The 144,179-nt window shown below is 35.9% G+C and overlaps 1 protein-coding gene across 1 annotated transcript; it reads left to right on the top strand.

Annotated features, from left to right (window-relative positions):
- Positions 1 to 41,277: 41,277 nt before the first annotated feature.
- On the top strand, positions 41,278 to 113,701 carry LOC128990349 (paired box protein Pax-6-like). Its single transcript, XM_054412692.1, has 6 exons — positions 41,278 to 41,687; positions 68,217 to 68,369; positions 75,454 to 75,594; positions 110,149 to 110,394; positions 111,449 to 111,645; positions 113,155 to 113,701. The coding sequence occupies exons 1-6, from the start codon at positions 41,444 to 41,446 to the stop codon at positions 113,635 to 113,637; spliced, it is 1,464 nt and encodes a 487-aa protein (XP_054268667.1). The 5' UTR covers positions 41,278 to 41,443; the 3' UTR covers positions 113,638 to 113,701.
- Positions 113,702 to 144,179: the final 30,478 nt, after the last annotated feature.

The following is a 144,179-nucleotide window of genomic DNA, read 5'->3' as shown; positions in this document are numbered from 1 at the left end:
CGTGTTAAACAAAACATTTTGGTAATTTAAAATTTGAATCCATACGATGTAATCAAGCACATCCCAGAACACACAAAGCCTAAACAATGAATACAACTTACACAGTTTGTCTGTTACATTGTATTTGATTAGATGTTGTCATGCACGTTAGAAGGTAAGCCAAGCATCCTGTTTTATAGATCTGAATATGTTTTATATACATATTTTATACGTATTACAACACAAGCTATCTCACAACTCCATCTCATAATATTTTAAAATATTTACATCACACTCAAAATATCCCGACCACACGACTACTTATCATAAGCCCTTATAAATTGCCAACCCCTATCATTAAGAAAAACACCGTAATTCTCCGAAATGTCTGTTTCCGTGGCAATTTGGCTAACGGCGGGCGTTTCCAAACTATAAATATCCACAACAAAACATTCGCCAACTTTAATAACGAACACCCATAAATATGGGGGAAAGGAGCGAGTAGATCGGGCACGATAGAGATATTACAAATTTCCAAAAACAGACTTCATAAACAATCCATAAAAACGGGCGTATCCGATAAATTAATAATTAAAGAGATATCAATGTACGGTGTAAAAAAGCTGTAAAATGTAAAATTGAAGAACATCTGCTTGCTTGGGTAGTAGCACCTGTCCACCTCTTCTAGTCAATCTATCGCGTCTGTCTGTCTGTCTGTCTGTCGTACAAGAGCACGTGTGTGTGTGCGTGTGTGCGTGAGGCTACAGTCAATTACCTATCTAGTGACAGTATACGGAGGGACGGATTTGGGTAAAAAATAATAACTCTATTAGTAGTTAAAAGCCCCGCCACGACTAGGTGGTGGTGCTCTTGTAGACGTGTTATTATCCCGTCATAGTTGTAAATCATACCTAAATATCCGCACCTGGACTACGAAATAGAAATTAGCTGTGTTTTATAAGGTAAAACACTAAATAGCTGTCGAATGAGGGATTAATATTTAGTGTTATGAGTGCATATCGATTAGAAGAACTAGGTTAACTCCATTTGTTATCTTTATATGAGGTTTTTTAGAGGTTGGATGAAACTTGTAGAATAGGTTGTTTTTGTATGGAGGAAAAGCCACACAACACTGAACAAAACAGTTGTAGACTTTTTATTCTCTTTTAAACTCTGAAGCTTCTTTTAATGTGTGTAACCACGTTTGAATTCCCTAAAGATGGCTTTACCTACAATATTTTACAGTGTATTCAAAAATATTTGTTAAATACCCCAGAGAAAGGTTTAAAGAAATAAATAGTTTTTCGGCCGTGGTTGGTTTAATATTAGTAAACATAAGTAGTAAATCATCGAGAAATATTGAGTCAGTAAAAGATCACACACACTTACATTGACCGAACATATCTAAAATACAATTTTAATATTACCTATAATGAGGAAAATCTCTTAGAGAACATTTTAAATACGTATGCTATATCTGACAAAATTGGTTTATATTTTTGTAATTTGAAAAGTTATAATATTATTTCAATTTACAATAAATATTTTTAGACGCTTATCAAACTCTACGTAAACAATAAACTATTAGCCTACTGATATCACAGTAAACATTATGACTATTAACATTTGTATTGCAGATAGATTAGTTATACACAAAGATTTTCAAAGTTAAATTTACAAAGTTTGTCAATGAAATCAGTCCGTCTTTTGACATTATGAGGGTTTATAAAAGCATCTACGTATTTAACTATATGTATCGATGTATAATATTTGTTACATATTATTGGAAATAATAAAAATAGTTATTTGTGCAACTATAAATAATACCATAGATACAACACATTTTTAGGTTAGGTCAAATCCAAGAATTGAACGAAATGGGGAAACGCTGCTCCGGATGATCGTAGTCGTAGTAATGTGTTGCCAACTTATTTTCAAGCGTACACGTATTACGTGCCTAATAAAAACACGCTGTTCTGTGTTGTTTAGTTGGAATACTGGAGTGCGGTAAAAAAATTAAAGCGACAAAAGTGAGTAAATGCAATAATTATCTACTTCGCCTGCTATAATCAGTGCAACGAAGCCCACTTTTTTGTCAGATAACTGTAGGAAAATATATTTTTTATCAAAGATATTTTTACAGCTTTAACTATATTTTGTGGCCGTAACTATATTTCCGCACTCCATAATGACTTTGTAATAACACTTTAACTGAAACTCAATAAACCAGATCGTAGATATAAGTTACCTCGAGGTAAGTCTTGTTCACTGTAAGGAGTTGCAGTAGGTAACTCGGTCTGTTCGCTTGATTTGAGTATAATCGCCGGAGTAAACAGTTTATCCGTGAAGTCTCTGTCTTGTTATCCCGTTGACTTGTTAAAGATGAGGAGGGATCGTTCTGTCTCCCCTTGGTAGTTAAGGATTTAACTGTAAAGACTCCTTTTTGTTGGTCTAATAAGGAATTGGTATCAGCATGCATTGTACTTAGAGAAAGTTAGAGCTTTTGAAAAAATCATAACTTTTTTGGGTACTTAGTAACGTTTTACCTGCCAAAAATAATGTTGCAGGAATGATGAGATGAAGCAAAAAAGAAACCTGAAGCATCGTCAAAGTTGATAACTTAAAAAACATTAGAGATTATTACATAATGTAGTCAGATGTACAAAAGCTATTTTCCCATTAACTAACAAATTACATTCTTAGTATCTTGTTACTGTAAAAGCCGTAATGAAAGAATTAGCTTTCGATTTCGGGAAAATTTGTTATTTGGCTGATGTGGTGATTCTTGTTTTCTACTGTTGTTTTCCTTAAACCAACGATATTGGTAAGTAATTTACGATACAAAAGCTTATAAAAGTGCGTATAATTTTTTGAAATGTATAAATAACAAGATATTTGTGTGGCATTGAACTTCTTTTGTATCAAAACCCTAGATATTTCCTCTCTTATATTTAACAACACCGCACAATTTCATTAGTGAGAAAATTCTGGATTATAGTTTTTACACATGTTGGAGAAATTTAAGGAAACTGGTACAATTTAGGGAATTTGGTACGATTTGATTTAGGTATAAGAGGTACAATTTTGGCAAACTTATTGAAGACTTATTGAGATTTTTTTTTTTATAAAGCTAACCAATACTCATATATAATATAGATGACATTGTGTATAAAAATAAAATACTTATTTCAATTTAAAAAAAATATATTTTTGGGTCTCTAAAAATTGAAAAGTGGCTTACAATATTGGCGTACTTCCCCTACTTTCTCTCTGATATGATCAATTACATCTAGATGGAGATTGATTTGCATTACAGTAGAAGCATTTCAAATTATTTGAAGTAGATATAAAAGCCATTACCCGATGTTGAAACTAAATTTATTTATTCTTCTGTAATGAAACTTGGTAAATGATGGAAATTTTGAGAGGAGCTGTTTGTTAGGTGCTGTTGTTGAAGTTGTGTATGTATGACATAGAGAGGTGATCTTGACTGTTGTTACAAAAATCTTTGAAAAATTAATTATTTCACTTACTTGAGGAAATTCAGAAGAGTGTATGCGTTATGATTCAAATATTTAACGAGGATTGGAATTAATTATACGTAAGAACAACATATTTAGAAGATAGTTGCCTTCCATGACCTTAAAGTCTAGAACACTGAGCACTTGTTTATTTCAAATTAAATCGTTTAAAAATGATCTGAGGTTTTTGACAGGTCAAGATCGATATTGGCCTACCCTTCGAGTGGTATATTTCACGCAAAGTGTTACAGACTACTGTATAGTTGTCAGATGAGATAGGGAGTGATTTGAGTATGTGTAAGGCTTCACCTTCAAGTGAACTTAGCAAGTACTGGTGTTTTTCAACAAGAGATAAGCTAGTATTATTGTGGACAGTAGTATCGAAAAGATTAATTTATGAAATCCAGATTTTTGTGTAACCATTGAAGGACTTCAGTTACAGCCCAAGCAATTTACCATGTTAGGAGGGGGCAGACTCAACTGGTCCCGTAAGCCAGGTACCCTACTTCTACTGGTCCTGGTCTCAAGTAAGGTCTCTTAATCCGCACTTCCACTGGTCCCGTCGGCAGCCCCTTTGTAATTTGTCTAACAGGATTACGGCTTGTGTTTGTATAGACATCAATGCCCATTCATCAGTAGGAGGAAGGAAAAATGACAGCATTAATGTTTATATACTTGTGAGTGTTTAAATGATGATTCAGCGAATGGGTTTCATTAATGGCAGGTTATAAAATTCATTGCGTTTTAATTCCTAGGGATACTGATACTCAGTGTTGTGAATAATTTTCGATTATTTCATGCTGAAAATATTTGTTATAAAATACAAATGCGTTAGAAAAGAACTGAAAAATATACAAAGTCATGTGTTTAAAACAATCTTCTATCTATACTATTATATAAAAATCTAATGGTGTCTGTCTGTATGTGTATTACTAATAGGTGCAAAAACTACTGAACCAACTGTGCTTAAATTTTACAAAAATATAGCTACCATACCAAGGACACACTTCGATACTGACCCTGGGCTTTGCGCCTTTGGCTTTAAAAGTTCTGAGGTGAGGATTTAAAAAGCAAATAGTGATTTGTCTCCATAGCTGCAATGAGAATACTCACAATGTTTACATTTGCTTTGACATTTCAATGTAAACAAGAAGAACTACCAAATTGCATTTCACAATTTAAGACAGCTGATCTAATGAAATTATCTATATATTTCATACAATTATGTGGTTGGTTTTTATTATTGAATCTAAAAACTAATCAAAGATAATTTATTCAAAAAATATGTCAATGATTATAGAAATAAAAAATACCCCCACCGCAGCAAACCTGCAGACTAAGCGAATTTCCATTTACATGATTGGATTTACACTAAAATGTCTCCTTAAAAATATCACATTTATTCCCTATTTAAATAACATTAGTTTGATGAGTACTTAGGCTTGCAACAACGGGGAGGGTAAACAATTTTGATAGTTTTTTTAAATTTTTTAGAAATTTTGATTTTTAATGGGGATTTTCCCATTAACCCCCATAAAAAAATAATGGGAAAATAGGATTTTCCCAAAAACGGCCCTAACGATTTTGATAAAAATTTAGTATGTTATAGTCCTTTATACACTGAACAAAATGGTACAAATCCCATTTCTGTATGTAAGCCTGTAATTAGTATTTTTGCAACATCAAAATTGAAATTTAAAATGACAATAATAAAGAAAAAAGATATATAACCAAGGGAGATTAACGTAAATCATGTATGTGAAAGTTTTATTCGAAGATTTGGTCAGTTTTTCTCATATCAGCCTACACAAGTTATAAAATTAATCAAAACAAAAATGATGGTATCCACTACTTACCAGATTTAAAATTCATAACTAAAACGTTTCTATTGAGGCCATAAAAGTTGAATTTTGTTTCTATAAGGTTGGTGGATGTGTAACCATTATATGCAACAGATGTAAACATTAAAATGTTTCTATTTTGTGTCCTCTTTCCGTTGCAAAGCACGGGTACAACAGCTAGTACATAAACAAAGATGAACATTTACGACTGAATAATTACTATGTACATTTAAAAACATATTTCACAAAAATTAACATAAACATTGATCAAAAACCTGATCAAAAACGATGATATATAAAATTAAATTGCGGAAAAGATATATTTAAAATTGATAACAAAACAAAAAACTCATAAAATATACGACAAATACCCCCACCGCAGCAAACCTGCAGACTAAACGAATTTCAACTTGTCTAAATATATTTCTACTAAAATATTTCCATAAATAAGACATAGGTAATTTATTCCCTATTTAAATAACACTAGATTTAACGAGTGCTTAGGTTTGCTGCTACGGGGAAGGTAAAAGGTGTTTTTGACCATACGTCAATAGTATAGGATGAAATAAATAAATTTGCATAATGTTATCAATATATATCCATAAACAAGTAAAGTACAACAATTTTCATTTTCTCCATATAAGAATAACATGGGAATTTTAAATTACACTATTTTTGAATTTTCTCCGTGACAGTTAGGCATACAACAGCGCTTCAATATACTAAATTATTTCTTTTTTTAAGCTCTACAAAACGGTTTAGAAAGAAATTGAATTTTTTTTATTTTAGGGTCAATAATGGGAAACCCCAATTTTTACCCCATAAAACCCCTGTTAACATGGTCCGATTATGCTGGATCGCGAACTCGTTCGAATAAATTTAGGTTTACACGTTTGTACCAAATTTCATCAAAATCGGATCATTTTTGCTCGAGTTATCGCGCTAACGGACATATATATATATATGTATGAATTTGAACGGATGGTGTTTTTGGCCTCTAGGGACCTCAAAACGAAAAAAAATCGGTCCTGCGTCCAGACTACGGTAATAGCTTATTCCCTATATGGGAAATTCACTAAAACGGAAAATACGACAAACTGTATGCTTACAAAGATTTTACAAACAAACTATATTACAGATTACTAAAAACTATATTTAAAGACTCTATTCTCCTCGACTAAACCTCTCTGGGTAAGGAAACATTTGATACACATTTAAAAAAAGTGACCAGGTCGATCTCCCCTGTTTTAGCTTTTTTCGATGAAGTATTTCATTGCCACAGTCTTCTTTTTCCTCCACGTTCCTTCTCTCCCCTTATCATTTGATTTTGTACATAAATATCCCTACTAACTTTTCTTATTACAGTACTACCTCTTGTTCCCCATTTTGTTTACTTCTCCAAGTCCAAGTGTATATGGCTGTGGCGACTAGCGCCACGTCTCGTGAAGCTCCTGCTCGCTAGGAGCACTTCCCCTTATAAGGTAGGTGAGTGCTTCAAAACCCCAAATTCGCAACATTCTTTGATGCCGAGAGCGCTGCAAGTATTTGCTGTTGTTGACGTGGAAAGTGAAGTGATGCATTTGCATTGTTTATAGAGCTTTGCGATTGGATGATGATCTGGCGAGGGAATTCCTAAATTTGTACCATTCATTGCCGAGTACAGGACTGCAAGTATTTATTGCTTGTTTTCATCACGCTTCATGCCTCATTGCCCCGCTGGATTAGCCGCCCCAAAACTACCTGGACCTCTCGGGACCAGTGGAGTCGTTTTATTGCCCCAACCTTTTTCGACCCTCGGATTACGGGACCAGCTAACCATTACCCGTTAGGAGTAGAGGGTTGGCTTAAGGTTATTGAGCTATTTAAGTGTTCATATTTGGAGTTTCCCAAGAATGATTTCAGTTTGAATTTTTATTGGAAGTTCTAATATGTCGTCCTGGAGCTTCAAAATAGCTTAATCATTTTCAGAAAAAAACTTAAGTTTTGTCATCAACAGTAAGAAGTTTATCAAAGTTAATTTCAAAGTTAGCAGATATTGTTTTGGCTTCGATTAAATAAAGGTTTATTTTAGTGGTTTGGGCTTCAAATATTTTTGAGGGACATGATTGAATATAATCATTTGTCATATTTAACTTATCTAATTGCAATTTGCATCGATTAGGAAACGTTGAAAATATATTTTGAAAGCTAGGTTTAAAGTTCAATGAGTATCTAAGTTAGTAAATAACGTAAATAGTTGGAGTAATTTGAGGATAATGACGAATCAGGATTATAAACAGGGTTTCTTTATAATTTTCTTGCTGATATTGATTTCAATGAGATGCGATGAGCTGTATTTATTACCGACGAAGCATAACTCTACTTTTCATGACGTTAAAGCTGCGGCAAATATGAAGTGTGAATGCGGAATGCCGGAATGGCTGAAACAGAACGATTGGTTCCTGGCTAAAGCCTAGCGTCCTTTGATGTGAACGTGAAGGTGGGACAAATAAAATGTACTAAGAGGGAAAGAGGGTGGTATTCGAAATCTCCATTTTTGGTCCTCTGAACGAATTTCCCCATGAGAAAATGATAATCCCTGGGAAGCCAAGAAGTAAATACAGGGTGTTCATTTGAAAACTTTCGATATCTGTTGTGTGCAAAGGTAAAGCTTTTAACACTTGTTTGTTCTCATTTCAACACTAGTTATAATTTTACCATAGAAAATTCTGGTTTTCTACTGTAATTTTTAAACGGTAAGAGATAGAAAGAAAACTTGAATACATAAAATGTTTGTTAAAAAAGGAGCTTTCACATGATATGAAATTTGTTATACCTCGCTATTTAAGAATTTTGAGTTTTCAGCTTTCTTCTTTTCCTCAAATTTGAGATGTTTTTAAAATTAGAAAATAACATGAAAAATGCCCTTACTACAAGTTAAGAGTAGCTCAAGAATAAGCTTGGAAAGAAATTTGGTGCTGTTCCGTTCAGTAGTTAGGGTAATGTAGTACTTAACTTCAAAGTCCTTTTTTAAAATGTTTTGACCCACCCTGTAAATATGGTTAAAGATAATTAAATTTATTTTGCACCAAAATGATCGAGGTGATTAGACCTTTAAATTGATGTATCACAACCCATGTTTACATTTGAAAAAAATCTGAAAAAGCACCCCTACCCCCCAAATTGGGCCCTTTTGGGGCACTTTTCAAAATTGTAAATAATTTTATTGGATTTCGCATGCCCAAATTAGGGGGAATTGATAACAAACAAGTGTTAAAAGCCTTACCGTTGTGCAGAACAGATATGGAAAGTTTTCAAATTAACACCCTGTATAATCGTTTTGTATTCTTTTAGTAGTGATACTTCACGTCTGATGTTAGGTTACAAGCGTGAGGTGTTTGTCACGGTGGTAGATGGAAGCTTATGGTCGATGGGTGCCGACGACTCTGGCGATTCACACGGCTGAAAAACAAGCGCCAGTATCAACTGAGACCATTGAGACGTGAAAACGGTGTGAAGAAGCGTCAAATTACGTCCTGGCTGATTAAATAGTGTTACAGGCACAACGAGTACTCTGACAGGGTTAACAAGGTTTGATAGTTTCGTGGATGAAAATCATCGATTCAATTTAAATTAAAAATGTTTATTGTAACCAAAAATTTTATAAGTAACCTGTATTATTTGGGAGACGGAGGTCGTCCCATAATCCTACCCGGGTATTGTTGAAGCTAATCGCCTTTTTTATGGCCTTTCCTGGCAGTTGAGGGGTAGCAAGCGCTAGAGTGGGGGTAGAGCGAGATAGAAGATGGAGTTTGTTGCCCCCAGCGACACCGGACGTCTGACGTTCCCAGAAGGATAGGGTTGACATTACAACAATTCGACGCAAGAATTTGAATGGACTTCCGTTAACAAATAATGCAATGAAGGGAATCAGTGTTTAGTACTAGGAAAGGTAAAGGAAATATAAGTGATTAGCGTACAAGGATTTAATTTGCTATTTCTTAGATATCCCTTACGTAGGGTCACTCGGGTCACTTTGCAGGGAAGTAACTGCGAGAGTGTGATTGACCTCAATTGCAACCTAACAATTTGTTTTGATTTTACGTGGTAGCCTCATAAGCGAACATCTTTAACACAAAAACTAAGGCAACGCTGGTGATACAACTATTGGTCATAGTTTATTTCGTTGAGTCGTAAATTAAGACTTATTGAAAGATTTGTCTATACAAAATAATAAAATCACAGTTTTGTACGATATTGAACAAGTTTTATTAAAATCTTTACTGCAAACGTCACATTCCAAATACCAATTGTGTGACGAGAAAATGCGTCATCTAACCAGTACTCCTAATGATGTTGATGAAAATATATTTCTGGTCATTTATGATCTAGTAGTGACTTTGTTATAACAATTCTGTCGAACTATAGGGTGTTAAGTAACTCTCTACCAACCTTTTAGAATATAATTTCTCGGTTAAAAATAAATGTATAAATACAGTATCACATTTAAAGCACCTGTAAATCAATGGTTACACACAGAGCCACCATTTTGTTTTTTTTTATATATCCATTTTACTTAACATTTTAAATTGTAAATAAATGTTAATGCTAGTATAATTAGTTTTTGCAAGGATATATTACAATTTATAAATGTAAAATTTAATATGGCAGCCATTTAAACATTTTTAACAGTAGTAACGTTATACCAGTAAATCTTAAAATAAACACAAGAATGCTTTTTACTGTAAATTCTGACACAAACGTAATGACACATCGACGTAGAAAATCCAATAAAAAATGACCGAGATATGGCATTTTTGTGGTCTGTGTCTAAAAAACTATGATAGTGCGTGTGGTATAAGTACTTGTCTGCAACTATGTGACCAACAAACCAATATGATAGAATCATAAGAACTAAATATATACTACGCGACACAAAAACAGTCATACCAGTGTTATTTTTTATCAGGTTTTCTATCTTTATATGTTATTGCGTTTGTCTTGAAGGTAATAAGGTACTAGTGGAACCCCGTCGAAATCGACGGTTAATCTTGAGGTTTTATGTAAATTCAGCTAACTGCGTTGGATAGAGTGAAGTCATTAAAATCTTAGTTATATGAAGGGACGATAAGCAATAATAAGTATGACGATTGTGTTCCCTAAAAAACGTGATTGATGAATTCGTTTAACACAATATTTCCTACCTTTCTTTTTATCGGCTTTAGGTTGCCTAAAAGGTTTTTTAGGAGTCTTATAATTGTTTCTTCATGAGTTTGTTTCATACCAAAGCCACTTTCACTATATGGGAGAATGAGTTCATATAATTAGTCTATCATGTTACGGAAAGAGTCAATATTTATTACTGACCATTAATTCAATCTGCTTTAGGAAAATCATTCAGATTGTATCCGGATTTATAAGTAAATCTTCATCACTTTTTTTTATAAAAATATCTGATTCTCCAGAAAGCAGTAACATTCTTACTTCGATCTCAGCAATTTTAAATCCTTCTCTTGCCACATCGACCTATGTATTTAATTATCCTGTTCTTACTTGATAGTTCATTAGCTTATGGGGTAGTTTTGCCTTGGCCATATAGATCACATAAAGCTGTGCATGTATTTCGTGGATACGAATAAACCATAATTGTAAGAAATTTTATCACAAATCTTGAACATTTGCGGAACCAAATCCATAACCTAGTCCAGCATTGGTAACACATTATGCAAATGCGATGAGATGTGATGACACTGTTGTGTTTCCGAATGTTTTGTATGTAGTGAGGTTTAGATGCGTTGTTCAACCTAGCTACATGTGTACATCAAAGTAAAAACTGTGTACACATTTTTTTAATACCTAAATTGACATAGTTCATCTACTTTATCAAAACCATAGATGAAACATACTCCGTAGTTAGTCTATTCCAAAACTTGAACACAGCTCTCATCCTCAACGTAAGTTACTCATCTATGACACAGTTTTCAACACGATTATCGAAAACTTTCATACCAATAAATGAATTTCTGGTGTTCTTTCTTGAATTTCAACCTTACAATATACAGAGGGGTGCAAAAGTAGGTATACAGTTTTAGTTGGTTGGTAATACCCAAGTTAGCCACCTGATCAGCTGTGTAATACGTTTGTTTTAAAAAAAAAAAACCTCGTGATCTTAATCAGATGGTTGAATTCATTCGCCAAGCTTGCCAAGACATAGATGAAAATAAAGAACTTTGCCGAAAAGTGTGTTTAAGCGTAACTTCAAGGTTACAGCAGTGTGTTGACTGTGAAGGCAAACAATTTGAACACAAAAGGAAGTAAGTGTATTGGTGAAGTACAACACTTTTAAGAGTTAATTTCTGTGTCTCAACGCTCTTAAAATAGATTGTAAAAGTATAGTTTTTGTAGAAATAAACCTACTTATTCTTTAACATATTTAATAACTGTATACCTACTTTTGCACCCCTCTGTATATAAGATAACCCAATAAGGAATAATTATGTTCCTTTAAAATTGATATGTCACACTTATTTCATAATTTAAAATTTTATAAGAGCAATAAAGCATATATTTTTGATCACAACATTTAAAACGTATCATAAATTCATCATTTTGTAGAAACGATAAAAAACTTGCCATGCAGTGGAGAATCAATAATTTAAAATCATAAATAATAATGTAAACATTTAATTTTGACAGTTTCAGTAGACCTTTGAATACAATTTTAATATTAACAGCTGGTTCATTAATAGCTGGTAGTGTAAAATTATCCATATGGTCATAATGTTAATACAATTGCTGAGTGAACTTTAAAGGCCTCTGGGGCAGAGCCCCAAGGAAATTTACCTCGTTTCTCTTTTGAGGGCTCACCTACAGACCAATACCTTTCTTTAGACACCCCTACCAAGTTTCTACACTCAGCCGTTCTCTCAAATTAGCTGTGACAAAAACCCCGTTTTCCTCCATAAGAATAACATGGGATGGGACTTTAAAGGCCACTGGGGCAGAGCCCCGAGGGAATTTACCACGTTTCTCTTTTGATGGCTCATCTAATAACCGTACAAAAACACTTCAATATATCTACAGGGTGTTTTTTTAAAAACTTGCATCTTTATTTATGTAAAAACCGCAATAGATAGAAATATGCAGTTTGCGGGAATCATCTATTGACGTAGGGGGACCAATTGTTTTGAATTCAACGTTACATTCACATTCCCCCCCTTTCCCCCCCTGCCCCCAACTTAATTTTTTTAAATAGCAAGGTACCCCTTGTGACATATCAAATAAAAGAGCATGAAAAAAGAAAATTTTTGATGAAAAAAAATTGAAAATCGGTTCATAAATTTGTGAGATATTTCCCCCCTCACCCCCCCGGAACTTAATTTTTTTTTAATAGCAAAGTACCCCTTGTGACATATCAAATAAAAGAGCATGAAAAAAAGAAAAATTTTGGCGAAATTTATTTTTCATTTGATATGTCACAAGGGCGGGTACCTTGCTATTAAAAAACAAGTTATGGGTAGGGGAAAAGGGGGGTGATTATCTCACAAATTCATGAGCCGATTTTAAATTTTTTTTCACCAAAAATTTTCTTTTTTCATGCTCTTTCATTTGATATGTCACAAGGGGTACTTTGCTATTAAAAAAAATTAAGTTCCTGGGGGGGTGAGGGGGGAATATCTCACAAATTTATGAACCGATTTTCAATTTTTTTTCATCAAACATTTTCTTTTTCTATGCTCTTTTATTTGATATGTCACAAGGGGTACCTAAAAAAATCAGAAAAAAAAAAATCATGGTGGGTGGTGGTGGTTTTGTTTAGGGGTACAAGGGGGGGGTTTGTTAAGTTGGTGGCAGGGGGGGAAAGGGGGGGAATGTGAATGTAACGTTGAATTCAAAACAATTGGTCCCCCTACGTCAATAGATGATTCCCGCAAACTGCATATTTCTATCTATTGCGGTTTTTACATAAATAAAGATGCAAGTTTTTAAAAAAACACCCTGTATATATATAATACGCTAAGCCGATTTTTGTGAACAGAACTCCTCTCTCATTTTTGGACCGATTTTGATGATTAAAATGTCAAAAGAATTGCCCTGATCTGTAGTTTTGCAAAGTGTTTTTCGTTTTTTGATATCTTTATTAGTTTGGGCAGGATCTTCCATCAAAGTTGGATTTTCTCCCATAAGATTAACATGGGGGAATCTAAAAATTTAATTGGAAACTTTGTCTCCACTAATTTGAGAGAACGGCTGGGCGTAGCAACTTGGTAGGGGTGTCAAAAGAAAGGTCTTAATCTGTAGATGGGTTATCAAAAGAAAAACGAAGTAAATTCCCTTAGGGCTCTGCCCCAGAAGCCTTTAAAGATCCCTCTACAGATTTGTTTACATTTTGGCCATGTGGATAATACTTTTAAATGAAACAGCTGTTAATTTGTAAATTGTATTTGAAACAAGACACATTAATTGGGAGTTACTGAATTGTCCAAAAGAAGCATTTTCAATGTTATTTTCTGATTTTAAAATTAATTTTTTTCTGTATCATGTTATGTTTTGCAATATATACCATGACGAAATCAGTGGAAAATCCTTTTATCAAAGTAACTCTTAAAATTATTTCTTATTGACCTTATATCTATTTTACGGGTTGGTAACTGCCCTTTTCACAATTTTTGTCTTTATTTTTATCATATTGTTCTAGACAGATCATCATAGGTTCATGAGATTATTGTCATACATGTTTTCAATCATTGGAAAATTAAGCAGCTACTGTCATGACAGAAAGGTCATATTCCTTTTAAACTAGATCACATCATCCTTTATAAGATACGTTGATTAACAATGCATGTAAACGTCAATATTTACGTAACAGCAAATTTACAGTATTTTTGCTTTTTGGAAATGTCCCATTGCTATGTCATTTGCATTATTTGTTGTCAATGAAGCCGCATATAAATGAGGAGGCCCCTAACAGTTTAAGAATAAAAGCCAACTTCACTTCAAGTATATTCCACTACACCTCACATTCCGTAGAGAGATTATATTGACAACTTTATGTAATTGATATGACTGAGACAACTAACTGACATCCCCCATGTCAAGGAATTCCAGCTTTAACAGTAACCCCACAACAAATTGCTCAAAACTGTGATAGAGGGTTGTTCATTGGCACAGAAGTACGATATGAACTGACGCGACGTGACGAAGGAAAAATCAAACTTACACTGTAATGGATATCTCCCTTTGAAGTTAGAACGTGTCTTCCCAACAGATATTTTTTTCAAATAAAATCATAGATTAATATGCATTACACTGATGAAATCACGGAAGTGTTAAACTACAAAAGATCCACCAATACGATTTTAATACTATTTAAAGTTTAATCCAAACGATGAGATACCAGATAATATACTAATAAATAACTCCGATGACGTACAGTATGGGAGATATTTTATTCATTGAATGATCAACCATATTTGGTAACTATCATTATTGTTTTTACACTTATTAATCTTTAAACAATGCCAAATGCTCAAAATATGTACAATTTCATTCAATTTATCACAGTTAGATGAATTAGCGTAATCCTTGAAAATAACCGTCGATTTCGACGGGTTTCACCTAGTATATTATATTAGTTGTTTTATAAGATTTACAAACGTAACCATTTAAACAAACGTTCGTATTAAATAATAAAATATTTGGCTTTTTTATGAATAAAATACTTTTTTTCAAATTTGACCATAATTTAACCATTATATTAGTAATAATTTGTTCATAAAGAATCAACAGTTTACTTAAAGCACAGAATGTATTTACTGAGAGGTCTCAAACACTATTGATACATTTAGGCTATTTACACAATATACTGTTAACTCACAATACGGTAAATAAATATTACCGCAAAGGTCCTCCGCAACAGTTCTTTTTTTCCTTTTACAGTGGATATTAGGTACTATTTGCCTACATAAATGGAGGCAAGTGGTTATTGATTTAGATTGAACACTCCAATCATCAGGCCGCCTAATAGGCGAATGACGCCACTGAACACATAAAAAATTATAAACACCATTGGATCACAATGTAATGGGGTGAGTTGTTGATCAGTTCGATCCTTATGGCTGAATTTTTACCTCTTTCCTTCTCTTCACCCTACATCACATCACTTTCACTCTCTCCAACTCGCACTAACTTCCCCTACATTGGTGTCTCACCCCCTCCACTGTCCTACGCTTATTCATCTTCGAGTTTAGGAAAGATGGGGACAAGGAAAGTTAGGGACACGGAAAGTTAGGGCCAAATAGGGGTTCGACCGGGGGGGAAGGAGAGATTAGCTGAACTACACTCTGAAACGACTCTTTTAGAACGAATCGTTCTCCTGTTTCAGTTGACAGAGAGCTACAGTAACAGGATTTGACTTCAAAATCATAATTTGAATATTTCCAAACAGTACCTAAACCAGCCATTTTTAACAGTTAATGTTAAAAGTCAGTCAAGTACCGATTGATCCGCCTAATCGCCTAGGTTTGCTAGATTCTTGTTTACACATTTTGGGTTAGTTAAATATATATTACAGAAAATATAAACGCATTCTATGCAACCATATTACTGAATATAATATAATGACACATTGTTAAGATATTCTGACGTAATTAGTTTAAAATTCAAATATTTTTGTGATTGTGTAGGCCTACGATAAACGTTATGAAATAAATTGTATTTTTGTTTGCACATTGCGTCGGATCATGGTGTATTTGGTTACTTTCATGTCTGATGAACATTTTTTCTTTGAATTTATGATCCGCTGTCATTTTTGTCGGAAACGCTTAAGAAGACAATATTTTACGCGGTCTACTCTGGGAAAATTACAGGACTGCATGATCAAGATTGAATATTTTGACATATATTTTCAACGAAAATTTAGTGATTATTTTTAAGTTGTTCAAATCGGTTTACAAGGTTTTGTAAAAATAAAGCGAAATGTGTTACATTATATTACCCGATAGTTAAAGAATTTCTGGCCAAGGGATCCTTTGGCTGGATCCGCCACAGGATTAAACTCTTTTTTTCTTATATTCACTAAATTGGTGAAAATAGCCCAATGTATTTTTTGAAATATAATTACGTACGTTCGTTACAATTGTTACAATTTTTTCGTTTGTAACACTTTTAAAATAAAACTTTATATAAACCTACAGATTTTTATATACCTCGTCTGCAAAACGACGCTTGTTTACAATTTTTGCTAAACTACCCTTTGTTACTTTTCTTTGTTTGTTGTCTTCAATCTTTTTTCACACTATTCAATATTTATTTTGTATATAAATATTTCAATCAGTATACACTGACGAAGGAATAAATTAGACCTAAATTATAATACAAACGAGATAAATTCACCCATGTTCACGGTCGTATAACATAAATTGGAGGCTTTAACATCATCACGAAGTTGAAGCTATTGTTTTGGAAATATTCAAGTGTATTTCTGGTTTAAAAAATGTATGCTTGAATAATCATTTACAATTCGAGTTTAATCCGTGATTAGTAAAATAACCCTTCAAAAACACTTCAATGTACTAAATCTGTTGCCCCTAAGCACTACAAAGGTAACCATTTAAACAAGGTGAAAAATTTAAGGGGAGATACAACTAGATATAAATACAACAAGTCGTAGTTACAACTAGACCTAGGTACAATAACAATAGAGAACGAGTCGATTTAAAGAGTCGTTCTCAGAGCTTAGTCAGCCTCTGTTTGCCTCCCCCTCGGCTCAAAACCCGATTTGTCCCTAAGTTTCCGTGTCCCTAAGTTTCCTCGTCCCCATCTTTCCGGACACCATTCATCTTCAACCCCAACGCAGGGACGGGTAGCGCTGACAGGTCAGCCGAGCGTCACTAATAGGATTATCGTATGGGCAGAAAGCCTACACCCGTATTATTTAAATCTTAAATGCCAAAAAAACTGTTTACGATTTAATCGCAAGGAAATGTTTTTTTCAACTTTTTCCATTATGACTTAAAGAATTAGTTTTAATATTAGCCTTCAATTAGTTTATGATATCAATTATTGTGTTATTCAAATACAGTACTGAAATATGATAGGCTATTTTTGTTACTTTAAATCAAAAATGAAACTAAATGTTAGGCCTAGCCTTTAGAGTGAGGCTTGTTCAAGTTTTATTTATTTATAATTAGGTATTAATTCACAAACCCAAATTTATTTTGGTGTCTTAAACACTATGATTTGACCATCTGACAAGTTGAATAACATTCACATATTATATAGAACCATTGACTAAGGAAATAAAAGTTTCCCTTTTGTTTCCCTTGTCTGTGATAGAACACTTCACAAAATTTAATAATTCATTAAGTCTTTCATCATGTAAAGTAACTAAGCAACTTTTCTCAATTTTGTTTCGTTTAGCACTGAACGTGAACTTAACTGAATGCAATTTAAATACAGCGTTCATTTGTATCTTATAAAATGCAGATGTTATATAGGGTGTTATTTTAAATAATAAGTAGACGACTTTAAAATAACACACGCACGTAACAAATATGTTGGTTACCATGGTAATAATTTACTCTTTACGACCTAACTGTAATTTTGCAATTCAGTGATTAGAAAAGATTTCGGGTATATGAGCGCCCCATAAAAAGAAAGTAAACATTTTACTTTCTTACATTCTTTTTCCGTAGTGAACAATGTAATGATGAGTTTCGCAGGTGATAAACATGTAATGAAAACAGGTAATTTCACAGTAGTGTAGCAAAAAAGGATTGTTACAGGATTACAAACCTATTTTCTCTATAAAATAACCTTTTCAAAAAGACATAGAACAAAAATCGATTAAATACATTCTTGGATGACATCACCATCAACGTTAAACGACTTACCTACGCAATGACCCAAATTTAAGATATACATCAACATACAGCACATCTGCTGATTTACGCGATTCACCCATCAGTTTACAAAGACATTAAAATTCGCACGACAAAAACCGGTGAATGTAAATAGGCCGGAACAAGTCATGACATAAAGCATTGTATTGTCTCATTAGCAGTACAGGTGCTCTGAGCACTAAGCAGGTGATATCATCCAAAGCTGTGGACCACCCGATCAGTATTCGGCACACCCCATTGTCTCATTTGTTCCGTGTTTCTTCACGAAAGAAATTTAATCGTAAACACTCTTGGCGCTCTTTTATATTTTTTGTGCCGAGTCGATCCAAGAAGGAAGCGAAGCAAGAAGGTACAGGTGGAGGTTAAAAGGTTCTTCTCTGTAGTTTTATTAGAGTTTGTTATTTTGTATTTTGGAATTTTAGATTTATTATCTGTATTTTCATGAGTTATTGAAGTTATAGATACTAGTTTAGAAACCACGAGCTTCTATATCCGTGTTCTGCAACGGGGGGATTCCGCGGAAGAGAAAAATGCTGTTCTTTAGATCTGGTGTATGAAAGCTTACACACATTATTTTATCACTTTAAGTGTAGTAAAATTATTTCCTTTCAATTTAGATTAGGGGATCGAATTCTCTAGGCAGCCAAGTTCAGTACATAAATGGCGCTGATGCGTGTTCAAAAATACTTTAACACTACGATTTCATTTGAAAGATGATGAAATGAGGGAATAAAATACATAAAATACTTTATTAATAATTGATGTAAAAAGGAAAGATATTAAAACATTAACACTTCAAACTGTGAACATATTAGAACAACAAAATAAAATAATCAAGCAGCTGATATTAAAAGACACATTAAAAAGATATTTGATTATATAGCACTAAGCAAAGCAATACTATATAAAATCCTCAACATTCCCCCTTAATCAAACATCTTTTTTTATTTAATCTGAGTCTTTAAGTCCCAAGTCCGTCACAAAGTTATTAAATTTTTCACATGACAATGATTTGGTTAAAATATCAGCCTTCATACTTTCAGTTCGCATATACTTAATTTCAATGCACTTCTTAACCATATTCTTGACCTTTAGCAACAAGACGTGTTTTGAACTTCTCACGATCACCATCTACATTTTTCTTAGTTTTATAAACCCACTTGCGTTTAACCACATTTTCATTCTTCGGACGATCAACCAACTTCCAAACATTGTTCTTAATTAGAGAATTATACTCTTTATCCATGTTATTCATCCATTCTTCATTGAAATTGTTTTCAATTGCCTCATTGAAAGTTTGTGGTTCTGCGAAAACATCAACAGCTTGATATGAAACAAAGTCTTTCATCCATAATGGTTTTCTGCGATCACGTTCAGGTCTTTTATCCTCAATCAAAGAATTTCCTTCTTCCAAAACTAGCTGTTCATTTTCATCATGTGAATTGTCTAGATAAGAATTTTCATTTTCTGAAACTTCCTGTTCACTTTCACTGTTAGAATGAACAAGATTTTCTTCGTTGTCAACACATGTTATATCATTGTTTGGTTCTTCCACAAGTTCAGTTGTGCTACTGTTTATAACAGTGTATTCAACTTGTCGACTTTCATTTTTCAGGTCATCTTTCACATCAGAGGAATGACATTGGTCTTCTTCAAAAACAACATCACGTGCTTTTATAATAGAATAAGGTTTCTTAGGATCAATTAGTCTGTAGCCTTTGGAATGTTCACAATATCCAACCATAATACAAGGCTTTGCTTTTGTGTCAAGTTTCTTTCTGTAACATTTCGGGATATGAACATAAGCTTTACAGCCAAAAACCCGTAAGTGACTTAGATCAACCTTTGAACCAGTCCAAACTTCCTCTGGTGTTGCATCCTTTAAAGCTGCTGTGGGACTACGATTTTTCAAATAGATTGCTGTGTTTATAGCTTCTCCCCAATATCGTTTTCCTAAACCTGAATCTTGAAGTAAACATCTTGTTTTTTCAACTAGTGTTCGGTTAACACGTTCACTTACACCATTTTGCTCTGGAGTGTGGGGATAAGTGGTCTCATGAATAATGCCATTTAAACGTAGCAAATCTGCAAATTGTTTGTTAACATACTCACCCTTGCCATTATCAGTTCTCAAGCGCTTAATTTTTAAGCCAGTTTGTTTTTCAACTTCCATTTTGAAGTCTTTGAACTTACTTAAAACCTCATTTTTGTGTTTAAGTAAATAACCAAAAGTTTTTCTTGAGAGATCATCGGTGAATGTTAAAAGATAAAGAGATCCACCCCAACTTTTAACTGACATAGGTCCACATAAGTCTGAATGAATTAGCTCAAGTAATGAAGTAGCTCTGATACTTTGACCTTTAGGAAAAGATTTTCTTGTTATCTTACCTTCAATACATGCGGTACAAGTATTCTCCTTTTCTGATTTTGAATAATTTACTCCATTAACTAAACCATTTCTTAGTAAATCCATTCCTTTATGACTTAGATGACCTAATCTACGGTGCCACGTACCTTTGGTTGCAACTGATGAATTATATTCTTTGAATTTAGAGTGACCATTCAACTCTGTTGGCTCAATTAAATTTAGTTTATATACACCACCGTCATTCACAGCAGAAATGTCACTATTTCCCTCTATTCGACAGTCATTTTCTGAATAAATTCTGCACGAATCTTTGTCAAAAACTACTATTTTTCCTTTTTCTGTAATTTTATTTACAGACAACAAATTAGTAGTAAGTTCTGGTATGTATAAAACATCCTTAACAGTAACTTCATTAGAATTTTCTATATAAAGTTCAATATCACCAACACAATTACTTGTAAGTTTTGCATTATTGGCCACCAAAACTTCCTTCTTTTCAAACTTACCATTTTTCACCATTTGATTACTCATATGAGTTGTACAACCTGAATCAATTACCCAATCATTATGATCAACTTTGGATGCATAAGATTTTATATTTTCAGTATGGAAAACAGTTGTAAGCAACACATTGTCCTCTTCTTTGTGTTTCCCAACATAATTTGCCTTAGATCTGTGCTGAGAATTATTGCCAAGATTAGGACAGTTAGGCTTAATATGTCCAGGTTGGTTACAATGATGACAAATAATTTTCTTCTGTGGTCTAAACTTACCTTTTGAATCTTTCAACTTCTCAATTTTCTTGGCATGAGAGTGTTTAGTTGCCAAAGCTGATTCACTTCCAGTTGAAGTATTTTCAGACCTCCTAAAATCCTCTTGTAAGAGACGAGTTTTAACAAACTCACTTGAGACAGTTGTTTGAGTAACTTCAATACCCATAATAAGTGGTTCATATTCTGAAGGTAAACCACCCAGAAGTAACATTGCAACTTCTTCATCACCAACAATGTGATTTATGTCTGCTAACTGTTGAACTAAGGACAAAGTCCCATTTACATAGTCTGCCAGTCTGCCATTGTGCTAAAATCTTCCAATTTAGTTTTAAGTAAACGTCTTAAAAGACTAAGTCTTCTAACCAAACTTTTGTTTTCAAAAGCATTCTGGAGATTATCCCAAGCTTCTTTAGCAGTGTTAGCATTCCTAACATAAGGATAACAAGTAGGCAAAACATTTAAACAAATTTTTGCAAGAGCCTTTTGATCCCTGTTTTTATCTTTGATTTCAGTATCAACAGATACACAATCCCAAAGTCCATCAATTATTAATGCCATTTTCATTGAAAACTTCCAATTGTTATAATTTGAAACACCCTCTAGACGTTCAACATTACAATTTCCTCCCATTATAATATTTGTCATACTAGACAATCCTGTATTACTTGAGGTAGGTGCAATAGTATGTGTTGTATTAGTGTTTTCTTGTGTAGTTTTCATTTTAGGTCAAACAACATAAAAATTCAGTTCAAGAAATTAGGTAACAAAATATGTTCATAAGCCTAGAAATCTTACCAAACACAATCAGTCCAGAATTCTTCATTTTAATGTAGTTTTATACATATTCAAAATGAATTTGATCAAAAACGTCTTCTGGGCCCGTAACCTGATGAAATGAGGGAATAAAATACATAAAATACTTTATTAATAATTGATGTAAAAAGGAAAAATATTAAAACATTAACACTTCAAACTGTGAACATATTAGAACAACAAAATAAAATAATCAAGCAGCTGATATTAAAAGACACATTAAAAAGATATTTGATTATATAGCACTAAGCAAAGCAATACTATATAAAATCCTCAACAAAAGAAAACTTATTTAAAAGTATTGATCTATTAACTTTCAAACCCATAATTATTTTTTGAAGTAAATACTATAGATCAATAAAAAAACAACATGCCATAGCAATACAATTACTTTCTTGATATTGTTGATAGTTAAAAAAAGTTATTTTACCCTAATTCTTCAATTTTAGTCAATCTCATTTACCCGTAGCTTACTATATAAATTACGAAGTAAACTATTAGGCAAATTCTACAAAGCTCTCCTTCGTTTAACTAATCATAACTCTCTTAATAACAAACTCACATATCTCCACAATGTAAAAGAGCACCATAAATAACCCTTTGATATAAATAAACAAACAACTTTAATTGCATTGACTAGCAGATGTTCTTTTCATGTAAAATTCGAAAGCATGTATGGCGTAGCCCTCTGATAATCAGGCCTGTGGGGCAGAGCCCTAGGGAATTTGTTCACACCAATAATTTTTAATAAATCAGCACACAATTAGCTTCAGCTTTCTGTGTACTGAGGCTGAAATTAGTCATAAGAAAAGGGCAATATTACATTTGACATTGTTTCAAGAAACTACAATGTGACCAATACAATGACAACAATCTATACTTATAAAAGGCAAAGCCCTCACTGACACACTGACTCACTCACTCATCACTAATTCTCCCACTTCCCATTTACCTAGGAGGCTGAAATTTGGCACATTGAAACTTTAGGCATTAAATAGGAAAACTAAGTTGTTTTTATTCTGATCGGACTCTCGGGCTCCGCCCCAGTGGCTCTGGAGTTTCCTATGTTAACCTTATGATTTTCCATATTTAAAAGGAGTTAATGAATCTTAACAGCTGTTTCAATTAAACAAGTTGGTTCTGTTCTATGATGTTCAATAGCATTAAAGTTACAAGGATTACCAACAGGATGCAGCATTATTATTTTTTTTAAATTTATGACAACAGCTAATTTGCAACTAAAAAATGAGTGAGCGTAGCGAACGAAATCAACCTGGAGGCGAGTTAGCGTAGCGAACGAGCTAATCTGAAGGCAAGTGAGCGCAGCGAACGAGCTCCACCCCAAAGGTGAGTGAGCGTAGCGAACGAACTTCAACCAGGACGTAATTGAACCATGCGAAGAGATAAATCTTGAAAATTAAGAAGTTAAACGGGGCAAAGCCCGCGGGTACAGCTAGTGGCATATAAAACAGGTAGACGATAAAAATAAGTGATGAAAATTGACTATAAATAGATCAAATACACACATACACACTAATGTATTTGATGTATTTTAGCTCGTGTGAGGTAAAAAGAGCTTGTATCTAAAATTAGACCTTGAGCCCCTTGATCCTACAACAATTACAGACAAATTAGACTGCATTGATTGAAATATAAATTTTGAGATCGGATCTAATGAACCTTAACAAATCCATCCATCCATGTCGCCTCCTTTGTCAAACACATTCCTCAGTAATCCACCACATTCCCAGCTGTATACCTCACCGGAAATCCATGGTAATGCCACGCCAGTCTTTCAATACACGCCTAACCAGAACCAGGTCTACAGGAACACTGGAACTGCGGAAGCGCTCCGACTCATTGGTTCCTATTGTCTCCAGAAGGCAGCATGCATACCCAAACTCTCAAGTTCCCAAGAGAATGTTGCTGGGGACATTTTGCAGTGTTTCTAAGCTTCGTGTTTGAAAAGATAAAGAAAACTAAATAATAAAAACCTGTGTACACTCTGTGTGATTTTTTCATTAACCAACCAATAACCATTTAAAATAATTCATTTTTATTTCAGCCCAGTGTCGATAGGTTTAGATTTCAACAACGAACATAGAACAACATTTTGTATAGACACGCTCAGTTGCCTTGATAAAATGCAATACGTTAAATGGGTTACATTTTAAATGTTCAAAACCTTCGGATGCTTTCCAATTCGTAGAGGGTAGAAGTAGAGGGCAATATAGTAAATGATAAGGTGTTGGTGGTATTGTGAGTTTGTTCACAGAGTTGATACATCAGAGCCGATAGGGTTGGTAAAACTTTACTTATAGGAATTTAAAAAAAAATTACGGCAAAAACCTTTTTGAGAAATATATGAGATAAAAAGTTACATTATAATGTTATTGTAAGTTACAAACCAACAATCACGTAAGTTACAGTTGAAGAGGAACTCTAGCAGAGACTTACAAACTTCTATTTAGTCGATAAGCTCATACATCACCAGGAATTTAGCATACAAATGTGAGTTGTGAAGCTAAAAATACAGTTGAAGATTAATCACAACGTATGAGCAGTGAAGTGTCATGTAGCCAACAAACAGTTGAAGAGGAACACCACAAAGTCTGAGCTGAGAAGTGTTATTTAGCCAACAAACAGTTGAAGACGAACACCACAAAGTCTGAGCAGTGAAGTTTCATGTAGCTAACAAACAGTTGAAGAGGAACACCACAAAGTCTGAGCTGAGAAGTGTTATTTAGCTAAAAAGACAGTTGAAGAGGAACACCACAAAGTCTGAGCTGAGAAGTGTTATTTAGCCAACAAACAGTTGAAGAGGAACTGCGCAAAGTCTGAGCTGAGAAGTGTTATTTAGCTAACAAACAGTTGAAGAGGAACACCACAAAGTCTGAGCAGTGAAGTGTCATGTAGCCAACAAACAGTTGAAGAGGAACACCACAAAGTCTGAGCTGAGAAGTGTTATTTAGCCAACAAACAGTTGAAGAGGAACACCACTAAGTCTGAGCAGTGAAGTGTCATGTAGCCAACAAACAGTTGAAGAGGAACACCACAAAGTCTGAGCTGAGAAGTGTTATTTAGCCAACAAACAGTTGAAGAGGAACACCACAAAGTCTGAGCAGTGAAGTGTCATGTAGCCAACAAACAGTTGAAGAGGAACACCACAAAGTCTGAGCAGTGAAGTGTCATGTAGCCAACAAACAGTTGAAGAGGAACACCACAAAGTCTGAGCTGAGAAGTGTTATTTAGCCAACAAACAGTTGAAGAGGAACACCACAAAGTCTGAGCTGAGAAGTGTTATTTAGCAAAAAAACAGTTGAAGAGGAACACCACAAAGTCTGAGCTGAGAAGTGTTATTTAGCCAACAAACAGTTGAAGAGGAACACCACAAAGTCTGAGCTGAGAAGTGTTATTTAGCAAAAAAACAGTTGAAGATGAATCACAACGTATGAGCAGTGAAGTGTCATTTAGCCAACAAACAGTTGAAGAGGAACACCACAAAGTCTGAGCTGAGAAGTGTTATTTAGCAAAAAAACAGTTGAAGAGGAACACCACAAAGTCTGAGCTGAGAAGTGTTATTTAGCAAAAAAACAGTTGAAGATGAATCACAACGTATGAGCAGTGAAGTGTTATTTAGCCAACAAACAGTTGAAGAGGAACACCACAAAGTCTGAGCTGAGAAGTGTTATTTAGCAAAAAAACAGTTGAAGAGGAACACCACAAAGTCTGAGCTGAGAAGTGTTATTTAGCCAACAAACAGTTGAAGAGGAACACCACAAAGTCTGAGCTGAGAAGTGTTATTTAGCAAAAAAACAGTTGAAGATGAATCACAACGTATGAGCAGTGAAGTGTCATTTAGCCAACAAACAGTTGAAGAGGAACACCACAAAGTCTGAGCTGAGAAGTGTTATTTAGCCAACAAACAGTTGAAGATGAATCACAATGTATGAGCAGTGAAGTGTCATTTAGCCAACAAACAGTTAAAGAGGAACACCACAAAGTCTGAGCTGAGAAGTGTTATTTAGCCAACAAGCTCGTACATTACAGTCAGTTATCATCGCGTTTGCCAGATGGTGTTGACAACACCTCGTAAGAAGTCTGATTATAAACTACTCCATTATTGATTCATATCGCTCGCTGCCGCGTGGTTTTTCTTGATTAACTGCCCGCCTATTCTCTCCCATATAATTACTTGGGGCCGAAGGGTTGGTTTAATTCGGTCAGTTTAGCATAATGTGGAGTCGTGTCTGACTTAACTAATTATCATTTATGTTTTTGACTCTCCGCTTCCGACCATTGTTACGGGGCGGTCTTGGTCGAGGTCTTGGCTGTGTTTCACTGTTCAAGTCTGTTTATGCAAAAATATATATATTTTTTTTTAAATTTTGGAATTATATTCTCATTTTAAGGCACGTGTTAATACTTTTTCTTCTTTCTTTGGGAGGTTGTATTCTTTTTATTGAGAATGCTCATTGTTGAATTTTGTGTCGAATCTTTAGTGATGCACTTCCTTTAATTGATTAACAACAATAAATAACAACTCCATATATACAACATATAATTTTATCATAACTTTTTTATAGAGCTAATTACTAAAATAAGTGTCCTTCCACCAAAACCGCTCACTTTAATTCGCACCCCATTGGATCTCAAACATTAAAAACACTCAGCTATAAATTATGGCCAAGTGTATTATTTTCAAATTTTAGTGTATATTTTTCAAATTGACCTTTCAGAAATCTCTTTACTTCACGTTATGCTACTTCAATTACTAATTAAAGGTCCATAACCCCAGCCTTCCAAAGTGGTTATTTAGAACTGCTGTAAGATTTGGCTTTGTACTGAAAATTGATGTCATTTTTAACGCTATAGCAAAATCGAAGAATAATTAAAACTCAAAATTTACGTTAGATTTCTAGTAATTTGAAAGGTAAATAAATACGAATTTCTTCCAAAATAAAGAACAAAACTTTTGTTTGGTTTTCCGTAGCAGGTACGGTACTGAGATAATTTAAAAGGTCAGTGAAATTCGTTGAAAACTTCCACGTACATAGAACTTTTACTTTGCGATGGGAAATGTTCGCAATAATATATCAAATATTATGAACTCAGCATCCAAAAAATTGAATTCCATAATTTGTTGAGCTTATTTCTACGACGTTAATCCTTCAAAGTTGGAGAGAGCCATTGTTCTTTAAGGACACTCTCCACGCATTGACATTTTAGTTTGTATAATGAATCATCCATTTAGTTATATTAATTGTAAAAATATCGCAGTGAATATTCTTCATCTGCCAGACCATCCCTGATCGTCAAGGAAGTGCAGTTTATTAAACCCATAGTAACTCACTGTCCTCTCCAATGCATGAAGACATTTCCAAATGACATGTCTGCAACTTCAATGGACTCTTCTTCAATTTACGATTACGTCGCGACTCATCCAACTGAAGTCGATTATATAGGATGTAAAAATATCGCAACTTTTGATTTTCCATCTGCAACACAATCCAAGAGTCTTTAGTGCATAGTTTCGTAAACCGAGGCAAAACGCATTGTCCTCTTTCACTAGAATACCACGAACCTCTCCAAATTACATTTCTCCCAGTACAAGCTCATTATCCTCCGCCAATCCCCTATCAGAACCATCTACTCCCACACGTCTTGCGCACTCCGGGCACATCCCACATCCCATTCTCCCATCACCATCGCCAGTTTCCAGTTCACAGAGTTGCTTTCTAACGGGCCCGTTCTCTCACTGCGCTCTATTTTCCCCGCTAACAATTCATTGTCTCGAATCGCGAGAAATGGAGAACAATGGCTGTCGGGGAAGCGTTGCGTGATTGTGAAACTGGGAGCGAGTGCAATGGCGACGAGGCAATTACCTTTATCTCACTTGACCATCGCAAGAGCTAGCTGTCCGCCACGGATCCTAGCACGAGGTAATAGGGGACGAGAGCCAATGGTCAAGGAGGGTGGCGTGGGGAAATAGTAGATGCAATAATGTCCAAATTTGAATGGAGTGTCAATGTAGGAGAATGGTTCAGGAAAATGTATTTAGAATGTTTTAATAAACATAGAGATTCAGAGTTATTAAGACACTATTTTAAGGACCGTTTCACCTACATGCCACTTGTTCCAAACCTCGCAAAATCGTTGAAAGCGTAAATTTGACTGATTTGGAACAACAGGGTTTCGGGCCTTCGGGCTTTATATTATAAACTCGGTTATTAACTCTGACGACAAAGAAGAAAAACAGAAGGAACTTGACCTTGGCAGAAGATGACAGTGTGACTCATGAACACCTTTTGACCGAACTGGGAAGCCTCGGTAGTCCTCTAAATGAATTGCATTGATATAATAGTTGGTAGCAAATAACTACGGAAGTTGAAAGAAAACTATTATTAAAACTCGAATAGTAACAATTTTCTGTAACCTAGTTTTGAAATTGTGTACACAAGGTTTACTTCTTGGCACCATGTTATTTCAGAAGTATCCCAGTTTAATTTCCTGACAATGCATGCACACTCAATGAGGGAACTGCGATACGTTGGTAACCATTTGTATTAGTTGATACAGCACTACGTAGTGCATTTAAACAATGGGATTGTGGAATTGAATTGTAAATCCTTGAGCCAATGAGCTGATTTCCCTGATCCCCTTTGTACCAGCTTAACAAAACTCGTCTCGATTTTCTAATTCTGCCATGTCAGTGCAACCTTCATGGAACTTTTAGTTCTGTGTTTGCGGCAGATAATTCTAAAATTTGGAAATGATCGCCACTCAAAGTTGGAGAGGCGTAAGCGATTCTCCTAATAATCATAAATTATTAGTAAATGCTATAAAAAAACTAACTTCTTGTTTACAAAGGTAGGGGAAAATCTTCCACTGATCATATAATAAAAATGAAAATCAAATCATGGAAATTGCATCCACAGAATCTTTCGAACTGTTTTGATGTGGAAAATTGAAACATTCGCGAACATATAATAAAAAAGTCACTTCAGAAAACTATACTTTATATATCATGTCACATATTTGTTCAATAGACAATTAAAAAATATATTTATTTTGCATACAATAGTTCTAGTTTATGTGAAAAATAATTCAGTTTGTGACTAACATTTGATCAAAAATAGAAATAAAATTACCATGGTACTCAGAGGCTAGAATCTAACGGAAACAAAGGTGCAAAATCCTTTACTAGACTTCCTGCGCAATTGAGAGACAAAGATTGTGGCTTGGAGATATTTAAGAAACAAATATTACATTTTAAAACTATTTGTTATAAACACTCCTTTATATGAGTTTTAAAAACTGTTATTACTCGCATTTATGACAAGATTAAAATATTTGTAATGCAACTCGTTAGTTGTTGACGATATTTGATATGTACCATTGTATTAAAGAAAAATGTGTTAGATATTTGAATTTTAGTGCAATTAAATTTAGGTGTTTGTTCAAACATGTTCAAAATGAGAATGATAAAAGGAAATGGCAACGACTAAAAGGGAATGGCAGTCAATGGTTTTGTTAAATCAATGGATAGGCCTAAATAAAAAAGAAACTACATGAGCTTTATTATTTTTGTAAAAGTAGGACCATTAAATTACTAGAACTACTTCAACAATGCTACAACTAACTAGAACGTGGTATAACCGATACAACATATTGAACTATTTTTAGAGTACACATGTTGTGATTCCTTACATGGCTTGAAAAATTTGTAGAATGACCCAGAAAAGTGTAATTTTTCGAATAAACGCAAGGACGCTTATGTTTGGAATAATACGATGTAAGATTTAAAAGGGAATCACATCAATGGGTTTTATTAGGGGTTGTTACAATAAGAATAAGTAAAATACAGCAAAGTTTATTCAATTTATTTCAGCGAATTTCCCTATGGGGAAATAGCTATTACCGTAGGTGCCACGGTAAGACCTAGACCTGGGACCGATATAAAATTTCATTTTATTTAATATATACATCCGTCAACGCTATAGCTTGGGCAATTTTTGTCCGATTTTGATTTGGCTTCAAGATGTGTTGTATATAGACTGGAAGAATTATATTTTGTTATTTTATTTTATTGAAGAAATCAAATTATATTTTATATTGTATAAGAGTTATCATGTAGCACAGTTATGTTCTAATTGTAATGGCATTGCACTGAGTAGTAGAAAATCTTTAGTTTGTTAGTTCTTCTTCTATGTTCCGTCAATGATTGTAATACAGCCAACGGAGATGTCTGATGTTTTCGGCCTAGCCATATTTTATTATCCATTCTAATAGTAATAATTACAGTATTTCAATATTTTTTTTCAAGTTTCGTAAATTTCATCCCTTCAGTACTTCTAACATGTTTCTGTATCAAGCAAATACCTTTTAAGGTAAGAATATTGTTATTATTAAATGTAAGGCTTAAGTCACATGTTCATAACTTGAATTGCTATTTTATTTACTTGATACATTGTTTCTAAATTCATTTAATGCTTTGTTTAATACTTTTGTTTTGTATAATCAATCCAAATTTGCAATATTAAAATTTCAAATAAATGTAACTTCAAATAAATGTTTTTACAGCTTACGACTTTATTAGGCTATACTAGGCTAGTAATTGTTACAGATGTTTTTTTTTCATTCAAATACAATTCCATTCTACCACTGATGATGCGTCTCTTTTCAACTCCCTGATGCGACAAGATGTAAGGCAGTATAGACTTGAATAAGTTCGCTCCAGCATGATAGGACCATGGGAACGGTTTTAATGGGGTGATAATTTCTCATTTTGACCCTCAAAGCATACAATTTCTAATTTTCTCTTAACACCATTATAAAGAGCTTAACATAGATTATTCCCTATATGGGAAAATTCGCTAAAACAAAATAAATAATTATATTACAGTGTATTTAGAGAATTATACAGTGTTAAATTCTCTTTATACTTGATATGATATATAAAGTGTTTATATTATTGGTTATGGAGAAAATTAAAAAAAAGGATTTCTGTGATATTCTCATGGAGAAAAAGAAAACTGTTGTAGTTCGCTTGTTTAAGATATTATTTTGATACAATTTGGCATATTTATTAATTGTATACTAAGCTGTTAATATTTTGATAAGACACACTTTAATACACTCCCTGTAGCAGCAAACCCTAGAGCTTGTTAAATCTAATGTTATTTAAATTGATTTAAATAAACATTCAATCGGGAAATGGAAATTTGCTTTGTCTGCAGGTTTACTGCGGCGAGGGTATTTTCTGTTATAGCTATTTACAATAAGATGCAACGATATCCTGGATGGGATTGATCACTGGAATATGACATCAAACGCTTTACAATCTTTTTCCAATCTATTATGAGAATCTTTTTTATCTTCTTCCTTCCAAATGTGACATTCTCTACACTGTATGGAAACTATATATTACTGCGAGTTGAGGTTATTTAGATGCGGATAATGGGTAATTTAGATACCCACTTTTTAAAAAATATTATAAGATAACGCATTAACTAAACACATTAAATTAATGTTCCGCTTATAAATTACTGAATACTTCAGGGATCCTAAATAAGTCCGTCACTCTTCTCTCCTCCTAACCATGCTCTATCAAAAACATTTCAGATTTCACACTAAAATAATACTACACGTCACAATTTTTCATAGATAATATAGTGAACTTATAATATAATATTTGCTTTTTTAGATTTATAGACCTAACTATTGTCTGGGTTAGTTTTTATCGTTATGAAGATAATCTGTTAATTATTATTGATGTACTGTACTGTAATCCTCAGGACGGGAGTCAGCGTTGTACTGTAATAGTACAGGTGTGCTACAGGGGTTCGTTCATGGGTCCGTCCTTTTCTCAATGTTCATGAATGATATATGCCTCCTGTAGTGTATAATTACTATACTGTAATTCCAAGTTGCTGATGATACGATACTCCCTGATTGTTTCCAGTCTAAATCATTCACAGCTAGAGTTCCAAACATTTATTGAGAGTAGACTAATTTTGTTTTTCAGCGGCTTTCAGATAACTTTCTACGTGTTAATCCTCAGAGCACACCACTTTAAGACTTTCGTATACGACAGAATTCATCTAACACATCTGAATCAAATTTACCTGTCGACAACATCAATATTATCTCATCTTGTGTAACATATTTAGAAATAGTTATTGACAGTAGACAGCAAGTTTTCCAGCCACATCAAGAAAATTCACAATAGGCTTAGTACCAGTACTTTCCTTCTTCGTAGGTTCTCCTGTTATCAAGACAGACAGACACGTCCTTCTGACAGCTTATTACGGCTTATCTTGTTTACCATTTTCTTACAAATTGTATGCCCGTTTGGGGCAACGAAAACTTCTAAGAAAATATTTAAACTGAAAAGAAAGCAATCAGCAGATTAATCTTCAACCAAAAATATAAAGAGTCTTGTAGATACGTTTTTCTTGGAAATAATATGCTGAACAGAGCTTCCTATCAATTTTCATTTTTAATCTTGGTCCTTCTTGAAAAAAGTTCAACAATGTTTCATGAGTCATTGACCTACCTATTCCACTATCTCGTACCACTAAAAAAACAGTCATTCTCCATTTGTATCGTCTTTTCAATTATCTTCCTAATGCAATTAAAAAGGCGAAAATTATTTAAAAAATTTAAGCATGGTTTGAGGGAATATTTGAGAGTTTGTAAGGAATGTTACAGTGTTTCTTCATTTTTTAAATGTTATTAGTATTTACCTCTTGAAGTCTTTATCTTTATTTTAATGGGTCTAATTTTAGGCTACTTGTTTAGTTTTAGTAACTTTTTTCCTGAACATTTTTGTATTATTATGGCAATAAAACGATTCTGATTCTGACCCTCCTGCTTGTAGTATAGTTCTATTATTTAAGAGTTGGTCGTTCAATTGTCCTTAGAAAACTATTTGTAGTAGTGGTTTTGTCGGGACATATTTTACTTCATATAAGTTATATACATCTACCCTACCAACGATCACGAAAACCCAAAACCCAAGTATTCAAGTTTTGAGAATTTAGAACCCCAACCGGTTCTCAAAGTAATATTCAAACACCACCAGATAGGAATACAACTTTTCATAATTCTTTTGACCAACAATTCAAGGTCCAACGCTTTCATAAGAATCACTCCGAGCGAACCTTTGATGTCCACCGAAGCCAAAGGTGCCGAGAGACTCGTAGATCCTAATACGTCTTATCCCCAAAGAACAGTTTTTTTCTAAGCTCTGAGAGCGAGCTCGGACCCGTCAACTCGAGTAGCGAAGTGTCTTTGACGAGTTTGCTCTTGCTGTGCTGTCCCCACCCTGGCCCCGCCTCGCGTTCTCATTGGTCGTCAACCTAGTAGGCGTGGTTTCCCCCTCCCCTCACCACGACATTGAATACATTGCGCGCCCCGACTGCACGACACGTATCTTGCATTAATTTTTAACCCTGGGATGTAAATAAGTTGGCCAGATAAGACTAAGCTGTATCGGGGAAAAGCGACTACTTGAAACCCTTGGCTTGTTGCTGCTGGTTAGTGAAATACGTCTCTGGGTTTTCTTATTGTGCAGACGTGCATGCAAAGCAAACTGGCGAATGATTTGAACTAATTGAGGCGTTGTTGGGGTTGTAACTTAGGATTACTTATGTTTAAGATTGAGGATTATAATTTACAATGGCAATCACCACTCAATTAATCAATGGTTTTTAGATTGGACAAACTACACGGTAAGAACTGTAGATGACATTATTTAAGTAGGTAGCTTATAAAAATGCAGCTTAAAAATTATAAAAACCAACAGGTATTCGAACTTATTCAGTGAACATAGTGAATTAGAGTTAAAAAATACAAGTCGGATGGTGACCTAGCGATGTGATAAAGGAAAGAAATATCACAAACACAAAATATGTAGAAGGTAGCGAGATCAACCTTAACAATATAAAACATCGTGAGATTACAACAAGTATATCATCAAACAAAATTAATGCAAAATAATACAATGAGGCCGATAAGCATTTAAAATTGGTATGAAAGCAGAAAATAACAATAACTACTACAGAATCAATAAAATTAATATAACAATAATTGATACAACAATAATAATTGCAGTAACATGTCAAACGTATAAGCACTACAACAATTTGTAAAAAGGCTGGCAGGACTACACTCACTTCAGTGTAGAATGTAGGCCTGCCTATTTTTGTTTGTTTTTAATTATTTACCTACTAACTATTATAAATATATTATTATAATATTATAAATATTAATAAAGCAATTCTCAAACAATCCTGTAGGTCTATAACATCGTTGTTGTGTTCTCACTTCTCAGGAGCATAATTATTACTGAACAACATTTATCAGTCGATGTGTTGCTATTCGGTCTTCAAAAGGTACTTTACAAGAAAACAAACAAAAATATTTATTCTTTTACACAATTGTCGCTATATAGCCTTGGTGGTTTATTGGAGTGAGAGAGACGGGTTTAATTCCGGATATATCTACATAAATATAATTGGTTTCTCTTAAACATTCAAGGTTTTCCACTTAAAAATTCCAATAGCTTTGCAACTACAAAATAAACGGCAAAAGCTATTTGACACATACTTTCTCCCATTAGCGGACAACAGCCTTTAACATGGGTAAGGTGGGCAGTAACTATGATATTTTATATAGAAAATCACAAAAATTGCAATAACTTTTGAACCGTAATTGTTTCAGCAATGGGGGTTGTACTATGTTGTTTAGAATAATTAAGGACCATAACACATTAGTTGTAATCAGAACCAATCGTTTTCGTGAAATATAATTTTTGATATTTTATGGTTTTTTTAATGTAAAAATAACATAAGTTATGATAACTTTTGAACCATAATTTTTAAGGAAATGGGATTTTTACATTGTACAATTCTGTTCAAACTTTAAAGAACTATATAACTTAACAAACAAAATGTTAAGCTATTTAATTTATAAAATATTGTAGACATTTTAAACGATGGTTGACTGAAAGTACTGTCTGTACGATACTACAATTAAGTTTCACTTGCATACATTACCATGAATTATTTGTGTCTGCTCCAATTTATTTTATTTTATAGAAACCATAGTACACAAACAATTTCTACATTGCAAAACTCCCTCTATAAAATCCCAACTATATACACACTATTAACATAACAACATACTCTATTGGAATATCAATTGCAAAAAGCTGTGTATTTAGGATGCACAGGTGATTATACGAATTAGTATAACTAGGTGACACAGTACCAATTAACAGGCTTGTTACAGTTGCAGTTAGTAGCAACTCTGCAGTTGTCTATGTAAATGTATGTGACTACGTGTGATGGGAATATTCTGCTGTCTTTAGGATAGGTAAAGTGTTTTAGCTCAAGCTAAGTTTTTTTGGGGGGATGGGGGTTTAAACGTGTGGGCTAAATAACTACAATGTAAAAAATACTAAAACACATTGCCTTCATCTGATACACAATAAGAATTACAATATTTTAATTTTTATTTAAAATGCATAGTATAATATGCATATTTAATAATAATAAAAAAAACTCGTACCTCGTCATCAGATTTTTAATAAAAAAACCAATTTACATTTTAATTCGACATAAAATCTTGTTTTAATTCATTTACAGCCCATTCTATTTAACTTTTCTTCTTATGTTTAACAATTTATTTGAGAAGGTGGTCTAAGCCCCCGGACTTCGGTGTGAGAGGGACAGGCTCGAACCCCGATATATAAAAAAAAAACTGAGAGATTTGACCAAATTTAAATTAAAAGAGTTCAAATTACCTAACAAAAATCCATTGGCGTAGACAAAAAACTCTGAATAAAATATTTAGCGCTCCATTGTGGATATTCTGTTGGTAGTAAAAACCTTCAATTTCTCCACCCCCTTGAAATTCTAGAAGGAAAGCTCGCAGCTAGGGAACTTTGATGTCTCTAATGGCGGACTGTCCATTATGCGAGATGGACACCCGATACCACCACCTTGGCGTCCAGGAGTGTGAAGGGAAGCCTTACAACGTCCCTGCGAATCATGGGTGCCTAGAACCAGAGAGGAGGCAGGTCGGCTGTCGCAGGGATCAGAAACGGCAGAACAAGGATTGTTATGTTTTGTGTACTTTTGTAGAGTGGGTAATTTACAGTTTTAAGTGTTACATTTGTTGAATACGAGTAGTTTACCGTGAATCGCAAAGCATTTATATTATCACCATTGATTCAAGTGCATTACTATCATATGGTTTAAATAACTAATTAGTGCCATATATGGACACAAGCTAATGCAAAACAAATTATTGTTATATTTAAACAAACTACGAATCAAATGATATTTCACGCAGCAGCTCTGAAAATTGTTAAGGTAATCATTTTTAGATCACTTTAGTGAAAGCAGAACTCTCTCCCATCAACATGCAAGCTGTCAAAATCTCAGAATTTTGATGTTAACAAATTGCCTACGGTATATAAAGAGTCCCAATAAAGGATAAATGCATTTTTTTAGACTAAAAATATTCGATTTATTTATTCAAACCAGCTATCTGAAGTTACAATATAACAAGTAAAAGTTAACATTATTGCTAAATTTCCAAAACGTAAAAAATATAGAAATTGTGTTTTTTTATTTAGTTAATTTAGAGACGTTTTATACTTACTACTTGAATACTTAACTCAGAAATTTGAAAGCCTTGGCTAGAGTATAATAGAGTTAAATGTTAATAATGGCACTTAACTGTTTATTTGTCAAGTGTCTAAAACTTTGGATGACACGTATAATCGTGTCAGTCAATTGCTTGTTAGTATTGATACGTCTCATAATATATCAAAACTGAACAATTAACGATGATATATTGAATTCACTCTGTTAAGCACCTCGTTGTAATAGCACGCATTTCCTCTGAAATAAATTCCAATGGTAGCCTATTTTACACACATACAAATAATTATTCAACTTAGTAATAAATTTGACAGTTTTAAATTATTTTAATCATTAACAATAATAGTATTTTGAAATATTCGTTTTATTTGATATATTTTATATGTTTTATGTATTTATATTTTATATTTACAGTATTGTTTGGTAGCATTTATTACTTTATGTAATATTTTATATGATTTTCAAGCGAGCAAATAATCAAATAATAATCTCTCCTTCAATGCTCACTGATATAAATATTGTCGAGTTCCTTTCTGCAAAATTATTCTAAATGTTAATGAAAAAAAAAAAAAAAACTGTATATACTTACAGTGAAATTTTATTCATCACGAATAAAACAGCATTTTTTGTGATCTGTTATGCGGTTTTCTTAGATTTCATAGATGAACGTGCGTTACAACTAAACAATTAACACAGCCAGTTTTTTTTTTTTTTTTTAACTTAGTTGTCTTTTATTATTTAGAATCCTCATCCAACTTTTGTTTATTAATTCTGTCTTATAAGATAAAAATGCAATTACAGCCCAAGTCAATTGTTCTCCATAGGCACTGCCTTTAAAATATTTACATGTCTCCAGGGCATAAAATATATGATTTTTTAAACTCTTTATAAAAAAATCAAACCTTATGGAAATATTGACATTTGAAGCCGCCTCTTCGCCGGCTGCTTCTGCTTGCATTCGAAACTTTAACTAGGTGGCTGCGTTATTCGGTGCTAAAAATTTTTCCAGAAATAACTAAAAATAGAATAAATTAAAGCAAAAATAAGAATAAAATTTATTATAAATTACAATATATCGAAATTAGAATAAATAAAAATAGATCCGTCAATTCTAATGAGGTATACCTTTTGTGTTTCTCATTTTATGCTGGTTTAAATACAGAATGATTTAATTACTACAGGCTACAGATTTCGAAGACTTGTGAATAGTCTAGTCCTAAGGGAAATTAAGTATGTTTTCAGTTTTCAGTGGAATTTCGTTCACTAGATTTAGTTATCGAAGCAGCTGATTCCTCAAAATGTCATCATAAAACATAAAACACGAAGTATCTAATTAATTAACGGAGATGATAAAAAGTATGTAAATGTATGTAAAGATTATGTAAAGAGACATTTTATTTAGACGAATTTCGAGCTAATGGCTGTCGCCACAATAATTCAGCTCAGCAACAAAACGTTGTAACATCATTATCGTTGTTCTAAGCACAATTATTATTTAGTTGTCACATACCAAAAACATTGGACGTATAATGTGACACTCCTGACCAAAGTGTCTTTTTACACTCGATAGGTTGACAAACCCGACAAACCTCGAGCTTCAGCATTTTCCTCTCGTTTAACAAAGTTCCAATTAGCTCACTAGTTGTACTAATAATTAATTGTAACTAACAGAATTTAATTTTATTCTACAATTTCCAGCTTAACTCGAATTTTTTTTATTTATGTGGAAAGTCAATTAGGCCTACCTACTCTTGGATAAAACGAACTATTTAAGGTTAAGAATACACAAATTATTCAAAAGCATGCGCATATGAAAATGCCTTATTAACGTTTCTTACAAACCATGGAAACCAAAGCCATAACCTAACACCCATACGGAAGTTGAAGGCTTACCAAAAACCAAATCTAGAACCATTTTACACCTAACTGACTGTTCTTCGATCTTGTAGTTTCAAAGCTATAATACCCAAAAGTATCAATTATATTAAATTGAACCTTCTTTGTTAGCTGCTTCCTATTTAAGCTTATTAAAATACAATACTTCTTTCAAAACACTTTATGGAAGTTTCTTAAAAGCCTAAACAATAAACTGCACACCTACACCAAAAGTACTTTACCGATAAACAAATCCAGAACCGATTTATACCTCATTAAACTGAAACGCAACCGGTTTCGTCGAAGAATAACAGCCAGGTATAAAGGATAGGAGCAAAACGGCGAGATCTAACAAGAAGAAGGAAACATAAATAAATAAAAACAAGACCAGTGGTACAGTAAGGTAGAGTCTAGAGGTAGTGCTAATAACCGCGCGACGATGTACGTGTAAATCAAGGGAGCAATGTAGCTACCCACGCTGGACCCTGGACGGCTGGCTCATGCATCACAGATAGCAGGGAGGAACAGAGAAGGCGCGAATGCGACGAAAACCTAATTCATTTTGTACAAAACTGATTATTACACTATTTTTTTACACTGGGTGTAGGGAGTGTAGGTAGATAATAGATCAAGAAAAGAAAATGGAGGACTTGATTCGATGGTAACTTTTGTCACAGGAAATAATAACGAAAAAGGCACGAGTTCCGAACAAGGGTGGTTCTTTTTGTACAGAGCTTAGTTTCATAGTCATTGTCGCCACAGAGAGTAGAGAAGGGATAAATCTTCTAATCCATTTTATACTTAGCACTTTCGTTTTGACCAGCAGGAGAGGAACAAGTCCTACAAAGATGTAATTAATTTAGTACTAAATACAGTACATCAAATTACAAGTATTTTTATTTCATAATGTAGTGGAACAAAAGGCACAAGCTTAGCGCAATGAAAAATCGCCTATTTTTTGTTAAAAGCTAGGCCTAAAAGTCCAAGGTCAGTGGAATCCATTTTATTCCCAATACAGTCGTTTTTGCAACAGTGTACTGCTTATGATACTTGCCTCGGGACATGTAGTTCTGAAAATTGAATTACTCTAAAATGCGTTGTTGTAGGTTTGTCAATTTCCTAAAAAAATTTAACACGTTTTTTACTTTACTTTAAGTTTTAATGCGTGATTTACAGTAAGCTATATAGTAATTAATTATATTTATATGTAGTGGAAAGATAAAACCATATCGAGCAGAATTTTTATTGCATTCTGGTATTAGTAAAAAATTTATTTTCATAAAAGAAACTAGCAGAGTATCCGTCCTTGTTTGGCGTATAAGTATAAAATGCTTACTGAAGTAATACTCGTGCTTTGCGTTTGCAATGGGGAACGACAATGTTTGAGAAAAATAATTAGGCTCTTTAAATTTACACTAGTATAATACATCTACCATACAGTAGCAATAATGATCTATTACTGCTTCTAACAAAAGAAAAAGAATAAATCATCAATTATTTGCATAATATCACAAATTATTTATTAAATTTAAAACACAATCATAAACAATCATATTTTGTAAGTTCTCATTGTGTATCACAGCTTTTTGTTTCTGCTTAATAAAAATTAGCTGTTGTTATAATTGCAAAAACATTAATAGTCCTGCACCCTGTTAGTAACCATTTAAATTTTTAATGATATTGAATATCATAGAATCAACTTGTTTTAGTTGAAACAGCTGACAAAATTCTTTTTAAATATGAATAGGCCTACTCATAAGGTTAACGTGGGAAACTACAGAGCCACTGGGGCGGAGCCCAAAAGGATTTTTGAGATAAGAATATGCCTATATGGTAGTCGGGAATGTAAGCTATCATCACACCAAATTTCAGATTAATCCGACCAGTAGTTAATGCTTGATTGAACTTCAAACAAACAAACACACAAACTATTTATAATATTAGTAGCATTAGTACGATGACACAAAATGCCAATGAAAAGAGCCAGTATAAGTTTTGGCTGTTTGTGACATAAACATAAACTATAGATTATTTCCATCGATAACATCGTTTAATCGTTAAACGAAAACTTTTGTCCAATTGTCATGGCTTTAGATTTTACTATTTGTCTAGTTCACCGCATTGGAAAGCAAAATTACCAACTATCAAAATACAATAAAACACTCAACTGCGCAATCTGCAGCATAAAAAATCGCACCAACTAATTGGAGACAAATCCGCAACCCCGCCCGTTATCGCTTATGGCGTACTCGCGGTTGTAAGACCATTAAACGCGAGGATAAAATGGAGTGGGCAAGTAGAGTGTGCACAGTGGGCAATAAATAGTGACAGTAGTGAGCAGACTATTGGTGCCCCCGTGAGCAAGTGGGGGAAACTGACCCCCTCCCTCCAGGTAGCTGTGCGCGGCCACCGTGAGCTTGAAACTCAAAGACTGCCAGAGATCCGAGCGCTTCGCATCGCTGCTAGACCTGTTTCCGGCCTCTGATTTGTTAGTGCGCGTTTTTGGTGTTCAACAAGGTTGGGTGTTGGGACCCTTGATTTTTTTGGACTGTGATGAATTGTGTAGTGAACTGACTTTGTAGTTTTTTTACAACGTTGACGGGTATATTTTTGAAGGAAGTGTTTCTGTAGTAAATTCTCACATAAACTATCTTCAGTTTACACTTGGCCAAGAATGACTGAAGTTCCTAGCTAGTCAACTATCCTTGGACGTCACCATGTTGATTTCCACCACCAACACTTCCACTGCCAACACCAACAACTCCTCCTCCACGACGGGTAAGTGCAGCGACTTCTCGGTCTCCAGTTTGTGCCGCGACCTCAGGACCTCCCCTGAGGCCAAGGAGGAGAACACCCCCGCCGTCATCGTCGGAGGTACAGGAACCAACTGGAAGCTGGACATTCCCGCTCACCCTCCGGGACTCAACCCTGCACTGCCTGCCACTCCGCCTCAGACACCTGGTAAATACATTCATCTTTATGTTCAATTTGACCACTAATGATCTTATGGTGTATCTTGTTGATTTTGAACGTACCACACATTTCATTGCATTTGATCTATACCACAGAAAAAAAAAAAAACTGCTACGTTTGCAAAGTTTATAAGCTGGCTCAGCTTCATATTTAAAAATACGGTAATATTTGTATTAACTTTGTCTACCAAGAGGGGTTCTCATAAATAAGAACAAGTTTGAGTACTCTGATTCAAACGACATATTTAACTTGATACTTTAATCAGGACAAACACTTTACCAACAGTAAACCTTTTCGTTTCCAAGAGTCTACCTCAGAGAAAATTTTTAGCGTGTATCCATACTCTACAGCATTACCGTATCTAAAATAAACATAAAACATGTCTTAGGATTTCGGTGAATAGTCAGCTTTTAATATTTCAAATTGAATGAATTGAATAAAAACAGTTATTTTAAAATCACTTTATATTAAAAGAAACACAAGCATTTGCAGTTATAAATGCATCGGTTAATGCGAAGTCAGTTAAGAGTTGCGACTGTATTGGGTGATATAACGCAATTTGTATGGTTGGCTGAAAGTTTAGGCTTAGGTATAAATTCTTTCTCAGATACATTGAAAGTACACAATTGAGGGTTTTTAAGGAGAAGAATTTATTCAACTAATGTTTGTAGAACTCAACTAATATATTTGTTACAAAGCGATGATACCCAAGAATAGATCATTCGCAATGTTCTATATTCTTTCAATGAAATATAAAATACATGAAGGAGCCTCAACATACTGTGGTAACTTACTAGTAGTTCACAAAAAGTAAATACTGTAAAACAATAAGATATATTAATTGAGAGTCAAAGAGTTTAGCGAGAATATTTAACTAATGACATGTCGACAATACCAATTAGATATTAAAATTTTACAGGTTTAATAATATAGATAATTACATGTATTAATTACACCCCTTTATAGGCATAAATACCTTAAAAAGCAGCACAACGTTATTTGTTGAATAATTGTTACTGTTAGGAAATAAAAGAAAAACAAAAATTATTTTCAACAATGCAATAATATTTTTGTTTTTAGCACATTCTTATTAAATAGTTTTTTGGTAGTACATGGGGTGGGTGGGGGGGGGGGAATTTAATTCAATCTTATGCCTGTAAAATGTTTAAATGTATTGAGCACGACTTTCAATATCGTAGTAAATCTTATTGAGCTTTCTCAAACCCATGCATGTAAAATGTCTAAAAAAATTCAAAATTCTCAAGTTTGTTTTTGTTTAAAAAACTTCTATAGAAAATTCTATAAAATAGGATATTATATTTATATGTGATGGATTTGTCTATTCTCATAAATATAATATAATCTACAGTATAAAAGTTATTTAGGTTCTATATTTTATTGTTTTAATGCTATAGTTCGAATGCATAGATGTGTTAGTGTATGGTTGGTGGCCTGTTTTATCATTTGGGTTATTGACAAATTATGTTGCCGTCGAACTTGCGTATCAGTTTCATCAAAGATTTAGTGTTCAGAATTTCAGTTTCGTTGACGGTTTTACTTGTCCTGTTATACAACATGACCAATGATGAGGTTGTGAAACTTTTAACTCAGCAATTATATTTAAACAAAATATTATACTATCTTATTAAATTATATAAGGATATTAAATATGTAAGATTAAGTAATGATCACTGAAGATTACTATTTCATAACTATTTGTAGTCTTTATGCAAATGAATTTAGGTGCAGTTTAAACGTAACGAGTAGAGTATTGTAAAGAGTCCTGAAAACATATAACTAAAGTTTAGAAAGTAAACTTAATTTAATATTAGTAAATTTATACTTTTTTGACTAAAATAAAACAGGGTTTATCATCATTAGTTCATTTTATAGTTTTTATTTTTTAGTTTTTTATATCTGTAACTATTATTGGATCTTATTAGGTCAATACCATTAAAAAGCACATGAATCTAATTTTTGGATTTAAATTTATTTTTGGCAATGGTCAGTTTATGTTATTTAACATTTCATTGAACTATTGAGGACATTTCAAATCACGATTATTAAAAACAAGTTTTTGGAAACAGATTCCAGATTTCGAAACGCCGTGGAAACATGTCCTACTAATCGCGATGGAATACATTCGCAATAATTCCTCAAATAGAAAAGATCTCGATGTAAAACCAAAGAACGCTAATAGCTTTACCCTATTTTTCTTGATAAAATGTTATTAGTTGTGTTACAATAATCTGTTGATTACATTACAAACATTGTAGTTTTTTAAATAACAGTATACTGAGTATACATATAGATTTTTAATTGGTAGCTATGAGCGTATAAATTAATTAACGTTTGTTTAAATGACTTTCGAGTAAAAAAGAAAGAGTCCTTTCAATGAAAAACAAATCAAAGAAAATATTCAAATTACCAGTGGTATGAAATTTTAACCATGATTATTATACTAAATTAGGTGTAAAATACAATTTACCTACGACAGTTTTTTAAAGTAGTCATTTCAGTTCAGTTCTTAGAATTGAAAAGTTTCACTTAACAGCTGTTTACTTTCATATCAGCATAGTTTCATTTCATATCAGCATGGTTTTTCTCAAATCAACACGGGTAACGGACCAATGAGGTTCAATGATTGAGAGAAAAGAAGTACAATTGTAATACTTCGAACGTCAACTAATCAGCTGATCAGCTGATCAGTTGACAATTTTAATTGTTGATCCGGCTTGTTCCTGTTGATACTCGCGTATTCTTAACCTAAGTTGGTGGAAGTTAAATGAAGGTTGATTTTAAAATATCAGTTAGTGAAAGTGATGTTGACGAGATAGAAATAGTCACAATAATAGAGCATAAACTGTTTGTGCTAATCTTTTGCCACCAAAATCAAAACAAAGGTACCATATGCAATTACATACCAGCAATTATTAAATTGACAAAACAAAATAAGGTTAAATTGATAAATGAAAATGTTCTTCTGGTTTATTTTCAAAACCTCTTAACCACTTTTTCACCCAACTCGTTGTGAACCACATATTCGATGCTGAGATCTAACTGTAAATTAACTGTTTCACTATATTATTCAGTTGTCCAAAAATATATGCAATATTTCCCTAATTGTACCTGATACTGTATTTATGGTAAGAATGCTGCTAGCAGAACCTATTGCCTGAAAAAGTAACGTATTATTTAACAAAGTTTTACAAACACGTAATTACATGAAATCAGCTGATTATACAATAAAAAAAGTCGTTGCATTACTTTCAGTGACAATGACAATAAACGAAAACATAACCTCTCTAGGAAGTTATGAGTAGTGATTGTTAGTAATAAAAAACCAGATTTTTAGTAATTAAAAAACGGTCGTAGGTAAAGTAGTGTACGCAACTCGCATTAATAGTCTTTACGACACTCGTAGAAGTTTTTAAAAAATTAAAAAATTTTCTACTCGTGTCGTAAAGACTAACTTAACGCAATCGTTGCGTAAACTACTATTACTTTAGATTACAACAATTAACGTACATATTATTAGGCCTATTCCGTACAATAATTTCGATACATATGTTAAATATACAGTATATATATAGATAAGGATCTATTGGTTTTCTTTCGTATTCCAAGTAAAAAACCTATATCTTCGAACATACCTATACATGATCACGTAATTGCTACACCAAAATAAAAATAAAACATTTGATTTTAATTTAATAACCAATGTGTTACAAACAATGCAATGCTATATCGAAAATTGCTTTATTCATTCTTAATAAATTACCTTTTAAACGTGTAAATAATCTTAAGAATAAAACATTTATCGAAACATTTTAAACGCTGCTTTTAGCGTATTGAACAAATTTGTATCACACTCATTTGACATACATATCTTGACATGACGAGGATTTGCTTCCACCAAGAGGGTCGGGCACACTGGGTAATCTACATGTGACTTATGCTCTCCCCTCCTTTCTAAGGGATGATAACACAGCTGTTATCGTAACACGTGAGTTGCATGCAACTTAGCAGAGTGTTAAGCGCTAACCCATATACACATATGTTAACCACTCTACGAAGGGTCTTAAGGGTAAATAAATAGATGGAGAGATAGGGATGTCATAAGAAAGGTATAGAGAAGGAATTCACATTTGTGTTGCCTCCAAAGCTGATTCTGAAAGTATAAAAAAGGCCACTCGTGCTTCTATTGAGCTGTTTAACTTCAATGGGATAAGGTACTATTCATCCTGTGAGATGCTATAAAGCTGAATATAGAAGCTGATAACATAACACATTTTAACATATTTTAAAACTTCCATAAATTTTTAAATGGATAAATGTAAGACTGTATTATCAGCGAATAAAAGAAAAAAATACACCTTACTAGTTTAAGATTTTCTAAAATATAAAATCTACGTTTGTTGTTGTTGCTTGAGTTCTTGTAGGTAATATGCTCGTGTCCTTACGCATTTCCCCCCCTTGTGTGGCATCTTAATAAAAGTAAGACAACAACAACAATGTTAAATCTGATATAATCAAAGTTCTTGAAACTGAGACCTAAAAAAAGTAATTTTTAGTTGTATTGTAAACCTTTGTGGTTTTTCTATCCCATGTGCACTAAACTACTATTATTCCTCTTTTATTTGAATAAGCAAAGTTCTTAAATCCAAGTCCTTTTATTTGTTCTGTTTTACAAACTAGGTACAGTACAAATTGAAAAAAAAGATAACACTAAAGATATTCAGAAGTTGTAGCCATTTTACTAACTAATTTTAACCAACAATAAGAAACATAAAAATATATATTGATGATATCACTTGTGAATAATTTTATCCTACAATAGTCCACGAATTTCAAGTCTTTCAACCATATTATATTTATATTGTAATAACAGGTACATTTATTTTTTATATGACTCTTGGTCAAATATTTCAGACAATGTAGTCCTTACTTCTGGACGTTTGTGTCCTCTGGAAATTTCGAGAGTGCAGTTAAACTGCCTAAAATGCCAAGAGACCTAATGATTTTAGGGTAGTGAGCAGGGAAGGGGCAAAAACTCATTCATTATGTATTTACACTTTATGGTCAAGTCACATTAAATGAATTTAAATTTTCTTGTACATAGTACAACGTTTTGTAATGAGTGGAAACTACAGTAGTATTAATATACAGTCGATATAATATGAGTTTTAGGTAAAAGATCATATCAGTAAACTAAGAGACAATGAATAACAATCTTAAATAATGTGATGTACATAAGTAATTTAAATAGAGTACTAATCATATTTTTTTAACTACGAATTATTTTTACAGTAACATAATGTTGTCGAATATATCGTACTTGACTATAATATAAAGATTAGGCTCTGTAACGACAATCTTCATAGCGTCGATAATCTAATTAATATTTTATTACTCATTTCAATTTTAACCTTTTGTTTTCTTCCTAATCAATCATGGCCAAGTGACTGTTTATTTTTCGAAACCCTATTCAATGTGTTACATTTCATTTCCTAACTATTTATGATATGCAATTACTATTCTTCACATGACTATTCATTTATAAAACCTTACCATCCTACCCTTCCAGTCAACATTATCATCACATGTTTACAAATCATAAAGCATTCAAATCCCGGCTCAAGCCTAACACCAGTTGGTTTTCCAAGACTGGTCTGTGATGGTCCCAATACCCTGTGCTAAGCCCTCATAAGTCATACGCAAACTGCCGTATAAATAACACCAGAGATAATCCTGGATTACAATCACGGCACTTGTACTGACCGATCTTCATGATCGTCAATCTTCCACAATTATCTTCTTGTCGCCAGCAGATATCTTCATCTGGTCTGATTTAAGGTCTGAATCGGTTGTGATTCTCGCTCATCTGGAGAAGAAACTGGTAGATCTGTTATCAAAACTATTTTAAATAAAAACTCTAGATTTTCTTCCTTGCAACTGTTTTGCGACTTTCCAGTTTTAAACATTCGACAATTGTTCATAAAAAATCTTCTTATTTTCATAAAACTTAATAAATGTTCGGTTTTTTCTCCTGTTCAACATCATTATTTGACTAGAGGTAACATTAACTTCGGCTTTTCTTTTCCCAGACCCTCCCATTCAACCCTTAAAACTATACCTTATTACGTTTGTCATACATTGTATAGAAACTTGCTTTCACATATTCGAGAGGCGGAGAGTGACAGCGTCGCTGTGTTTAAGCGTAGAGTCATGAGGGCTTTTAAATATCGGCAGGGAGCAATCAGAAGGATTACTCAAATCGTTGTACGCATAAATTTCTGCAGTTTCATGCGTCACCAAATCACTTTTTTTCCTTCATTGCTAAATACCACTTACAATCACTAAATTTTAGTTTTGGATTTTTCGATGCAATTAGGTTTTTTCTCTCTCTTGATCTTGTTAGTATTTTTTTTATTTACTATCATCATTAAGTGTCTAAGTACTCTGAATGTTTATGGACATGTGTATAACTGTATTAGCAACTCATTCCCAAACACAGACGGATAGTCTACTTGGGAATTATTTTTCCTGTACACACACAATTTTTAACAAACATGTAACACATTAATTCAGGAATAAAGAGATTTTGATTTGATTAGATTTGAGATGTAAATACAGCTTGTATGATCCTCTAGCCTACATCTGTTTCGGTTGAAGATTAACAACTCTTGGGTATGTTATTTATAACCACAAAAAAACTCAACTTTAGAAAATAACAAATGACTCCTTAAATATAACATTATGAATATACAGAAATTAAATAAAAATACGTCTAATAACACTAAAAACTTGTACAGTGTTCAAACAAAATTGGAACATAATTCACGTGGTGTCCCATAACACAATTCTTTATCTAGGGTTAAAATAAATAAGAGTAAAATCAGCAATAGAACTTTTTACAAAATCACCTCGTTAAACAGATATCCGAAATTTTCTATTTGTTACATAAACAATGTGGTAAAATAAAGGTCATGCATATCGTGGCTTGGTAAAATCAAAGAATATTATGAAACATTGTATACACTTGTATTACACATCTTTCTTTTAAAATAACCTTTTTAACCAATAATAAACAAATATCAAAAAGGCTAAATGATTGTGTCTATATAAAATTATTCATGATAAACTCGGAATAAATGTGACGGATTCATTATAGAATTTAACATTTTCAGTTATTATTTCCTATTGGCAAAATTAATAATATAGAATAATTATTAACAACAAGAATAATTACATAGAAACATTTCAGTTAAAAAAATTTATACCAAAATCGTTTTGTAAACAAATAAGAAATTGCATAGGCCTACAAAGATTTCTTAATTTTGAGTAGATTCAGTGATGTTATTGGTTGGTAGTAAGGGTTTTAAAATAGTTAAAATCGTGAATCTAATGAAAGAGAAAACGCATTGATAAACACAGATACAAATTTTGGTCGATTATACATGTTTATTTCATCAATCGTTAATCTCTTTTTTGATTAGAAATTTATAAATGTTACGTATACTCGTATAGTTATGTTGTCTAAAGTTTAGACAAATTTTAACATATAATATTTTCCAATATAGTCATAAATATTGTGCATATAAATGTAATTGCATTATTGAATTGTTGATTCATATTTCAAAATTATTTTAATCTAAATGTTTGTACAGAATTACAGAATTTAGAGATTCACAAGGTAACAAATAACCACAACATGGTTTCAAAATTCACCCACATTTATTATGGTTTTTTAACACGTTCGCTACTGAGCGTCGCATATATGCGACGCCGCGGCCATTGCCTCAGACCGAGGTATACATTTGAATCTTACACATAGACCGTCTGTCACTTGGATAACAGTACACACATACCACGGGCGAAAACCTGTAAAACAGTGATCATTTACATTGTAATACGCTACAATCGTGTTTGTAAATAAATTATTCTTGTTTTTTTGTATTTTTTATAACCTTTTGTAATGTCACATATTTGCGACGCCCGGTCTACAGCGAAGACAATAGTAAAAATTATCATAGTTTTCTTGAAATAGACTAAACGTCGCATATATGCGACAGTTCACTTTTTTGTGTTTTAAGGTGAAAGTAAGTAAAAAAATTAACAGATTATTCAAGAACAGTGTATAACTGAACAAATATAAAAGCTACATAGGATAATGCAGCATACGTACTGCATACATACATACAGTGATGCAGAAAAGTAAAGACCAGTTTTTCCAACTATTATATGACGTCACCAATCATCATATCCACAGACCAAGCGACGCAGTTGTGCGTCAGACATCTCTGTAGACCACTGCAGGGAATTCAGTGCCTTCAAATAGACCACTACAAAGATATAAGCATTTTAATAACATTAGAACCCCGACGCAAATATGCGTCGGCAGTCTATTTTAATGTGACTAGCCGTCGCATATATGCGACGGCAGTCTATGGGTGGAAACCGGCCGTCGCATATGTGCGTCGCTGGTCCATGTGAATGGAAAATTTCGTACTATTGCAGTAGCGAACGTGTTAACCTTACCTCCCAGAAACACCCATGCTTTAGAGGGTTGATATTTTGATACTAGGTTAGTCATCCCATCCATTGGGAGCAGCACAAACCAACTTAACAAATAAAATAGAACAGTCAACTTGGCTACTTACAAAGTGTTCTACCGTTAACACGTTATGTTTGCTGTTATATTTCGATAACACGATGGTATATGAGATATTAAACATGATATAGCCTTAAATGAAAACCATTAAGTGTTTCCGAATATAAAGATAAGGAAATCATAGAAATTTGAATGTATAACTCTTTAGCAGTCAGTATACCATGTCAGGGGCCATATTTAATCATAAGCAGTACACCATAGCTGCAAAGAATTCAGATGTTACTTTTATTGTGGCTATCAATTACTTAAAAGAAGGGCCACAAATCCGATTCTTTAATTACGCAACTATAATTTATAAAATTTGCAATCAACATTTAGTTGAGGATATAAACCATTACGGAAGCCAGCCGTGGTCTGTCGAAGGTAGCCGTGATATTAATTGTTGATTGCAGTATTGGATTGTCGATTTCCCAATTCATGAGTAACGATCAACTGAAGTAGCCTTGGTCTGGTTTTGTTTCATTGGTCGTTTCATTGCCAATCCTTCTTTCTCCAATAGTAAATCGTTGGAAAGAGGTATTTATTCTTAATTTTGTCCATAAGGGATTTAAAAATAGGTCTAGTTCTTTCATGGTTCATTAAACAATCTGACTGCTGAAGAGTCTGTTAGAGTATTAGCATTTTTAAATTACAAACACAACTTTTTTTAATGAAAACTCAGTATTTTTACACAACAAAATACTAATAACAAAATGATTTGTAACCTAATATATATTTTATAAATATAGTTGAGCAATTCAAGCTAATACTAGTTAAGGTTAGCAAAAGTTTTATCCCGATTTAGATAGCCCCTTGGCCTGTTTGTAAAATGTATCAACATCAATATGAATGAACTCAATACAATCCAAAATAGGTACATACTGTATTACATTGACGATTTTTCACCATCGTAAGCAATGTAATATTTTTACCATGGATGAATTCTACTCCTTAGTTAACTTTTATGTTTCTGTATAAGATAAAATAATTTACAATACACCTGGAATTTCTTTTATAAATATTAGGTATTTTAGAATGAATACTATGTTATTTTATCCTTTATATTTGAAGAGTGATGATCCATGTGTAGACGGTGGAAAGAAGATCGTAATTTAATAAATATTAGCTACAGGTAGGTTATTACTGGTTTTTGTAACATATTTAATTTAAAATTTATGCTATTTAGGAATACGCAGGAATAGTAAACAAATACAACATATCCTAAATACGATTTTTCACCATCGTAAGCTATGTAATATTTTTACCATGGATGAATTCTACTCCTTAGTTAACTTTTTATGTTTCTGTATAAGAGAAAATAATTTACAATACACCTGGAATTTCTTTTATCAATATTAGGTATTTTAGAATGAATACTATGTTATTTTATCCTTTATATTTGAAGAGTGATGATCCATGTGTAGACGGTGGAAAGAAGATCGTAATTTAATACATATTAGCTACAGGTAGGTTATTACTGGTTTTTGTAACATATGTAATTTAAAGGTTATACTATTTAGGAATACGCAGGAATAATAAAAATATACAAAATATCGTAAAAAGCTATAGTTTTATTTAATTGCGTAGAAAATATTTCGAATGGAATTTTTTTAATTTTAATTTTCTACAGAGTTCCGAGTTCATAAGTGTTACTAAATGCATTGCTAAAATAATATAGCTCACAAAAAATAACGCAGTTAAAACAATTTAGAAAGCAGCCCACTTAGCCTATTTGAATATGAACAATGAACATATTTTAGACATGTTATCATGTTCGAATATAAGGCGATATTATAATTTGATATTTTCTAAATTTAAAAACAATTATATTCACAAATCATCTGCTGTAGTTAAAAAATTTAATTACACTATTTTGACCAATCAAAGCAGGCACATTAAAAGGTCAAATACTAAAATCGCTTGTTTTTACGGTAGGCCTACTCTATTACTAAATGAAACGACAATTACTTGACAATCTGAATCAAATATAATTGGCATTAAATTAACGCAATAAACTAAATTAAAAACTAAAATATAATAATAACTACAATTAAACGTCTGTGTATTAAGCTACAACTCACTCAGAAGCTTGTAATTAATTGCGGTATCAGTATTTAATATATGCAATCATTTTCATCGATTATCTTCGCCGAAAACCAGAAGCTAATGGATTTACATACGATAATTGAACATCTGTGAACACCGGCACACGGACCCCAAGTCAAATCTCTACCGGCTACTGTAAGACTATGTTAACTGTTTGAAATTCATATATACACTAAATCAATGAATACGAAATGCAAACTAGAATTATAGCATGAAGTATTTTAATGGATAATAAAAGGCAATATGGGTATACAATATACTAAACATACTGCCTCATAGAAACCTACCAACACTATTCATAGTCAACGAATACACATCCTGCTTCGTGGAGTTATTTTTATGAATTAGGTAAACGCAGTTTTCCATTTCTTTTTGTAAACCTAAACTATTACTACCTAGAAAACGATCTTCATGTGCAAAACTTACGTTCTGGTAGGAACGCACAAGGTAAAACTGCTCTACAAAAAGCGGGAATCATTTCCTAAGTTACAGATCTCTCGAGCAAAACTGAACATGAAAACACAAACAGGCTTCAAATGTTACAATACGATTAGGGGTCAACTAATCTTGACCCAAAGGAAATGGCTACACTAGCTGAAATATTTAGATTTTTGATCACTTTAGTCTTCTATCCACAAAAGTTTTATTGGTACGTATCTTTCATAATACCAGAGAGTGTGGCATTTCTTCAACTTTTGTCTCGCAGATCCAGTTCGCTATGGATACTGTTATCATGTCACTAATAGTTCATTACGCTTGATTTAGTTTATATTATTGTAATACTTATTACTAAGAATTTATATTTGGTGTTTTGCGTGCATGAAATATCACCTTATTTCTATAGCAACTCATAACCTTTACTCAACATTTTATAGCAGAAATAAAAATTATGCTTTTATTTTCAAAATAATTTGTTAACTACTTGATGCTACAATATATTACTTACTACAAAAAACTTTGTCTATGTTTATTATTTAAATGTTTTTGTGCTTAATCTCTGAAGAGCTAGAACGTCACTTAAAACATCTCAGATCCAGGTTGAAAATATTGTTTTATAAGGATTGTTTAATATTTAATATATATTAATTGTTTAATATTTAATAAGGAACGAAAATTAATCAAAAGAACATTCTCACATTGCTCCAGCTGATAAAACCATACTTTACTTATATGTATTTTAAAAATAAATTTCCTTATCAGGTTTATAAAATAGCCTTTATATACTAGTTTTTGTAAGATTATTGACTAATTAAGCATAGTAGTTTGAAAAAGTAATATAGAATCAAAATTCGAAATTCAGTGCTTTGAAAAAAGTGCTTATTAACTAACTTTATCATCATGTTTACATGCTAATATTAATATTAATAATATAACTTTAAAGATGTAAATGAAAACATCATTGTAATGTGTATAAATAGTAGGTCCATACAAAAGTTATCTTTGCCTATTTACATTTTTCTTAAAATAACTCATCCTACTGTAATGTGTATGGTTAATCCTACAAAGCATTTTACAACGTGGCTAAAGCTGAAATGAAACTAAAATAACATGCCCCAGCAAGAGGGCGCAAAATTATTGTTTAGTGACAACATTATACTGAATGTAAAGTTTACCGACACCATGTTACAAAACAAGTTCCTATGATATATTTAGCTTACCACAAAAAAATACAAGAAAAAAGGAACTCGTTTTAAGAACACAATACTACCTACCAAAAGAGACTGTTAAAGTTCACTTATTAACAAACCGAGATTTTCTCACGTACGATACGGCAGCGAATAGACCATAAATAAACTGTTGGGCCGTGACTAAACAGAAGTTAAACTGGGGTTAATTGGGGAATGGGTCCGGGGCCGGGGCGCATCGCTACCCAAAAACAATTAAAATTGCCGATCAGACACACCGTCACTTTCTCGAACTCACTCGGATTTAAAACATTTTCTCTTGGTGGTTTCTATAATGCTGAGGTGCTGAGTGTTGGGAATAAACATATTTTACTGTAAAACATGTAGAATAATGTTAAGAATATTAGTTAAAAAAATAATTATGTAGTAAAAGGCATTGTTATAAAAAACATATAATAATTTGATATTTCCTACCCTGGGTAGTAAAGGGGTGAAATTATTGTAGTTAAACTAACCATAGACGGAGTCGTTTTAGGAAAATTTTAAAGTGTTATTACTCGCCTAACTAACAAAAGTTCATCACAATTGTATATGATGTAGATTATTGTGATACCCTTTTGATATAATTTACTAAAAACCTAAGATTACATAAAAAAATACACTGCGTGATAAAAATGATTTTCTACCATTTTTACCACAGTTCTTAAATAATCTAATCCAAATACCCCCGCCACAGCAAACCTGCAGACTAAGCGAATTTCCATTTGCCTGATTGGATTTACACTAAAATTTCTCCTTAAAAATATCACATTTATACCCTATTTAAATATAATTAGTTTAACGAGTACTTAGGTATGCTACAACAGGGAGGGTAAAAGTGTTTTTTTTTTGTAAAATTTTAATAGTTAAGTAAGAAATAAAAGCATTTTTCAAATGCGATAAAAATATGTTCATAAACAACCAAACTACAACAGTTTATTTTTCTATATAAAAATAACATAGGCATTTTTAATTAACATTTTTTGAATTTTCTCCGTAACCATTAGGCGCATAATAACGCTTCAATATACAAAATTATTTGTTTTTAAGCTCTACAAAATGGTTTGGAAAGAAATTGGTAAATTTTATGTTTTTGGGCACACTGACTACTAATCACCCTGTATAATTATTACCTATATATTTGTACATATTGTATAAAATACAATTTTGTTATTTAATGTAAATAACATGACTATAACATAGTTTTCGTAACTAGTCGTTGTTTTAAAATATAGAATTTATTAAAGAGAGGTACTAGTTGTTAATCAGGTGTTCAAATTTAAAAATAGTTTAAATTGAAGCCCTAACCACTATCATTAATATAATTGATGTATTTTGGAAATACAGTTAAAGTATACAATTAATTGCAGTACAGTATCATGTATGTTGTAAAGTTTACATCACTCCTTCAGTGACACCGAGCGTTAAAGTCACTAAATTATCAAATCTTAAAAAAGGTGTCACCACCCTAATCTTATGTATTGAAAAAATTTGCAAAACTTATGACAGCTAGCTTGACCATTCTACTGGACCAAATTACATGCGGGTTGTACCAAAGGAAGGATATCGGTCCTATATGTGCAGGTTTTATTTGTATTTTGAAAATACTTATGTTAATTGGGTCCAAAACGGAAAATAAACTTTTCATATAGAGATTTACCATGGGGCAAAATTTTAAGCTTACGACAGCCACCCTGACCAATGACCATACTACTGGACCTATTTACACGCGGGTTGTACCAAAAGAAAGGTTATCAGTCCTATATTGTGCAATTGTGCAGGTCCTATTTGAATTTTAAGAATATTTATGTTAATTACGTCAAAAATGGAAATTGTACTTTTCTTGAGAATATTTAAGAAGGGGCTAATTCTATATTTTAATTGTATATTTTTTTATGGTTAATGGACAAGCATGTTCATTGAAAACCTTTTTTCTAAAGTCCTGTGCATCAGAGGAAAAATCTACGCTTACTGTTAGAAAGGTATGCCTGTAGATGTGCAGAATCCATTAATAAATTAAAATAGGCTCAAAATAAGCACAAAAATTGATTGTAGTTGTTAGCCTCCGGATTGCCAAATAATATTAAAAAAGGTTCAAATTCCTGCTATTAAGCTATCCAAATTTGTTGTTAGAACAACTAGTTTCGGTGTCTGTGTGACACCATCATCAGGCTGCACAAGGACGGTTTTCTTTCTTCATACGAAGAGCGTCATATTTACACGAAAATAAATAAACATTTAAAGACGACACAAACACGAACACAAGACATTTATGGTAACTGATCAGCTAAGAAACAGACGAGGCTAACCCGCGGAGTTTGAGTCCAGACTCCAAAGTTAGTCCAAAGTTAGTCTGGACTCAAACTCCGCCGGGTTAGCGTCGTCTGTTTCTTAGCTGATCAGTTACCATAAATGTCTTGTGTTCGTGTTTGTGTCGTCTTTAAATGTTTATTTATTTTCGTGTAAATATGACGCTCTTCGTATGAAGAAAGAAAACTGTCCTTGTTCAGCCTGATGATGGTGTCACACAGACACCGAAACTAGTTGTTCTAACAACAAATTTGGATTGCTTAATAGCAGGTATTTGAACCTTTTTTAACAAAAAGTGAATTTTTAAATAAAAAAAATTAAAATGGGAATTACGGGTTGCCATATTGGTGACGAAATACAGTAACATAAAATATACGCAGAAAATCAAAACAAACGACAGAAATTCAAATCATATTTTTTATTCATAGCGTGGGGTAAAAATTAAGAATTTTGCACAATCCATACTTTTGGTCGACTTTTCGACCATGGGGCGAGTTCTAGTATCAATATTAAATTAGTTTTGAATAATATATGACAGAGTATGTATTATCTATGATATGACTCGTAACAAGTTACCCTAAATAAAGAACAGCTGGTCTTATTCAGCAATAAAACTACGCAGATCATCTCAATATATTCGTATACTGACTACGAATTCTGATATAACATTCAAGCTTAAAATACGCACTATTTTATTGAGTTCTACAATCGAAGTTGAGTACAGCAAAATAATTTAGCAAGTGTTTGGTAATGATAGTTTCAATCAAATTGCAAAACCCAGGTAATATCTACAATATGTTGATATTACCTGGGTGCGTTACCATGGGTGCTGGGTGCGTAACCGTATGGTGCGTTATCCATACGGAGGGAATATTTTATTTGGTAAAACATATATTTTTTTAACCCTTAAATCTACGAGGTAATGGTACGTATCTTAGTTACATTTAGAACCACCCTTTATTTCACCTAAACTCTGAATATTCTTAATTGTTTGTTATTAACTCCCAGCAGCTAGGATTTTTTTATTACTATTATTATAAAGGTGGGGCAGGAAAGTATTCATAATTTTGAATATAAATTAAAAGACAACAAAAAATGTTAGAACTAATCTTTGAATTGGGATCAAATGGTTACATATGGGAGTTTATTTTAATATAAGTTTTTGGAGTTTCAAAGTCACATCCTGCAAGTTTAATACAGGCCTTCATAGTCAATACACTGCTGTAGTGTGGTTCTAAAGTTTTTTGAGACTATGTAAAGCAATTGCTGTAGAATGTGGCCAACTTAAAGGTGAATCGCATCCTTCAAGGCATCTAGGGTACTCTCGTAAACTATCATAGGGTTAGCGCCACTCGAATAAGGCATATTCTGCTTATTTACTAGAAATATGGAAGTGTGCCTCTTCAATAAATTAAACCCGAGCATCTTGATTCTTGAGGCAGGTCCGCTATTACGGTTTCACGTGCCTACATTCGTTGTCACCAGTCCCGTTCTGTGAGTTCATGAGCAAATACCATCTTGTATGGATGGAGGTGTAGGATATATAGAGATACATAGAGAATACGAAGCTCAGTACGATTAGAAAATGTCAGTGCGGATACATGCTTACCAGCAGAACGTTGAGAAGACTGTAAATTCGATCTTCTAAGGTCAAAAAGGCGAGGAGTTAGGATGGTTCTGTTAAGCCTCAACTCCCCTTTGCAATACACTACTCCTTGCACACACAACAAAATGGATTTGCGATCTGAAACAACTTTGTGACAGATCATCCGATTACCAGTTCGCAACGCACGCTGCACAGCACCAATAGACAGATTTTGAAAAAAACCTTCTTAACTGCAAAAGGGCATTGCTTGCTCAACCAAGCCACGTCCATTAATGATAGTGATGTTATTAGAAACCCCCCAAAGCAACTGCATCATTCGAGCATACCCCCATTCCTTCAGCACATTTCCAGTACTCACAGCACCACTTTATCCCTGCCCCATCCTGTATATTATTATAATAATATTGTACCAGTACCAGCGCGTTTGCAGACTGATTTTTGTGGCATGTGCGAGTATTATTCCAGCATTAATGCTGACTTCTGATAATCGGTTAGCCGAAGAGTACGGTGAGGATTGTTGTTGATTGCTCACAATCTAAGACTAGAATGTTTGTTGTTTTCCCGTCATTTTGCATAAGTGCGAGGACAATTCACTTAGTTATAGCGCATGGCTAGTTTTCTGTACTGCTGACGGATAGTTGTTTGCGCCAGTGTGGCCTGGTTAGCTGGAGTGGTCAGGAATGCCGGTGGAGCGGTTGCGGTGCCAGTGTCAAACTGAAGTGTGAGATGCAAGAAGACCAGCTACTGTTGGGCGGCTCGGGTTCTCCCGTCACAACAAATCGCGTCAACACGCGCGGTAACCGGACACCGAAGTCCGAGGATTTTGGTAATTTATTCATAGAGTCAACGGCGCGGTGATTAATCGATCAATGGTAGCTTGGTCATGTGGACGACTGTAGAGGTCTCACCGCCCAGGGATGTCAGCAGTTGAGTACATAACTTCATCGAGTGACGTCATCAGTTTGGGGGCCAACCTACACTGTTAGTCTGCGGATTTTGGTGAACTTCGTCAAGAAACGTAATCAGTTCTGAGGATTGATGTTTGTCTTGCTGGTCATCAGTCAAAAGCGTTTAGTGTACACTCAACCATCAGTCCGGGCGTTAAGAGCACATACAACCATCAAGACTGTAGTCCGGGACGTCAAATGTACTTTCAGCAGTTGAGGTCATCAATTTGGGGCGTTGAGAAGAATCAATGACCTGATCAATAAGGTAGTTAAAAATTATACATTTTTATCTTTCGTAACATTACTATACACGTAGTCTAAGTTTTTTTACAAAATTATACAACTCTGCCAGGACCTGCACAATATAAAGGTGGTTAAAATCCGATTTGAGAGTAAATGCAACTCCTGGAAATTTAAGGGGGGGGGGGTGTTGGTCCTGCATCAATCATATACCTGTGGGGATAGACTCATAGGATGTGTCATATCTAGATTGATCTATAATGATTCCTTTCCCTGAACATTATCAGTTAGGTTAACCAAATGAGGATGCGGAATACTACCCATCGGAAGACCATCAACCCAAGGTGAAACGTGACGTCACGAAATCTGCCAAATAACCAATATGGGAGCTGTGCCCGCGACTGGAATACTACTCCCCTAGCAAAATGTGATGCTATGTAATTGTAATTTTAATTCGAGTTATTCTGTTTGATAACAGAAAAGGCATGTGGGGAATATCATACAGAATTTTGAAACGTTACAGCAAGTTTGATTGGTTAGGTTAGGTTGGTTTAGAACAGTATGACAACGAGTGTCCGTGACTGGAAAACTGTTTGGAGGGGTAGTTGTCCGGGGGGCAGTCTTCCGGTGGCCTAACCAATCTCCACAAGCAGGCTTTAGGACTCACCAGGGTGAAATAGCAATAACTTCGATAACCGATCAAATTGTCTTTGTCATAATAAAAATTTTCCATCGGTAATTTAGTCACCAATTTGTTTACTATAACAAAACGTTTATATAAAACATACTCGTTTTATCTATGCTATAACACAAACAATTTGTTTGCCACCTTTCATAAGGTAGCTGGTACATGTTATCATGTTTAAAATACTCAAATTGTAAACTACTCTAATTCACACTCATCGAATCAATATCTCGTCGTAGAAACCTAGTTACCATAACAACCCACAAACCTCCCGAACAAGATCACGTTCATTTTCCGTTACACATAGAAAGTTTCTCTACGCGTTTAAGATCGGACCAACACGCATCCATCGTAATTAGATTACGATAATAACCGGTGATTGTAGCTCAGCTTGTACCAGTGTAAACACATTCATTCCGTCGTTAGAACGCTCCATTCATTAAACCCATTAGTCGGGTCTGGCCGGAAATGGAGATATAATAGTAAAAATTATCGCGCATTGTTGAGTTTTCATTGAGTGCGTCTGCAGCCACTTAATGTTGCCCATGAAACTGATATTACGCCGTAGTAGTCTGAATGGATTTTGGTCCGCGCTTTTGAATCCTGTGAATGAATGTGGCAACTGTTTAGTTTTGTTGTGACATTTGTGTTTTTATGTGGACTTGCGATGTTTCTAAAAGTAAATACAAGCTAGGTATTTAAAGAGCTATTCTATTTGCTGCCTTATTTTATTGAAAATACTAATATGGACAGTTGTAAAACAGTCCAATAATAGATTCGTATATTTAAAGTATTAAAACGACTCATCTTACACTTTTGTAATGTTAAGTTACGAATTCGAACACCAGTACCGTCAAAGGCAAAACTACCTAACAGCATCTTTAGAACACAAGCTCTCCTACCACAAAGTCTCCTGGTTATCCCCCCGGACGGAATCACTTCTGTAGGCTTCACACAGGTTTCGCAAGCCAAGGAAACCCTAGCCCTTGGTTGCGAGGCGTTGGTATTCAAGTAGACGCCATTTTCTACAGGGATACCGGTTTACACCGTCGCTCGGTGCGGTGGGTGCGTACACGAGTGTTGTGTGTGTGTGTGTTTGTGTGTGAATGTGAGTTTTTGTGGTACTACGCAAACCTGTGGTATTGTGGTCATTCCCAAGCAGTCTTGGATAAGCTAATCTACTAATACGGGTTCGCCTGTTCGCACCCCGCCCACTGGGTTTCAAATGACTCTGGACTCCTGTTCCCGAAGTATCCCTGGTCGTTCTCAGCCCTGTTTATTTATACAATGTGTCTGGCACCAAGGTAACTCGATTGAGTTCAGCTTTTTCTGCCCACTATTTATTTTCAACGTTTGCGTCCTACGTAAAGCAAACTTTGGCTCGAGAAGTTTGATCCAAACCTTTATGGGTATTTGAAAATGATACACAAGGAAATTAGGGAATGATGAGATATGTTTTGACTAAAGAGTAGGTAATGAGTCTGTGCTATGATAAAATTACAGTTTAATGAAACTAGTTTTTATGATTAAAAAATATAACTTTTATAGAGCACCTATTCAATACATGTTATACAATAACATGACTAATAATGAAAATAATAATTATTAATAGATGTATTTCCTAAAAGTAAAGAAGAAAAAACATAATCGAGAAAGTAATAAGCTAGTAGGAATTAATATAGTTTCTTGAATGATCATATATATCACATTTTGTGTAGCATTCCCAGTTCAAAGAAAAATTATGTACAACAAGCTACGTAGGTTCATCTTATGGATATCACTCAAAGAACATACCAACCTTTAGGTAAAAAGTTCAAACTAATCGATTTCCGTGTTTTGTTATTGATTAAAATCATAGTAAAGTTAACCAATAAACATGATTGTTATTTTAAAGTTTGTACCAAAAGGTATTTGGAAAATCCAATAATGGCGTGTGAAAATAGTTTACAGTTTTAAAATCACTTCAGAAAATAGTTAGACATGAGGATCTAAAAAAATTAATATTCAGGAAGAATTTTAAGAAGATGAAATTTAATTTAATTCATAAACATTCATGTTAATATTATGTCAGTATCCACATAGTTTTAAAAGTGTATTATATAGCATTTAATCATTACTATGATCCATTTTATAATTTCAGCTACAATACATCAACATTTAAAAAGAAAAACATCTAAAGCAAATGAAAACGATTCAATGTAGAGCGAATATCTTGTTGAAGCCTCCTACAAGCTACAGACAATGTTGTAGTTAATTGTTTCTCATGTGCATGTTTCGTATCCACTGCTCAGCTGTCTACAAGGCCGACGGTCACAAGCATTACCATCTCTTGTCTACAACATTAGCAGCAGAAGCCTGGCTTGTTTGTATGGTTCGACTCTAACTAGGTATTTAACGCTTCATTCATAGGAAAGATGGCTTGACCTGTTGAATCTGGGACAAGGACTTGTATAATTTGCAGTATTTAAACTATACCCACTATACACTTACAACTAAAAGAACCATAGTTAACATAAATCCGTCGTAAAGTAAAATTAATTTATTTTGAAATACAGGGGTTTCCATAGTTTAAATTCCTACTTAAAATCAGTACATCACAATTAAAACATATTATCTTAAACATTTTCAAACATTTACACTAAATAGTTTGGAACTAATGTCATAAGGTAAGAACTGAAATCAAAGGGTTGTTTTTAAGGCTATATCGATCCTATGAAAAACTGCGTGAAACTGACTTAACCCCTAAAATCCTTAGCGACCATTCAGTGACAACAAGTTTGTATTACCTTAAATTCTTGGTGGTTCTTAAGTTCTTGAATAATAAATCTTTCGTATGAGGTTTAAACTAAATAGATTTAGTTCGTCAATTGTATTAATACGTTACATTTTTTATTTAACACTTTTTACATGATGAAGCCCTTACATGAACCCTTACATGAAGCCATTTTTAGCCTTAGAATTTACTTATTTGCATAGTCCTCAAAATTTGTTGTGAATAAATCTAAGTAAGGGGTTGACATTACAAAAATAAACATAACCGACTGGTGTGCCATAAACCCTCTTGGCTTGAAATAAATAATAAAAAAGCTAAATTGTACAATAAAACACAAATAAAAAGCGACTGCTAATACATCAATGTTAGGACGAGAAGGATACATAAAACATCCCTATAGTAAGTCCTTAGTCCAAAACGTCTTGATCAAGTTGGATACACGTTGAATATGCTGTGATGGACTCCACCGCAATGTTTCAAAGTCCAATTCAGAATACTAACCATATCAAAACGATACACTTTTCACAGTGGGGTAGAACGATTCTCGAAAGCCTGAAAGAGTAAATAGTTCTGCCGTTAGCGATGTCCCTTATTCGACATGGGTTAATCTTCCACAAATGCAATCACATATCGTAGCGGTCCGGGTCGGCGACACTGTTGTCAGCTTGTCACAGCATTTCCATCGCATTATGCCGTCAATCAGTGGTCCGCTATGTATTGGTGTCGCGGATGTCACAGGGTCGTCGCGTGTGACAGCGATGGAGCTTTCCCTCCAAATCTGGGAGAAATGGCGCGAAGTGGGAGGAAAGTGGACTAGTGGTGGCGATTGATGGGATGTTTACAGGGGCGAGATTTTCACATATTGCGCATTTCAATAGGATCAGACACTTGTTTCGAAGTGAGATAAATAACCTTTTACACATTAATTTTGTGTTTTTGTTGTTATGAAAGACAGTTATTGGGTAAATAAAACCACGAATTCACTATGAATAATTAAAATTGTTGACTTTAGATCCTTTACATAAAGATTACATTATATACCTGCCTCAACCAGGTTACAATTATTAGACAAGCAAGCATTTTTTTGAATTGTCTCTTCGTTGTTCCCAACAACTCCAAAAGAAAACAATATGGTGTAACAGAAATAAACAACCCGATTACCTATAACATACACTTTACCTTCCTTAATCTAACCTATATGTTATGTAAACTGTAGAAGTGACACCTCAATCCTAGAAACAGTGAAGTAGGACGGGTGGAAAAGAAATTATACAGAAAACCCCTTACGTATTAAGTATATAAATAATCAGAAATATAGGTGGATAGAAGATTGTGTGGGAGCTATATTTGTAATGGTAGGTTTTTAAGGGAGAATATTGCAAACATTTTCCAACACGATTAGTAAAAGCCAAGTTATATATCCATTTCTGAATGTTTTGGGCACTTGCTCACCTGAAGACGAGATAGGATCCAAAATCCTTTAACGTTGTGAATATTTGTAGTTTCTCGTTTTTACTGACACTGAAAGAAAATGTACGTAACAATTTCCCACATACAAAATTGGTTCCGTTGCAAAACTACAAAATATATAAAATACGAGTATTCGCGATAATGCATCATCCTTAAAAGCATCTATCACGAATACTAGAAAAATACCGGTATGTTTTTTTTTGTTTTCAACATAAACAAATAAAGATTTTGGCCCGAAAGTAAACACAACCCCTATATTAATAGCATTAATTAACATATGGTTTGTTTACTTTGGGGCCAAATCGTAATTTCTTTATTTTTATGATCGATACCGGCGGCATCTATAAAATATTTTGTGGCAGTTTCGTCTCCTCGAATCACCGCTCCTTTGCTTTAATTATGCTCAAGCAAACACTATTTTACAAACAATAACTGTTTGTCAACGATGAAATATATGGAAAGTACATAAGGATTAACTATTTGTGCAGCAGCTAAAGATATTCAAGTATAATAAGATTAGTCATGATTTATGGGCCACTAGAAGTTGTATTGCAGTTGTTGTAGCTATAGTATATAATGATGGCAGTACCAAAATAATGTAATAATAACAAATAGATAAATAACAAACAAAGTATAGCAACGAATGGTTAATTTTGTATCAATACTTAAAATGATTCAACTTCATTGTTTAGGTCATGAAACAAACCAATCCTGGAAAAAAATACATTGTTGAAATGTGTTGTTTTGATTCTTTAAAACATGTCTACATGGATTAATTGTTACAGATTTGGATTCAACTTAGTTGTGTTCAAAAAGAAGTTTTAAGTTGTTTATCAAAATTTCAGTTTAAGAGTTAAACCAAAAACTAACTATTACTGAACAGAGCTTAGCCTAAGTTTTTTAATAAAATTAATATATTTCCAACAATTAAAAGTAAATTAACGGAGCCGTTTCTTACATAACTGTGCAAGCATAAATACATATTAGCGTATAAGATAACTTATGACTCGCGTGATAGGAAAATACATTTTTCATGAGAAATAGCCGCAAATCCATCCTTTTATCAATTTAATATTCTATACATTAGATTTCACAAGATATGTTTGGTGACAAAATTCACCCATCACAATCCCCCACAGCAGCCTAGGACCACTATACCAGTCACCCCAGACCGGGTATAGAAGCATTGACCTTCTAGGCTATGCGGATGCGATCACAATAGCATAAAAGCCATTACATAAAATAAGCCACTGATTATATCGATATGGCTCGATGATCGATTCGACTCGACCCGTATATCGATATCATGATTATTGTGAATTTCGATGTGAATTTCTGGTCGCTCTCTTTCTCCTCTCGTAATTCTGATTCGCCCTGGTGTTTAGTGGTATTGTACCCATGAAGCCGCGATTGTCATCTTTCCCGCTGTAGCTGCTCCGAGGCAAGACCCGTTGTGTGGGTTTCATGGTATTTGTTTCATTTCTCCTAATTGTGTACGCAATATTGGTGGCTATTGGCATAAATAGGCACAACAAACATTATTAGTTGTTAAAATATCAGTAGGTGTTGACATACATTATTGGTTATTGAAGTACATCGATTATTGTTGAATAAGATGCATTATCGGATTATTTTACAAAACTTTTAATAAAGACATCCTTGCACTTAAAAACACAAGTAATTGCTTGGAAACCCCTAGCAATATTTGACAAAGAATTAATCTATCTTTTCCGTTCCATGACTTCGACAAAATATCTTCTTTATAGCTTTATATTTTAGCAAAGAAATTACTCGCGATTGTTAAAACAATATGCGTCTATCCCACAAAGTAGGACATACAGTATGTTGTTCGGCAAAAACTAACTGTTCTCATTACTATCACAGAAGTGGCATGTTTGGCGTTTGGTAGGTTACACTATAACTAACCCTCCTTCAGTCCTACCCCTGCATCCCTGCATTTCACCAAACCATACAAGATGATGTTGTGGCCTCTACACCATCATTGTGCCCCATACTGACCAGCCATATTAGGGTTTTAGATGGAAATAATTCCCTAAGGGGTTAAACTTTGCATATGTGTAGTACTAGTACCCTCTAACAAAATATCTCAAATCATTTTGTTTGATACATTTTATATATAAACCTTGCTGTTTAGGGATTTTCCTTCTAGCAGGGCCGCTACAATGAAATATTTGAAAAAAATTAAACTGGGAGAAATTAAACAAAACTAATGTTTTTTTTAACATTAATTTCAATTTTCTCAATAACCGTGAGAGATAGGGCAAATATGTAAGAGAGTAAAAGATGTATTTTTTTTGTTTTCTTTAACATGTATTTGCACAAGATTTCAGTATTTCCAACAGTTAGTGAAATATTAAAAGTGAATGTGGGAATTTTCCAAGATGGTGGCCGTAGCAAAGCATGCACGAATGTTGATTTTTGATATGTTGCTACTGGGTACGAAATAGTAATACACATGTGCAAGGTTTCACCAATTAGGGAATTATTTCCAGGTTGTGGGGTATTTCCCCCCTAAAATGACTGAACTATACTAATCACCATATCGACCTCAAACCTAACATTTAACCCATGCGGTGACACCCCGTACAACACGTTTCTGCCATAACTACCCTTACATACAAGAGTAGTATTACATCTCACTAAAGTGCTCCGCCAAACACCATAGCGACCCCTGTAACCTCCATGGCGTCGCCTGGACTAACGGCGCGATGAACATTACCCGTTCGCTATTCAGAGGACCAATTTGTTTCGTCACAGCTCGGTATGCAGACGACTCTTCTATTGGCCATGTATAACGCGAATCGAGTTTCAATTATGGTCTTGGCTGACGCCCCGTCGTGCCCCCCCGTCGTCCGAGTCTAAACTACAGCCACTTGTTTTTGTGCCTGCTTTTGTAACCGCTAAACGAGGGGTAACTCCCATAATGATGCGTCAATTCCTGAAAGGAAGTAGCGGGACAGATGGTGAAGTTTTGATTTCTCCTTTTGTTTATGGGAAGAATAGGTGTGATTGTGATCGCATCCTGCGGTTCGAATGAGGATTTGATTTTTGAGTTAGAATGGGAAGCTGTGCAGTTCTGGAAATTTAAAGTAAAAAAATAATGGTGGAAACTCAGATTAAAATATTTTTGAATCAGTTACAAACTTGCGTGATTAAATATACAAGAGACATTGTCGTTGATTTATATTTAAATCAGACTTTCTATTAGTAAAAAATGGGTCTAGCTGTCCTTGAAATTGGGTTTCTATGATATTAAGTTCTAGCATTGACTATTGGATACTGAAGTAGACTTCCTATCAAAATGGAACGGTTGTAACTAATTAAAAAAATAACGTAGTTGTGTGAGCAGTCACAGAATGCACTAGTGTCTAAAATTCTATTTTTTTTGCTGACCAGGTTGATGGGTCATGACAGTTGCTATAACCCATCATAAGTCATTCCCTAAGTTTGACTTGGTAAAAAAGATTGTGTATTTGACAGAATTTAGTAATTTAGATCAGCACAATTCGTAGGTGGCTCACATAAACTAATTCATAAAAAGATCTGGCATCAAATTTAACATGGGGACGGAATGTTTAAAGGTTCTAGCAAAAGAAACAGCTGATCCAAGTATCAAACACAAAGCTACAAAGTTCATCTCATACCATTCATTCTATAGCAAACACACGGTGCGTCGCCTTTTAAATAAAGTGATTTATTAAGATTTTCTTACTAATCCCCGTGGCTCCTAGTTCGATTAAGCAGTCTTGATAATGCAGAACTATCAACTTTAGTTTCCAGGAAGGGCTGTCATCTTCTTACAGATCTTTTCCTCTCCTCCTGTTTCCTTTCTTTGTCTCTCTCTAGGTTTGTCTTATAATTTCTCTTCATCGTTGTCAATGAGAATCTCAGTCCAGTCTTTCTATTTCCATGTGACCCATCCACGGCCATTTTCTTTTAATTTTTCCTGATTGACCAGAGCTCCAGTTTGTTTAAATAAGTATCTCAATAAGTTAACAAATTTGAAGTTTGTATAGTTACTAAGTCCATTTACTCCCCGCAGGTGGGACGCTCAGAGAACTATACGCTCTAGCAGCCAGCCAGCAACCTCTAGCTTCACTGGTATCTCAGCAGCAGCAGCGACTGCTGGAACTCAGCAGATTCAGACATTATGATCTTCTCAGCCATCAGCAAGGCGCTGTTACCAAGCTGCTAGGTATGTTCTATAATGTTATATGAATAGCACAGTTACTCCAACCACTAGTTGTTCCCACCACGTTGTAAGTATTTTGGATTTACTCAGTCCCCGAAGGAAGTTTTGACTCCGGAATTTGAGTAAATCAGATTACCCACAACCCGTTCTGGGAATTTGATTCGCCCAATGTCCGAATAAAATTCTCATTCCGCGACGCGGGTACTTTACACTTATTTATTAATTAAGTTTACACTTAAGTATTAACTGTCTACAACACAGAGTGGGTCCAAATGTTGGACATTGTCCGAATTCGGAGTTTGGTAAACCCATAAATACAATATATATAAATTTTAGTTTTATTGCTAATACAAGTATTCATTTCAAGTTTGTTATTATTACTAGTGACTTTTTATTAAAATATGTTTGTTATTATTAAAATAGCTACTTTAAAACAGTAACGCAGGTATTGCATACAGTAGTTTCTCTGCAGCACAAAAAATGGTTTCAGAAGGTAACGAAACCATCAAATGTTAAAGAAAGCAAATAAAACATGAACGGATTTCGTTCAATTTTCATCCATACAAAATATCAAATGGTAGAACATGAATGGTGCTGCTGTGCTAGAGTATAGCTACCAATGGAAGTGAGTGAACACATACTTGTGACAATGCCTACATCACCTAGGTGCCTGAACAGTGAACAACGAACAGTTTCACCGCGCTAAACTGTTGCCTTGTTACTTGTGCGACAATGGCAGCTCCGGACAATGCTGCTGATGAAACCCACTGAATATGTAACAAGTATGAAAATGATAAGCCTTTCACCAAACAAAAGCGCCCTAGGCTCGGTTTCACGGCGAAACAACAACAACAATATCATGATCGCTACGGCGCCTCGTCAAATGTCAGATGACACGGTGCCTCTGGGCTTACGCTTACCTTGTAAAACAGCCACTAAAATACAACGTGTCATGCTTGGAATGTAAAGGCGAGTAATACACTAGCAGGGTGACATTGTTAATATTTATATGGAAAAGTTGTGTAATGAGTATTCAGTCTTAATATACTGTTCCTGGCTGACTTTTTAACGTTTCCAGTACTCAACCACAAAAAAAGTGTCTAAGAAAGAAACTAATTCGACACACTTATTTTCTTGAGTATTCTTTAATCGGTAAACAACACGATCTAGTACTGATTCAAACGTTTGAACCTGAATCGTACCACTTGCAGATATTACGTTTAAAACTTCCCCATTCACACAAGAAATTTAGTCGAAATAAAACATTTTTTAGAAAGTTGTGAACAAGAAACGATGGGAAAGATGTGGTAAAATCAAATGTTGCAAACTCGTTGTCAATATAAATATATTCTGGCAATAGGTTTTTTTTGTTCTTTTTAAGCCGGGACAAATATGGGCAAAGTGTTGCTGTGAATACTTATTTCTTTATTTTTCTAAATCAAGATTACAGTTATTATTGGCATATCCCTATTTAGTAGATTAGAAATTAAGATCTTTCCGGTAGCAAAAGTTTTACTCAGCTGTAAAATTACCTTACACCTGTGCCACCGCGTTGACAGACAAAGCTCAACGAACAAATGCGATTACGACCGAAGCTCACGCTACAACACAATCCTGTTAGGCACTAGTTAGGTTTCTGTCCTCTCCATGCCTCTGTTGTGTAGTTCAGTATTGTTATTTTGTGCAGTAATAACAATGTGCAATAATGATGATACAGTGGACAATTTGACAGCAAGTTAACGTTTGTTTTGGTGTTCAGTATTTCATCTACGACAAATAACGGCAGTAATAATTATGTAGGAACTATTATGTTACTTAGAAAACTGTAGAATAATCCTTTTTCACGCGTTTTATGAGATACTGGTTCATCCACTGGATCACTGGTCTTGTGAAAATATATTGTCCATTTATCCAAAGACGAAATCCATTAACTTACTACTTACTTACTTACTTGTATTCTTGACCCTTGACTGACAATGTCAGATAGATCGCGTCGGGTCTTTAAAAATGTAAAGACTTTATTTATTTCTTTAAATAAGTTACTATAATAAAACTAATATTTACAACTACTGGTGGTATGGCGGACGTTTTTATGGTGAAGGGAAGAGTGGTATCTCATTCAGCTCCCCCAGAGAATATAGTGGCCTATTCACGAGGGCCTTATGTACAACTTTTTTAAATTCTTTCATGCCCATCTCTCGAACTTGCGACGGCAGTGTGTTGAAGATTTTTATGGCCGACCTAGGGTAGGACCTCAAGGTCCGTTCGAGTCGACAGCGCGGAAGTGTGAGTATGTTGTAAACATCTGACTGTACACTGTGAGGATCTTCAGTTCCCTAAAGATAGGCCGGCAATGCTCATAATACCCAAATGATGTGATGACTCTGAGTGCCATCTTTTGAAGTAAGAGAACATCCCTTGTAGCAGGGGAATGCCCCCACAGTATCAATCCATACATCACGTGACCTTGGAAGAGAGCATGATAAACCTGATAACACTAAGCTACTTAGATCACTATCACATCATCTGGGAAAATGTATGGAATCTCTACGAAACATCCACCCGCTTGTGTTGAACCAACAACATACATATTTGAAGGTGAGCGCTGTAACCACTCCGTTGTAGACAATCGTTACACCTACAGTCTGAGATAGATAGCAATGCAGTGATTACCTTGGAGAGTAGCGGCCATCTTGGATTAATTTCAAACAGCTGCTAAAGAGTAATTTATCATACTAAAATATTTTTTCCAGATACAAAAGTTATTGTAGTTTAAATACCCAGGGCACTGTGGGATTATAAATTTTCTCTTCCTACTTAAACAAGATGGCTTTAAACAATGGCTTTAAATATACAACTTTACCGGTTCCGGTCGTATCGTTCAATAGAGTATACCGACAATATCTAAAAAAACACAGTTAAGTTTTTCCATTATAATTTATGTTAATCTGCAGTTGAAAACAGCAGTAATAACAATATAAACAGTGTGAGAACAATATTTTGTGGATCAAACTAATCCTGAGCGATTATACGATTTGTAATGAAACAAACACCTTTCCAGATACTTCAAAAGATTTCCCAAAGTATGAGACAATCAAATGGAGGCGCTCGTATATAAAACACACAAATGCAATATATATCAATTGTATTTTCATATAGTGTATGTTTGAACAATACATAAAAAATACAAACTGTCCCACAACCGAAACAATGCCACGTAGTTCTTCAAAATACAAATTTTGTGACTAATTTTGAACAAATCACAAAAAACTTCTTCCAACCCTTTCTGACCATCATTACAAACCCACAACCACAATTACGCAGCCCTTCTGTGCGTGACATCAAATTAAAAATGGCCGCCACCCTCCTGCGTGACTCAGGGAAGTGAATATCGAATTAGACTGGTCAAACTTGCGTCGTACTGCGTAACACGACGCCATGACGACGGACAATGGGCGAGGTGCTAGAATCATGCCAACAATGCCATAACATGCCATAAACCATGCCAGTGCACGCTTCTGGCATTTCACGCGCTCAGTGTTGTCACTGGCTTTGAACTGCGACGACTTATATCGACCTGCAAATCATCAGGTCATTTTAGTATATGAAGCTTTTTGTATAAAATAATATCAAACTTGAAGGGAAAGCAGTTACGATTCCTCAAACCTAACACTTTGAATTTATTTGTAAATTTGCTTTGTTAGAAGGTAAAAATTTCATTCATTAAATTGAAAATTACACTTCCTATGATCATTGAACTATGCATCTATCCTTTGTGATCGTTCTATGGATTACATGGAGGTATAGTGAATCATTCAGAATCTCATTGGATTCCTAGGAATTTCTTAAGTAACTAAACAATTGTCTCGATACACAGTAAGTAATTGGTTTATTTAAAAAAGTGTAAATGTAGATTTGTCAACCTATTTATAACACTTGTGTTCATGTTTGAAAGCGTGTTTCTTCTTCGTGTTATTCTGGAAGCGTCGACTGAATCTGTTCTCTTATTTGAAGCTTAGTTTTATGGCCTAGAATTAATTTGACTATAACACCTGCAAGAATATTGCTAACTGTAAAAGAAATAGTTATCCATAGATATCTTTTTTGTTGGTTGAAAATTATGGATTGTTTTAAACAGATGTAAATGAATACTGTACATCCTAACGCACGCTTAATATGTCTGGTAGAGAAGAGACGTAGTTTGAAATTCGTCTTCAACCATAAATTGATTAACTATATGTCAGCTTAGTTTTAAATGATCATTTTAGTGAGTAGTGAGAATATACACTGTAAAAGCACAGTTATTCTTACCCTCCAATTTGATCTGATAGTATTTATACAATTTTATGACACAAAACCGTTCTTCCAACGCGATTACTCAGGAGAGATTGATCAATCTATGGTATGCCATATTTTGCCGTAATAGTTTATAGGCAATTGTTAACACAAGTAATTTTTATATCTTTAACATTCGAGAAATATTCGTTTCACCAAAGTTAGTAACTGTATTATTGTAACGTTTCCTAGGCATTTCTTGTCCTATGTACTATTAGCAGAAAGCCGTTTACATGCATTTAGTTGGGCATTCAGGTTTGGGCACCTGCAGTTCATTCCACACCAGGATTTGAAAAAAGAATAGTCAAACCGACGTTGTGTAAACAAATAATCTGTTGTAATCACTATTCCACTTTCATATTATTATCGTTGTTCCTTCACTGTTTCTTCTTTTTAATGACTTATTAACCACCAAACCAAAGTAACAACCGACAAAAGAACATCTGTATGCAGACCTACTTTAACGAGGTCAAACGACTCCACGCGAACTTTAAATTAGGCAGTTTGGCATGCAGCCCGACTGTCCGCAAAACTCGTAATACCAATAATTGAGTCATGCAGCCCGCAATCAGGCGTAAACAGTATAAAAGTTGCAAATCCAGCTGGTCCATGTTACGCGCACGAACTACATTTTCTTGTTGCATTATTGAGCTCGAGTACCGTGGACGACGTTTCGTGCGGGTTTGACCCGCCCTTCACCGGGGTGGACAGTGGACAGATGGCGTTTCATTGTACACTCGGGATCGTCTCCATAATTTGTCGTCTCATAATTGATTTCAACCGCGTTGCCTGCGGCCACACTTGTCGTGCTGGTCTCGTGACTGAGGAATACATTGTCAGTTGGACAGTGAGTGACCGCAGGCGCTTTGAAAAGGAATACTATTCATGTTACTGGAAATCGAGTGGAGAATCACTCTTGTATTTTTGATCATGTTTAAATTGAAATAACTTCTAAAAGATTAATGAAACGTATCAACGTGTGTTGTGTATCATTGTAACCAAATAACTTAATTGGCATGGTTTAACTAAGGAAATAATAATTTCATCCTTTATTTTATCAAATTGTCTATATTAACAAAATGCCAATGAAGGAGAATTATTTTTAAATAGAAAAATTATCTACGTAGCGCAAAGTTAGACACTGACAGGGGCTTGCTAATTGTTCAGTGGTAATACTTTGTTGACTCATGTGAGCCTTTCTTTGACAAAATTGTTAAAATAATTTGGCATAATTTTTTTTAAATTATAATAATAATTTATAATAATAATTATTATTATAATTATAATATAATAATTATTATAATAATAAATTTTTTTTTTTTATAATTTGGCTCAATTTGGCTGATACAAATACATGTACACGAGTTTCGATCGATAACTGTCATCCCAAGAGTTTATCAACTAATCCATAGATAACATAATAAATATATTGTATGACTATTCTACATAGGAATATAACAAATCCAGATAGGTTTCCTCGCTTAAGAGACATTTATTTCTTGATGGGCTCCAAGTATTGCATTGGAGTCTTGCCCCAAAGCATCAGATCGTATCATTATCTCAATGCTTAAGAGTCTTCGTCAGTGGTAGCCATATTCGATTTTAGTCCTATAAGAGCAGTATTAAATTTGTAACAGAATTTATAAAAAACCTGTTGTGATAAAATAATGATTTAGGTGTTAAAATTAAGGTTTAGTGGTCCTCTAGGGAGTAAGGTTTTTAGTTTTGTAATTTTTCCTCCACTTAATAACGATTAAGTTATTCAGTTAAGTTATTTAGTTAATGATCATTAATTAAGCCTTTTACATTTTCAAAACTATCTATCTAATATATAAAATTCTCGTGTCACAGTGTTTGTCTGCAAACTCCTCCGGAACGACTTCTCCGATCGTTATGAAATTTGGTGTGTAAATTCTGTAGGTATGCGAATCGGACGTAAACTATTTCCCGTTTCGAAATTCTTAAAAGGGCTCCGCCCCAGTGGCTCTGGAGTTTCCCATGTTAACCTTATGAGAAATGGAATTAATGAATCTTAACAGCTGTTTCAATTAAACAAGTTGGTTCTGTTCTATGATGTTCAATAACATTAAAGTTACATGGATTACCAACAGGGTGCAGCACTATGATTTCTTTTACATTTATGACAACAGCTAATTTGCAACCAAAAGGTGAGTGAGCGTAGCGAACGAACTTCAACCTGGAGGCGAGTTAGCGTAGCGAACGAGCTAACCTGAAGGCAAGTGAGCGCAGCGAACGAGCTCCAACCTAAAGGTGAGTGAGCGTAGCGAACGAACTCCAACCCAAAGGTGAGTGAGCGTAGCGAACGAACTTCAACCAGGACGTGATTGAGCGATGCGAACGAGATCATCTTGAAAATTAAACGTAACGGTACTTTCTTTCCATCGGTCTGTCTTAGGTTAAACCTATAACTTAGGCGATACGAAGTTCGCCGGGTCAGCTAGTAACTCTATAAATAACACCGGCATACTGCTTCAAATGATGGCATTTTCTGTCAAATTTAACACTGATCTTATGGGACTAAGCTCCAATATGGCTGCCACTGATGGAGACTCTTATCTCCATTAGTTATTTACAAGATTCGTACCCAGACCTCCAATTACAGAAAAGCCATTTTCTTTTTAACTATCAAAGAGAAGGATCCAACTACTAGACAATTTTTTAGAAACCAAATGTCAAATATGAAATTATAATTGTTAAATGACAAAAGATTTAACATATTCTTGTTGTACAGGCACACTTCGCCCCCCGGGTCTGATCGGAGGCAGCAAGCCCAAGGTAGCCACACCCGCCGTAGTGTCCAAGATAGAGCAGTACAAGAGGGAGAATCCAACCATCTTCGCCTGGGAGATACGCGAGAGACTTATCTCAGAAGGTGAGTAAATACTCATAATCTATATTGTTCATAAAACCTCTACAACCTCTGTAAAATCGTAACGGTTTGACACGAATGTATCTAAAGACTCGCTTTGCAGTCGATATAAGTTAATGAGATAGAAAAAAAATGTAACCGCTTGGTACTCTTACTTTAAAGCGTAGTATAAAGAAACTGTGTTTTCAACAGTATGTAGATCTTAAAGAGACATAAATAATAAAATATCATTCCAAATAAGGTAAAGTAACTTCTTAAAATCAGGTACGGATTTTTAAGAGACAAGATATTCTCGCATAAGTTTCCCATATTTTTTTGTTTTAAGGCTAATAGGAAAGGCTTAGATAGGATTGTGTATGCAGAGGATGTAACTAACCCAACTGTTTACCGTAGATCATAAATGTACATGTGTGTCAATACATTAGTACCATTAGGCCTACTTATTGCGGCTATCTTCCGTGGCTGGTCTGGTGATTTTTCTGTCTATTGCAATAATGACACATATGCAAGGAAAATTCTCCATTGGAGAACTCCTTTCGCATCCATCATGCATCCCAATGAATGATTTTTACCACGTAACCCTAACCCTGAAACCGACCCCAAAATGAAACACTTTTAACAAGAACCTCCTTCTTCGTCAACATCCTAATGAAGCTGTCACCCACTGAACTACCTTGGACCTCTTCACACCAACTATAATTATACTCGTCTACTCTTCCAAGCGTTATCTGTCCATCTCGACTCCGCATTTCGATTTACGATCTAGATCCATCTGCCAGTTTTTCCCCGGGTTGCTGTCCTCAGATGAAACTGCCCTATAATCTATGGGTCCCAAAAACTGCAAGGTGCGCACCATTGAGCTTCGGGGCTTAATTTGAAAAAAGGAATTTGAATCGATTGGCAGTCATCCTTTCCGATTACGTTCTGAGTTGATCGAAGATAAGTTTCGCTCATTAGCTCGGCAATCTGTTGAGTTATAGGCTCACTGAAATAAACCGGGATCGGTTTCTTATAGGCGAGTTGTGAAGTTGTTTTTGAGCTGCAACGCCGTCAAGGAATAGTAAAAGACTGATTTAACCTGTGCTAGAGGTATTTTAAACTTAATCTTTTTAATAATGGCCATAATTCTGCAAATTATTCTGTCATATCAGTTCGATATATTCGAACCATATTCGTTCATTAATGGCCCATCGACTCCCACAAGGTTTAAAAGCGTTTCATTTCAGATAAAAATTTGTTGTCGTCAGATTTGATAACGGATTATAGACAATTTCGAGGATTAAAAGATTTCGATTTTGAAAGTGATTTAGAAAATAAAAATTAATATAAAATAGGCAATAGTTGTAAGTACCACTTACTTAATTCTTAAAAATATCTAATAAAGATCTCAACTTAATGCCAAAACTCGTGTAGCATCTAGCTACGTCTAAACATTAGGTTAGGACCCGTTATATCTAACCAATAAGGTGTAGTTTTATTTATTTGTTATAACACAGTGTACAAATGTTTAGCTGAGCCAGAATATTCATTTTAACACTAACATTTATTCTGCACCTGTGATTTTTCAAATAGCTGAATATGTAAGAGGAAATGGTTCTACACTGATAAACAATTAGGCTTGTAACATTTGAAAATTAATGACATGTAGTCAGATGACCAAGTTATATTTTATTTTAGTCCGCTCATCGTCATGTAAAGATTACCCAATATAATTTCTAGTAAAAAATAATCTTCTTTTAAAAATTATTCTTTGAAACGGTTTAGAAAAAATAAGCCGTCAAACCGCTTTTTTTTTTTTTGGTGATTTAAACGCTCAATCACCAGCCTGGACGCAGACGCTTGTTAAATTCCTTAGAGATTACAAAGAGTGTTTTGTAGGCACAAGCCTTGTATTGATAGGTAATAAAGCCATTTATAAACAGGTAGATGTTAGAACGAGGCCCGGAGGAGCTTGTGCATAATTATTATGAACTCCTTTTTGCTTGACGTAACCAAGACTTTCGATTTAGTTTAACTTTTAAAAATGGACCCTAATTTGTGTCAAAACTAGAATCAAACCTTCATCTTTGCGTTTCCATCAATTCCACACGAGTACAGTATCAGTAACTGCGCCGTCGACCGCTGTTCGCTGTAGGCCTATAATTATTCCTGTATCTAGGGACACGCGTGGATAGTAGTAGTGTAGCAGTGTAGCACTATATAGCGACATGTAACGACAGTTCTCCCCTCACTTAGCCGGTGATTAGCGCTTATAACTTCATTACCGGCCTTCTGCATAATCACGAGTGCCTTGAGAAAGTACGGTGATAAATGTTCGAAACGTTGGCTACCATCCAACCGCAGTTGCGGCAGCGGTGGAGAAAACAGAGCCACAGACAATCAGAGCCTTGTTGTGATACGTTAGTTAAGTTGTAGTTGTAGTCACAATGGTAGTTAAATGGCACAACGGTTATTCAAGCCTCCATAAATGTTATAATAGGAACCTCGTTAAGTCACAGAACGGAGAAAACTTTTTATGTGTTCTCTATATCCTTGCGTGAAAGGATTAAGGTAAAATATATACAATGAACTAGGGCGGTTGTTAATGGTGTTTTGGCCTCTGGGGACATCAAAATGAAAAAGCAAATCGGTCCCGGGCCTAGGTCTTACCGTGCCACCTACGGTCATAGCTACTTCCCTGTAGGAAAATTCGCTAAAATGGCATTAGATTTAAAATTGACTTACCACAAACATTCTTAGGTTAGGTTAGGTCAGTTTAAGAAAGGTTAGGTTAGGTTAGAAATCAGGTCAGAGGTTAGGTTATGTTAAGGTATGTTAAGGTTATGTTAGTAGGTTGCTAAGTATACAGGTTAAGAGCCTCTTACTACATGAACTGCGTTCCTCAATCCTTGTAAATCTTTCATCGGGCCAAAATGTTACTCCATTAGCTTATTAAATCAATTGTGAAAGCGAATGGGACGAAGTGTTACTGTTTTTCTAAGAAATTTGAGTTTGGCCGAAATGTTACTTGGCGGAATGTTACAAAACCGTAGGCGTCAGAGCAGTTTAACATAAAACTTTATTTTCTAATGCCCGTTAACAGCTAACATTAAAACTCCAGAGTGTGAGAATCATATTGTTATAATGCCATTCCACCTTTGATGACTAGCAGAAGTTATCTATGAATAGTTAGTTGTATTTTGTTGTAATAGTTTAACTGTTTGTAAATTATCACAACAAGCATTTCAGGATATATAAATTATTTGACATTGTCTTTAGCTGATCCATCTTGCATGACATATTTAGTATTCTTTTCTATAATTCAAGTTTAATTGGTAAACAAATATATACGATAGATGAATAATTTTTCTTGACTTGAGCGATTTAGTACGTTTCGGAATACAACGTGACCACCCCTCTTTGCAACGCAATTACTTTCCCATCAATACCAATCAGACCAAGGAAAATATATGGGCATAACTATCACCCTTTGAAATATTATCTAAAGTTAACCAAACAGTAAATTAGCATATTTGCTTGTTAAAAGAATAATTACAAAATTACTCATAATTCTTGGGAGATGAATAAAATTTTGAAAGACCTGACGAGCAGACAGCAAACAAATCCAACGGTATACGTCCTGTCACAAATTTATTACCTTTCGGAATACAACGAGATCACCCCTCTTTGCAACGCAATTACTTTCCCATCAATACCAATCAGACCAAGGAAAATATATGGGCATAACTATCACCCTTTGAAATATTATCTAAAGTTAACCAAACAGTAAATTAGCATAATTACTTATTAAAAGCATAATTAAAAATTACTCATAATTCTTGGGAGATGAATACAATTTTGAAAGACCTGACGAGCAGACAGCAAACAAATCCAACGGTATACGTCCTGTCACAAATCTGAACTAGGAAAACTATAAAACCGCTTTAATAACCACTAAATCCGAGCCAGCCACGCAGTGTAAAGTTTTAATGCCACTATCAGCCTAAGTGGATAATTAATTAACATATATTTATGCAAGAGACGCAGATAATGAAGCGGTAAAAGTACTAATCGAATTAGCGGGGCTTGGGGCACAGTCTGTTGGCCATTAGACATTCCTGAACGCCATTAAACCATGTAGCCTCGCTGTGCTGTGTAGGCGACAACAATTAAGTGATCAACCCATTGGACATTAGACTGCCGGCCTGCAGGGTAATGGCTGATGTATGCAGCTATGATGTTTTGATCTTGCGTCTAGACTTTAACTATGGTCTGACTATGAAGCTTTTAACCCTGATTTAATAATGGAAGGGCTTGGTGCTGTGGCTATCCATTAATTTAAATTCTAAAGAATGTCATACGTTGTTCTTATTAAATTCTAAATGTCTTTATTGGATAAGGCTGGATGATTATTTAGCCACGATGAAATTTAGATCAGCATTGCTTATTTGGATCTTAGGGATTTTTTTTTTAAATGTGTAGGCATATATTCATTTTGACGTCTCTTGATTTTTTTAAGGGTAAAAAATAACCTTCTTAGGAGTTTTAATTTCAGCCAAGATCAAATTATTTTCTGACAGTAAGCTATTCTTGGGAGATGAATACAATCTTAAAAGACCTGACGATCAGACAGTAGATCCAGTAAGCCACCCGCGCTACTGACCGCTCGGAGGGAAAACAACGCATCACGGCTGTCCAGAGCACAATGGCCACTGGCCAACTCGGAATCGCCAGTTGAACGATCAATTATAAACGGCACTACATTCCCAGGCTGTAGGTGTAAAAAGCGCGGCCCGCCAGAAGAAACACACCGAAGTGAAGTGAATCCGAGGGCCGTCGCGTCACGCGCACCAGACATCAAATCGATTACGGTTGGACAATAGACAGAAGATGTCATGGGAGATGTCCGTCTGACTGTGCAAGTGATGGTCAGGTACAATGGACAGTGGGAACATTATAGTGACCACTGTGGACAGTGGACTGTGGACTGTGGACTGGAGGCTGCTACTTGGGAACAGAAACAATCATATGGAAACCCACCAAACATCTGGCCACTTGTTGATGCAGTGATTAGAGTTCAACAAGTAACCGTAGCACAAGGGCATATTTCACGTTAACACACAGACAGGCCATTCTTAGATTCATTACGTTTATGTGCCATATTAGGCAAGCCATATTTTAGTTAACTTTAGGAAATCCTCCCTTAAATGACTGGGTAACATAGGATACATTAAACATGGGATACATAATTGGCTCCTTCGCTTGGGAGGGGAGGGGTAGTTGTGCTGGAGACCCATATCATATGGGGGTCCGTTTACTTTCGTATGTTGAAATTTTGTCGTTAAAAGTTTGAACATGATGCATTAGCTGATCATGCTAATTATGGTCTGACAAACTAATAACAAGAGATTTTTTCAAATAAAAAAAAATATATTTCTGAAATATCAACATTACATTGAAGAAAAAATACTTTGAAATTAGGTCTCTGCAGAGCAAACCTTGTCTGCAGAGACCGAAATCGATAAATTTGATTCCTCAGGGAGATAAAGATGCACTCAAAGACTGAAACCACTTAGAGCACAAATCAAACCCCAAAATATACCTAAGTACGAACTTCATTGCTGAAGGAGACAGATCTAAAGACACCTCTATAGACTTGGTTGTCTAGTCGTCACGTCCGTAGTCGATGTTCGCGCTGGGTGATCGCTGTGGAGCCACGTCAAACAATCGTAGCCGAGGAGAATGATCGCAACATCTATTGTGGAACAATCGACTGTCTTCTGCTGGGCGCTGGGCACGTGAGGGAGGGTGCGTGACATGATCACAGAGCTGCGGCCTTGGTCACCCGGTGTGGAGAAGTAGGAGAATCGTATGTAGTGGTCACGGCCACCATAGACATAGCGCCACAAAAATCTATACTTATTTAATACGCAAGCAGATTTTTTGTGACACTTATTTAATACGCAAGCGGATTTTTGTGACAATTACTCCTCCGAAACTACTGAACCGATTGACATGTTTTTGGTGTCATTGGAAAGAGCGTAACGTGAAGTTGTGCAGGAAACTTTCTTTTTAGGAAAATAATTAGATAGTGAGGCCCTGAGTCCCTTTAAAGTTTCGTATTTCTCATAAGATTAACATAGGAAACAAACATTGTTATGAAACTCCAGCTGTTGTCAGAAATTAAAAGTGAGAAGAAGAACATATGTTAATTGTAAACAGTCAATAAGTATGCTAACTTAACAGTTAGTTTGCTACAAACATTTACTGACTTGCTTGAAATGAAATCTTTACTATTTGAATATGGGTTGGCGTAAATATTACAATGGAAAAAGCGAGAGAGCCTGGATAAATTGATATACTAAAAAGAAAACTGAATTAACACTGTGCTACATTTCTTAGTAATCATTGAAAGAGCCGGTTTGCAAACTATGGAAACATAGGAAAGTCATAGAACACAACCTTGGAGAAGATATAGAAATAATGGTTATTCTTTTAGAATTTATAATCGTTATTGTGGACACCCTAATGCGGCTATGATTAAAGCTATTTTTAGAAAACATTAAAACACGAGATCAGCTTTTGAAAAATGGTAAGGTATTTACAAGAAATGTTGATTTTTTCGATCTGTTATGTACATCTAGAGTATTTCCATAATCTTTGAGTCGAATCTAATTAAGTCATCAGACATAATAATTGTTATTTAAAATAACGCCTGTAATACTTAGCAAATTGCTCGAATTCGAGCAACAGGGACACTAGTATAACTAAATACATTACGAAAACAGATATATCGCACATCATCACAAAACATATCAGTTGATTTTTGATGGTTAGAAACTGGACTTATAGCTGCACTTATACATTGAGAGTTTTAATAGATTACCCTGGCTAAAGAAACTGCTTATATTAGTCTACACATATCATTCACTCTGATCTACACTCACCCTCCGTTCACATTCAGCTTAAAAAGTATGGAGAAAAGCTAAATAATTTGCCACACTGTCTTGTTTAGAGACACGTTCTCATCGACATGGATAAATATTTATATATTTCATCCATTTTATTGACAAAGAAGAAAACATAAAGTTGAACAATATGATTAGTACTGGATATATGATTATTAAAACAATATAATTGAAAAATACCGTAGAAGATAAAGTGACCTATAAATTTGAAATGTAACCGATTCTCCCCACAAACAAGTTAGCGGTGTTGGAAGGTGGGTGTTGAACCAGAACGGAAAGATTACCGAGTCAACGTGTGAACAAGTTTATTGGCCGATGATTGCTGTGTTCCGATGACCGATCTGGAAATCAATCAATCAATCTCTCGTTTAACGCCGCAATCTCCCTAGGTCACGATTCACTCATGTGTAACCTTTTGATTTCGTAAACAGTCAGTTTTCAGGTAATCAGCCTTTTCGAGGACCAAATTTAAGTGATGAATATGACGAAAAAATGTAAAACAATTATATAAAAAACGTCGTCAGCGTACAACACAAAATATATTTCCTATGATTTGATTTGGATCCAGCTGTCCTTGATTATTTGGCTAATTTTAGTCAGTAACTACGTTTTTATTTCATTCCACACTCATAGTTCACTCAGCTTCCTCCTTAAAATACCCACCTAGGTGTGTGAGCATCATACATTTTAAATCCTATCTGTTGTAATAAAATGACTCATAAAATGCACTAATTTTAAAAAGAGTGTTAAACCTATTTAAGTTAGTCAAAAGTCGGAACATGGTAAAAGTACTTTGTTCTCCTCTTTATGAAGTCCTTCGAAATACATCAGTTTTAGAATAACGAAACATGTAAAAGAAAATTACCCAATCGTTGTTGGATATTGATAACCAAGAAACCTTTAGTTTAAACATTTACAGATAAATTGTTGATAAAATGAAGTACACATGTGGGAAATTGATCTGATACATTAAAAATAACACCAAAGATCTGTGACTCTTTATCAATGGTGGATGTTTTATTTTTAAATCTTGGTGCATAAAATTTTTTTTAATCTTAACAAATAACACATTAAAATTTTAATCACATTATTGGAATCAAACACTAATTTTCATCTTGAACATAGTGCTATCCTTTATACTGTATAAAGAATATTTCTTGTTTAAAGAGATGATAGGAAGATTTCCGTGTTTTCTAAAATACGTTTACACAGTGTATTGAACGACGCCAGTCGAATACATTATTTACTTAGCAAAGTAGTAGCGTTCATTCACTTAGATCACTCTATACACATTACCATTAGACTCGTTGAACTTGTAAATAATATAAAAGTTTTGTTTCCAAACACGTATTCTTGTCTGGTCAAACAGAATATGTAAGTGAGTACGCAAATATGTAGACGCCAGTTTGAAGATCTGTCAACTTGAGTCTTTTATTCGATACAAGTAATCGGCTGAGTGTTGTAACAGTGTATAAACGTTTTATTTGTAATAGCGCTGATAGAAATATCGTTTTAGAATTGCTAATGAGTTAAGATATACTATTTTTATCAGGTATTTTGAGAGTTTGTTATCGTTCCAGTATCAAGCGATCCATAGATTTATCTGAAGATTATACAGACTGTCCCAAAAGTCCCGGACCGGTTTAATATTTTCTAAACAACAACAGATAAATCGATAAGATTTGGTACACAGACACCACACCTAAAAATCTACTTTTTTAAGGAAATATCAATTTTCTGTCATATTATAGGGACGTCCCGCAAGGAGTCAGAAGGAAATCTTAAATAGGAGCATAGGTCAATATGCACATCAAATGAAAGGTCTTTTTTAGTAGAATACAATGCCGCAAACCGCACTTCAAAAGGTTGATCCTGCGCAAAATGGCGGCCGTTAGTAGGGTACGCTGTACTTCAGGCCACCAATCAGAGAGCAGCATTTCATCCCCACCCCTCCCCCTAGGCCACGCCCCCTTTTGTCCCACGTGGTCGCCCTCTGGTGTCCCACGTGGTCTAACCTCACTTATGTTTTCGCGCCAAACATCCCACGTGGTCGCCCTCTGGTGTCCCACGTGGTCTAACCTCACTTTTGTTTTCGCGCCAAACATCTAACCTCACTTTACGTATTGCATACGTAGGTTCCCGCCAAACGAAAAAAACTTCACCTTCCCGCTAAGTAACATAACCTCACTTTCGCGCCAAACGAAAAAAACTTCACCTTCCCGCCAAGTAACATAACCTCACATTTATTTTCGCGCCAAACGAAAAAAACTTCACCTTCCCGCCAAGTAACATAACCTCACATTTATTTTCGCGCCAAACGAAAAAAATCACCTTCCCGCCAAGTAACATAACCTCACTTTTATTTTCGCGCCAAACGAAAAAATCACCTTCCCGCCAAGTGACTTTCGCGCTAAACGAAAAAAACCTTACTTCTTCTCCGCCGATTCCCGCCAAACAACGTAACCTCACCTTCCCAGCAAGCTTCACTTTACGTATTGCGTAGGTTCTCGCCAGCTTATGTAACCTCCGTAATGATCAACTCTTGCCAAATGAAATAGCCTCCACTGAGTTATATGTCCTGAATAATTACACAGATTGATTTAAAATATGTTTTAATGCCGCTACATCTACGATTTATATTTACATACGTTTAAACATATTTACAAATACTACAAATCTTCTTCTTCTTCTTCTTCATCATCACGGTTCTGTAACAAAACAAGGAAGTATTAAAGGTGTGTATCCTGGTTGCTGATTGGTTGTTATAAGCTTGTACCTGATTGGTCATAAATAGGTGATCTGTTGTGTGATTGGCCAATTTTAGCTATTTAAACTTTTCAGTACTTATTTTCTTTCACTTTGCTCTTGGCAATTGAACGTGTTGGACGTGTGCTCTTGTGTTTGATGTTTTGAGGTTATGTTTGCAAGTTATTTCTAGTGTTAAATGTTAGTCTGATTATTTACGGTACATCAGTGGTAAGTAAACTTTGTTTCTTTATTGTAACGTATTGTGCAATCGGTGTGCTATATTCAGCTTTGTGTGCGCGCAGCTGTGTCCCCACCACATCTTGTGTCTCAGTGTTGTGCAATCGGTGTGCTATATTTAGCTGTGTGCGCGCGCAGGTCGTGTCCCCCACTAGATCTTGTGTCTCTGCGTCCCTTTTACTTTGCTCTAGGCGTTTGACGACGATGGATGTTAGTATGGCCGATAACGTATCTGATGAAGTAGTTGAACCCGTAAAAGTAGTTGAGCCTGTTACTTTGATTAGTACTGATCAAACTTATGTAAATAAATTTAGATTGTATGGGAGTAAAACTGTATTTAAATTCACCAATCCGCCTCCAGAAACTAATGAGATTGATTGGTTGAGACAAGGGTTTGCACAAATTGTAAATAGTATGAAAGAACAAGCTTTTGAAAATGATCAACTTGGGTTTACCTTGGAGAGTCTCAACTTGAAATCAAAAGCACCCGGCTATGTAAATTTTCGTCCGGCTACTGAAATTGATGAAAACGTATTGTGGCAAATCTTTGGTGGTATTGTGCAATCAAACTCTGAATCTATCAAATCTACCGACACCTTTAAAGTGGAATGCACTAGAATTAACCTTCCTGTAGGCTCTGGAAGGGTAAGGCCGGGGTTTTACAATACGTTTGATGAGGAATGCAAGGCAAGACGGGGAATTGTTGTTATAAATAATAAAGATAAATTGTGTCTTCCCCGTGCAATTGTAGTGGCTATGGCCAATGTAAGTAAAGATCCTGACTATAATGCAGTTAGAAAGGATAGGGCAAATAGGCAAACAATCAGGGCCCAGGAACTTGTGCGTCGAGCTAGAGTTGAAATGCCAGAGGGTGGAGCTGGCATCCCGGAGCTTGAAAAATTTCAAGGGTTTTTAAGGGATTACAAAATTGTCGTGTACAACTATGACAGCAAAGGTCGTGATGTCTACTTTGAGGGAAATGTAGAAAATGTAAAATTCACACTAAATTTACTGTTTCACGATGGTCACTACAATGTGATTAACAGTTTGACTGCTGCTTTTGTTTGTACATATTTTTGTGAAGCATGCCATGTACCCTATGATCACAAAGGAGCCCACCGCTGCTCAAACATCTGCTCACAGTGTCAGACCATCTCACCCCCTTGTGTAGAGGAAAATGGCGGTATTCTGTGCCCTAAATGTAACATGACCTACAAAAATCAGGGATGTTTTATCGCGCATGAAGCTGATAGGTGTAAAAATGTAAAGAAATGTCTCGATTGCGGGAAACTGATTTGGATTAGAGAACGGTCCAAACCTCACAAATGTGGTGAAGTATACTGTAAACCGTGTGGTTCTTTTGAAGACCCTAACCACAAATGTTATATGAAACCTGACACGAGAAAGCCCAAGTCAAAAGATTTTCTGTTTATTTTCTTTGACTTGGAAACCCGCCAAGATGAGTCCCTGCCCTCAGATCCCGAGTCTAAATTGCATCAAGTAAACTTGTGTGTGTCACAACAGTTTTGCTATCAGTGTATTGAGGCTAAATTTTGTATGGCTTGTAAAAATCGAACAAGAGTCTTTAAATCTGAACCAGTCACTCAGTTCATGGACTATGTGATGCAAGTCCGTAAAAATTTCAAAGATGTCTGTGTTATCGCTCACAATGGGCAGGGCTTTGATTTTCAGTTTTTGCTCAAGTATGTGCTGGAGGATACAAAGTTCACTCCGAAACTTGTAATGCGGGGAACTAAGGTAATTTTGATGGAAATTGACAATGTGAGGTTTGTTGATTCACTTAGTTATTTCCCTATGCCTCTTGCTGCTCTGCCCAAGGCCTTTGACTTGCCTCCAGAAAAGAAGAAAGGCTATTTCCCCCACCTCTTCAACACCCTTAAGAATCAAAATTATGTGGGCCCTATGCCGGCAAAAGAGTTTTACTGTCCGGAATCTATGTTTGAAAAATCACACAAGGATTTTGAAAACTGGTATAATGAACAAGTTGCAAACCGCGTTACATTTGACTTTAAGAAAGAAATCCTCGAGTATTGTATCTCGGATGTTGATATCTTGGCCCAAGCTTGTTTAAAGTTCCGTTCAATTTTCCTGCAAGAGTGTAATGTTGACCCCTTTCTCGAGGCTGTGACCATTGCCAGCGCATGCAATTTAGCTTTTCGCAGGAACTTTTTGAAGAAAAATACTATCGGCATCGTTCCTAAAAACGGGTATAGGCTTACAGACGCTCAATCGGCTATTGCTTTACAGTGGCTATCATGGGAAGAGGAGAAACGTGGAGTTAGAATAGAACACGCTGGACGTGGAAAAGAGGTCAAAATTAATGGAATGAAAGTTGACGGGTTTGACGGTCAAAATATTTATGAATTTCAAGGCTGCTACTGGCACGGATGCCCTAAATGCTTTCCCTACGACCGTGAACTTGCTTTGAAAGAAGATCCCTCTGACTCACTCCATTTGCGATATGAACGGACCAAATCGAAAATAGCAAAGTTGGGCGATAACGTCGTACAAATGTGGGAATGTGAGTTTAGAAAGTTAAAAAAGACAGAAAACATGAAACATTTAGACAAGTTGCCGATCCTCAACAATTTACCTCTGAACCCGAGGCAAGCATTTTTTGGGGGTCGAACCGGTAATGCCAAAACGTATCACAAATGTGCTGAAGGGGAAACTATTGAATACGTGGATGTATGCTCTCTCTATCCTTGGGTGTGTAAATACGGCAAGTACCCTGTAGGCCATCCGACAATCTATGTAGGTGATAGAGAGTGTAGACAGAGAGGTCTTAATGTCGAAGGCCTATTAAAGTGTAAAGTACTCCCACCACGCGATCTTTACCATCCTGTGCTCCCAGCTAAAATGAATGACAAGTTAATGTTTGTTTTGTGTGCGACTTGTGGAGATGGTCAGGTTCAAAGTGATTGCGACCACGAAAGTGGTGACAGAGCACTAATTGGGACCTGGACAATGGATGAAATTCGTAAAGCTGTAGAAAAGGGTTATGTTGTACTCGACATGTATGAACTTTGGGAGTATAAGGTAGCCACATATGAAAATGGGGGATTGTTCACTGACTTTATAAATAAATTTTTAAAAATGAAACAGGAAGCATCCGGGTTTCCAGGCTGGTGTGAAACAGACGAGGACAAAAACAAGTACATTGATGACTATTTTAAGAAAGAGGGCGTCCAACTAGAAAAAGTCAAAATTATCAAGAATGGTGGTTTGAGGTCGTTGGCTAAACTGATGTTGAACTCGTTTTGGGGAAAATTTGGACAGCGTGAAAATCAGACCAAAGCTACGATTGTCAGGGACCCAAAAACACTTTTCAAAATGTTAACTAGCCCCGAAATAGATGTAAATAGAGTACAGATTGTCAATGATGAGGTTCTTGTTGTCAGCTGGGAGTACATTGAGGAGGTTGGGGAGCCATTGCAAAATGTTAATGTCGTGGTGGCTGCTTACACTACTGCCCAAGCGAGATTGAAGCTCTATGAGCATCTAGATGCTTTGGGTGGTCAAGTGTTGTATTATGATACTGATTCTGTATTGTATGTATACAAGGGTGGTTTGTACAGAGTTCCTACGGGAGATTATCTAGGGGAAATGACCGATGAGTTGGCCGAGTATGGACCAGGTTCATACATTACAGAGTTTGTATCTGGAGGGCCAAAAACCTATGCATACCTCGTGTGGGCAACAAACAAACAAAAATTGATTCCCGTTTGTAAAGTAAAAGGGCTTACATTAAATATGAAAACTTCTAAAAAGATTGGATTTGACAGTTTGAAAGAGATGGTCTTTGGTGATGCTGCACAAACAATGGACATTGAGGAAAATAGAATCAGACGAACAAAGGATAGAAATATAGTTACAATCAGTGAGGTCAAACAGTTTAAAATTACGGGGCCAAAAAGGAAACATGGTGGCAATTATGATACACTTCCATATGGGTTTAAAATTCAAAAAACTCACCAAGATCTCAACTCCTGAATCACTACTATCACTGTCACTCAGCTCCTCCCAGTCCCCAATATCCACCTCGTTCCACCCGTTCCACCCTCCCGGTCCCCAATTGACCCCAAATTCCGAATCTGTGTCTGAATCGTTGTCTTCATCAATCAAATTCAAAAATTCACAAACTCTGCGATATAAATAATGTTGAACAAAATCACTAACGACCAGCATCAGAGAGATCATGTTGGACACTGAACACATGTTGCACATGCTGCACATGTGTTGCGCTCCCCTCTCCACTATCACTACATACCTTTATGGTGGCATATTCTGTGTTTCTCGGTGGTAACGGTGGTGGCCTGAGATCCAAGGGTCGAAGTTCTTCGTAGATTGGCTCCACCGGCCTAAGAAATACCACCCTTGTCTTGACGATAAACGGTGACGGCTCGTCGCGCTTGATAGAGAATATCCAGCCAAAACACGATGCGAAACACATGGTGGCTGAGATCCAACTGGAGTGGGGCTATTTTTGAATGTGTTTGTACATTGAGGCGCTCAAATCTGGAGGGACTTGAGCTACTCCTTGTGCATGTGTGAATGATGGTCACTGGCGCGGCTGACTAAAAAGCCCGTAAACCATGTGTGAAGGTCACTGGCACGGCTGACTAAAAAGCCTGTAAACCATGTATGAAGGTCACTGGCGCGGCCGAAAGGCCCGTAAACCATGTGTGGAGGGGTGAGTGTCATTCCACTTGGAACCTTCTCGCCACCATGTTGTCCCTACTTGAGCTCTCAGCTAGAACAATTACTGATAACATGTTTCTTTTAAATGCTGTAAAGCAAGCAGCAATCCCACCTGTTATTAAAGATTACATATTCAATTACCACCATGAAAACTGTGGCTATGTCTACTACCATATTTGTTTTCTCGACAATGAAGAGTTTTGTAAGGATTGTGGAGAGGCAGCGAATATTTCTTTTCGACGGTTTGGAACAATTGTATGTGTAGCAAAATTTAAGACTCCAAGAGATAGATGCACCATCTGTGCAGCACGTCTATACACTTGGACCAGATTGAGAAGATGTTCCTGTCTACAATCCTTGATCCCATCCTTGAGAAGGTGGTAAGAGAAATTTTGGGGGAACGGAGACGGCAACTAGTTTGTTTTTGGAGGCCGTCACGAGCTGCGGCGGTGGAGGGGCCGCAGCTTTTCTGGGGGGCAAATAAAAAGACTATTCTATTTGGAACCTTCTTGCCATCATGTTGTCCTTGTCTGAGCTTTCAATTAGGGAGATTTGTACAAACGTTATCCTTTTACCTTATGTAAAAGAAAGTGCTGATCTTCCATCAACGCTAAGGCAGGACATTTTGAACTATCATAGAGAAAACTGTGGTTATGTAACCCTAAACTACTACGAGTCTTTTAGAGGCTCTAGTAGGTTATGTATTGACTGTGGAAGAATGGTTGATCTTCCTTCTCGCTTAAAGCGAAGAGGTAACTACATGTATCCAAAGTTTAAAGTCCCTAAAGAAACATGCAGCATTTGCATAGCTCCTTTATTTATCTTCCATAAAGTCACTTGTAAACATTGTAAAAACTAAATACTTGTAAAACAACAAAAAATAAACGGAGGTGGCAACTAGTTTGTTTTTGGAGGCCATCACGAGCTGCGGCGGTGGAGGGGCCGCAGCATTTCTAAAAAACTTAATAAATTATCAATACACTGTCAAGTTGTATCATTTTAACAATGGATGTCAGACGTGCTATAGCTGAAGAGCTACACAAACCTGCTAGAAAAAATTACACTAGACGGAAAGTGACTCTTAAAGGGTTGAATGATTTGTACCAGGCCGATCTCGTAGAGATGCAGCCTTATGCAAAGTTCAATAAAGGTAATCGATACATCATGACTATGATCAATTGTTTTTCAAAACTCGGGTTTGCAGTCCCGTTAAAAGATAAGACAGGTCCGGCAGTTGCCAAGGCACTTGAACCTATTTTGATAAAACATAAGATGAAACACTTTCAAACCGACCAAGGAACCGAATGGTTTAATAAACATATTGGTGCTCTTATGAAAAAGTATAAAATTAACCATTATTCTACGTTTTCTGATTTAAAAGCTAGTATCGTGGAGAGATATAACAGAACTTTGAAACAGTGGATGTGGAAAGAGTTTACCGCAAAGGGTACATATGAATGGTTGTCATTACTTCCTGATATTCTCAAACGATATAATAACTCGGTACATAAAACAATTGGTATGAAACCAGAAGATGTGAAACAAAAGAATGTAAAGGAAATATTAAAAAGGATAAACAAGAAGGGAAAAAGGGTGACACCAAAATTTAAACTGGGGGATAGTGTTAGGATTAGCAAGTATAAAAGAGTTTTTACTAAAGGCTATCTGCCAAACTGGACAAACGAGGTTTTCACCATTTACGCCATCAAACCGACAAAACCACCTACATATGTACTCAAAGACCATAATGGTGAAATACTAAAGGGAGGGTTTTATGAACAAGAGCTAAATAAATCCAAGACCGGGGATGTATATTTAGTTGAAAGAGTGTTACAGCGGAAAGGAGATAAAATAAAAGTCAGATGGCTTGGCTTTGACAAGAGAAGCGACACGTGGCTTAGTAAAAGCGACATTCTTATTTAGAGCATCCGGTGACGGCTCTGTGTAGATCAAGCAGCTGCATCCGGGCGTATTTATAAACGATAGGGTGAGTGTGCTACAATCAGTTGACTACGATGCGTGTGGCGCAGCAGAGTCCCCCTTTGACGGTAAAAAACTATGACGAGTATCTCGGCGAGGGTCTGGCATCTAAAAATAAACATGGCCATCTGCTACCAGACTCAATTCGCGGGATTCTTTCAGGCCCCAGCAACTCGGGTAAAACAAATGTTGTGTTTAATTTATTATTCGATCCAAATGGTCTTGTTTTTGAAAATATCTACATTTTCTGTAAATCCCTGAATCAGCCCAAATACCAGTTTTTACCATTGGCTCTACCTAAGGAAATTGGTTATTTTGCATATGGTGACAACAACTTGGTAGTTCATCCAAATAAGGCTAAACAACATTCGATAATGATATTTGACGATATATCCTGTGAGAAACACAACAACATTACAAACTATTTCACTATGGGTAGGCATAACAATATTGACACCTTTTATTTGGGTCAGACGTATAGTGCTATACCAAAGCAGCTTATCAGAGACAACGCAAACCTTTTAATACTATTCAAACAGGATGATACGAATTTACGACATGTATATAGCGATCATGTCACTACCGACATGCCATTTGATAAATTCAAACAGTTGTGTTCACTGGCGTGGAAAGACAATCATGGGTTCTTAGTTATCGACAAGACTCGAGACACTAATAAAGGAAGATACCGTATAGGATTTGACAGTTTCATTGAGGAGTTATAATGGTTAACATCTACACCTACAACGACCTTAGAGGTTACGATACCAAACTTCATAATGTTAAATCTAATCTTTGCACATATTACTATTCCGATAAGAAAAAGTTTTGTGGAAACTACTGTAGCAGAAAAGGACGTCATGGTCACAAGTACAATAGGTGGTGTTGGAGACATAAAGTGCCAAAACAGAGCGCTGTACTACCCCCGGTTATCTTGTTAATGATATCTGCGAGTGAACGTACATACAACCGTGAAATTTGGATTAGATTTTTGGAAAAATGCGAAGAAAAGAAAGTTCCACTTGAACTGGTGGTCTATCACGAAGATATGAACAACTGCACAGTTAGAGAGTCCCATAATATTATTTCGAGATTTAGACCGTTTCCGGATATTTTTGGTAAGGTTTTACCATTGCGCAACCTTCATGGTAGCATAAACTTTACCCAGATCTACCTCCGAATGCTCGAATATGGTTGCAATATTCCCTATGCAGCAAGATGTATAGTATTGACTGAACGGACTCTACCAATAAGATCACCTCTGACGATTTATAAAACTGCGATGGCGTCGAAATGCCATATCGATGTGAGTTATAATGTAGCATATGGTCCGGTACCTCCGGGATTACCGAGATCTCGTGGTAAACCTTATGCCGGGGTAAACAACTTGTGCCAAGGACTGTTTACAACAGAATTTCTAAAGGCTGCGTTGCCAACTTTACAACAATATAGCGAAAGTTTTGGAATAAGTTTCAATAATGGCGTGTATACGATAACTGATCGTCAACTGTTTGACCAATGGCGTGAGTTCACTGGAGCGAATCCAAGTGAATTTTGGTTATTGAACTCGTTTCTGTTACACCACAATGAGATGAAGCGTCCAATGTCTTTTTTGCAGAGGTATATGGAAAAAAGTGACGTTAGTGAGCGGTATACCGTAGCGGAAATACCACAATGGAGAGATAATTGGAAAAGAACGTTTGTTTTTCGGAATTGGTCAAAAAGGTACACTATTCCGCAATTTGATCTGGTGACAAAGAGATACTACCGAGATATAGATATTACCTCGGGCATATCTTTGAAAGAAGTGGTGCACTACCTACGTAAACATAAGAAACGTGCACTATTTTTTCGGCAGATTGAATTGCCTTAAGAGGCTAGCTGTGGTGTTTCAGGCTCATTATCAAAGATGATGCGGAAGAATAAACATCTCACTCTGCAAATAGCAGAGTTGAAAGAAGCAGTTAGGCGTAAATTTAGACAGTTTAAAGATGGTAGTGTGGAGAGTGAAAAACTGCTGGAGCAGCAATACAAACCGTTAATTAGAGAACTAAAAAAAGGCGAACCAAAAACAGATGTTAAAATTGAACAGCCCTCTAAAGAAGAGCCAATGGACTATGAGAGTGATGACGATGATTACATTGGACAACCGTTTAAACCAGAAGCCATATCAACACCTAGAGCTGAAACTAGTCAATTGGAAGAGGTTGTTTCGTCTCCATTAGGCTTTCAAACAGCATCTAAGTACATTGAAGAGCAGTTTGAGAACCCGTTAACTAGAAAATACATGACCCAGTTTATACGAGACGCCGGTGGAAAACATAGAACTATTGACCACGACTATGGTCCAAGGTTTGACGAAAGAGGAAAAACTTTAATGATTGGAAACAAGGTGATGGAATTTGACACTGACGGTACCATTATTGTTAACAACACGAGATACCCACCTTCCGAGGGGCTCTATGAGCTTATATTTAAAAGACTGCCAAACAGCGATGTGTATGCAGAGGACGATCTAAATGCGTACAAAAGTATATTGATTGCGTCAAATGCTCACAAAAAGGGTTATAATTTTGACAATCAAATCAGACGTGATAGTAGTTTGAAATACAGACATGTGATCAAAGATCTGTTTCCCGTCAGACAGGGTAGAGGAATGTCGTGGAAAAGTACAAAGTCTCGCGATATAGTGCATTGGGATAATCCCAACGAGTTGGTCGATAGACTAAAACTGTTGGTAGCATCAGCTGAAACGGGAAATACTTCACACGGTAACGAGATTGTAAACATTGTAGAGGAACTGCACGAAGCAGGATACATAAAAGGTAGCGGAAACAGTCGATACAAGTCAGTCTCACGATGGGCATAGACAAGTTTGGACGTTATACTAAGAAGGAGAAGGGTCTTGTTGGACCCAAAGGCGTAGGCTTTGCATTGTCACAGGATGGTAGCTACGATATGCAAGGTAAACGTCTGTGCAATGTCGACGATCCAAAAGACAATCTTGATGCGATGAATTTTAGATCGCATGCGAATTCACTTTTAAACTGTATGACACTGCAAAGTGGTCATTTTGATGCTCAAAACACACGTGTATGTAATATAGCTGATCCAGTTGATGTTAAAGATGCGGTAACAAAACAATATATGGATCTTCATACCCCGCTTAAGTTCTCTGACGCCACAGCATACTCGATACACCATTACCGGCTGCAAGATGTTGCTCCACCAAAGGCGGATGGAGATGCCGTTAACCTATCATTTCTCAAGGAAAACACTATAACACGAGGTGTGGGGTCTTTTGATGCAAAACAGTTGATCATACAGAATGTTGCCTCCCCAGTTGGCAACAAAGACGCTGTAAATCTCGAGTATTTCAATAAAAACACGTTGCAAAAAAATAAAAATGGAGCTTTTGATGTTAAAAATACAGTTATTCAGAATGTAGCACCCCCCAGTAAAGGGGGAGATGCCGTAAATAAACAATACTTGGACAATCACACACCTTTACAAGGCGGACTAGCATGGAATTTCAAGAATAAACGGTTAGGACAGGTCTCCGATCCTTCCCACATTCACGATGCAGTTACCTTGCAATATCTACAAAATAATTCAATTTTACCCGATAAAGATAAACATTGGGACGTTAAAAGTAAACGGCTGACAAACGTAGGTAAACCACGATGGTTAAACGATGCTGTAAATAAAGAATACGTCAAGGAAGTGGTGGCAGATCTGGCCTATACACTGTACAAACAGATAAACAGGGGGAGGGCTAGTTACCCTAGTTTTGAAGATTGGAATACACAGGTTGTCCGGGAGCAGTCTACATGGGATGACCTATTTAAAACATTATAGTACGTATCAGTCATCAGTTATAAAATGGCAGGGAAGAGGAAAACATCGGTTAGACGCAGACGAGCAGTCACAGGAAGAGGTATTATATCCTCCGTTGTAAACAAGGCTGTAGATTTGTTACCATTTGAAGCTCACTTACCTGGTTATAATTACTGTGGGCCAGGTACAAAATTAGCCAAAAGATTAGCTAGAGGTGACAAGGGAATCAACGGATTAGACGAAGCTTGCAAACAGCACGACATTGCGTACTCGCAATACAAAGATTCCGAGAACAGACGGCAGGCCGATGCTGAATTGGCCGAGCGCGCGTGGCGACGATTTAAATCCTCAGACGCATCTTTGGCTGAAAAAGCAGCTGCTTGGGCTGTTACTACAGCCATGAAGACTAAAACAAAGTTAGGGGGTGGTAAAAAGAAGAAGAAAAGCCCAGTTAAGCGTAAATCTCCCACCAAGGGAAACGGGTTGTACCTTAGACCGTACCCAAAGGGTAAAGGTTTGTACCTAAGACCTTACCCAAAACAAGGGGCCGGTAAGAAAAAGACAAAGAAAAGAGTTGGTAAAAAAAAAGCTCGATCCCGATAAGGCCTTTGACAAATTATGATTTATTACACTATGCAAAAGAACTACGTATACCACACTTTAGAGGAGTTTATATGAGAGACACTCTACCTAGCGCACCAAAAGAAAATGAATCGGCTATTGTAAACTTGGATTCTAGTTTCGGCAACGGTACTCACTGGGTGTGTTATAAAAAGGTAAAAGATATCGTGTACTATTTCGATAGTTTTGGTAATCTCAAGCCACCACGTGAACTTTTACAGTATTTTGGTAGCTGCGACATTTACTATAACTACGAGCGGAAGCAAAATTTCAATTCAGTTGTATGCGGACACTTGTGCTTACAGTTTCTCGACAATGTTTAGCTTGAGTGGAAGGGGTTCCTATGTTTCAAAAGATTACTTCCCATCTGTTGACGTTAGTGAAGGAGAATGGGAGATTGGTCTTATAGACTTGATGACGTTTCACTCGATCCCCAATATTGAAGCGGGTAAAAATAACAAATTTTATTACGGCGATGGTAAAATGATTGAAATAGCTGAAGGGGCATATGAGATTGAAGATTTAGAAACTGCTCTAAAAGAAAAAGTAGGGAAGGATGTGGAATTGGAATTAAAAGCAAATAACAATACGCTAAAATCGGAAATAAAGTGTAGCCAAGCTATTGATTTTACACAAAGTAACACGCTTGCTCCACTACTGGGTTTTGATAGTAAAACTTTGAAAGCAGGTGAAAAACACGCTTCCGACAGAACAGTAAGCATCATTAATGTAAACGTAATACGCGTAGAGTGTAATATAGTTCGAGGCTCGTATGACAATGGAGCTGAGGGCCATGTTATACACGAGTTCTACCCAAACGTGGGTCCGGGCTATAAAATAGTGGAGGTACCCAACACAATCATTTATTTGCCTGTGAACGTCAAGAGGATAAACAACGTTACAATCACTCTCAAAGATCAAAACGGTGAGAGAATCAACTTGAGAAACGAAAATATATCCATCAGACTGCATATAAGGAGGAAAAATGGGTTTGGTATTTAGGGAGGTCACAAAATCTTTACCCATCAGTAAGCGTCAAGACATTGTACGGTTAACATCAACCAACACAAAGTTTTTGCGTTCATTAGGATTTAAAGTTCAAAATGCTGGACATAGAAAATAAAGCAGAGTACAGTGATGTAATCACAGGTATTGAGTTTCACACTCATAAACCGTACGCTTCATCGACCTTTAAGAATAACGATGAAATACGTATACCAATCAGTCAACAGGACATAATAACTGCACCGTTTGACAGTACTCTCCATATCGTGGGCAGAGTTAGCGGAAAGAAACAGGATGGAACCGCTGCAGAAGTTCATTTTGTCAATAATGCTGTGGCGTTTCTTTTTGACGATATTAGATATGAAATCGGGGGTGTCGAGGTCGATCGAATAAAAAATGTAGGTATAACAACCACCATTAAAAACCTGTTATCGGTACAACAGGGTGAACTGGAAAGTTTAAAAAACGCTTGTTGGTTAGGTTCTGGGAAAACGGAGAAAATTACAGAGTTTTCATTCAGTGTTCCTTTGCACATGTTGCTGGGTTTTGCCGAGGACTATAAGCGTGTAATTGCTAATGTCAGACAAGAATTGATTCTTTTGCGGTCATCGACCGATTTAAACGCAGTGCACAGTACAAATGCTGCTGAAGTAGTTTTAGAAATTACAGGGGTATACTGGAGGGTGCCACACGTTACCGTATCTGATCCTTACCGTTTGAAACTACTAAAGATGATTGAAAAAGATACAAAGGTACATTTACCGTTTAGATCGTGGGAACTACACGAGTATCCATCAGTACCACAGACCACTTTACAATCGTGGACTGTAAAGACCTCCAGTCAGCTTGAAAAACCCCGTTACGTAATAGTAGGATTTCAGACTAGTCGCAAAAATGATATAAAAAAGGACATGTCATGTTTTGATGCTTGCGATCTAAAAAATATTAAAGTTTATTTAAATTCGCAGTACTATCCATATGATAACATTCACGGTGATTGGTCTATCTTCTATGAAATGTTTTTCCGTTTCCATTCTTCGTACTACGGGAAACAAAGCTATCCAGCAGTGGACAAAGAAAAATACAAAGACAAAGCACCCCTGTACGTTATTGACTGTTCAAAGCAAAATGATTCGATAAAATCAGGCCCTATTGATGTGCGAGTAGAGTTTGAGTCCAGTACAGCCTTTACAGCAAATACGTCCGCGTACTGTTTACTTTTACATGATACTCACATGACATATTCATTACTGACAGGTACTGTTAATAAAGTAACCGTTTAAAGAAAATTTAGTATGAGCGATGACGTCGCAGGGAGCGGATGTAAGTATAGAGCCGATGCTCATTCCCAAGAGCAAAGAACCTATAAATTTACTAACCGGGGTTTTCTTGAAATCAGACTATCATTTGGATAATGACCTAACAAAATGTGTCGTGACGGGGATTTTTCTAAATAGAGGGCTCGGAATATTATTTAAAGGCAGAAAAGGTTGTGTTTATTGGTCATACGATGCATTTTGTCAGCTCGCAACTCACTTTAATGACGTCACCCTTGCACTCGAGGGTAAGAACCAATACTCGTTCAAAGTAGATACGGGGGAGGATATTAGGGTAAACATGGTCTTTGGGCATCAGTATGCTTACGTCTCTGACGGCGAGCACTCTATAACTCTCAACCAGAATGAATGGTGCATGTTTATTAATAACCTCCCTCTAATTTACATTTCACTTAGGGAGCTTTTTTACCGGGACGATTTAATCAAAGAGTGTATCAATCAAGTCCTTTCCGGTGTGAACGAGTGTACAGATCAGTTGCCTACTTTAATAGCCGAACGTTTGTTTAACGAGATATCACTGTACAAAAGGTGGCCAAATGGCGTTTGCAGTAGTTGAGTTTCAAGCCTTCACAGATAATGATAACAAATTTATAATTAAAGAGTTGGCCGTTGTCGGCGGCTCTTTGAACTGCCAAATTATTTTCAAACCACCTTATAGTATCACAAATTTAAATGATAAAATGCAAAGAACCGCTCGCTGGTTAACTCGGCATCACGGTATCCGTTGGAATGAAGGGTCTGTACCATACAATGAAGGTTTAATTACAGCACTTTGCATTCCTTTTAAAATTATTTACACAAAAGGTAGGGAAAAGGCAGAGTTTTTGCGAGGGTTTCATCCCAACGTACGGGAAATCTCTGGCCCGCCCATTTACAATTTCTGCATACCAGGAATAAGCTGTGTCACCGGTGACCATAAAAGGTGCGCTTTCAGCGCAGCCTACACTCTACAGTACTACTTAAACCTTTCCCTCCATGAAACCGGTCAGTATGAGCTTGGAGATGGAGAACGCCTGGTCACTGTTGTCTCAGGAGAGCAAAGAGCCCCACGGGGTTCTAACAGACAAATTTGTCATGAAATTTAGTAGATTTTTAGATTGGGAAATTTTATCGTCCCATTATGATTTTTCCATTGAAATGCTCAGAATATACTTTCACAGAGTGAACTGGGCTCCAATTTTAAAGCGCCAGAAATTCCCCGAATACTTTCTTCGGGAAATGGCTGTAAACTTTGACGGATGTTGGAGTATTGTATGTAAATATCAAAAGTTGTCGGAATCTTTTATCCACGACTTTGCAAATAAAGTAGATTGGGATAATGTAGTCTTATATCAAGATGTAAGTAGTAATTTTGTAGATAATCATTTAATGTACATGGATAGAGATGTTCCTTATTAAAAAACGGATTATAGTTCGAGGTGTTTCCTTGTGTGTATGTGAGTATGTGTACTCGCCCAACAGGCAGGCTTAAAACCCATAAGTCCAGGGGCTGGTACGGAGGTTGGCCTAAAAATCGTAAAACATTGCGTTATCCTCCCTATGTGTGAGTGTGTGTGTGTGAGTATGTGTACTCGCCCAACAGGCAGGCTTAAAACCCATAAGTCCAGGGGCTGGTACGGAGGTTGGCCTAAAAATCGTAAAACATTGCGTTATCCTCCATGTCACCTAATTTCCCTCTCACCTCGGACTATAATCTGACAAAAAAATAACAAAAAATTAAAAAAATCTCTGTCATTCTTAGTAAATAAAATGTCGTAGGCTAAAATGAACGGTTCGCCTAGTAAATGGCCTGATGACTTTTAAAATGAACAGGTTGACAGAGACAAAAAAAAACATATAAAAGTAAAATATCCTTTGTCAGTGGCAAAAAGGGTTAATTGAAAGGCTTCACTGAGTAAATAACCCTTTACATTTGTCAAAGGACCAAAAATTGGGAGGTGGCAAATCAGTTATGGAGTGGCCATCACCGTAGGCTGCGATGGTTGGGGCAGCCTACCCCAGAGGTTAGGACTCTTGGTGAAGCTCTGGGTTAACAAAAAGAACGCGCTGGGACCCTACGGCCTAGCCTAACAGCTTACCGTGGTGTGGAAACTGGGTCACTTGTCTAAACTCCAAAGAACAGGTAGAATCTCTCCACAAACAAAACATTTGAGTTTGTCAAAGTCCAAATCACAGATATTTGTAACGAACCAACCACATTCTTCATCAGCACCATCAATCAAAAATGAATTACACACTCTGCAGCAAATGAATCTATTGAATATCGGATAGTACCAGAATTTCACTAAACACTGTCCGTACTCCATAGTCCACGCGGCGGAAGTACCTGGAGGGTTCTCTCCCTCCTGTCAAAAGTACCTAAAGGGGGGATCTCCCCTTGTGATTTTATATTTAGAACAAGGGTGCCTATTTAAGCACAAAACACGTGCAAGCTTCTCAAAGCCATGGCTCCTGTCAACGTGTGTGTTTTCCTACTGATGCTAGTGTCCTCTTCTGACGCTGCTCCAGAAAAACGTCCAAGAGTAAGTACTAGTAACATAAAGTACTAAACAAAACACACATTAAAATGTAAACTGATTTGAGTTTCTTTTCAGGAAGAATCCCCTCCTAGGACAAGAGACAGAAATTATATTTTAACAAGTACAACCTTTTTAAGTGACGAGCGAGCTACATCCGTTATCCAAGCGGTGGGTTTATTTGTATGATTTTTGTTAAACTTTTATCCACCATTTAAGCTGCATTTACAACATGTCTATGTTATTATTTAGATGGCTGAAGACCGTACATCTCCGATTGACAGAGCTCTTGTGGAAGCCGAGGATGCGGCTAATAATTCACGCGTGAGCTTGGACCAGCCTCCACCAGTCTACACTACATTGACCCCTGTACAAAGATCTCAAGAACCCCAACCATCAACATCTTTAGGGGTGCCAAGAGTCCTTCCACAATGGATGCGAGCTCACCCTGAACCATCAACCTCAACAGGAAGAACTAGGGTAAGGAGATCGGGATTGGGGAAAATACATATAAGTATACATTTAGGCATACAATAAACACTTACCTATGTTTCCAGATGCGACGGTCTGCTGCTCGGTGTGTATCATGCCAAGTTGAAGCCGATCGTCAACAAATTCGAGAGTTTAGGCTGGCCGACTTTTTACAAAGATGGAGTGGTAGCCGACCGGAAGGTTACGATCTAATTGACATCTTGACAGTAGTACAGACTGTCAGAGTGGAATTGCAGGACACACTATGGCTAACTAACCACTTTATGGAGGATACAAATGTCCCAGAAATGATCCGTATAGCCCCCGCAATTTGGGAAGACATCCGCGACTCGTTGGAAGCAATACTAGTTTCCACTGGAGAGCGAATAAACAGAACCAGAGATATCGATAGCGATACCAGTTCTAATGAAGAGTTACCCTCTGCAGGAACAATCAGTTGTCGTATTTGTTTTGAAAATCTACCGACTATAGTATTAATGACTTGCTGGCACACTCTTTGTAAAAATTGTGCTAATCGTATTGTTAGGTGTCCATTCTGTAGAAAGGCCGTCCTCGGCAGGAAAGAATTATTTTTCTAAGCCCCGCCCTTGCGCTCCCCACTACCCCGGTATAAAACCAGAGGCATCTGCCGAGGGGTAGACACTCTCCACATCCCCTACAACAAGGTAAATATCGCTGCTGTAGTTTACTAATGTAGCTTGTAGTATAAAAATAACAGCATAGGTCCTCTTTGCTATCATATTTACATAGTTCCCATAGTTTTTAGGGATCGACTAGGGATCGAACCAGCAACCTCCAGATTTGAAGGCAAACACTATAACCACTCGGCTATCCAGACAATATTATTACGACAATATTATATGGTTTTAGATGGATCTTTCTACAAAGCTGTCGTCTTGCGAGGTGCTCTCTTCCCCTTTGAAAGTCCCCATCAAAGATCTGACCGAGCCGGCGAAAATTCAATCTGCTAGACGAATCAACACGAGATTTGGAACCATGGTGATTGTACTACACATCACCACATCTGCCGGCGAGGAGAGGGTGACATTTTTACCCTCGAGGTTCACCAGCCTCCTCACAGACGAGGACCTAGAATTTTTCACAAACTCTAAATTATATAGTGTTAAATGTACGGGGATGGTGGGGAATTCCCCAAATGTGCTTATTTATAAACATTAGTTTTTAGCATGTAGTTCAGTAGTAGTAGTAGTGCTCAGTAGTTTTAACACTTCACTCAATTCTTTATAAATTAGTAATGTGTCTTATAGAATAAATATTTGTAACATTATAACTGCGTTTTCAATTCCAAGTGCACCCTCAAAATAAGGGAGGGGGGTATTATATGGTATAATACTAAGCCAGTTCCTCTGGATACAAGTACGATACGATATAATACCTGAACCTGGGGGTGTCCTTCAGACACTCGGACAGTCCCAAACCCTGTCCTAAAGGGTGCACAACAAGTTTTCTATATACTATTTGCTAGGGACATGGAGGGAAGTTTTTTCGTTTGGCGAGAAGGTGAGGTTTTTTTGTCTGGCGCAAAAGTGAGGTTATGTCACTTGGCGGGAAGGTGATTTTTTTCGTTTGGCGCAAAAGTGAGGTTATGTCACTTGGCGGGAAGGTGATTTTTTTCGTTTGGCGTGAAAGTGAGGTTATGTTACTTGGCGGGAAGGTGTTTTTTCGTTTGGCGCGAAAGTGAGGTTAGATGTTTGGCGCGAAAATAAAAGTGAGGTTAGACCACGTGGGACACCAGAGGGCGACCACGTGGGATAAAAGGGGGCGTGGCCTAGGGGGAGGGGTGGGGATGAAATGCTGCTCTCTGATTGGTGGCCTAAAGTACAGCGTACCCTACTGCCGTTCAAAGATTTCTGATTGAACGACTGCCATTTTTTACCCAGGCGTTCTTTTGAGCTTGAATTAATTACATCAAATTAAAGGTCTTTACTAGCAGAATATAATGCCGCAAATTTGAACTCAAAGCTCAAAAGAACGCCTGGGTAAAAAATGGCAGTCGTTCAAAGATTATAAATGGCTGATTTAAGAAATCTTTGAACGGCCGCCATTTTGCGCAGGATCAACCTTTTGAAGTGCGGTTTGCGGCATTGTATTCTACTAAAAAAGACCTTTCATTTGATGTGCATATTGACCTATGCTCCTATTTAAGATTTCCTTCTGACTCCTTGCGGGACGTCCCCATAATATGACAGAAAATTGATATTTCCTTAAAAAAGTAGATTTTTAGGTGTGGTGTTTGTGTACCAAATCTTATTGATTTATCTGTTGTTGTTTAGAAAATATTAAACCGGTCCGGGACTTTTGGGACAGTCTGTATATATTTCTATTGTTATACTCTTATATAAGCAATGTTTGATTGTTGTTTGCATGCTTGTACAACAATCTTGTAAACAGCTTCGACGATTTCCTTCATATTTTGTAATTTATTTCTGGCCTAAAATGTGTTAACTGCAGTAAAAACTGCCAACTAAATCTAATTATGAAAACAATTAATTGAAATTCAAATATTTTTAACATTGGTCTTATGGGTTGCCAAGCTACCATGTTTGTTGAACAAAATAGCAAGGACAAATTCATCAAAAGACTTATAATATGTGTTTATAACAAGCCATCCACAAAATACAGTACAAGGGAAAGACATCAGTTGTTACTATTTCGAGCAAAGATTACTCGATTTAGGTGAAAGTAGTTTCGATGAAATTCGGATTATTTTACTTAGCTCTCTCCTACCAAAACTTAATCCCCGTACTACTAAGCAATTTTTAGCAAACTTTGGATTTAACAGTGAAGTAAATATTTAATAATATAATATTTTATTTTTGTAGATTAGAATCTAAGCAAAAATTTCAATCAGCTGTTTTCATTTAAACAAATTGTCAAAACAATGTTTATGCCAGTATCTATATAATTAATACGCTACACGAAAGTTTGTCGGTTGAACTCCTCCGCCATTTCTTAACCAATTTTATCCATTGACGTCTCATTGGAAAGAGCGTGTCGCGTAGATTTGCAAACTGACCTTACATTTTTGAAAAAGTCCCTTGGGCTCTGCCCCAGTGGCTTTGAAAGTTCCCATGTTATCCTTATGAAGAACATAATTGTTTACATTTTGATCAGCTGTATAATTTTATTGCTGTTATTTACTTTTAAAATCAATGAAACACATTGAGTACATTTATTTACTATTTGAGTTTGTGTAAACATAACCCCCAAGACGGATCGTGTTAGTATGGTTGTATCTTAAATTTGTGTATTTATCGTTGTTTTGTGTCGCTATGATGGATTGTGTTAGCATGATTGTAACTTAAATTTGTGCATTTATCGTTGTTTTGTGTAGCTATAATTTGTTTATTATTTGTTGTTTATTTCTTTTAAATGTCTCCGACGCAACGACAACGAAACATAGACAGGAGGCGCAATCGTGATAACGACCGCAGCTACAGAACAGTGGCGCGTAATAGGCTTAACTCATCACAGTCCGAACCTGAACCTGGACAACTTCAACTATTTGGTTACAAATGCGCCCTAACACTACCCCAAAACGACTTTTCGTTCTCAATTGGCCCTCTATTAATGACCTGTGTTGCCTGTACAGCGAGGCTTTTTGAGAAGGAGAGAACCGTCCGGAATGCTTTAGGTTTATCAATAACGAAGATAAACAGGGTCTGAGTTACACAACGGTAATATTTGAGTTGACTCTTTTAAACTCATTGTAAAAGACTCATTGTAAGACTGTTATTCAATCTGAAATAACTCCTGTAATACTTTGTAATTGCTCGAATTCGAGCAACATGTACACTAGTAGGCTATTAATCTACAACAAACGAGTGACTTTTACCACCGACTATTAAATAAATTGATGTGTTGTACATTTCAATCATAATAAATTGAAATTCAACTAAAACTTAAATAATAAAAGACAAAATTAGTTGTAAAAAACGCGAGTTTCCTTTATATTGTTTTAAAAAAATAAATGAACTACACCGAGCCATGGCTCGGTCCCCAGGTTTTTTATTTGAAACTAATTCTAATTCAAAATAAATGTTAGTAACTCGTGAGGATTAACAACGCAAAATTTGCACTTTTGTACATGAAAACTACATATACATCGTACTTTACTTAACAAAACGTTTTATTTTCACCAATAAACCATAATCCAACAGTACATTTTATTATTTACCATATACGTTTTACATGTATGTATGATAACATAAATCTTTTGCCAAATTAATATATTTTTTACGGGAAATGACTTTCGAGGGTTCTTATACTGAACAATTGAATAAACTAAATAACTAAAAACTATTTGAATCACCTATTCTCACCACAATATGGCTCACACTGGTGGGGATTAGCGTACAACCACAAACTATAGAACCAATAATTAATAGTCTGTTATGTGTGGTACAATCTACTACCACAGACAATCATTTGTCTAAGTTACTACATGCATAAAATAAGCTGAATAAGTTAAGTCAAAGTTGATACATTGTTAGACTAGGTTTTATTGTAAAATAAACTAACGTGCTACATGTTTTTTATAACCAAAATGAATTTTTTTAGTTTTTTTCGTGTATTTTGAAAAAATGTAGTTAGAAAGTTTTAAAATTTAAAAATAATTGATATATTAGTATTTGATTATTGAGTCATATTGGTGTTAGTAAAGAAAGTACAGTTAGATGTAAATGAAACATCTATAAATTAACCCAATATCGTAATCAAACAATTGCTGATTTTTCCGAAGAAATATTTTATTTTCAAAATATCCTAACTTTCTTTTTAACTACTTATGGAAAGTACATATTTCTGAAGGACATAGAAAGGCATCTAATTTAAACCCACTTTGGGTGTTTATACTTTTATAGGCAGTTTAACAATGCCCACCCAGAAACCGGTGAGACTAAAACATAAACAAAAGAACGGAAATGAGTGAAGGTGTAACCAGTTACAATAGTGTTACAGACTCATTCATTCGTCGGTGCAAGTCATATTGTTGTGATGTGCATTGTTTCAACTTACCTTTTATACCTTCTCTGAGATGATTTCTAATTAAATGATTTCTGTAAAGTTTGGTATAATGTTTTGGTTGACTAACACCAGGTGTATGTATCTTTCCTATAACAATTGTTCAATCCTGGGTTCACCAGCTTCTTAAAATATGTTAGTAGTTATCGTTTGAGTAGGATAATTGAAAGTTTTTGGATCAAATTGTCATTTATGCGGAACTATCAGTTTTCTCGAGTTATCCTTATTATGGTCTTTGAATTTTAATGACATGAGTTGACAACGACATTTTTAGTGAGGAAAAGTGCGACAAATACTCGTAATTATGTCGTGGATTTACTCTAGCATTTTTGTCCTACCCTAAAAACAAACATGTAATTCCATACTTTACTTGGTGATAATAACTGTCGGACAACAATATAATATTCCGAGAGAAAATAAATAAATCATAGTTTTTTACAACAATTCTAAGCTGTAATTTAACTTAAAATGGTTTACAATACCTGCATATAGTAATCCTTTGTTGCTGATTTAGGCAACTAGTTTCGGTTCTTGTTTTGAACCATCTTCAGGCCTCAAGGTGTCAAGTGATCACTTCATTCGAAGGTCGTTAACAGAGTTCAATAAATAAAACATATACAAAACACACATATACACATGTACATAAACAACATATACACATGTACATAAACAACATATACACATGTACATAAACAACATATACACATGTACATAAACAACATATACACGGAACGGACACACATTACAAAAAACACGAAAAACACGAAGGGACATTGACTTTACCTCAGCCCGGTCACGATCGATTGTCAAGGTCCCTTCGTGTTTTTCGTGTTTTTTGTAATGTGTGTCCGTTCCGCGTATATGTTGTTTATGTACATGTGTATATGTTGTTTATGTACATGTGTATATGTGTGTTTTGTATATGTTTTATTTATTGAACTCTGTTAACGACCTTCGAATGAAGTGATCACTTGACACCTTGAGGCCTGAAGATGGTTCAAAACAAGAACCGAAACTAGTTGCCTAAATCAGCAACAAAGGATTACTATATGCAGGTATTGTAAACCATTTTAAGTATAATACAGTAATCCGGAGGCTAAACAACTATTTCTGTAATTTAAATTGGTTCAGTCTACCTTTTGTTTAGAACTTTCCATCATATGGCTTATATTAGAAGCCAAATACAAACTCGATGGGACTAAAATATTTTCCTAAAAGTAAAAACACCAAATAGTTTATTTTTCAACGCTCTAGTGTTAGCTTTAACTAAACTATGTTATTGGCTGAAAAACACATTAGTACCCCCTTTATTTTAGAGCGAAGATATGATAAAACAAAACAACCATTTAACTATCTCAAGGGTCGATTCTCAACGCAAATAGAAACACCATTATCCAAACTGAACAAAAACAAGATCACGTAAAAACACGACAGTAGTAAAGTAAAATGTTGTACACATTTTTATCTGCACACAATTAACTAACAAGATAATGGCCCAGTAGACAGTAGTTATCTGTTTCAACAGGTGTAATCAGGTTTACAGCAAACCCTTCTAAAATAGGCGCCGTAGACGACTGCAGGCGCCGAAATAACATACTAGATCTGCAACAACCAACGGTTAAAACGGTCACTAGAAGTGTCATTGTTCCTATTCAGTCAGTTGGAAAAGGTAAAAAATTAAATACATAGTTGGGTTATTGGTGACTCCAAAATAATATTTACCTACGACCGTTTTTGAAAGTAGCCATTTCAGTCCAGTTCTTAGAATTGAAAAGTTTCACTTTACAGCTGTTTACTTTCATATCAGCATAGTTTCATTTCATATCAGCATAGTTTCATTTCATATCAGCATAGTTTTTCTCATATCAACACAGGTAACGGACTAATGAGGTTCAAGTATTGAGAGAAAAGAATTAAAATTTTAATGCTTCGAACGTCAACTAATCAGCTGATCAGCTGATCAGTTGACCAATTTAATTGTTGATCCGACTTGTTCCTGTTGATACTCGCGTATTCTTAGCCTAAGTTAGTGGAAGTCCAAAAATAAATGAAATATTTGCCGAATTGTACCTGATACAATATCATTTATGGTAAGAATGCTGCTAGCAATGTAATATTTAACGAAGTTTAACAAACACGTAATTACAGGAAATCAGCTGATTATACAACAAGTCGTTGCATCACTTTCAGTGGCAATGACAATACACAAAAACATAACCTCTCTAAAAAGTTATCAGTAGTGATTGTTAGTAATTAAATCCAGATTGATAGTAATTAAAAAACGGTCGTAGGTAAAGTAGTGTACGCAACTCGCGTTAATAGTCTTTACGACACTCGTAGAAGTTTTTAAGGCACTCGCCAAGGCTCGTGCCTTAAATTTTCTACTCGTGTCGTAAAGACTCACTTAACGCAATCGTTGCGTAAACTGCTATTTTAACTTCGAGAAACGTTTACAGTGTAACCGTATTAAAAATAGAATGTGTTAATTATTGTAGACTTTTTGAGATTTACTTAAACAATTAAAAGCTTTTTCACCTTCGGTATAATGCATGGTCACTCTTGAGGGTTTCTATTTATCCATCAGTCCGACTCGATGTTAAAACAATATGGTTTCTACAATTAATAAATCAAGTGCTTTCTGTAAAATTTAACCATGCCTTTATTGGTTAGAATTTAGACGCCAGTTCTCACAAACGTAATCGTTTGTTGAAATTTCCCATGCGAGTAGAATTTTGATGGATTTAAGGCAATATTCAAATGACCGTGGTACATTAAGCGGAACCCAAAAACTAATTAACGTATTGTTAGTTAGAACTCTAAAGAAAGGCTCGGCACTCTCGAAGTGTAAAATTACTGCTGTATTTTCGTATTCTATTAAATGAAACGTATAATTTAAACTCTGGAAAAAGATAAAGGACGCATTCTAGATAACTACTGCGAAAAAATCAGGTGACATGCTTAAATAAGTTGAGTTAAACACAATTCCCTTAAAGTGTATAATATTCGAGTTACTGTGTATATATTTTCTATCAAACTAGACAAATGTTAAAAACAGACTGTTTCTTGTTACAGGAGTGTGCACCAATGCCACAGCACCCTCCGTCAGCAGTATCAACCGCATACTGCGGAACAGGGCGGCCGAGAGGGCGGCGGCGGAGTTCGCGAGGGCGGCAGGCTACGGGCTGTACCACCCTCCAGCCGCCCACCCTTACGCCTCCTTCCCCTGGCCACCTCCAGGGCTGTGGTCCGCCCCTACGCCGCCTCCACAACAACTCAGGGCACCGGGCAGTCCGGGCGACCTCATGCCTCGCCTCATCGGTGAGTAGTTCTCATTGTAGAATGCCAAGCTCTAGCTCGGAAGAGTTTTATACTTGAGGCTAGGTAAAGAGAGTCGCAGCCTTGATTGGCGTGGTGAGTTTAGAATACTGTAGGTGAGGTTAGAACCCTGCGATCAACTGCCGTACCAGACCCAGACAACAATTGTGTCTTTATTGTTTTGATGTTATCTACGGTATTTAAATTTTTTACGTTGATTGTAAGGAAACGGTCGAAACGCTGGTATGGCTACCGTCAACCTTTTGCTAGATAGAACAATAAATGGCTAGCCTAACGACAAATGGCGTGTGTCCAGTAACCCAGAAATCAAACCAGCGACATTCATATTTGAAGGCCTAACCTGAGATGGCATATTTAAAGTTGTTAAACAGCCGATATGAATGAACTTGAATGATCTTATGTCATTATTTTTATTAACATTTAATTATAAACGCATTTTTATGAGTTTAGGGTATCCGCGATGCTTGCGGACACCTTGTAGACACATCAATGTGACAGAGTATGACCGTGTTTTAGTTACGGCTGATAGGATCGGTAGACGCGTGCAGGATGCGCTGAGTTTCCGGCTACCGATACACGAAACACGCGTTTGCAGCTTGTATCGTGTGTAATTATTTGTGCTTTAAGTTGTTCTCATACATCTCTGTGACGGACGGAAGGATTTTTCAAACGTATTTGTTTATTCTTAGAAGATTCACATAAACTAGAACCCCTATATACTTTGGAAATTCCAGTTTGAATAAAAACGTGGTGTACAAGGTACCATGTGTTTTAGAAATAACGTTTATATTAGTTGAACATTATTTTAAGTTGTATCACAATGTTTGGCTTTTGTTCTACTGAAAAAATATCAAGCGCAACTAAAACTGTGACTTTACGACCAGGGTTAAGTTCGAAAGTGCTGGTCAGGGAGGGCCAAGAAGTAGTAAGGAAATAATTCCAACCAGATACAATATTTAGTAGCATCTTTTGTGTTTGTTAGTAAGCGGTATACTGTATCGGTTGCTGTAGTAACCAGTTCTGTTCTATGCAGGAGACCTTGACGCCAAAGACGACGAGAGTGCGAGCAGCGCGGATGGCTCAGAGCAGCCAAAGTTCCGGAGGAATCGCACAACCTTCTCCCCTGACCAGCTGGACGAACTGGAGAAAGAGTTTGACAAGAGTCACTACCCTTGTGTGTCGACGAGAGAGCGACTAGCTGCCAAGACCAGCCTCAGCGAGGCCAGAGTCCAGGTGAGGTAAACTAGAGGTTACCTTGTATAGTAAGTTAAAATTATTATTATCTCCGCTCCTCTTAACAGCCCAGACCCTAAATATTTATTTCGAAGCCTCCAAAAAAAGCGACAGCCTTAAATCTTCCTGGACCAGGATTAGCCTACCCAGCCCATTTCCACTCATCATTTCGTGACTTCTTCAACCACCTCGACCTGAGATACATTGACCAAACCCGAACCTCAGAAACTCACTGCAGCAGTTTCGTCCACTGCTACTTCACCAATCCCACCAATCCATCGTTTCATTTCAATGTAATTTAAGTTAACACGTATCAATGGTTCTCTTGTCATGAAAAGTATTTACTATATAAACCGATACCGTAACAAGAAAAATATTTATACATACAATGTTTCAGTGTCTTTTTATATATGAAATAACAGGTTATTAGGTTTAATTTATTGCAGTTCCACTTACTGCAGTTACCTCAAAACGCTTTATTACGTTTACTGTAACTATTGTAACAAAACTAGTTAACGCTTTATGGGTAAGGGATTTTAATTAAAATTGTCGGTTAATAGTTCACCGTTTAACTGCTTATCATTTACTTAAGAGTAAGGACTTTTCGTTTAAATTGTTATTAATTTATTAGAATGAAACGAGGTAAATTTAGAAATATAAAAAATATTATGATTCTTAAAAACCAAAAGTCCCCGTTATAGAGTATCCTATTAATTGTCTACGGCTTGTTCAGCTATTGAATTTATGATGGAACAATCGTAAAGCGTAGACAGGGAAACAACTCAATTATTTTTAATTGGCTGTCATAAAACGATCTAAGCGACATCTATGTAGCCTTGTAAGTGATGGCAATTAACCAATGGTCAGTGATGCCTCTAAACAGCTTAACTGTGGGAGAAAAGGTGGGTTTTACGTGCAATAAAATAAAGAAGCGTTTTGGAATTGTGGTAGTCTTGGAGTAGGTCACATTAACTTACTTTCCTTCTCTAATAATAAGTGTATATTTAATCAGCTTTGTTAGGTGAGTAACATTTTAAACTAAAAATTTATAATAACGTGATTAGCTCTACCAGCTTGGTTTGAAAATAAGACTTAGGGCTCACCGAAAGGATATTTGATCTGGTTTTATTAAAAAAGCTGCATTACAACATGTATATCATGATTTGACATTTGTTCCTAGATTTGAGTTTGTATTTTAATATATTCCCGCGATATTCTTTTTTTAACACAAAATTAAGGTCAATACCTACCCACAGCGTGAGTGCAAGATAATGAAGATGCTTTATTTTTTCATTCGTAGGCTTAAGTCCATTCGTAGGTGTCATCACTGAATTGTAAATATTTCGGGTAGAGCCGCGTCTGTCGTATCAATGAAACACACAATCGACACAGTTGGAATGCACGACATCGACTAGCCTAAGTTTAATCAATGCTCGTTTACATTTACTCAGCTGATTTACTGTTTGCCCAAACCAAAACAACATCTGATTCAATCTGTCTGACTGACAGGTGTGGTTTTCCAACAGACGAGCCAAGTGGAGGCGCCACCAGAGGATGAACCTGCTCAAATCTAGGAGAGCGGGAGCCACCAGCGCCACCAGTCAGGGACGTCAGGGCGCCACCACCTCGGAGACACCTCTGACCCCACCATGGGCGCCCCGTCACATGGGAGGCGAACACAGCGCGTTCAAAGCGTTCCCACAGACAGCAACGGAGGCTGAACGAAGATACGCTTCTTCGGAAACGTCTGAGGAAATCAACGTGACGACGGACGACGAAGACTCAAACCTCGGCGAGGACCGAGGGAGCGAAGAACTCAGCAAGTTATCTCAGGCTGACGTCAGAGCATCCATAGAGTCCTGGCGGGAGATGGCGGCGCTGAACGTGCTGAGGGGTGATCCGTCCATGTTCTCACCTCCGCCTTCGCTAGGAGAACCTCTGTATCCTTCTCCTACACAACCCTTACCTCTCACTAAACACGACAGACTGTGACCAGGACTAACGCATATCGTATGGGATAAGTTACATTCCTTTTAGCTGTTAGTATAATTTATTACGTAATTGTGACGAAGGCTTAATTCAATTATATCTCTTTTTGAAAATCAAATATATCAATAGTTGGGCGTAAAAAAAATAATGTTTTTCATACACTTCAGTCTAACGATTGTACTTAAACGAATTGTATTTACTATCTGAATGGTGTTATGGAATCTAATTGAAATAACGTGATTGAGACGTTAAGGCACGTGATAAGACACAAATGCAATAATTGTGTGAAAGTCTGGACTTATGGTTTCAAATCAAGGATCAAGGATATCTGGCCTCAATGAGCTCATAGTTTAATACAAATCTCAGACATTTAATTTTATACTTTTTAGTTTTCACATAAGCAGCCATGTAAAATTATATCTGAATTAGAGTTATTAAAGGCAGGTATGTTTTAAAAACAAATCCTAAACAGGTGTAGGCCTAGTTGATAAATACATAATGATATCATTCCTTAAAATGGTTATTGAAGCTAAAAATACACTCAGTTTAATTTTATTAGAACTTTTTTTCTGAGATTTTTTTTGTATGCTTCTACTTGAAAAACGGTTACGTGTATAACTATATAAAATAAAATTACGAATCATCCTCCGATTAAAGAACACTAGTTTAAAACTCATTAATATTTACGTGTAAATTATGTATCTAGTAAATAGTTCGGGGTTTCACATCGAGTAGAATTTAAGCACTAAATTTATACATTTCACGTACTAACATGTAGCTTTATTAGCCTATGTGAAGGTAGGATCTGTACATACGCGATTCGAATGGTTGTGTAGCTTTATATATTTAGCTTTATAGTGTTACATTGATTCCTCATTAAGTTAAGGTATTTGTTGTTATTTATTGCAGAATTTCCAAAGCACAATTTTTACGTATAGAGCAATATTTGTATTTATCACTGTACATAATAAATATACAAGTCTTCATATTATTATTGTATTTTAATATTTACCTTTAATGTTATTTGGTTTCCCAACTCATTAAAATATTATTTTCACGAACTAAGCTCGGTTATAAAAGGATTGTCAATTTAAGCTAATTAGAAAAAAATCATAAATAGTTAAAATGACAACACACACAAATCCCAATATATCTACAAAGACCTCTACGAAACACTTTTATTACATATCCTTTCCACTATTTGGTAAATTTCGGAAAAAAACCCGCACCTATGTAAGTCTACCGCACCTAAAGGGTCTGCAGCTATTTTATATATAAAGACTAATGATGGATTGGGGATAAGTATGAGCAATTTATTTGCTATCATATAGACTACAAGATGTACCATACCATGAGTTTCAAATCTCCAAACTCCAATCTTTGATAATACATAACATACACAGACATCACATTGCCGTATAAAGGTGCTGCCAGTCTCTTTGTAATAACACTGAGTTAAATTTCATTAGATTTAACTTTTGTAAAACTTTGTCATCTTTCTGAGAAATATTTTAATCGTGTAAACATAGATTAAAAATATATTTCATGACTGCGATTGAACCAACCAATATCTTGAATGAAAGTCAATATTTACTACCACTCAGCTATGTACCAAGGCAGTTTGGAGTCTTGTCATTCAACGACTTGTCTGGAGGTCATAGTCAATTAATGATAAATCTGTAGTGCTCACCTTCAGATCTGAAGACTGCTGGGAACCAGATGTCATTGTATTTTGACAGTGCCGTGATTATGTCTAAGAAATGGGTAACACTGGATAGTTAGAATACCATGTTTTGGACTTGGACAAAAACCTTAAAACTGCCAATTACGTTTAAACAACTAGAAATAACTTCATTGTCTAAAGCTCCAATCCACGGCCCAACTAAGACTTATTGGGTTGATTGATTTACACCACCGAAGGATGTTTAAGGAGTGGGCTGGACCTGCACTTCCTTGGACGGCTTCATCCCGAGTTTCGGCTGTCGCCGTCGCCCATGTTTATGTAGAAGGTTGCCCGTGTTAGTACACGCAGAGGAGGCGGCGATAATGAGGCACTCCTAAACAATTGAGCGCCAGCCAAGGTGCAGCTTTTGGACTCAACAACACTGATACTAGGAAACTTGTAGCTCGAAATGGATGATGATTATAGTTTAAACTATGCACTCCTAGTTTCAGGTGTGTTGTTGAATTGTAGGTAATGTCTAACACGGATAGTGTGATCGACTATATTTTTTGGGGATTAAGTTTACTCATTCGTCGATGAACGCGAGCACGACCTCTGAGAAGACAATTTGATATTAGATAGAGGAAAGGCAATTAAACGCTTTTTGATCGACGAATGAGTGTCCTAGTGGATCGGAGCCAACCGTAGACTGAATGAATATAAAACACTACATATTTCTTTCAAAGACTAGCCAAGGGTATTCCTTAAATGCCAGAATATCTTTTGCAGCATTCGGAAACTTCTCCACTAAAAATCTTTATTACTCTTTATAACTTATTACTGACTGCAATATATTACAGTCATCCTTAAGGAGCCGGTCTACTGCTGGAGTAAAATGGCAACGCAGTTCAGCCGGTTGCCAGTAGCTGCGCAGTAACTTACCACAATTTTCTGTCAGTCCTCTACTGTATTAAGTTTCTTAGCCTACCAAAAAAAGACGAAAAATCGCTTATAAATATGACAACCTCTTATGTAACCGTTCCAAATCCAACGAATCAAACGCCCAATCCGAATCAGACAACGAATTACTGAACATCTAAATCGCAGCGGCACCTTGAAACAAAACCCGACTGAAACGAGTTTCTAATTCGGATAACTAATTCGAATCCATTCATCCAAGCACGCGATTAACCGTTGCGTTCTCACAGCTACCGGCGTAATTAAAAAGTAGGCTTTAGCAGTAATAGCGGCTACCAACGATCCAATACATATAAATACGAGTGTTGCTCGTAGATCATTCAGCACGCTTTGGTTAATTACCCGGAGTGAGTTACGAGACGGCCGCTTTTGATCTTTGGGTAGCTAATTGCGTATTGTTAGTTTTAAATTGAAATATTCAAATATGTCCGACCAAAGGTCATAATATTGTGTTAAATCTCCATCGGATGAATAATGGTCAGTGTAATGTGAATGTTTGCTCGAGATTGTATCCGGGTTTCGTGTTTTGAGTTATGAGTTTACATGTTTGGAACACCGGTTAGTGGATGTGATTACATTGGGCAATGGATCGCGTTTTAATACGAACTAGAGGTGGCTTGTCGAAAGTTCGAGCATAAATATGTAATGTACAAACTCGTATATTTTTACCCCCCGCTGTAAATAAAACATGTGATTGGAATTTCTTTCATTTGTTTTGATTTTCTGTTTAAATTTCGTAGTTATTTCATTCCAGTATGGCAACCCATAAGGTCCATGTTAATAAAAAAAATTCATTTTTTGTACTTATCTTTGAGCCTATTTTAATTTATAAAGGGATTCTGTACATCTACAGGAAAATATCTCTCTAGCAAAATGCGTAGATTTTCCCTGCGATGCTTACTTATAAGATGCGAGAGCTTAGAATTTGAACCGTGTACTGAGAGCAACAACCAAGGACTTTATTGATACTGATAATTAATCAAATGAAATTAACCCACTCACAAAAAGTTAGTTTAAAGATGTCTCATAATACTATGTGGGCTGAGTCGGGTAGTACATTAAAAAACCTTGCACGGATCAACATTGTACGAGTTGCCTGACACTGCATAACGTCAGTCATAGTCCCTCTGTAGTTGAAATTATGAAAATGTTATCAAAACTTTCAGTAAGTAAGTTTAATGTATTTGAATTGAAAAAGTCAATATTCAAACGTATCCACGTCACAAGATTAGTTCGCAGGGTAAATATGTTTAAACATAAGAGTGCCGATTAGTTAGAACAAAAAAGTATCTACGTCACATTGTATCACTAATGTTGTTTTTTCTTTTTTTATATATTAGAATTTGATAAAAAGTTGCCTGATAGTTATCATTTGAGTATTTTGAAATTTATAACCAAATACGCAAGCATAAGTAAAACAATACTTCACAATACCACTGCCAATGTGATAGTCATCTACGATTTTTAGTTGATTCATTTTAATTAATCCAAGTAAATTGTTACTTGTAAATAGTTAAAAACCTATACAGTTTGAAATTAATTTAGTGAAAGTTCTTATATTTTTGACGAAGCTAAGCTTTCGTTCTTTCATCACGATTATAATAAATTATACAGTAATTTATATCTATAAAGTTTTTTATAAATATTATAGAAAGAACTGGTCCCAAAAGCCTGCAACGTATAAAATGTCAGAAAAAATAGGAAAATAATAACCTATCTCAAGTTTTTCTTGGTAGCCGTGATAGAGTTGGTGGCTAATAAATAAGGAAAAAATCACCAAATAAAGTACACTAGAATGATACCTAATATAATCTCTCTTCTTCACAAGTATAAAAATGATTCAATTCTGTAACACAGTCAGTATGTTGTTTGATAGTTTATTAAATTGCCTAGCCCTTTTGAAATCCTATGGAGAAAGCAGAAGTAAGTTTATCACAGCGAGTACATTTTCTCGCTTTTCGTAAAATGTTAACTAACAGGCTAACAGAAAAAATGGAAACAACTAATATAGTCCAGTCAAAACTTGTTCCACCTCCATTTTAAAACATAGTCACTTATCTCAAGTACCAGGGCAGTTCCTTTATCATCAGTCTTTTATAATTGTAATGCAAATGCTAACCTAGGCTAAAACAGGCACTACATATAACAGATTTATACTACGCCCATCCTCTGTCAATTTTTGCGTCAAAGCACGCGTTAGTTTCGTCCCTGCTAAAAAATATAGCGGATTATTAAAGTTAATCTCAGCAGCAGCGACATTTTTTCGTGTCGTAACACTTCGGCCCAAGTAACACTTCGGCCCGAAACCCTCAGATGTGGCCTACGGTCCAACTCTCTACCTGCCCACTAGTAACACTTCGTCCCAACAAAATATTTGACAGGTTAGGTTAGGTTAGGTTAGGTTAGGTTAGGTTAGGTAAGATTCCACCGATTCTCCGTCATGTGAGGTCAGAGGATGCAAGGGGTGACGGTTGGGCGACATTCCACCAGAGGGTGGTTGCAAAGTATACAGGTCATGTACCTCTTACTACCTGAACTGCGTTCCTCAACCCTTGTCAATTTTTCGTCGGGCCGAAATGTTACTCCATTAGCTTATTTAATCATCTGTAAAAGCGAGTGGGACGAAGTGATACTGTTTTTCTAAGAAATTTGAGTTTGGCCGAAATGTTACTGGGCCGAAGTGTTACTACATCAATTTTTTAAGGTTAAATATTAAAAAATACGTGATGAGATACAACGAACACCTCCTCCAGTTTCTATCTCCCACGCTGGGGGAAATGGATTTATTCTGCAGAACGGTTGTCGTGCAAAGGACAGGAGCGCTCCGCCCACTCTAGGAATGTAACTGGAGCTGGACCTGGAGTGGATTACACATACACACATGGGACGTTGCATTTAACTGGGAGATCCGCGATAGAAGTGACACTCGGGACAGTGGCAAACCTAGTGCATAAGGTGTCTGACGGAATGTTCATAGAAATGCCCTACACAGCGTATAATCAGTGATCTTAAGATACAGTCAGAATTTCAATGTGCACATGCGATACGGTTGTGTGCAATTTAAACGAAAAACAGTTTAAAACTTGTTGGATTATATAATTCTTAGAACATTAGTCTGGGAATAAGATCAGGGTTCGGACCATTTCCATAGATGAACGTAAAAAATCGCAATACATTTTAGTTTTGTTCTCATCCATAATGACGCAGTCAGCCAAAATGCCAGATAGTTTTTATAATGGTGACACAGTTTTTGTTTTTAGACAGATATATATTAAAGGGTATTTGGGGTAAAGACAAAACGAAGGTTTGCAATAATAAACAAATTGTGTGAATACTTTCCTTAAAAGAAAATCTAATATTCTTTTTCTATGATTGTACGCAAATAACTTTCAATGCATTATACTAGTTCAAACACTGGGTTCCTCTGTCGAGCATCTTCAACTTCAAACCCCCAAATGCAGGGAACTAAAGAAATCTTTACCAATTCTTCAGATACTGCATAATGAACCAGTTTCCTCTTCGAGCATTACCATCAGGCTATGCTGGACTGTATCACCCAAATAAAGACAAGATAGCTTGAACTATATAGCTAATTTTGTTGTTAAAAGGAAAGTATAAATACTTTTGTAAATGGTTGTATATCCATTTTTTCAGGTTTTGGACGATCGATCCTGACCACGTAGATATGAATATATTAAATTACTAGCAGAGTACCCGTCCTACGTACGGGATTGGCATATAAGTATAAAATGCTTATTGCAGTTATACTCAAGCATTGCGTTTGCAATGGGGGAGGACACAATTTGATCAAATTTGCCTCTTTAAATTTACGGTATACTATAGTATTACACATCCATCATAGCCATAATATTTTACCACTTCACCTAAACAATAGAGAAAAATAAATTGTTAAAGATTCGCAAAATATCACATATGATTCATGAAATTTAAAACATAAAAGTAACTAACTGTAAACAATCCTACTTTGACAGTTCTCATTGCATATTATAGTTTTTTGTTGTTGCTTAGTTCAAATTAACTGTTTCCATAAATGCAAAAAAAGTAATAATGCTGCAGCCTGTTGGTAAATCTTATAACTTTTAATGCTTTTGCATACCATAGAACTAACTTTTTAAGTTGAAACAGCTGACTAAATTCTTTTATTCCCTTTAAATATGAATACTCATAAGGTTAACATGGGTAACTGAAGAGCCACTGGGGCGGAGCCTGAAAGGATTATTGAGATAAGAATATGGCTATATGTTAATCGGGGATGTTAGCTATAATCATGCCAAATTTCAGCCCAATCTGTCCAGTAGTTAATGCGTGATTGAACTTCAAACAAATAAACAAACAAACAAACAAACACACAAACTTTCACATTTTTTATAATATTAGTAAGATAAATAATTATGGATAACTGGAATTTTAAGCTTGGTATGGACATTCCTATATTCAAAAACACTTTTCAATATCACCACCACCTCCAGCTTCCAGCCCAAGCCCAAGCCTTACTGATCGCACAGAAGGCAGCGTCAGTAGAAGCGAATATCAGCTGAGCGTTAGCGTCGCTGAATGCGTCGGGCAATGTATATAGGCTAGTAAAGCAATTATACAAGGGTTCTGTTTTAAATGAAGCCAACTCTCAGAGTCGGATTGAGATGTCAGACTGGTACTGGCGTCGTAATGGGCAGTTTTTGATAATGAAGAGAGGAGAAAAGGTTCGTACGAGGCTGAAACTCGTAAACCGAACTTACTACGAGCTCAACGCCGATGCTATCACAGGCTTAATTGATTCCTCCATTGACTTGACGAGCGACGAGCTATCTCAGATGGGCAGGCGTTTAAGTGGCTTGGAATTCAAATTTGGGAAAAGGGCGCGTTCTTTTAATGCTGAGATAATTAGGCGCTTCTCGACCGAATGGAATTGTTAAGTAGTTGATCGCTGCGCTTGATTTATTTCATTCAATTTGAATTAGTTAGTACTGTTTACAAATTTAGACAATTGTGATATATTTTAAAGCGTAATTTTGTTACTCACTTAGCATAGATTTTCGCTCCTTTAAGCTCCTTCCAAAATTTTCCTTATTCAGTATAAGTTTGATTTTTAGTTTCGTTTGCATGCACTTTAGCTTGTTGTAACGTAAATCATTATTTTGAACTTCTTAAATTTTATATTTAAATCAGAACCATACATCTTTTTTATTACGTTTTGCATTTTAATCGTATTGTTGAAGTGATTATACGCAATACGTAAGCTGCTCTCATCAAATTTTGGAGCTCTTCGTATACTTTTCAAAAACTACATAATCCAAAAATAGACATTTTAAACCGATAATGGTCTCAAGAATATTACAATTGGGAATACCACCTACAGAAAAACAAATTTTACCTCTGATTTTTGGCTGCTCAGGCAGTTTTAGGCTACAAAATACTCTTTAAATTAGTGCAAAAAGGATGTGGTAATTATGAGATCTTGTAAATTCTGGGCACGACTGATCGACTGGTTGATTTTGTACTGAGGGCATGATTCAAATCTTGTAAGACGGGGACCTTTTCTGAGTTTGAAAATCCCCTCTAGTATATACTTTGAGTTTTTAATCCGAAGATTATTTAAGAAAAATATAATTTACCAAGTACCACACTAGAGCAGTGATTAAACCACAAGGCCACGGAAGAAATGTTGTTCACAGAGAAATTAGTTAAAAGGGCCTATTATAGAGTGTACTGTTGTAAAGTGATGTTTGATAGAGACATAAACCATACTATGGTTTACGACTTTGATTACTGTAGAACAGTGTGGAAATTAGAGGTTATGATAAACATATATTTTTTTCAATGAGATAATATGTCACCCTAGTACATAACAGTTGTTGCCATGGAGGAAACAGTATTTCACATCAGCACTCACTTACTTAATTTTAAAATTAATTCATGTTCTAAAACTGCATACATGTTTAACATGGGAACGGTATCTATAGTTAGATAATATACGGATCTAACCTAATGTAATAATATCTAATTAAATCATATTAAATAAAAAAACTTCTCTAACGCAAGATCATCTACCATATCTAAGATGTACATCTAAAGGCAGCACAAACCCTCAACCTAAAAAACCTTAACCGAACACAACTGATCACGAAATCCCAATCGAATCTCAGGGACCAAACCGTTTATTCAGTGGTGACAGAACTGGTAAACTGGTGAAGTGGTGATCACGGATTCCAGCTTTTACGAGTACGTGGGCCGTGGATACATAATGAGCAGACTAGCTGTAGTTGTAAATAAGATGACCGGTGACAAAAATCACCCTCCTCACTTCCCTAGAATGGTGTTGAAACCGAAGGCAGATTCTATCTTCTGATATAAAATCATATAAAACTTTATGTATTTGTATCAATTAAGGGTAGCCCAGCTGTTAATGCTGATGCGGTCACATGCGCATACTTGGGGTTCGGGAGGCACCGTTAGGTTCAGGCTGTGTTTTAGAGCAGAAAGACGTGATAATGAACCAAAAAGCAAAATTCAACAGTATTAACTTAACTTTAGATATACTGCGCCGCAAATACGGAATAGTGTCAAGTTATACAGTACTTGTTTAGATTACGTTATTACTTCAATTACATTGCAAGTTATCACTTACATTGTATATAATATAATAAATTAAGGAACGTATATAATTTGATGCATGCAACACTGATAAAGCTATAAATAAATTAGTAAATTGTTACTAGCCTAAAGCCTCAATAGTCAATGATCAAATAACATCATTACCAAAAGACCCAATAAAAACACAATAAGGAAAAAAATTGGACAACATCAAGTGTTGTACATCAAGTTTTGTACTAGGGGGTTGTGATGGACGATAAGCTTTAGCTTAACATATTACACATGATATAACTTTGCACAACACGAACAAATATTTCAATAATCTAATTAATGATCTGATTCAATGATCGATCAATGTTTATCTAATATATTGTGCTTTTTCTCTTCATATCAAGAATTGGATAAGATAGTGCCTCCCACTAAACAGGTCGGTCGAGTTAGTTTGGGAAGCTTGTGAAGACATCACACTCGGTTGTTGAGTGCAGCTAACACAGTTGCTCGAAAGGCCCCGCTAAGCAGGTCGTGGTCAATGTAGCTTGGGATACTAGTGAAGACATCACACTCGGTTGTTGAGTGCAGCTAACACAGTTGCTCGAAAGGCCCCACTAAGCAGGTCGTCGTCGAGGTAGTTTGGGAAGCTTGTGAAGACATCACACTCGGTTGTTGAGTGCAGCTAACACAGTTGCTCGAAAGGCCCCACTAAGCAGGTCGTGGTCGAGGTAGTTTGGGAAGCTTGTGAAGACATCACACTCGGTTGTTGAGTGCAGCTAACACAGTTGCTCGAAAGGCCCCACTAAGCAGGTCGTGGTCAATGTAGCTTGGGATGCTAGTGAAGACATCACACTCGGTTGTTGAGTGCAGCTAACACAGTTGCTCGAAAGGCCCCACTAAGCAGGTCGTCGTCGAGGTAGCTTGGGAAGCTTGTGAAGACATCACACTCGGTTGTTGAGTGTAGCTAACACAGTTGCTCGAAAGGCCCCACTAAGCAGGTCGTGTTCAATGTAGCTTGGGATGCTAGTGAAGACATCACACTCGGTTGTTGAGTGCAGCTAACACAGTTGCTCGAAAGGCCCCACTAAGCAGGTCGTCGTCGAGGTAGCTTGGGAAGCTTGTGAAGACATCACACTCGGTTGTTGAGTGTAGCTAACACAGTTGCTCGAAAGGCCCCATCACTAAGCAGGTCGTGGTCGAGGTAGTTTGGGATACTAGTGAAGACATCACACTCGGTTGTTGAGTGCAGCTAACACAGTTGCTCGAAAGGCCACACTAAGCAGGTCGTCGTCGAGGTAGTTTGGGAAGCTTGTGAAGACATCACACTCGGTTGTTGAGTGCAGCTAACACAGTTGCTCGAAAGGCCCCACTAAGCAGGTCGTCGTCGAGGTAGCTTGGGAAGCTTGTGAAGACATCACACTCGGTTGTTGAGTGTAGCTAACATAGTTGCTCGAAAGGCCCTATCACTAAGCAGGTCGTGGTCGAGGTAGTTTGGGAAGCTTGTGAAGACATCACACTCGGTTGTTGAGTGCAGCTAACACAGTTGCTCGAAAGGCCCCACTAAGCAGGTCGTGGTCAATGTAGCTTGGGATGCTAGTGAAGACATCACACTCGGTTGTTGAGTGCAGCTAACACAGTTGCTCGAAAGGCCCCATCACTAAGCAGGTCGTGGTCGAGGTAGTTTGGGAAGCTTGTGAAGACATCACACTCGGTTGTTGAGTGCAGCTAACACAGTTGCTCGAAAGGCCCCATCACTAAGCAGGTCGTGGTCGAGGTAGTTTGGGAAGCTTGTGAAGACATCACACTCGGTTGTTGAGTGTAGCTAACACAGTTGCTCGAAAGGCCCCATCACTAAGCAGGTCGTGGTCGAGGTAGTTTGGGAAGCTTGTGAAGACATCACACTCGGTTGTTGAATGCAGCTAACACAGTTGCTCGAAAGGCCCCACTAAGCAGGTCGTGGTCAATGTAGCTTGGGATGCTAGTGAAGACATCACACTCGGTTGTTGAGTGCAGCTAACACAGTTGCTCGAAAGGCCCCATCACTAAGCAGGTCGTGGTCGAGGTAGTTTGGGAAGCTTGTGAAGACATCACACTCGGTTGTTGAGTGCAGCTAACACAGTTGCTCGAAAGGCCCCATCACTAAGCAGGTCGTGGTCGAGGTAGTTTGGGAAGCTTGTGAAGACATCACACTCGGTTGTTGAGTGCAGCTAACACAGTTGCTCGAAAGGCCCCATCACTAAGCAGGTCGTGGTCGAGGTAGTTTTTGAAGCTTGTGAAGACATCACACTCGGTTGTTGAGTGCAGCTAACACAGTTGCTCGAAAGGCCCCATCACTAAGCAGGTCGTGGTCGAGGTAGTTTGGGAAGCTTGTGAAGACATCACACTCGGTTGTTGAGTGCAGCTAACACAGTTGCTCGAAAGGCCCCACTAAGCAGGTCGTGGTCAATGTAGCTTGGGATGCTAGTGAAGACATCACACTCGGTTGTTGAGTGCAGCTAACACAGTTGCTCGAAAGGCCTCACTAAGCAGGTCGTCGTCGAGGTAGCTTGGGAAGCTTGTGAAGACATCACACTCGGTTGTTGAGTGTAGCTAACACAGTTGCTCGAAAGGCCCCATCACTAAGCAGGTCGTGGTCAATGTAGCTTGGGATGCTAGTGAAGACATCACACTCGGTTGTTGAGTGCAGCTAACACAGTTGCTCGAAAGGCCCCATCACTAAGCAGGTCGTGGTCGAGGTAGCTTGAGATGCTAGTGAAGACATCACACTCGGTTGTTGAGTGCAGCTAACATAGTTGCTCGAAAGGCCCCACTAAGCAGGTCGTGGTCGAGGTAGCTTGGGATGCTAGTGAAGACATCACACTCAGTTGTTGAGTGCAGCTAACACAGTTGCTCGAAAGGCCCCGCTAAGCAGGTCGTGGTCAATGTAGCTTGGGATGCTAGTGAATACATCACACTCGGTTGTTGAGTGCAGCTAACACAACACAGTTACTCGAAAGGCCCCACTAAGCAGGTCGTGGTCAATGTAGCTTGGGATGCTAGTGAATACATCACACTCGGTTGTTGAGTGTAGCTAACACAGTTGCTCGAAAGGCCCCACTAAGCAGGTCGTGGTCAATGTAGCTTGGGATGCTAGTGAATACATCACACTCGGTTGTTGAGTGCAGCTAACACAACACAGTTGCTCGAAAGGCCCCACTAAGCAGGTCGTGGTCAATGTAGCTTGGGATGCTAGTGAATACATCACACTCGGTTGTTGAGTGCAGCTAACACAACACAGTTACTCGAAAGGCCCCGCTAAGCAGGTCGTGGTCAATGTAGCTTGGGATGCTAGTGAATACATCACACTCGGTTGTTGAGTGTAGCTAACACAGTTGCTCGAAAGGCCCCACTAAGCAGGTCGTGGTCAATGTAGCTTGGGATGCTAGTGAATACATCACACTCGGTTGTTGAGTGCAGCTAACACAACACAGTTACTCGAAAGGCCCCGCTAAGCAGGTCGTGGTCGAGGTAGCTTGGGATGCTAGTGAAGACATCACACTCGGTTGTTGAGTGCAGCTAACACAGTTGCTCGAAAGGCCCCATCACTAAGCAGGTCGTGGTCAATGTAGCTTGGGATGCTAGTGAAGACATCACACTCGGTTGTTGAGTGCAGCTAACACAGTTGCTCGAAAGGCCCCATCACTAAGCAGGTCGTCGTCGAGGTAGTTTGGGAAGCTTGTGAAGACATCACACTCGGTTGTTGAGTGCAGCTAACACAGTTGCTCGAAAGGCCCCATCACTAAGCAGGTCGTGGTCGAGGTAGTTTGGGAAGCTTGTGAAGACATCACACTCGGTTGTTGAGTGTAGCTAACACAGTTGCTCGAAAGGCCCCATCACTAAGCAGGTCGTGGTCGAGGTAGTTTGGGAAGCTTGTGAAGACATCACACTCGGTTGTTGAATGCAGCTAACACAGTTGCTCGAAAGGCCCCACTAAGCAGGTCGTGGTCAATGTAGCTTGGGATGCTAGTGAAGACATCACACTCGGTTGTTGAGTGCAGCTAACACAGTTGCTCGAAAGGCCCCATCACTAAGCAGGTCGTGGTCGAGGTAGTTTGGGAAGCTTGTGAAGACATCACACTCGGTTGTTGAGTGCAGCTAACACAGTTGCTCGAAAGGCCCCATCACTAAGCAGGTCGTGGTCGAGGTAGTTTGGGAAGCTTGTGAAGACATCACACTCGGTTGTTGAGTGCAGCTAACACAGTTGCTCGAAAGGCCCCATCACTAAGCAGGTCGTGGTCGAGGTAGTTTGGGAAGCTTGTGAAGACATCACACTCGGTTGTTGAGTGCAGCTAACACAGTTGCTCGAAAGGCCCCATCACTAAGCAGGTCGTGGTCGAGGTAGTTTGGGAAGCTTGTGAAGACATCACACTCGGTTGTTGAGTGCAGCTAACACAGTTGCTCGAAAGGCCCCACTAAGCAGGTCGTGGTCAATGTAGCTTGGGATGCTAGTGAAGACATCACACTCGGTTGTTGAGTGCAGCTAACACAGTTGCTCGAAAGGCCTCACTAAGCAGGTCGTCGTCGAGGTAGCTTGGGAAGCTTGTGAAGACATCACACTCGGTTGTTGAGTGTAGCTAACACAGTTGCTCGAAAGGCCCCATCACTAAGCAGGTCGTGGTCAATGTAGCTTGGGATGCTAGTGAAGACATCACACTCGGTTGTTGAGTGCAGCTAACACAGTTGCTCGAAAGGCCCCATCACTAAGCAGGTCGTGGTCGAGGTAGCTTGAGATGCTAGTGAAGACATCACACTCGGTTGTTGAGTGCAGCTAACATAGTTGCTCGAAAGGTCCCACTAAGCAGGTCGTGGTCGAGGTAGCTTGGGATGCTAGTGAAGACATCACACTCAGTTGTTGAGTGCAGCTAACACAGTTGCTCGAAAGGCCCCGCTAAGCAGGTCGTGGTCAATGTAGCTTGGGATGCTAGTGAATACATCACACTCGGTTGTTGAGTGCAGCTAACACAACACAGTTACTCGAAAGGCCCCACTAAGCAGGTCGTGGTCAATGTAGCTTGGGATGCTAGTGAATACATCACACTCGGTTGTTGAGTGTAGCTAACACAGTTGCTCGAAAGGCCCCACTAAGCAGGTCGTGGTCAATGTAGCTTGGGATGCTAGTGAATACATCACACTCGGTTGTTGAGTGCAGCTAACACAACACAGTTGCTCGAAAGGCCCCACTAAGCAGGTCGTGGTCAATGTAGCTTGGGATGCTAGTGAATACATCACACTCGGTTGTTGAGTGCAGCTAACACAACACAGTTACTCGAAAGGCCCCGCTAAGCAGGTCGTGGTCAATGTAGCTTGGGATGCTAGTGAATACATCACACTCGGTTGTTGAGTGTAGCTAACACAGTTGCTCGAAAGGCCCCACTAAGCAGGTCGTGGTCAATGTAGCTTGGGATGCTAGTGAATACATCACACTCGGTTGTTGAGTGCAGCTAACACAACACAGTTACTCGAAAGGCCCCGCTAAGCAGGTCGTGGTCGAGGTAGCTTGGGATGCTAGTGAAGACATCACACTCGGTTGTTGAGTGCAGCTAACACAGTTGCTCGAAAGGCCCCATCACTAAGCAGGTCGTGGTCAATGTAGCTTGGGATGCTAGTGAAGACATCACACTCGGTTAATGAGTGCAGCTAACATAGTTGCTCGAAAGGCCCCGCTAAGCAGGTCGTGGTCGAGGTAGCTTGGGATGCTAGTGAAGACATCACACTCGGTTGTTGAGTGCAGCTAACATAGTTGCTCGAAAGGCCCCATCACTAAGCAGGTCGTGGTCGAGGTAGCTTGAGATGCTAGTGAATACATCACACTCAGTTGTTGATTTCAGCTAACACAGTTGCTCGAAAGGCCCCGCTAAGCAAGTCGTGGTCAATGTAGCTTGGGATGCTAGTGAAGACATCACACTCGGTTAATGAGTGCAGCTAACATAGTTGCTCGAAAGGCCCCATCACTAAGCAGGTCGTGGTCGAGGAGGTAGCTTGAGATGCTAGTGAAGACATCACTTTCGGTTGTTGAGTGCAGCTAACACAGTTGCTCGAAAGGCCCCATCACTAAGCAGGTCGTGGTCAATGTAGCTTGGGATGCTAGTGAAGACATCACACTCGGTTAATGAGTGCAGCTAACATAGTTGCTCGAAAGGCCCCATCACTAAGCAGGTCGTGGTCGTGGTAGCTTGAGATGCTAGTGAAGACATCACACTCGGTTGTTGAGTGCAGCTAACACAGTTGCTCGAAAGGCCCCATCACTAAGCAGGTAGTGGTCAATGTAGCTTGGGATGCTAGTGAAGACATCACACTCGGTTAATGAGTGCAGCTAACATAGTTGCTCGAAAGGCCCCGCTAAGCAGGTCGTGGTCGAGGTAGCTTGGGATGCTAGTGAATACATCACACTCAGTTGTTGAGTGCAGCTAACGTAGTTGCTCGAAAGGCCCCATCACTAAGCAGGTCGTGGTCGAGGTAGCTTGGGATGCTAGTGAATACATCACACTCGGTTGTTGAGTGCAGCTAACACAGTTGCTCGAAAGACCCCGCTAAGCAGGTCGTGGTCGAGGTAGCTTGGGTTGCTAGTGAAGACATCACACTCGGTTGTTGAGTGCAGCTAACACAGTTGCTCGAAAGGCCCCGCTAAGCAGGTCGTGGTCGATGTAGCTTGGGGTGCTAGTGAAGACATCACACTCGGTTGTTGAGTGCAGCTAACACAGTTGCTCGAAAGGCCCCGCTAAGCAGGTCGTGGTCGAGGTAGCTTGGGATGCTAGTGAAGACATCACACTCGGTTGTTGAGTGCAGCTAACACAGTTGCTCGAAAGGCCCCGCTAAGCAGGTCGTGGTCGAGGTAGCTTGGGTTGCTAGTGAAGACATCACACTCGGTTGTTGAGTGCAGCTAACACAGTTGCTCGAAAGGCCCCGCTAAGCAGGTCGTGGTCGATGTAGCTTGGGGTGCTAGTGAAGACATCACACTCGGTTGTTGAGTGCAGCTAACACAGTTGCTCGAAAGGCCCCGCTAAGCAGGTCGTGGTCGAGGTAGCTTGGGGTGCTAGTGAAGACATCACACTCAGTTGTTGAGTGCAGCTAACACAGTTGCTCGAAAGGCCCCGCTAAGCAGGTCGTGGTCGATGTAGCTTGGGGTGCTAGTGAAGACATCACACTCGGTTGTTGAGTGCAGCTAACACAGTTGCTCGAAAGGCCCCGCTAAGCAGGTCGTGGTCAATGTAGCTTGGGATGCTAGTGAAGACATCACACTCGGTTGTTGAGTGCAGCTAACACAGTTGCTCGAAAGGCCCCGCTAAGCAGGTCGTGGTCAATGTAGCTTGGGGTGCTAGTGAATACATCACACTCGGTTGTTGAATGCAGCTAACACAGTTGCTCGAAAGGCCCCGCTAAGCAGGTCGTGGTCGAGGTAGCTTGGGATGCTAGTGAATACATCACACTCGGTTGTTCAGTGCAGCTTACAACACAGTTGCTCGAAAGGCCCCGCTAAGCAGGTCTTGGTCGAGGTAGCTTGGGATGCTAGTGAAGACATCACACTCGGTTGTTGCCCATTTGGAAAACTCGATTCCGATAAAGCCGGGTGATATATCCTCGTGTGTACGAGCGCGGACAAGAAGCTTTTGTACTAGTCGTTCTAAAAACATCCACCGGTCGGGGCCTGGAATCGGCAACTCATTATCAATTTAAATTGGTCGGCGGATGGGCGAGCGTTGGTTTGTTTTTTATTAGGTTAACACGGACTATAATTTACCCTTTTCTTATCCGTTTAACGGTCAAACAAGAGTTTTTCTGTTGATTTTCACATTTGGGGCTTACATTTAATAGGGTAACTGACTGTTTGACTTTGAAGGCCTTTGGCTCTACAACACATGTTGAAATGACAGGTGGTTGTTGTTTAAAACATCCGATAGAACTAGCTTATAATCGTCAAGGGAATCTATATGTCATGGAAACAGAAAATACTTTGTTTATGGTCAGTAACTTTCAACACAACTACGATTCCAGTGTTATCAGGCACAATGGGTAACATAAGATAACATTTATTACTTACCTAGGTCTACTAATTAAATGGCCTGTTCTTAAATGGGTTTTGTGTACAGTTTCACTAATTTAATTGTGCTTGAACACGAAAATCTTAGAGTACTCGAGACAGTTAATTGTTGATTAAGAAAACCTATGAAGACCTAAACCCTTTGAATTAGTGCGGTTTAGTATTCGTAAACTACCAGAAATTAAGGATATGAAATATATATTTTAATGCGTTCGATAGTACAATTATTGTAGAAACACTTTTATTCCTTGATACTTGAACTATTGAACATTTATATTTTTATTTATTACTGCAACTTGTCTGTGTTATATCACATAAATGACATTAATTATACATCTACAACTTTTTACTCGGATTTACTCGGACTATTTGCTTTCTGAGTTTATTTTCCAAGAGTGATTTTTACTTAAAAAATACGTACCAACTTTTTTTCACTGATTAAAATTGTCACGTAAATCCCATCGCAGTATGTATTTTACAAGTTTTATAATTTGTTTGTGTGGTTTGAAAATAAGTCTTTCAAAAAATGTTAAAATAATGAAAATCATAATTATTTTCAGGTGGGTTTATTTCTAATACTTTTAATGAAAAGCAAAAAAACTATGAATCCTTATAATTAAAAGGAACCTGACGTTGCAAGGTTTCAAGACTGTTTAGTCACACTTTTTTCAGAGTTATGATTATGATAAGACCAAATTAGAGGTAAATACTTTGTAGGAAATATATTGGATTTATGACAGGCAGGATGTATGAGGGTTTCGTCTGCCAGCTGGTTACCACGTAAACATGGTCCTACAAAAAAACACCTCGTTACATTATTAAAGTGTTTATCGAGTTGAGCTAAACTGTAAAATATTCACAAAGATCCAAACTATGCCCTGATAAACTGAAATTTTTTAATTGTCTCATTAAGTAAAACATTTAGCAAATCCGTAACATTTCTAAGTAATAGTTAAACATAATTTTTCCTCAACCCACTGCAAGCTCTGATATGTTAAGAACACAAAAAGCGCACAATCATTGGAGACAAATTAGTTTTGGAGTGTTGAGAGCTTGTACCGCAGAGGCATGTTTGGAAACAGCATGTTTAGCTGCCATCTTGAATTGACCGGGTGGAATCCTCTTAATATGATTACCTTCAAGTAACATTTAAACGAGGGTAAGCACATTCAATGTTAAAAGACTATCGTAAAATGACATAATGTATGCTCTAACCTACTTGACCAAATTAAGTTGTATACATCGCAAACGGTATAAAGTAAAAGGTCATCTGTTTTGTTGTTTGAGTGATGGAAATACTCTATTAATTAGACTACAAGTATAAAAACAAGCATGTTACTCTAATATGGTTTGTTCTGAAAGTTTTTTTTAATAAACGAAAAATCTTAAAAATAAATTTCAAACTATCAAATGGCTACTACTAAGAGATATCTCCAAGAGATCCCTTCTTCGACCACTTTATGCAAACTTGATTCAGTAAAAATATTTCATACACACTGTCGGCAATCATAATTTAACCCAGAAAATTTACCAACACTTAATTTCCCAAATCTGTATGACTATCTAATCACCATGTACAATTTCTGTAGTATTAAAAGCGCCATAAAACCCCACCTTCCAGCAAGGGCGTGCAGAATACCTTTAATTGGAGTAACAAATTGAGAAAACACGGGATTGTAAAGGTGTAGTCGACACCTCAGAGCTCCTAATTGTCTTATTTTGTCCAATAAAGTGTAAAACTGGAAAACAAGACGCGCGGAGAGACATAAATCAAGATGGCGCCTAATGGGGCTGTGATCGCGCGTACGTGCGTCTGTGTGCGTGTGTAGGTGACTCGGTAAAATACGTAATGTCCAATTTAGTCGAAACTCTTACAAACCGAGATCAATTATGTCCAGCTTCTCCAGAGGTGTGAACTTAATAGCTCGTGGTACTGGCTGAGCTAAAAACATTAGACCTTTTAAAACAGCTTGTGTAGTGTTCGTTAAGGGTTTTTGAGTATTACCTATTATTTCTGCTTTTGATTAAATTGAAACAATATTTAAAGTACCATATATTTATGTATCACAAAGAAGCTTAGGAAGAAAGTTAGGAAATGTAATTTAAAATACTATAGAGCGGGAATATAAGAATGTGGCAACCTGAACATTTCCATTCCCATCCTTGCTTGGTTAAATAATCACACAAAAATAATAAAAAGAAAAAACTAGAAAAAAAATTAATTTTTAATTGTAATTTAGAAAGAAATTAGAAGTGAAATAAATAAAAAGAACTACTTAAAAGATTAAATCTGTACTAAATTGATCTGTACTAAAGTTACCAAAGTTACATAATTACCTTTAGTTCGGATAAAAAGTCTCAATTGATGTTTAATGGTGATATCTTTTTTTTACATCACTATTCTTAAACCACAAAGAGTCGGTTAATGCCTACTGACCTGAAACATCCTGAAAACTACTACGACCAAATACAACAACTTATTTGTGAACAGCTGGTTATTCGGTACTTTCCTGTTAAAGGGAACATTCATTATTATCGATGATTTTTTCTCGATATATCGATATTAACAAATTGAAACATATCAGCTGACAACTACGATAAATATTGTTCAGTATTAACAAACAACAATGAAAGAATCTGTTCTAAAAAAATAACCTAACATAACTAACCAAACTTGCTGTGTAATATTTAAAAATTCCGTGTTTAACTTGCCTTTTCCGTTATCAAAAGGAATTTTTAAATAGTACAGCAAGTTTGGTTGGTTATGTTAGGTTAGCTTAGAACAGTTTAATTTCTTAATCCATATAATAGACCATTTTAGCCTAAACAAGATCAGTTGTCAATTTGTAATGGAACAGAAAACAAAAATATCGATATATCGAGAAAAAATCAACGATAATAATGAATGTCTCCTTTAACAGGAAAGTACCGTTTCTTCTTTGTTAAAGGTTCACAATAAAGGCAAAGCAACACTCAAATGGTTAAATTAACCCTAAAAATAAGAGAGAAACTGAAATTATTCGATTTATACACACAGCTTCACTACGCATGAAAAGATTAAAGTGCAAGCGCATCTCACTCATTCATTAATTTAAAATTATGTCCCAATTGAAAATATCCATATGTCAGACATTCATATAAACTCTTAAAACTTAAAATAAAATCTATTAAAAACTATATCCTTAGATATCTTTTTAATTTCTGGATATTTCGTGTCAATTACGATTGCATCACATGCCTTGGCTGCCGCGCCCGGGGCTTTGTGTGTTTGTAACTTTGAAACAATTATCCACATTATTATAACTGCTTCAATTAATGTAGCCGCACGCGATCGACAAATTGTCGGTTATTTGTCCTTACCCTTGGTATTCTACTTGATATCCTTGTGGCGTGATAAGCTCCGAGGAAGTTGCGTGTCGAAACATAATGCGCGAATAAGTACAAGCTAAAGCTGGCAGTCATCGCACAGTTTAAAATATTTTAAATAAATATAATACATTACACCAACCAATCTGTCACAAAGACAATGTGGGGAATTTATCTGCAATATGTATATATAAATTCATATATATTAAAAAACAATACTTTTAAGATATTGGAACATATTCAACGATATGATAAATTTCTTACGATTTGTATTAGCAAAATTCTAACCTTAATGCTACAACGTAATTGCAACTTATGCAGTTTTTTGGTATTATAAAGTTTTATAAATAAATACGATGGAGCCTACTATTTTCATGTTTAATCTGTAAAAACTTAAGTTTTATTATTCAAATTGAGACAAACACACAACTACTTTGCACATTTTAAACCGAATATCAAAATATAGAGTGCAGTGAAAGACCTTACGCTGCTCTGTTCTTTAGTCAGGATCGTTTATTGAATGCTCCATTATCAAATACAGCTGGGGTTATTTTTGAACTATCAACAATCTGTCTTTTAACTTTCACTATCTAAAGTAGAATTTTTTGTTGGATCGATTTATAGCCCAAACACAAAATGGCGGCAACAAATCAATCTCCCTGCATTTGTAGTTATTGTTCTCCATTATGTTTACGAATGAAGAAATATTTATGTATTTGGTCATGTTTTGACCCTACTTTCATTGATAAGGTTCCAACCACCATGTTACCATGAGATGGCTATTGATCAAACAAGGCTTCTGCCATGACTGTCCCAAACTTGGAGAGGAATTGAAACACACAGGACGAGATGTTACCTCGAGACAGTCACATCTGTCTTGATTAGCAATGGTTGTCTGTTGTCCGTCACTGCGGCATGATCACTGATGCTGCGGACAAATCGATTACTGTCTTGAGGGCGACTCTCTGACACTCTCTGAGGTACGATGACGGGAGGAATACTATACAAGGTAACACATCTAAACAACTCTGGGAATGAGTCTACTACATACAACTTTTGACTGGAGATATTGGATGCACACTTGTCATCCAATAGTAAAATTGAAAGCCTGTTTTGAAGTGTATTCCATAAAAGTTTATAAAGCTGTGGTGTCGACTAATTGTGTGTCTTTATTTGTGGGTTTACATTATGCCGATGAGTAGATGACACCAGAGGGTAGGTAATAATTGACATCTGTTAATTTGGTTGAATAACAACAGGTAGTGGAATCAAACACAATCTAAGTACAACCGTTCAGAAACATATCTTAAAATGATTTTCAAGGATAATTCAATTCGATAATCAAGAAAGAGATTTCCACGAGGATATTCATTTTTAAGGACACATTAAGAATACTCTGTGTTTCCTATAATAATGCACTTAGCCTTTCTCTAATTAAATTTCCTTACTCATTGTGAAATTAGCTTTACTGTGATATGCTACAAGTAACGGTTCTTTTGAAATAATAAAAATTTAAAAAAAATCTCTTTTAAATTTGCAAGTGCTCATTGTTTAAGGTTTTCAAATAGCAACATATTTCAAGTGGCACATCATTTTATAGGTTTTGTAACTTTTACAACTTTGTAATTTACATTTACTTTGTATCTCTTTTAGTTTTGGTGTAAGTTACAAAAAAACCTATTTTTCCCATATCAAATGCATGTTATTTGGGTTTAACACTCAATGCAATAGGGCCGTTAGGGCTAAACCCAAACAACTGAAATATCATGCATTTGATATAAGAAAATGAGTTTTTTTTTGTTATTTACACTAAACCTAAAAGAAATACGAGGTAAGTGTAAATAACAAAGTTGTTAAGAATTAAAAACCCTATAAAATGAGGTGCCTTTGACATATTTTGCTTTTTAAAACTTTTTTACAATGAGCATTTGCAAATTTTCAAAATTTGTTGAATTTTCATTATTTCAAAAAAACCGTTACTCTTAGCTTATCACAGTAAAGCTAATTTCACAACGAGTGAGAAAATTCAATTAGAGAAGGGATAAGTAAATTGGTATAGGAAACACAGAGTATTAAAAACATATTGATAAAAAAAAATTGCCGCCATTTTGGAACGGAAAAAGATAATTAATTTATGTTTACAGCAAAATGTTTGTCTAATAAATACCTTTTAAACGATGTATAATATGACGTATGTTTAAATTTTCATTTTTGCATTTTCATTTTTGCATTTACATTTACAGTACTCACTAACCATTAATTAAGGAAACTTGGATACGGATAATACACATTTATTCATCATTTATATTCATATTAATTTATATTTATTTATTTTATAAACAAAAGAACACTGAGTACAACTTAATTTTATGATAATTTCCTAGGTTTAATTTAAGTAGTGGTGTAGCAAAACACAATCATTAAATTGATATACTAAATGTACTGGATGCTAAATGTAGACTTATTGTAATTGTACCATCCAAAGTCAATAACAGAAGCAAAGATAAGTAATACTATATGGGTAATACCATAAGTAATACCATAAAGGAGTATGTTTTATCTATGGTAATACCTACCCATTGTATAATTTCAGAAGTTGTGGTATCAATTGAAAATTATGTTTACAAATTTGTATAACAAAGCAAAATGTGTAAATACTAGCTTACTTAAATTTGTTTTAAATTTACTATATTGTCTTTATTTTGAAGAACATCTATGTACTATTGGCCTACCACCTAATCCAAACACTTGTTAAGTACTTCTAAATTATAAACGAAAATCCACCGAATTTATACATAAAGGTGCTACACAGTGCAATTGTCCTACTATTTCCTCGAAACTATATCAATTACATATTCATAAGTTAGACAATTTAAAAATTGAAAGCAGAGCCTGGGTTGACAGCAACGGTTATAGAATCTGTTGTATTTCCATAATCAATGACATAATTTTAGAATAAATAATCTATTACAATGTTTTAGAATAAATAAACCTACCAAATAGTGTGTAAAATATAATATTTAATTTGTTTGGATGAACGGTCTGAAATTGTGGAACAAGCATTTATGACAGATCTGCATGTTTACATTGAAATGTCAACGCAAACGTAAACATTGTGTGTTTTCTCATGCTTCAATGGGAACTAGTTAATATTTACTTTTGTAAACCTCACCTCAAAACTTTGGACATCTAAGGCGCGTAGCCTGAGAGGAACTCAAGGAAGTGAATAGGCCCAAGAAATTCCTAGGTGTGTGGGATATCTTTGTGCTTAATTTTGGCTATATTGGTTTAGTATTTTACTCGTGGCAGCCTCAAGGACAGACAGACAGACAGTCGCTACCTCAATTGTATAATAGTAGCTGCTGTACCCGTGCTTCACAATGGGAAGAAAAAACAGTTTCATCAGATTTAGAATAAATAATCCGTCATATAGGGGTAGGTAAAATCCTACCACATAGTTTTGTAAAAGATATTCAATTTCTTTGGATCAGCTGTCTGAAATTTTTAAATAAGCATTTGGCAGCTCTGATTGTTTACATTTAAATGTCAACGCCAAGTTAAACATTGTAAATTTTCTCATACTTCCGTGGTGACCAATTAATATTTACTTTTGAAAACCTCATCTCAAAACTTTGGACATCCAAGGGGCGTAGTCCGAGAGGAACCCACTGAAGTGAATAGGCCTATGACATTCCTAGATATGTGGACCATCTTTGTGCTTATTTTTGACTGTATCGGTTTAGTATTTTAGTCGTGACAGCTGGCCTGACAGACACCTCCTCAATCTTATAATAGCATATAGATAAAAATATATGGTTGGTACATTTTACAATGGTAACCCCTTACAATCATTACAACTACGCAATACTCCAGCTAAATGTATATAAACCAAAATAAAACAAACAAGTCAACAATGTAGGCTATCTAGAAAACCTTTAAGACCAAATAGGAATTTCGACGAGTGAATATTGGGTACCCAGCCCTTAACTGATACATATCCTAAGAGAAGTATCACAATCACTATTTTATCATTGGATACAATTATTACCGACCTGTTTACCAAATCGGTCTGGTCAATCCGTTATAGAAGATGTGTTTCGGTTTCATGCGATGATTTGAACATGGCCTGCGCCTTGCGTGATTCTCACCGAGTATTTGAACATTCGATCCTGCTTAAGATTTCACTTTTATAATTGGACTCACTTATATATCTTGCATATCCTCCTGAACTGTGTCCGCTTTACTTGTTCAGAGAAAATGATTTTAATGGAATTAGATTGTAAATAAATAATGTTGTGCAAATAAAACGTATTAAAAATACAGCTTTTTAAGAATTGTTACTTTTCAACGAAATTAATTTTGAAATCCACCATTAATAAATTGGTGAAAATTACTTTGGTGATGTCACTATTGAATTTATTATAAAACTTAATGTTGACCCATTTTCTAAGCTGACGTTCGAATAGTATATTTCACTACTAGTCAAGAAATGGGACTTCAGTTGTAACTTTGTTGATGTCAGGCAAGGTATTGTTTGTAAAGTAATGTTTATGTCAGGAAAAGTCAGCTGATCACTATTTTTTTGTGTTTGGAGTTTGACGATTTTTGAAGATCTCAGTTGTATGGAAATGGGCTATTTTCGAATACTGAGTGATGAAAAATAGATTTACATGTTTATAAATCTAAGCATGTTATTACTTAACGTCAAGAGACCAGCATTCAAATTGTACTAGAACCTGAAGGGGTTATTGTCATTTGACACAAGTAAGTTTTTAATTAGTTCCATTTGTTCAAACAACTTAATTTTGTATAAAAATGCTGTTTTCGTAATAGATGGCATTTCAACCTTTTGTATGCAAAAATCGGCGATTCGGAGGCTAACATCTACGATGAAGTAATTTTTTATGTTTCCTAACCTTTTACTTTGAACGACTATATGTCTTTAAGGGCTACTATAAGTCTTAACAAAACAGAGTTTTCACTATTTTGTGGGTTTTAATGAAAAATAATAACTGTTATAACCAAAAGTCTAATGCATATAGCCATTCCTCCTCAAAAGGAAAATATTTTACTTAGTCAACATAGTGAAATGTATAACTAAATTTAAAAGTTAAAAAATACCAATATAATAAATTGTCAGTTAATATAGGTTAATTTAATCGGGCTTTATTTTATTGGGAATATTACCGTTTTTGTAATTTGATGTAAAATGTTAGGTATCCTTTTTTACTTTCTTGGTTTAATTTCATATATTAGGATATTATTCATTATTTTGTATAAAATGTCCTGCTCTTTGTCTTGGGATTCAAAATATAATTTTAAAAATAAAAATTTACAGAGAAAAACATTGATATAGCCCAAAAATTCTAGAATATAGTTTTAAACTAACGATATATGTTTTATGTTTATACTAAATTGAAATTACAATCAAGGTAAAAAATATATTTAAATTACATTTATTTTTATGTGGATCTTTTTTTCCAAACTTCTTTTGAATATTAAGTGAAATGCACTTATCAAACTGCACTGTTTCACAAATATCCCTACAAATTATAGAAAAACTAAACGTCCAACCAAAACATTATAAAAAATCACCGATAATGTTTCCAATTCAACCCGAGGTAAATGGCTTAGCATTGTTGAAAACACACAATGCGTTTAACTTGTGAAAGCAACTAGGGAGAATAAAGGAGCGTTGCCTGGTACGACTCGACCCCTCTAGTCCCTAGTACGGTGAAATTAATAACTGCTCCACAGCCAAAGGTGTTGAGAACTGCATAGTCATCGGGTTTATTAAATCTGACAATCAATTTATCCCACAAGTAGGCCTAACCAGGTATTGTCTAGGGCTAGCCTCATGCAGGGGGGCCGTCGCCATCTTGCAGGTCAAAGGTGAACCGGCAACAATGAAGTGAAGAGGAATGTTGAAATGTTGAAATGTCTGATCAGAAAGTCATAGGTTGACGTAAGGGGTTCAATGATTTTCAGGATGTGTGCTTTTCTTGGTCAAATGCCTAGATGTTTTGCTAAAGAATTGATAATAACTTGATTTATCTGGAGAATCTAGGAATGCTTAAACCTATTAGTAAAATGTAATCAAATTTCAAAAAAGTTGAAATTGTCGTAACCATCAAGTTCGGAGCGTGTGCTATAATAGATCACTTGGATTTGGTACCAAATATTTTCTTGGAATAGTTGGAGAGTAAATTTACTTTTTTATGAGGGTTTATTATGTGGCAAAGAATTTTTTAAAGTTCAAACAACAATTGTGCTGTGATTGGAGATTTTTCTTTTATTTGTGTAGTTTGATAGGATATGTTGGGTGCTAAATAAAAGTGTTCAAGACATTTTTTCATAAAAAAATTCCCTTTAAAAAATTATAATTTCCCCAATTTTTAAGTTTTTAATTGAATTAAGATAATTTTTGTTCAAACTATATTCTGTCTTACCTTAAAATTTAAACTAAGTTTTATAATAATTGGTTGAAAAGATTCAAAGATAAAAATGCTTATGTAAAAAAAAATGGCAGGTATCTGGCTAACGAAAACATTTTGGAAAACAATGTTATCCTTGGTTTTTCTTTATTTGTACTCAAGAACCATTTCTTGAAATTTGGCTGTTTATTTACGGGACAACCTGTATTTTTCTTTGGCGTTAATTGAAATCAGCAAAAAACAAATACTTTCCAGGTTAATGGATACGATCTCGTTAAGTCTGAGGTTTGCATTCACATAATTATATTAGCATAATTAACTAACATGTTTTATTATAAGTACTACTTTGGAGTTTCTTACCGTCGACTCCAGCAGAGCCCCGGTCACCCGACACCCAATAGCAGTAGCACCTGTACCACAGAGACCCATGCATTATTGATACCAGCCGTCGCCACTTATCACTAACAAATTGCTTCCGCTTTCTTGCGGTTTCCAAACTTTTTGCTAATTTTTAACCAGCTCATTTACCTTGGAGTTTTATATTAACTTTTTACCACTGCTATCATTCTAATGTCGGTTATGTTTCGGCTGAATAAAAAATACTGCGGTTACTATTTAGGTCGGTGAAGATGTGGTTTAGATATGTGGCTTACTGTGATGGTACGTGAGCTTGTTTACAAACGAATTTCAAATCTTTACTAAAGACAATTTTAACACTGTTAATAAGAAATACACATTAATGTGCTATTAAATGTTAATGCAACCATAAAGGTATTAAAGTAATAAATTATGTGAAGCTTTGAATATATTTAGATAGATTTAGAATTTAATAACTTAATTGATTTAATTAAGAGTATATCATGAGGTGTGGAAATATTTTGGAATTATTGTATAAAAATCCCATGTACACTCGAAACTATTAAAAGGTTTATTAAGTACTGCAGTAAGTTTAGTAAGTTTATTAAAAATAAACTTGTTAATAAATTCTAAATTGTAATATTACATGTTGTGATTTAATTGTCTAAAACATTGTAAATATTATTAACTTTATTAACTCAATTATTAACTTAGCAGTATATTGATTGTTTAAATAACTAATTGACTGCAAAATCATTTTTTTTTAAACATTCGCAAAGGAATATTGATACGAACACTGCAATGATAAAGAGCCCACACTATCTTAACTCCCAAGTTCATAAATAAATAAAATTTTGTAAGCATTGCGAATGTATCATGGGTTTGAATAAGAATAAGGATATTTATTTTCCTTTGAACATTTACATACATTTGGAATCGTCAGTTAAGCTACACATTCTGTAAGAAAAAGCACAAAGATCTACACATACAATTTCCTTGTTTCTGCAAAACTCACGACAGTTCTATAAATAAATAAATATTGTATTTGGTTCTTCTTGCTATGAAAATAGTACTACTGATACTCAAAAGAAATGTATTGCTATGCCAAAGAATTGGCTAAACAAGTTATATGCTTGACATACGTACTTCTGAGAAATTAGGGAATTCGTATTTTATCTTTCATTAATTCAACCTTATCAGTTTTTTACTAATCGGGTCTCAAGTTAAGGGTATACTGTAAAAATTAGAACCCCAGATACTTGGATTAGTTAAAGGAGTGAAACAATAATTTTGTTTCTCACTTGGTCTATAATAGAATAATAGTTCCAAACTCGAACTTATTTGGATTACAAGTAAAATATTAATATCAAGTAATAACATTTGTATCTTTTCATATTAATCATTTTGTATTTTACCATAAACATCAAATTATAAATATAAAAATAATAATTTACTCCTTCATACAACTTTTGATTTTTAATCTATATAAAGTGAATCAGATTATAGTGGTTTTATCTACATGGAATAAAAAAAAGTATACTAACAGCAGTTATGGCTTGGAGTAGGCTTAGAAATCTTAATTTGAAATGAACTTGTTTGCATTAGGTATCAAGTAACTTGTAACTGCTATAAAATAAAATTAAACCGTAGATAGTAAAACCTTACCGGACCAAATGTAGGTTATACCAAAGCCAAACTGCATCAATAACCAGGTAATCAAGTTGAAAGCTTCTTTATGGCGTGATAACGACTCATAGCCACATTAATACTACTAATTGGTTCAGAACCGGAATCTAACTGCCTTCAATTAAATGGACAAGCTTTTTAATATAGTCTAAAATTAACTTAAAGTTTAGTACTAATTGAAATAAAAAATTAATATTGTGAATGTTTAAATAATAAAAATTAAAACATTTAAAAGTAAATCACAACGGTTATAATGGTTAATTGTTTAACTTACATACGCAAAAATACATATGTTGAACCTTTGAAAAATCAGCCATAGTTTTCTTCCATTTCAAAATTAAAGAAAAGTTAAAAAGGATTACCAAGTATAAAAAAACCCTTGCTCTTTTCATATAAAAAATAAGTTTGATAATGGTACCCTATACATGAAAAAAGAAGCACAGTTTGCTTGCATTAAAAACTAATAAGTTTATGACAGAAATTTGCTTGGGCCTTATTTGCTAAATATTAGCACACGATTTGTACAAATGCATTTTTCTTGTAAGATTGAGCTTTTAAGTTTCACCCTAAAATATATTGTTACAAGTCGTCAGTTATCTTTCCATTTGACCATTTTGGTAAACACTGTTTAACGCTGTCTGTTTCATGTTCAGTAACCCAAAAACAATTTCAAAACACATAATACATTTATTTAGACGCTTACGCTATACCATTAAGTGATTAAATTTTAGAGATTTAAATCAAGCAGTAAAACTGTTTAGCTAAGATTTAGAACTAAAAAAAAAATTGTAGAAATCCAAAATCTCCATTTGGATTCATTTACCCTTATATAAGGTCGTAGTAGAAAGTATTTATTAGTATCGGGCAAGTTTAAAGAGGAAATAGGAATACAATAAAAAAACAAAAATACAATTCCAGGCTCGTGCCTAGCGTCCGAGGACAAAAAAAGCAACGACTCGTCAGTACTACTGTAGTAAGGAACGCTTGACAGGGCAGAATAGACAAAGATGATATTGATGGGCCGTGGATAGTGGGTGGGGACTCGATGGGTGGCTGGAATGGTTTATTGGGGTTAGTTTGACTAATCGCTAAAAGTAATTATATCGATAATGGGTGATGACTGGCATATTCGACCAGTCTATGTCGGGTGGTTCTAACCTTCAATCTCCCCATTTTAACTTGGACATTGGTCGAGCCGTGCTTCTAATGGTCTCATAGAGTGGTATAGATTTTTGATACATATCTCATAAATTAAAGCTTAAACATGTAAATAGATCACCTATATGATGAGAGGTTTCATCGCTCATTTGAGCAAACCGTTTTAATAAAGCTTTTTTCAGTATTCCGTTTAAATTAAAAAACTAAACGAATAATGCTTGAA

Source organism: Macrosteles quadrilineatus, unplaced genomic scaffold (assembly GCF_028750875.1).
Source record: "Macrosteles quadrilineatus isolate MER2022 unplaced genomic scaffold, UCM_ALF_1.0 Scaffold_3__2_contigs__length_128488019, whole genome shotgun sequence".
NCBI classification, from domain to species: Eukaryota; Metazoa; Arthropoda; class Insecta; order Hemiptera; family Cicadellidae; genus Macrosteles; species Macrosteles quadrilineatus.
This window is presented reverse-complemented; position numbering and strand designations above follow the sequence as displayed.

Excerpts from the sequence above, each read along its gene's own strand:
- LOC128990349 (XM_054412692.1), top strand. The coding sequence starts at position 41,444 with ATGTTGATTTCCACCACCAACACTTCCACTGCCAACACCAACAACTCC. Across the intron at positions 41,688-68,216 it reads CACTCCGCCTCAGACACCTG|GTGGGACGCTCAGAGAACTA; the intron begins GTAAATACATTC and ends TACTCCCCGCAG. Across the intron at positions 75,595-110,148 it reads CGAGAGACTTATCTCAGAAG|GAGTGTGCACCAATGCCACA; the intron begins GTGAGTAAATAC and ends TTCTTGTTACAG.